The sequence below is a fragment of the Chelonoidis abingdonii genome, chromosome 1, assembly GCF_003597395.2.
Source record: "Chelonoidis abingdonii isolate Lonesome George chromosome 1, CheloAbing_2.0, whole genome shotgun sequence".
Lineage (NCBI taxonomy): Eukaryota > Metazoa > Chordata > Testudines > Testudinidae > Chelonoidis > Chelonoidis abingdonii.
The window spans coordinates 346,062,664-346,206,842 of NC_133769.1; the positions used below are offsets into that span (position 1 = coordinate 346,062,664).

Here is a 144,179-nt window from a genome sequence, read left to right on the forward strand (position 1 = left end):
ATTGTTCATGCTGACTTCAATCTGCAGGTAGATGATGAAATTTCTGAGGCAGTCCGGGATTTGCTGGCCACCATGGTGACCATAGGCCTATCTCTGGTTGTTACTGGCTCAACTGGTAGCTGGTCACACTTTGGATCAGTTTTTTAGAGTGTAATTGGTTTAGGCCAGTGGTTTTCAACCTGCGGTCTGCAGACTATGTCTAAGATTTCCAAAGGGGTCCACACCTCCATTTGAAATTTTTTAAGGGTCCACAAATGAAAAAAGGTTGAAAACCACTGGTTCAGGCAAGTGGACCACTGAAAGGGCTGGTCTACACTACGAGATAAAATCGATTTTAGATACGCAATTTCAGCTACGTGAATAACGTAGCTGAAGTCGAATATCTAAAATCGATTTACTCACCCGTCTTCACCGCACGGGATCGATGTCCGCGGCTCGCCATGTCGATTCCGGAACTCCGCTGGGGTTGGTGGAGTTCCGGAATCGATATAAGCGCGCTCGGGGATCGATATATTGCATCTAGATGAGACGCGATATAGCGATCCCAAGAGCAATCGATTTAACGCGCCGATACGGCGCGTAGTCTAGACGTGGCCAAAGACAGCTAAAACACCAGGCACAGAAGTCTTGTCTGGAGACTGAGTGATTACCTCATAACAAATATTTAAATGCATATGCTGTGCTAAAAGTTCTTCCTCCACTACAGCATCCACAAAATCTCAGATAGCAGCTTTGTGTCATGTGGAGATAGTCTGCTAGATGGGACTGTCGCTACCCGGTACTTGGTTCATGTCTTTCCTAGTGACTTTCCAAGCATGTTGCAAAAGACACTTTTTCGATAGAGTTTCTGAAAAAGGCTGAGAGTGTGCCTCCTAGAAGATGAAGGGGATAGGTGATTGGCTAAGATCCTGTTATACAAGATTTCACTGTTGCTCAGGTTTAATTTAAGTGTATTTATTCTACAACAGGATAAGTGTGACGTTGCACTCTAATATGATTTTATGAAAGTATGTTGATGAGTGTGAATATAATAATAACTAAAATATACTTCATGCAAAAGGTCTCTTGTACGGTATCATTACCAAGCTTATAATCTACTGAGTATGGTCATCCTATTTGTATAATGTATCACTCTTGTATGAAACTAGAAATATGAAATATAACTCTGAGGGCCTATTGTAATTATGCAAAGTGTGGGCCATTAATGGTGTTTGGAATCTTGATGGCTCCCATTAACCAGGACAATTGACTGTAGATGGCTCTGTTTTACTTGTAAGTCTTCCTGTATACGTGTGTGTGTGTGCTGGCAAGTGGGTAATGAAGTCTTACAGTGACATGTGATCATGTCACCTGAACTGGAATCCATTTTAACCTGGTGCTTTCCATTGAAAAGGAGTCGGGGACCCAGAGGGGGACAAAGGATCCCACCTTATGCAAAAGATATATAAGTGGGGTGAAACAGAACAAAGAGGCAGCCATCATGAGAAATCCCTAGCTACCACCTGTGATGGAACAAGAACTGTACAGGGAAGAAGGATTGTGTCTAGACTAGGAAGGTGTTCAGCCTGTGAAGAAACTAATTCAAACATCTCTGAAGGTAAGATTTTATCTGTATTCTGTTTTGTTCCTGTGCTAGGCTTAGACTTGCGTGTTTTATTTTATTTTGCTTGGTAATTCACTTTGTTCTGTCTGTCACTACTTGGAACCACTTAAATCCTACTTTCTGTAGTTAATAAAATCACTTTTTACTTATTAATTAACCCAGCGTATGTATTAATACCTGGGGGGGGCAAACAGCTGTGCATCTCTCTCTATCAGTGTTATAGAGGGCAAACAATTTTTTAAGCTTTATACAGGGTAAAATGGATTTATTTGGGGTTTGGACCCCATTGGGAGCTGGGCATCTGAGTGTTAAAGACAAGAACACTTCTTAAACTGCTTTCAGCTAAGTCTACAGCTTTGGGGCACATGGTTCAGACCCTGGGTCTGTGTTGGAGCATACTGGCGTGTCTACCTCAACAAGACAAGGTGCTGGAGTTCCAAGCTGGCAGGGAAAGCAGGGGCAGTAGTAGTCTTGGCACATTGGTTGGCAGTTCCCAAAGGGACTTCTGTGATCCAACCCATCACAGTAGGAATCTATTATTTTAAATAGAAATAGATAGAATCTTTTACAGATGGCATACACATAACTCAGTATTGCCAACTTGAGATTTTATTGCAAGTTTTGCAATATTTTATGTTTTTGTTAAGGTCCCAGTTCCTGAAGTCATGATTATATGAGACCATCAACTAGCTTTCATCATCTTCCTCTCCCCCCACCCCCGCCCAAAGCACATTTCTAGTCCTCATAGTTACACAAAAAAGCTTTAAAAATATGACCCAAGTACAGCCTAACTGTTCAGAAACCAGAAGGCAAACAAAATTCGATGGAGATTGAGGCCTAGGACTTCCACTAGATTCTCAGACTGACAGACTTACACCCACTTTTTGTGTAATTTACACCTGTGCCTTTATATTATTGGCAAATTGGCCCTCTAAGGGCTGGTCTACACTTAAAAATGCTACAGCAGCATAACATAGGAGCGTCCGTACTGGGTCAGACCAAAGGTCCATCTAACCCAGTATCCCCTCTTCCGACAGTGGCCAATGCCAGGCGCTACAGAGGGAATGAACAGAACAGATAATCATCAAGTGATCTATCCCCTGTTGCCCATTCCCAACAGAGGCTAGGGACACCATCCCTGCCCATCCTGGCTATTAGCCATTGATGGACCTATCCTCCATGAACTTTTCTAGTTCTTTTTTGAACCCTGTTATAGTCTCAGCCTTCACAACGTCCTCTAGCAAGGAGTTCCACGAGTTGACTATGTGTTGTGTAAAGAAATACTTCCTTTTGTTTTAAGCCTGCTTCCTATAAATTTCATTGGGTGACCCCTAGTTCGTGTGTTATGCACTGCTGCAGCATTTCAGTGTAGATTCTCTCCTGGCAGAGTAAGTAGTGTCCATTGGTGTAAGTAATCCACCTCCCCAAGAGGCAATAGGTCTGTTGAAAGAAGACTTAGGTCAGTTTAACTATGCTGCTCAGAGGGGTGAATTTTTACACCCCCAAGTGACTAGTTATGCAGACCTAATTTTCTAGCAAAGGCCAGGCCTATGTTAGACAAGGTGAGTGAGGTAATCTCTTTTTTGGACCAACTTCTGTTGGTGAAAGGGAAGCTTCAAGCTCTTCTCTTCAGAGTGTCACAGCTAAATACAAGGTGGAACAGACTGTTTAGCATAATTAACACATTTCAAGGGACCGATCGAGGTGAAGTGGTCCATTAACACCTCTTCAGTCATGGGTGGGGAGAGCTATACCAGTACAAAACCTGTTTGTGACCTGGCCTGAGTGAGAATTGCACACTGGATCGGACCCAAAGTCCATCTAGTCCAGTATCCTGTCTCCAACAGTGGACAGTGCTGAATTCTTCAGAGAAAGGTATAAGAACCCCACAGTAGGATGTAGGATATTCCGCCCCCCATATCAGATCTCATCTTAGTCTCTAATAGTGACCGATTGGCTTAAATCCTGAAATATAAGTTTTTGTATCAATTTCTGAAACAAGCGATATTTATTTGGCTATACTTGCTCAAGGTCACACAGGGCAGAGCAGGCTAACCTGGGTCTCCAGACTCCCACCCTAAAGCACCGGACCATCCTTCCTCTAATTTAGGTCAAACTCTTCAGAACAGGCCATAGGACTTTACAAACAGAGATTAAGACACAATGTAAATGTACAGTGCTTTACATATGACTTGATGGGCACAGGGAGATTTTATCCAGTGATTCGGGCCCAGTCTGGGACAGATTGCCCATCTCTGGGTTGCAGGGTCACAGGCTTTTTTTTTTTTTTTTTTTTGCATAGGCAGACAATATTTTTATGCCCAGTCATGGCTGGGTGATCAAAACAGCAATTAGGCTGCCTCAGCAGATGTGCCTGCTTCCAGTCATTATCAGTCCCAGAAACACACAAACTATACTCCGTTTTAGAGAAGAAAATATTAGGAAATTAAAGTACAACTCAGACCCTTCAAGTGCTTAATTAACTATTTTAAAATCTGAGTGGGGATGGGCTTCTCTTTTAGCCTTCCTCACTTCTATCAGCCCAAGAGCCTGTGGTGGTTCATTGAGGGTGCTTTTCTGTATGTATATATTTAATCGAAGCAGCACATTGAGACCCCGGACCAGTTAACTGAGAGTGCATGTAATGGGGGGGGCCCTCATCCCGGAAGCACCTCTTGGCAGCCAGTGTAGTGCCACAATTTCATCTCTACCTCAGTTTCCCCAGGGGGCTTTCAATAAGTTCATTGAGATTTATGTATATTGAACAGTGCTTCTTCAGCGATCTAGTCTGTTTAGCCCAAAGGCAAATCAGACAAACAGGCCTCTACCTCAGCATCTCTAGCTGGAGTGGGGTAGGGTCCGAGTTAACCTTAGTCCATCAACTCCTTTTACAGCCAGATCCCTTACAAGTGAAGTCCTCTTTACATGGAACCCTCTTCTGGAGTCAGGGGCTTTTGTCATCACTAGGAGAAGGGTCTCTCTTCTTGGGTCAAGGTCTCCAGAGGACCAACCCTGACAACCCTTCCTCAGAACAACATCAATTTCTCTGATTTGGCCCTCCTGCTGCTACCTGGTGAAATCTTTCCATAAGGACCAGGTTTTGCTGAGATGTGGCATTCATAGCTCTTCCATTCCCGCCTAGGAGCACTCTTCTTCCTTAATTTCCTTTCCTAGGGTGCTCCCTCAACAGATACCCCAAGAAGCCTTCCTCTAGAAACTTCCCTCTCCCTGGGAGCTCTGTTCTTGAGGGAGATCCCACTAGTAATAATTTCATTGCCAGCTCCCCAAAGGTATTTTCCCCAGGTGCTTCTTCCCTGTGCCCTTTCTGGTCTAAGTCCACATAAACTCTGTAACGTAACTAAGTACTTCCTCACTACTTAGGCAATCACTCATCCCCAGATGGATCTGGGCTAGTGCATTCTCTTTAGCAGAGCTTGTGAATGCCTGACCCCCCTCAAGGACCAGCTTTACTGGGACAGAGCCCAGTGAGATCACACAGAGCTTTTCACATAAAACAGAATAAAAGTAATGGTTAGATTTTCCTCTCACTTACTCGGGGAGAATCTGGATTTATTTCCCACATTTGCAAAGCTGCAAATAAAGCAGAATTTGACCCAGTGCCTGTATTATGCCCACTTGCTGTCACAGATGTCATAATGTAAGGGTCTGATTTTCTAAGGACTTGATCCTGCTAACTGCTTTGCTTAACACTGCAAAGTGCTGAGTGTCCCCGGTTTCTACTGGCTTCCTTGACAGTCGAGGACAGTTAGAACCCCATAAAACTGGGCCCAAAGGGAAGTCTGTCCACCTTCTATTTCTTACCATATGCTGCATGAGGACTCTGGGGAATTATCTCCTCTAAATATAGTAGAAGTTCCAGAGCCATTGCTGGTCATCCAAGGTCTGCATGATGTAATCCCACCGCTCTATGCTTGCCTCCAACAGAGGGTGGCCAGGTGCCTGATTTTTGACTGGAAAGTCCGGTTACTGCAGGCAGGGAGGCACTGGGTCATCACCCATGCCAGCCTCTACTCAGCTGGTGTCACCTCCTACCTGCACCAGGTGGCTGCGGCTCCCAGTCCCAGCTCCGTAGGTGAGTCCCTCTTGACCTGGGGGGAGAGGGGTGTGAGAGAGGAAAAGCCGCGAGCAATGGGGGAAGAGGTGTGGCTGGGGCGGTGCCTCAAGGGAAGAGGCAGGGTGGGCAGAGCCTTGAGGGGAAGGGGCAGGGGAGGGTCCAGCACTCTTGCTGGAGTGTCTGATTTTTAAATATTACCAAGTTGACAACCCTAGTCCTACACCATAACTACAGGTCAGCACAGGGGAATTGCACAGCTGGCTCTGCCCTGTCTGCATGATCTCCCCACCAAGATAAGCCACCCCCTTCTTAGGGCAACAAGCCGCTGCTGAAATGCCCTCCATCACATCTCATGCCCTGTCTTATTGGATTTTCTTGAAATGAGTGTTGCATTAATGCCCTTGTAACAATGCGGCCTCTGGCAGGACATAACAGAGTATTAATTCAGAACAAATTGCTTAGAGCAGGGCAGTCACAGCCCAAGACTGGGCGTCCTTTATTAAGGCACCAAACCAGCCAAACAGAGGACTTCGGTTTTACCCCACTGACTAACCAGAAGTCATACAAGCAATTCCCTCAGATACTCCAGTTCCCTTACATCACCACCAATACCACTCCTTATGGGGATGAATGGTTATGAAAACCAATACCCCAGTAAAAGAAAAAAGGGTCTCCCAATCCCAAAGGGCCAAGCCCCCGACCCAGGTCAATACATAAGTCAGATCTTACCCACAAATCACACAGTTGCCAATCCTTTAGAATCTAAAATCTAAAAGTTTATTCATAAAAAAGAAAGAAATATCAACGAGAGTTAAAATTGGTTAAATGGAATCAATTACATACAGTAATGGCAAAGTTCTTGGTTCAGGCTTGTAGCAGTGATGGAATAAACTGCTGGTTCAAATCAAGTCTCTGGAGTACATCCACAGCTTGGTCATTCAGTCCTTTGTTCAGAGCTTCAGTTTGTAGCAAAGTTTCTCCAGAGATAAGAAGCAGGATTGAAGACAAAATGGAGGGGTTTCCAGGGCCTTTTATGTTCTCTGCCAGGTGGAAGGACACCCCTTTGTTCTTACTGAGGAAAATCACAGCAGCAAGGTGGAGTTTGGAATCACAAGGGCAAGTCACATGTCCATGCATGACTCACTTCTTTACAGGTAGAGCAGCCATTGCTCACATGCTACCTTGAATGTTCCCAGGAAGGCTCTTAGATGTGGCTTGGAGTCTTCCAAGGTCCATTGTCAGTTAAGTGTTTCTTGATCGGGCACTTAATCTGAAGAGTCCCTTCTCAATAAGCTGGCTAAATGCTTCACTGATGCTCCTTAGAATCAAACACATTGAGATGCAAGTACATAGCCAATATTCATAACTTCAAATACAAAAATGATACACGTACAGACAACATAATACTAACCAGCAAATTACAACCTTTCGATAGACACCTTACTTGACCTCCTTTGTATAAGATTTGACGCCACTATATGACCTTGGTTGCAACAATCATCTATATAGTCACAGTTCATATTAATGTCACAGCCCTTTTATTGGGAAGAAAAAGCATCCTGAGCTGGAGCCATGCTTTGCTACCAGCTGGAATGGAGGCTACAGAGTTGATTTAGGTTACTGGGTTGGTTGACTAAGAACCCTTCCACACAGGAGTCCAGGAAGGACCAACAAGTTTTATCCACAATACATTGAAAAACAATTCATAGAGTGGCACAGCGTGCTAATATGCTTGGGATATGCTTCCAGAAAACCTAGTGCTTAACCTGGTTTAGTGCAGTGCCAGTGTGGATGCAGCTGCATGGATATGACTTACAATGTCAGTTACAGTAGCTGCTCAGACCTGGATTCCCATACCCAAATACCCAGACATAGGTGAACTCTGGAGTGAAGACACCCTAATTTTTGTTCATGGGGACTGCATGTGCACAAGGAAAGGCAAATATGCCCAGTCTGAAGAAAAGTATTTGTTCTCTGATCACTTCTGGCACATGACAATTTACATATAGGAAAAAGAATATAGCTAAAAATTTCACTGAGTGGACTAAAGGAGGTTATCTTTCTGTCCTAAACTGCAAATCTTGGTGTAGTGCATTGGGAAGTTTACAGTAAAATGAGGTCACATGTAAAAAATAAATTTGCTTTCATTAAGAAGTTTAATCTTTATATTTTAACATTTTATTCAGCTTAGAAGTAGCCTAATGAATTTAATTTTCTGGTTCGCATGCCTAGGAAAGCTGTGTTTGCATTGTAAGAGCTACAGAGGAAGTGTAGAGTTCAGGATTTGAGTAGTATACCTTCAAATAATTTAACCCTTTTGTGGTCCTCCCTGTCTATTTTTCAGAAGCTACCAGAAATCTTGCCAGAGCAGTAGCATATAGATGTAGCTGGGCCCTACATGTTTAGTAAACATGGTTCTTTGGACCCAGCGGTGCTTGTGTTTTCTTCAAAGTATGCATGTTGCAAAAGATACAACTGAAGTGTTTAAATCCTGACTGTTTTCACTGAAACAAAACCACATAATGACAACACTTTACAGTATTGGGTTTTGAAAAGTTCTTACACAAATACCTGATGCAACCTTTAAACAACTACTTCACAGTATCACCAGAATTTCTAGTACAATATCACTAATGTCCATCTCTGGTAGGCAACTGATTTTTCCACTGGCCCCCTCAGGCAGTCACATATGGTAGATCTCACAATATAACCAAAGCAAGAGCATGGAGCCATCATTCATTAAAATCAGTTAAGTCTAATAGTTAGTGGAGGGCACTGGACTGGAATCAGAACACCTTGATTCTTTTCCCAGTTGTGCCACTTGTCAAGAACTCAGCGACTTCTGGGCTAGGTGCGCTGGCAGCTCTGCTGGGCCCAATAAACCCACACTAAGTGACTGCACTCCCTGATTGGTAGGTAGGGCCCTACCAAATTCAGTCCATTTTGGTCAATTTCATAGTTAGAGGGTTTTTAAATTTGTCGATTTCACATTTTCAGATGTTTACCACTGAAATTTCATGGTGTTATAACCATGGGGGTCTCAAACCAAAAAAAGGTCATGAGGACGATCACAGAGTTCTCTCACTTCTGCGTTGTCTTCAGAGCTAATCTCTAAAGGCAGAGCAACTGCAGACCTTCCTGTGGCCAGGGGAGGTGCCCTGAGATAGGTCTGATTCACCCCGGAGAGCAGGCATGCAGGGGAAGTCCTGTCCCTCACCAGTGTGGTGGACTAGCAGCTGGAGCCTGGTGAACAGTAGGAGCCCCCACCTCCTGCCCTTCTCTCCCCCCTTTCAATAGCTAGATTTCACAGGGAAGGTCTGATTTCATGGTCTGCGATGTGTTTTTCACAGCTGTGAATTTGGTAGGGCCCTATTTATTGGACAGAAGAACCAAGAGCTCACCATTTAAGCCCATACCTACAGCCATGCCAGCCCTGCTTCCTCCCTAGCCCTTGCTGCCTCTGCTGCAGCCCTAGACCCTGCCTGCCTCTGAACTCCTGATTCTCACCTTTGGCTTGCCTCTTAGCCATGCCTCCAGTTCTGCCCTCTGGGTCTGCTTTGACCAGTAAGTTGCTTCATCTATACCAGACAGGGAAACACCACTGCACTGCTTTGTGACCTTGGCCAAGTCACTTCACCTTTCTGTATCTATTTCCTCTCCTGCCTTTTGCCTTGTCTCTTTAAGCTGCGGAGATCAGTGGCTGTCTGCAAGGGGGCTGCTGTTTTGGTTGTGTTGGCCAGCTCTTGATAGTCTTATGATTTTGTTGCTTTTCTTAAAAGCTGCACTTCCTGGAATCTTGTGGTTGTAAGAATCTCAACTTTCATTTTAAAATAATAATTTTTAGCCCTCACAGTTGTGGAGAAAACTTGAAAATGTGAGCACAAGAGGCTCAAAAGCCAGACAGCAAGTAAGAGCCCCAATTTTTTTTTTTTTTTTTAAAGAGCAGGCTCATTTCTAAATCCTTAGGGTTGGCAATGCTCAGAAAGAATAAATACAACTGATATACAAATAAATGCCAGGGGACGGTAAGAGTACTCATGTTGCAGAGGCACTAAGAGAGCAAACATCTAATTACCATGTTTTAAGAGCATGGAAATACAGTTAACTTGCCAGGAGTTGCATAATATCACAGCGTATTTTGTTTACAGACACCACTATTTGAAAGTAATATTTTTAGCCCTGTTTATCGCATTGCCCGGGTGCTCTGCAAACCTCAGCTTGCTAAGAAGCCTGAATCAGCACTTACCACCCCCATGTCTATTTGTCTTGATGCAAATGATGTCAAATGTATGGTCATTCTTTTGTACATTTTCAGTGTCTGGAGACATCCTGTCTACGCTGCAAGTGCAAGGGAAGTGGAAAGAGCCCTTACACTCCACAGGAGAGCTCGCTTTGCTAGGAAACAGTGCTATGATTTTGCTCAGACAGATTCATTCTCACCTCTGATTGGTCACTTTCCTTTACCACTGACATCATCTTGTTGCTGGGTGGAAAACTTCTGAAGCACAGCAGTTGATACTGTTTTCAGTGGGTTGGGAAGATGACTTGCTCTATGTTTTCCAGTGAAACCAGATTACTTCACACATACAACTTTTGAAATTTGTTGGCAAATTGTGACTTCTAAAATGTAAATGATTCAAGTGCTGCTTTTAGATTGGTAACTCCCCCTCCACAGAAATAAAATCAAATACATTCAAATGATACCTTTGTAAATCAGCCATTTCTCTTTGAACTCAGATGTTACATAAGGAGCAGCTGTGCTCTAGTGAGCTGAGAAAAGGACTGAGAATCAGGAGACTTGGAATCTGTTGTTGATTCTGCCATTGAATTGCTTTGTGATCTTTGACAAGTCACTTTATGCATAATCTATCCTGTCTGTAAAATGAGAACGATGCATACTAATTATTACTTATATTACAGTAGCAACTGGGGGCCTTCACCTAAATCAGGGTCCCATTGTGGAGGTGTTGTACAAACATAGTACAAAACAGTCTCTGCCCTGAAGAGCTCACAGTCTAAAGACAAAAGGTTCTACAGGTTGGGAACTGAGGATGGAGAGACCAAATGACTTGCCTAAAGCCAGGTGGAAACCTGAGGCAAAGTTAGGAACTGAGCCCAGACTTCCTGAATCTCAGACTAGTGCCATAACTACAAGGCCACCCTGGTAAAACTCCCCCAGGTGCACTATATAGTGCAGGGTAGCCTATTTTTTGTTAAGGTCCAAATTTCTTGGTCAAGGTATAGTCAAGGTCCAGACTCCAGAGAAAACAATGATAAGTAAATAAAGATTTTTGGGGTCCATTCAAAAGCATCTGGTAGTCTGGATTTGGTCTTCAGTCCACCTATTGACTTCCCCTGGTATAATGCTTTTCACTCCTACAAAGATGGAGTATTGTTATATTAGAAATAATTGGCTACATTCAATCTTGGTGTAAGCAGGTGCAACTCCATTCACTTCAAGAGTGTTACACCAACTCATATCAGCAGAATTTGGCCCAATAATTTATGAGTTTGCCTATTTACTTTAGGGTATGCCTTACTAACGGAGGTACAAAGATGCATTTTGTAGTTTCTGCCCACTGATAGCCAAGCGCCTTATTCCTTCCCTTCCCTGCAATTTCTGCCCTGGCATCTTTTCCATGGCATCCTCTTTTTGAAATGACCCCCGGTTCATGGATGCCTGAAGTATCCTGGCTTCTCCAACTAATTAATTGCTCCATTCTGTATTGCTGCCATAACTGCTTATTTTATCTTCTCAGCTTGTGACATTCTCAAAGGCAGTTTCAATATCACTGTTCCTCATTGTCTGTCTTGATGCTTTAATAAAGAAAAAAAAGTCAGAACTATTGCACCAGACTGACCTTCGTGATCATTGGCTCACCTCACTTCAAATAGTTTTTAGAAGGTGGAGTATGGCCTAATACCTGAGGGGCCTTCTTCATATGCCATACGGGACCCAGGTAGCAGAACTAAACTTGTTCTTCATTTTTGCAGTTGTGCTGCAAGTAGTTGCTATAATTTCAATTTGTGTAGTGCATCTTAAAGTTTGCAGAGGCTGCATTTTGTGATCCCATTCAGATGCTGCTTGCTACTGCAGAGCCACCATGCTCTCCATCCATTGGATTCTTTTAATCTAAAATAAAAATGTAATTTAGACTGAGTATATGGCTCTTCTTTGGGTACAGAGAATCATAACATAATATAGGTAGCTGGAAAGGGTTAACACAGTTCATAAGTCATTTGGTGGAGTGTTTGCACAGGGACATATTTGTGCAACTGTGCAGTAGGTGTTATAGTGATGCTGGTTGGGGTATTCCACTTGATTTGTAACCCCTTTGTTTTTCGTTACAAATGTAACTAACTTTAGACAGCAGCTTTTAATAGCTCCTCAATATATTCCTCACATTTGCTGCTGCCTCCATTTGTGTAAAGCAGATTATAGCACCTACTATCATCCCCTTTAAATATAAATATAAGGAGTGAAGTATCATCATTTCATATGAAATGATGATACTTCGCTCCTTATATTTATATTTAAATATAAAGATATATTTAAATATAAAGATGCACAGTTCATCTCTACCATCTTCCTTGTATGTTGTCAAACCAATCTGATACATCTTTGATATTAACAGTTAGTTTTCAGTTATGATGGATATAAGCCAGGACTGAAACCCCAAATCAGTCTACCTCTTATGCTAAGCTTTGGATCCAGATCTGAACTTTGCGGCTCAGTAAAGAGACCAAACTATAGGCAGATAATTCAAGTCCCTTTCAACTTGAGAAACTTCACATTAGAAATTGGCCTGAGCTGTTATGTTCTAGTTACCATAGGAATTTTGCAGCACTTGGACCACACATGCAGCATAAATCAATTTCTAGAAGAGAGGTCCAGAACCTTGGGTAATTGGTTTAAAAAAAAAATCTACATTACTGGATGTTCTTGCTTGCATCTCCTTTTATCACTGTCTTAGATTAGAGATCTGACATTATGTTACCCAACGCAGCATATATTCTTCTGTTCTGACAGCAGTGCAGCTACCATCATCCTTAATCATTCAAAGATGACCTGCAGGGGAACTCTTCTAGCACAAGAAGTGAGATCATTCTCTATTTGTCACACTCCCTCAGACGCTTTTCCTTGCAGAGGAATAAATACTCACTTCTACCAGTCATCTAGGTAGCACTTGCATAGAATATTTAAAACTACTCAAAAAAAAACATGCTGCCAATAACTTTTTATCAATGCTATGGTTGAGAGCAAAATAGCCATGTCTGCTTCATGTTCAATATGAATATCTTGTTTACTTTCGCCATAACTTTTCAGGTCTAGAATGTTGCCCATTAGGTGCCTCAGGGAGTAAGCTGCTCTTTTGTGGCTTATTTTCACACTGTTAACACCTTTCAGCAGACAAGTTCAAAAGCACTTTGCAAAAAAAAGTCTTAATCCTACAGGAGGATAATGGGAGGCAGATAGAGTCTGATTCTCCAGTGCCATGTGCTTTGTGTAATCCTTTACATGCATGCAAAGTGCAAAAAGAGCAAAGAACAAAATGTTACCATTTGTGTGAATGGAGAATTCTGATTTGTTAGTATTTTACACTTTCTTTGCATGGTTTTAATGACTAAACAAGATGCAAGCAGTAGAGAATCAGTCCTCTAGATGTTAAGCAACTTGCACAAGGTCACCCAGGAAGTTTGTGACAGAACCCAGAACTCAGATGTCCCACTCAGTCCCATGCTCTAGGTCTGATCCAGAGCCTACCAGAGGCAATGGAAAGACTAATTGGTGTCAGTGGACTTTGGAAAAAGATTAAATGTTTAGAACGGATGAGTTTAGTTGCTGGCACTATATCCACCAATAATGGATTCCTTGGTAACTGTGTGCCAGCATCCCCTCCAGCAATCCAGGTGTTTAATTTCTGCCTCCATTGTCTTAGTGGGCAAAGCATAAACATGATTGAGAATCAACATTTCTGTTTTTTTCATTAGAAGCCTGTTATTTGATCGAGTCGTTTTCAGTTCAAGTGTATGCTATACCAAATCAGTGAAGTTGTAGTTTCTTCAGACATGTGGCTGGTTCACTTGTGCTCCCTGTAACTCTGAGCATTTAATGTAAGTGATCGTGCTGTAGCAGTGCACATGCAAGCTCAAAACAAATGAAATTAGGTGGCACTTTCACCAGTCATTAGTGAGAATGACAGTTTTCCCTCCCTTCCCTGGGTTTGAAACAGAAGTCGTATACTTATATTTGCAGACATAGCTTGTAAATATAGGGTTTATATCTCAACAAGGTTTGGACTCAATGCCTATGTCCCATTTCTCTGATTAAGTGTATACATGCCATATTTTATCATGAGGGGAAGTCACTGAAGAGGTTAGAAAGATCCTCAGTTTCTAGAAAAAATGCTTTGTCCATTAGCTAACTGAGAAGTGTCACTAGCTCAAAGAAACAAAACCTCCACTGCTCTTACAAAATGATGCCATTGTCCCGTGGCAGATGTAGTGGCCTTCTGTCTCCAGTGTTTTTGGCTAATATATTGCTTGTATGGTATCACAACTGCCTGCTTTTATTTGAAGGGAATAATATCCTACACTGGAGCAATTCAGTTTTCATAAACGGATTAAGAAAAACAAGTTATTTGCCCGACAAGAACATGCACATGAATTGCCTTTGTGTAAACACAGATTACATAGAGCAATGTGACTCCAAGCTTGTTTACCATGAACTCTCCATGAAATTCAACTATATACAGACAGTGAGTTGCAGCACCTTTTAGAAGAAAATAAGTTTAATTTCTCTTATTTCAGCCAGATTTTTTTCTGACAACACATTGAAATAAAAAAAAAGTTAAGCCAAGTGTGAACTATCTAATCTTTCATCAGCACAAGTAATAGTTTTATCTACATTCAGTACTATTTTTTCCTAATTTGCTCAAATTGGTATTTAAATAGAGGGCTAGGTTCTACTCACTGTTTCACACAGCACTTACACCAGTGTTTCCACTGATTAGTGGAGTTACCCTGGATTTAAACTGACAGGACTGAGACCAGAATTCTGGCCCAGTGTTTGTAAAATAAGAATATTGGGAGTGGAATTTTGCCAGGAAAGAATTTGGCCCATTGTGTTTAAGTGATGGAGCCAAATAATACAAAAATGTAAGTTGATCTTTAGTCTGTTTATAAGAAAATCCACTATTTCCAGTGATTCATAAACCACAGTTAAAGAAAGTTAAAGTTCAGGAGTTATTCAGCATGGCTAAAAATGCCATATTATTTCCCCCTGTAGAAGGACATTATACTAGAAACAAGAATAAATAAAATTCTTGAGATATGACCTTACTGTTGAAATACAGTGCTTTTATGTAACATCTCAGTTCATAGCATACTTATGCCAGGGAGCTGGTATGGGTTTAAGACATCCACATTAGTGCCTCTGCTACCCAAAATCCTCACAACTATCAATTCAAATGCTAATGAGTAACAATTTAATTGGGCCCATTTTGGACTTGATTCTTCCTCTAAATTTCAATGAGGCAACTGATAGAACACACAACTTAACAGGACTAAGAGTGGCAGAATCAGACTCCTAGCCAATGCAATACACGAATTGCTTCTAGAACTATCCTGGAACCCACTGCAAAATACCATAGAACAAATTCTCCTTTCAGTTATATCAGTGCAATTCTACTGACTTCTGTCTTGGGTATTTCTGTGGCCCCTATATATTTCTTCACAACACCCCTATGAGCCAGAATTTTAGGGCTGTACCATTACTCCATTTTAAAGATGGGAAACTAAGGCACAAAGAGGCTAAGTGACTTGTCCGAGGTAGGCTGTGGTACAGTAGAAAATTTAACCTAGGTGTCAAGTCCCAGATAACTGGACCATACCATCCTGCCTCTTTATGGAGCTGCTCTGATGGAATTGAGAAGAATTTGTACCCACTGTTCTCTTTGCAGACTGAATTCCTCCTCCTCTCTTGCCTAATGCCTATAGAGTCATATCCCTCAGCAGAGGCAGCACTACTCTATGAAGTGAAATTGTTCAGAGAGCTTTCAGAGGGGATTTGTGAAGATCCTATAGCTAAACGAATACACAAATTAAAAGGAGATGGGATGGGGGGAAATTGATTTTGCTGACGTTAGTTGTGGGAAAGAAAAGTTGCTGCTCCTTTTCTCCTATATAATCGTGCCAATGGCCCTGCCCCAATCTGTATTTTTATGTATCATAAAAGGTACTGGCTGGCTTCACAAAAGAGTGGGGAAAAACAGAAATGTAAGGCTAGTCAGCTAGACACATTCCATTTCTGGTTAGATCAGTCTTTTTTTTCTGCTTTTTGGAATCTGGTTTTTTTTTTTGTGTTTGAGTTTCAGATTTTGGGCCCTCTCACATCCAACAATGTTCCTGGTACCCCAATAGTGTTCAATACAAAGACAAAGGCTCCCTGCAAAGAAGTTCTAGCCCTCAACCCCCAAGGGGGCAGAGGTAGCTCAAGGGTTTGAGCACTGGCCTGCTCAACAGACTTGTAAATTCAATCCTTGAGGGGGCCATTTAGGGAACTGAGACAAGTGCCTGGGGATTGGTCCTGCTTTGAGCAAGGGGTTGGACTAGATGATCTGCTGAGGTGCCTTCCAACCCTGACATTCTAAGCCTCCCTAGCTCTGATACATTTGCATTCACTCCCTTCACTTACTGTCCTTCTCTTGTCTCTTTAAATGGTGGAACCTTTTGAAAATATTGACACTTCTGTCTTTCCATGATATAAAGATCAGTGAAATAATGAAATAGAAACATCTGTAAGCCAAAATACAGGCCAGGGCACAACAGATGCAAACCTTTCTGCATTGCAATTTTTCTTCACTTGAAACAAAGACTAAAACTGCCCCATAATTCAGCATAATCTTCCAGTGTAGTTTTGTTAAAATCTTGGAATAAAATGTCATTCCCTTCAATGGGAACTAGACCTTAATTATGGGCCAAATCCTGAAAGCTGCTGAGTATTCTATTGGTTGTTAAAATAATAGACATCAGAACTTCTACAGTGAACACAACAGGCTTACTGCACTTATCAGATCCAGCCTGAATGTGGTAGTATGCTACAGAATGTGTTTTATCTGCAAGAAGGGAACAGACAGGTTTCCTTTTGTCTGATTAGCTATAGTAATAGAGTAAAATCTTTGTTTTGAAGAAGCTGTTCTGAGTCACTGCATTTACCTACTAGTCACAGCTCCTGAAGAGATGTCTGTTGCAGGTGCCAAACCCAGTCAGACCTGCTGAGTGATCACAGTTGGTAAAGATGGGTGCTGCAGCCCAGTGACCTGTCTGAATAGGAAAACCATGGGACTCTGGGACAGGAGTAGGCAGAAGCCTGAGATCTGAGAAGGTGCACTCTCGGGAAAGGAAGATGCAGCTTACCCCAGCTGTAACCATGACACATGCATTAATTTTGGAATGTTGTTGGTGGGAATCTGTGCTGTATTTGTGCAATCTCCCTCTCCACCCATTGTCTGGATGGTTTTGACTTTTTACATGACCACAAAACGAAATCAAATTGTAGGTTTGCTAATATCCTTACACTGGGCCACATCCTACAATGAGCTGATCACTGTGCACTTCAGTGGCAGTTCAGGGTGGTCAGCACAGAATTCAGCCTTCAGTGTGAATGCTTCTGAGTGCACATGTAGGCTCACAGATACCAGTGAGGAGCTGGGCCTATGCACCTAACTCCCATTGGGAATGCTATGGAGGCAAGAAGTCATTTGTTTACTTTCATTTAGAGTACATGCACCACTGGAGAAAGAGGGGTGCTGGGGCTGTTCAAAATCTTTGTGAATCTGGCATCTTAAAGCCATCTGTGATAAGACATGAGAACCTTCCTAGAAGCTGATGACTACTATTGTATGGCACCTCCCCCTTTCCATCTCCCAACTATTACTTTCATCCTAGTCTTTCAAGATGACACTGGTCCAGTTTCCCTCTGTGTTCTCCTTCAGTAGCTTCTGTTACCCCAGCCCCTGAACATTCTGTCTCCAGCCTTCTTGTAACCCCTTCTTTCAGGACATTGGGCCAAATTTTGCACTCATTCACAGTGCAAATCCAAAGACTCCATAGGAATCAATGCAGTCACTCCATATTTACCCATGTAAACAGAACTTTGGCCCCCCATCTCCAGCCTGAACTGCCACTGTCTCTAACCAGAAGAGAGAGTGGCCTCAGCAGTGATGCAAATACATTACAAATAATTATTTGTCATTCATGTAGGAGTGAGGGGCAGCTACATGCTAACAGTCCTTACCTTTTAGGCCAATATATTGCCCTCTCACATCCCCACTATCACTCCTTAAACATCTTAGGCTAAAACATTTCCAAAGATAACTAGCATGACCCTATTTGCTCTCCAAATGTCCCTATTTGTTGTTTTACAGGGTTGGTTGATATGGTCTTAAAGCTGTAGAGCAAGGTAAATAAGTTAGAATACTTAGCAAGTTATAATGCAAACCACAGAAAACAGAGAGAGGGATAGAGGAAAAATACATTTCATGGCTAGAAAGTGATTTAATGTTTTATAGAATTACACCGTCATGAGAAATTAGAGATGGAAGAGACTTATTAGGTCATCTAATCCATCTCATGGGCCAGTGCATAATTGTTTCCTATTACATTCATACTTTAGTGCCTTATCTAGTCCTGATTTAAATGCCTCAGATAAAGAAGCTTGCACCTTTCCCTGGAGAGACTATTCCACAATCTATTAGCTCTCACTGTCTCATGTAATTATCTCTACCATCAGTTTGTAAATTAGAATATGTATTTATAAAGTCAGAAAGTTTCATTTTCTAATTTAAAACATTATTCAAAGCACAAATATTAACTGCCATCTTTTCTCCCATGATGAATTTAAAATAAAGCAATGCACCAAGAAATGTACAAATCACAAAGGCAGCACTATAGGTCCTTCATCATGTAACAGGAATTTACCTCAGGTACTTCTAGCAGCTAGGTGTGGTAGTGCAGTCCTTTTCTCACCCCAGCACCCTCTGTAGGCCAACCTTCTGTGGCCGTCAGTCCTGGCTCAGGCCCCTTTAAATACAGTTCTTTGGGTTCCCAGTTCAGTCCTGTCCCCCTTACGGATTTTACAGTGCTTTACTTGTAGCCAGTACAGGAAACACATGCACTCACTACTCCAGGTTCCAACCCAGAGACACGAAACAGAGCCAGCAGCTACATACTGCTTAACTTAATCTTTTGTTGCACTTTCCCTAAACCTCTTCCAACCAGTCCCTTTTATCTGAATCCCTGTCTCAGGTTCTTCTCTCTCTATAATCCCCACTAGGTAAATTCAGTCAGCAATAACACCTAACTAATTATCACGCTCCTTTAGCTAGAGAAGAGCACCCTTCCTCACTCCCCTAGTCCTAACCTTCAGCTAAGCTGCTAGTTCCTATCCCTTCTTTTATGGGAACCTGCCGGGGCTTTTCCATGAGGCCTCTCTAGGCAGGCTTGGAGGAGCCAACTTTGCTGGTCCTTTCCTGGTGTGGGGATGTAGTAGGACTGTGAGACCTCCTGCAGGGAGCTGTAAAGGCCAGGTAGACCCTGTCACACAGCACCTATGGTCACAAGGTGCCATGCTGGATTTCTTGGTGTGGTCTGGAGAAACAATGTGTATGTCTCCTCTTAACTATATTTGCTTGCTTTTGCTATCTGTTCCAACTTTAGCCATGTGGGAGGAGGGATAGCTCAGTGGTTTAAGCATTGGCCTGCTAAACACAGGGTTGTGAGTAGAATCCTTGAGGGGGCTACTTATGGATCTGGGGCAAAAATCAGTACTTAGTCTTGCTAGTGAAAGCAGAGGGCTGGACTCAATGACCTTTCAAGGTCCCGTCCAGTTCTAGGAGATTGGTATAATGTAGCATTAATCTCTGATTCATAGTCTTTTGAGGCAAGAAGGGACCATCTAGTCTGACCTCTTATATAACAGGCCATATAATTTCATCCAGTTACTCCTGTAGTGAGCCCAATAATTTATATTTGATGAAAGTGTATCTTCCAGCAAGATATCCAGTCTTGATCTAAAGACTTCAAGAGATGGAGAATCTACCGCTTCTGCTGGTAATTTGTTCTAGTGGTTAATCACTTCCACTGTTAAAATTTTGTGCAAAAATTGTGACCATTGATTATAAAATCTATGTAAACCAGATTACGAGAGACCAAAAATGTAGTCCTTTTATAACTGTTCAATAATCTGTGAAATCAATTTGATGGTCTCATTCCAATTTTTATTTGACAAGTATCTATATCACAAAAACACCACAGTACATATGGTGCTAACTGGCTTCCTTTGTAGGCAGTCTCAGCAGGATGAAGAACTGAAGGAATTTGTAAACTGAACTACACTTTCACCCCTATGTCAGAATTAAAGTTGGGTGAGAAAACGTTTAGCAGAAAGTCAGTTTTTATAAAGGCCCCAATTCTGCAAATGCTTCACTTGAGATCAGTGGAACTGGTCACACACTTAAAATTAAGTACAGGTGCAAGACATGGAAGTCACATGGCTTCAAGCTAAGCACATGCATACATTTTTGCAGGATTGAGGCTACAATGAAAGATATAATCTATTTCACTCCATGGTATTTGGTCAATTATTTCAGTTTTTTTTAAAGTTTTTCTGTTCTTACTTTATAAACCAGTAGCCCCAGTGGTGGTACAGGATGAGAAATCCATTCATGTCCCATCAAGGGCTTTCCTGAGGGGCATCTGCAAAAATTTAACTTTGACCCCTTTTGGGAGGGCACATTCTTTGCCACACCCTCTCCGGCAAGAGCTCGCTTTTCCCTCCCTTCTCCCTCCTCCCCACCGGCTCCAGCAGGAGCTCACCATCCTCTCTGCAGCCGCAGGGCCCAGAGGAGCTTGTTTTCCCTGCCACCTTGGCCCCGAGACTGGAGGAGTTCTGTGCCCCTGACGATTACTGGGAGAGGGACCATGCCCCAGCTTGTCCCCCCTTGTGCATACACCTGCTGATTTCCATTACTGTGACTCATAAAATTGTCAAAGAAAAAGAATATGTAGGAATTTCTGTTTGTGAGCAGAAGCAGTTATCTTTAGAAGAGATACTCAAGAGAACCTCTCATGATTCAGTAGAAAATTTTCATTATAATATAACAATCCATTCACTGTTTGTTGTATCATTTCAGAAATCACTGTGATGCTTCTGCAGTTTTACACAGTTCTACAGCATATGTAATAAGATAGTGTTTTCTGTATTACATAGCCCACAATTGTTTATCTCTGGCATAGGTTTTTGGTTCAAGGTTTGTTTGGTTGGCATTTTTGGCTTTTTGGACTCCGATAAAGATAATTAATCGTAAAATAATACTTCACTATAACATTTTCATTTATGGTTAGATTTTGTGTTAGTGCAAAAAAGAATTCTTCGAGTGATGTGGAAAACCCCAGATATGTTTTTATACATCAATAATTGCATAATAAGCACACATTTAGGCCCTGATTATGCAAATGGATCCATGGAGGCGAACCCATGCACTTGCACTGAATCCCATTGAAGTCAAAAGGGCTCTGACTGGCTGGCAGGGTCTGCCTGTGTGGAAATGGTTACAGGATTGAGGCCTTTTTTACATCAGGTGTGTTTAGCATAAAATATTCTGTGCTTTTTCAGAAGGGTATAAATGTTTAGTCAAATGGTGACTTTTTCAGTATTTTTTAAAGATAGTCAGACCTTGTATTTATTTAATCTGCTCTGGAGACATAAACTGTTTGACAGTGTCCCTTTATGCAAATCAGTTAGCTAAATGTTATGTTGCTTACCTTTGCAAAAGCAAATGATACTATCAAAGATAAAAATATGAAACCAAATTATAACTCTTTTACAGCCAATTTACAATTACTTTAACAAGATAAAATGTTAAAACAATGTACATAACAAAATAGTAAAACCTATCTTAGGGATTTCAGAGGGCTATAATATTAGAGTGCTAGGTTTCTGCCACAGATAGATCAAATGACTTTATAGTATTATTTTTCAGAGTAGAGATCATAGACTATCCTATCATTAATTTCCAGAACTGTATTGGAGCCACTAGGATTACCCACATGTTTAATACATATTCATAAGTGCTTAGAACCTAAAATCTAAAGTTATGATAGCCCATAAATGGGGGAAATTATAGTGACCTGTGGTATAAAAAATGTGCACCACTATTATCAGAAAAAGGGGAGCTACATCCCACCCACCCTGCCCCGTAAATGATATTTGTCTTTGTCCCAATTATAGGCCCTGTCTCTCTGTGCGTTAGCATGGAGGATAGAAAACCTGACTCATCATTTTTTAACAATCCTCCCAACCTGAGGCAACATACATACTCTCCAGACATTCCCAAGTCCCAACTTCCCCTAAAGGAAATGTCTAATCTCACCCTGCCTGGCAGCACAGCAGTCTTGTTTCTACATGTGCAAGCAACTGCCTCAAAGCAGGAATTTTTTCCAGAGAGCAATTTTTTCTCCAGATAAGCAATTTGATCTGTACACCTTTGGGAGGAAGGATGTAATAATGCTGTATCTCTCTCTTAATAAATAATTGATTAATGCCCATTGGGGAGGAAATGGACAATAATCCAAATAAGATGGAGTTGATGCTAATGAACTGGGGAAGAATCTGGTGTTTGTAGCCTCCTCAAAGAAGGGGTTTGTGTCTACTCTACCCAAAAGATTTACAGTGGGGGGTGGGAGGGGAGAGGGCTTTTGTACCCTTGTTTGCTCCTGCAAACCAGGAAATTTGGAGGCCAAAAGCAATTTATCTGGTTGCAGCTATGACCAGACTTCTGGGATTTGAAGCTTGCCATGGTACTTTATGACTTTTTTAAATTCTAGATTGGATTACTGCAATGTGCTCAGAGAGCCACTCTGAAGCTCCAGCCAGGACAGAACTACTATGTGTCTGCTTGGTGGTAGAGCATATCACACTGCTTCTGCTGCACAATTGTGTTTACTTCCTATTAAGTTTGGGGTACAGTTCAAAGTATTGACTCTCATCTGTTGACCTGCACTGTATAAGATTTGGATCGTGGCTATGAGGCACAGCTCCCCTTTCCGTTCCCAATGACAGCAGTTGAGATCAGTTGACCTGCTTGAGTTAAAAGACCCCTGATTGGCGTAAACAGCCCTGCATGACGCTAGGATTGGCTTCCTCCTTGGGTCTGACAGCCTCAGAAGTTGCTAGCTTTTCAGGCATGGTGCAAGGCTCAAATTCCCTCTCCCCCTTTCTGCATGAGGAAATGGTGGTTTGCTATCTGGGGTGTTTATGAGCACTATATTTTTCTTTTTCTTTTTCTCTTGGCCTTTCTTCTCCTCTCTTCTCCCTTTCGCCTCCTCCGTTCAGCTCCCCCTCTCTCCGTTCCTTCTTCCCTCTCTTTCATATTTCAGGCTCTTCCTTGAGTCAGCCACATCCCACCAGCAGCCGGAGTTAAAAGAGGTGTGTGTGACTGACACCTAGTAAGCATGAGCTCCTGTGCCTTATCTGCATATCCTCGACTGTCGCCCTCTATTGGCTGGAAGAAGCCACGCCCTCGTGCTTTGGACCTAGTCCCCAGCCCAAAGACCGCCCGGAGATAGGAGTCTGCCCCGCCCCCTTGAGCTTCGGCCCCGCCCTTTCCCCCGCCCCCGGCTTGAGGCTGCCCGGAGACGGGAGCCGGCGAGCTTTCTGGCAATTGGTCAGCGTCGACCGAGCTTGTCTATTGGTTGCTAGTAGAGAGAATGGGCGAGTCCGGAGCGCGGTGATAGGCGGAGGGCTGAGGGATGTGCGCGGGGGGGAAGGGGCTGCCCGGGAGCGGCGTACGGGGAAGCTGCTGGAGGATGGGGACGGCTGGAGGAGCGGGTCAGTGAGCGGAGCGCAACCAGCCCCGCCAGCTCCTCCGACCCGGGCACACCCGGCCCCCGTCCTATGAGGAGCGGAGCGTCGGGCAGCATGAACCGGGGCAGCGCCGGTTCCATCGGCAGCGCCGCCTCCGCCAGCGAGTACCGGGTCTGCAGCAACTGCCGGAAAGTGCTGAGACAGGTACCCGGGGGGCCGGGGCGCCGCTGGCGGGGACGGCGGTGGAGCCGGGATGCAGACCCGCTGGGAATGCGAGGAGGGCGGGACGTGGTGTGGGGGAGGTCGGGCTGCTGGGGGGGTGCGACCCGGTGGGGTCGGTGCCGGAGCGGGGAGGCTGGGGGCTCGAGGGGGCGGGACCCGAAAAGATGTGGGTGCGAGGCGGGATACTGGGACTCGGGGGTCGCTGGGGGGTGCGAGGGGGACGGCGAGGGAGATGGGACCCGGGCGCGGGGAGCGAAGGCCCTGGCCCCTCAGCGCACGGGAGGCGGAGAGGAGGGTAAGTAGATCTGAGGGGAAAGAGCGAGGTAGCCAGGCACCCTAGGAAGGCGAGGGGGCCCGGGAGGGGCCGGGGGTGGCAGGTGAGTGAGAACGGACCATAGTCCCAGGATGGGAGCGGGATGCCAACCCAGCATGGTAGAGAAGCGGGGATGGACAGATCGTCCTTCCCACCCGACGCTGGCCCTCTGGCGAAGATCCCTCCCTTCTGCTTTCATTGATCTCTGCATCTGCCTCTCCCCTGTGTGAGAGATGTTCCCCGGCCCATTGCTGTCCCTGTTACCCGGTGAACGCACATCTCACATTAGTGAGGTTCTTGGTTTCTCGTGGTTCGCACTCCCCCACCCCTTTTATGCTTTTCTCCTATTAGCGATTCTGCCTGAGAAATAAAATATACGTGGGGATTTGTATTGGGTATGTGTATGTATGTTTTTCAGCAAAAGTGTTTACTGGGATAGATCATCAGAAACACTGGCTCTGGTTTATTCTCATAGAGTGGGGGTTAGAAAGTTTATCTACATATCGCTTAGTAAAAATAAATGTATCACTACAATTTATAAAAAAAAAAAAAAAAAACCACCTTATTTTCAGACTGATTCTCTGAAATGTAAAGCCTTTGAAAAAAAATCAGCTGTTTATTAACAGGTCCCCTGATCAGAATGTCCTTTGCGAATATTCCAATCCTTTACTACCTCCTCTCAACATCTGATTAATTGGGAACATTAGTTAAGGTGCTTTTTGTTTGTTCAGTGCAAATGAATTAAAATTGCTGAGCTGTGCAAATGCATCAGGACTGGAAGACTGAGAAAAATGCAATATTGTTTTTTCTTGTCGAGCTCTCTAAATACATTTTGCACCAGGGTTGTTCTTGTAAATATTAAGAAAGCATGTAAGTCAGTGAGCTCAAATATTTGCACTCTTTGTCCAAAAACTGTTTTTCTTCCTCTGTGGGTCAGGCCAAGTGCCAATCAAAGTTGTTTTTCAAGCCTCTTTTTGCTGCAGTGGGCTGCTGTTTTTTTTTTTGTTTTTTTTTTTGGTAAAGGGGTTGGTTTTTGGAAAAGAGGTGTGTAGAGGGCGGGGGAGAAGCATATTTAAAATGCGTGAGAGAGAGGGGTGTGTCTTAATCATGTTTATAGAATATTTTAAGGGAAAGAAACTCTTTATTAAATGTGTACAATTGATATGTGCAGTTATTTTCCCCATAAACTCTTATATCGTATTACAGCGGATACTTCGTACTCAGCTCATCCTAGTGCAGCTTTTGAGAAATGTAATGGATCAGAGAAGTGCATATCATTGCAGTCTAAATGTTAACTATTTCACTGCAGGGCCAAATTTTAACTTGCTAATTAATTGTTTTGAGGAAAACAAACACTTAAAGAAAAACTTTCGAGAAGTTAAAAGCCTGAAGCTCTCTCTGTGAGACTTGACATGTTTAAAGGATTGGCTTAACAAATTAATCGGTGTCAAATTGGTCTATGTAAAGAGTGGGGAGGAGAACTTGCTTTTTTCTTGTCAGATAAAACACATTTTTTGTTGACTAATAAACTGGTGTTTGGCAGTCCTACTATTTCTAAAATTAAATTGTTCTGAAATTTCTTAAAGCCATAGTCTCAAACTGGTGAGTAGGTCTTTTGTTTTATGCCTTTTAATACTAGCAACTGTGGCTATAATATACTTTCTGCTAGCCTGTAACATGCATTACTTTCCTAGTAATGATTATGAATGATTATTTATTTACCAGCATATCCTCTGATGAAATGTTGCTGTGCAAGTAAATTATGGAGAATAATGGTGGCATTCTTGGGTATCAGGGTGCTGGGCACTGCATAGGAGCCTAGTTGGTTAAGTGGACGTGAGCAGCTCTCTTTGCTGGCCTGCCTTATGAATACCCTGCTGGTGGACTGTGCTACTCTTGCTGTAGGGTTCATAATTCCAGTGGCAGTTATTGAAATTTAAATTAAGAGCAAGTGACTTAAGAGGGATAATTTGTGATTGAATTGGTTGTGACGTTATGGCCTGTGGCCTTCAGGCTAGCCAACAAACATAGGAGTCCAGTGGCACCTTAAAAGGCTAATAGATTTATTTGGGCATAAGCTTTCGTAGATGGGTTTTTTACCCACAAAAGCTTATGCCCAGATAAATCTATTAGTCTTTAAGGTGCCACTGGACTCCTCATTGTTTTTGTGGATACAGACTAAGACGGCTTCTCCTCTGATACTTGATAGCAATATAAAGCTTGTCTCATTTGCACTGTAAGCATTTAATGTTTGGTGTAATAAAGTTAGTGTAAACTTTAACCTTTTGCACTACATTAAGTAATTTACAAATAGAAAATACAGAATTCTTCTCAGCTGGAAATGAAATGCAAACTTTGATCATGGCATTTTAGGATATACATTGAAATCAAGAAGATGATTATTGCTTCACCTTGTCTTATGACAATAATCTTTTAAAGCTAACATGACAATATGTTGGAAAAATAACTGCTCATAAAACTTTATGAATCTGTTCCTACTCTCATCTGTTTGAGTCTGTATTTTAAATTGCTAAAGTATAGTTTTAGCAACAACTGTTGGTGGATGGGGTGATATGGCAGTGAGGGAAAACAAGTCTTTCAGCTTACAATAAAATTCAGAACAGACAAACTGAATTTAAACTCCTTTGGGTGAATTGGAGTATCTTATATTGAAAGATGTAAATGGAGAAAAATTAGATTTAGAGTGCATAGTCTGTTATTTTGGATTAATCAAAGTTATGCCTTTTTTAAAGAGGTTTTCAATCTCTGGAGAAAACGAATGCTTATTTCATTATGGGAGAGCCCATTGTAGAAAGGTTAGCATAAATAAATAAATAAATACAGTCTTGCTATAGGGATCTAGCAAGCTAGTTTTGTTGTTGCAGACTAAAGGTGAGGTAATACATGCCACTTGAGTAGCAGAGGTAGGTGAAATGCTGATATTTGCTTTGTAGAATTTAAGTGGATTTTCAGGAATGTCATCCAGCTAAGTTAAGGAAATGCCACAATAGTACAGCCAGTTGGATTTGACTGCCTTTCAGAGTAGGCTGAACCAGGCTGGGAAGTGGGAAGCACCTGCCAGACCACACACTGCCTTGTTTATTGTCAAGGAATTATACAGTGTGATTTTTCTTTAGGGACCTAATAGTCAAAGTACTAGTTTCGTGAATGGATCTCTTCATTTTACAATATTACGCTTAATTTTTGAAGACTTCAGATGGTCTTGTATACTTCCTATGTGCGCATCACTCTTCCTAGTGGTCATGATGTCTCACTTCTCTGTTTTGAGCTATATCACAGCTCTTCCATTTTATGGTCTCTTAAAATTAGTCACCTGCTGAAATCTCTGATGTGCCTTTTTTTTGTTTTTTAAGGAGCTCTCAGAATGAATTAGCACACCTTGACATGAAAATATGAATAGAGTTGCTAACTCATGATTTTATCACCAAACTTGTGATATTTAGTGTTTGTATTAGAAGCCCAGCCCCCTAAGTCTTTTTAGTATGTGAGAATTTTAGCTTTCATTAAAAAAAAAAAAATTCTAGCACATATGATTGCAAAGAAAAGATTGGAAATTTGAACCCTGAAGGCTCAAAAACTAGAAAGCAAATTTAATAGAATGCCAATTTTTAAGTTCTTTAAAAAATCTCATGATTTTTGAGGGTCTGAGGCATGATGTTTGAACACTTGGAGTTGGCAGTATTTCCACGTGCCATAGTTTCTTATCCTGTGGTATACGCCTGGCTTGCTGGCACAATATTTCTGGTTTTAGGCAAAAATCATTTTATTATATCAAAATTCTTAGTGTTTTTTTTGGAAACATTTACAAAATTGTACACAGCAAGCAGCGACTCCTTTCTTCTAATAACTGAAGTGAAAAGACAAGAATGGTCTTAGATACTTTTCTGACTGCGCGGCTCTGTATCTTTCCATACTACAATCCATTTGGATAATTGTACTCTTTTTCCTTGTTTAATTATTGGCTTTGCTCTGTGGTATCAGAGTGCTATTGTTCTCAGCATGAGATTCTCATATACACCGATATTGAGCATTCCTGTGTTCTTCCACTTATTCCAAAAAAGTGGGGTAAAAACATGGGTGTCAGGTAAACTGGCCGCTGGGGGAGGCTAGCCCCTGGCCCTCATTCTCCCCTTCCTCCCTCCCCACCAGAGCACCCCCACTGTGGCTGCCAGACCCCCAGCCCTGGGCCGCCTGAGTGCCACCAGCCCTAGAGCACTGGGTGGATGGGGCCATGCCGGGCTGTTTGGGGAGACTCAGCCTCCTCCAGCCTATGATATCCATGAGTAAACATATCTTTTTTTGTTAGTTTGTTTTTGTTTTTCTAATCTCAATTGTTGGAAGTTAGAAAATGGAACAATTAAATTTTCATTGGTGGTCTGAGCAGAAAATATCCTCTACTGACGTGTCATAGTCTTGCAATGAAGAGAAGAACATGTTGTCCCCTGGGGCAAAATTCAGCTACAACAGACAATACAGAGGGAGTGAGAGTGCTACTAATGTAAGGAGAGTTTGGCTGCAGTGAGAGTTCAGTGGCTTGGGGGAGGCTAAGTAGTGTAACCTAACTACAAGAAGGGCTAGACAATAAATGTATTGGATTCCTGCACCGTACTCTAAATTTAGGTCAATAACACCCTCTCCCTACAAAAACAAACAAGCTCAAACCAAAAAATAAAAAAAAAACCTGCAAGAGTAAAAATAATGCAGGCAGAAGTCCAGCAGCAAAGTGGGGGTATCCAGTTTATTGTACTGAGTGCAGCATGAACAATGACTTACCTTGCAGGCAGGTATTGTATGTGTGCAGTTGATACAAGCAGCTCATAGCCCTCAGATGCAATATAGGCGCTTGAGGCTAGAGGGGATGAACTGGAGGAGGTAAGAGGGACAAAAAGCTACATTGAGGAGACTTTCAGAGTTTCAGTAGTGTTCCCACTCCAGTCTGACATTTTGTGCTGTTGGGAGAATGAAAGTCTTGGGGATGGAGAACATCAACAGTCCCATAGTTGGGAACCTCCTTCCAGGTGATGTCATGGTATTCTCGCTCTACGGATACCCCTCCTAGGGAGGGAGCCCCAGTTACTACCACGAGCAAGTAACTCAAGGGATTTGATTATTAGCAATATAAATAGTTGGGTTTGTGATGGCCAACGGAGGCACATAGTTAATTCCCTGCTGGACGTGAAGGTTGCAGATCTCATGAGACATCTAGATAGACTTGTATGCAGTGCTGGGGGGGAGCCGGTGGCTATGGTACATGTAGGTACCAATAATACAAGGAAAGGTAGGGGAAAGGACCTGAAGGCCAAATGTAGGCTGCTGGGAAAGAATAGAGAATAAAGTCCAGGACCTCCATGTTAGCAGCCTCTGAAATGCTTCCAGTTCCATGCACAGGGCCAGAAAGACAGGCAGAACTGAAGGGTTTTAATTCACGGATGAGACAGTGGTGTAAAGAAGAGAGTTTTTGGTTTATTAGGAACTGGGGAAGACTTTTGGAAAGGGAGGAGCCTAAACAGGAAGGATGGGCTCCAGCTAAAATCAAAATGGAACTAGACTGCTGGCATGTAAAATTAAAAGGTTAGAGAGAATTTTTTAAACTAAGGGCATGGCGATAGCTGTGAGATGTGGAGGGGCACACAGTTGAGATGGAGACATCCCTTAGGGATGAATTTATTAAAGTGTGTAGGAAAGAAGTTGGCAAAGTACAGATAGGAGCTAGTGAGGAATAGTCAAACATAAGAATCCCATTTAAATCTAACACATGAAGACAAGCAACTGAATATTGACAGGGTATAAAGTTTTCAATTAGCAATAATCGTGCCTCGGATTTCTAATAACTGTAGAAGTCTAAATACTGTGGTAAGATGGGTGAACTAGAGTGCCTGGCATTAAATGAGGATATTAATGTAATAGGCATCACTGAAACTTGGTGGAATGAGAATAATCAATGGGACAGGGTAATGCCAGGGTGCAAGAATGACAGAGTAATTCATGCTGGTGGGGAAGTGGCACTATTTGTGAAAGAGAGAATAGTCAAATAAAGTAAAAATCTTAAATGAATCAAACTATACCATAAAGTCTCTGGGTAGAAATTACATGCTTGAATAATAAGAGTATAACAGTAGAAATATACTGTCACCATCCTGATCAGGTGGTTGGCAGTAACTGTGAAATGCTTAGGGATATTAGAGAGGCTTCAAAAACAGAAAATCAAATAATAATGGAGGATTCCAGCTATCTGCATATTGAGTGGGTATATGTCACCTCAGGAAGGGATGCAGAGATAAAATTTCTAGACACCACAAATAACTCCTACTTGGAGCTGCTAATTCTGGAGCCTACAAGAGGAGAGGCAGTTCTTAACTTAGTCTTAAATGGACCATAGGCTCTGGTCCTAGAGGTGAATATAGCTGAACTGCTTGGTAATAACGACAATAATGTAAATTTTAACATCCTTGTAGATGGCGGAAAATGTCAAAGAAACCCACCTCGGTAGCATTTAACTTCAAAAATGGGAGCTACCCAAAAATGAGGAAGCTAGTTAAACAGAAATTAAAAATAAGTCACAAGGTGAAATACCTGCAAACTTCATGAAGTCTATTTAAAAACACCATGATAGAGGCTCAAATTAAATGTATATCCTAAAAACAGTAAGAGGACCAAAACAATGCGTCATGTCTAAACAGCAGAATAAAAGAGGTGGTTAGAGGCACCTTTAGAATTTGAAATCAAATCCTAGTGAGGGAAATAGAAACAATAGAGCATGAACTCTGGCAAGTCATGTGAAAAGTAAAATAAGCCGAGAGAGTTAGAACTAGCACACAAACTAACAGCAAAAAATGTAAATACATCAGAAACTAGAAGCATGCCTGATGGTCAGTGGGGCCACTGGATGTTTGAGGTGTAAATGATCACTCAAAGAAGGCAAGGCTGTTGCACAGAAGCTAAATGAATTCAGCCTCTGTACCAAATGGCTGAAAGGTATTTACTATAACATCAATTTTAAAAAGGCTTCAGAGATGATCCTGGCAAATATAGGCCAACAAGCCTAATTTCAGTACCAGGCATATTGTCTGAAATTGTAGTAAAGAACAGAATTATAAGACACATAGATGAACATGATGTATTGAAAAAGTCAACATGGCTTTCATAAAGGGAAATCATGCCTCACCAATCTATACTAGAATTCTTTGAGGGTGTCAACAAGCATGTCGATAAGAGTGATCCAGTGGATATAGTGTACTTGGACTTTCAGAAAGCCTTTGAGAGGGTCCCTCACGAAGGCTGTTAAGCAAGGTCAGCAGTCCCAGGAGAAGAGGAAAGGTCCTCTGATGGATCAGTAACTGGTCAGTACCAGGAAAAGATAGAAAACACGGGGTAGGAATAAATGGTAGATTTTCATAATGGAAAGAGGTAAATAATGTCCTCCAAGGATCTGCACTGGGACCTATGCTGTTCAGTGTATTCATAAATGATCTGGAACAATGAGGTGGCAAAATCTGTAGACAGTACAAAATTACTCAAGATAGTTAAGTCCTAAGCCAGTGTTTTTTAAGCTGGGGTCGCCGCTTGTGTAGGGAAAGCCCCTGGTGGGCTGGGCCGGTTTGTTTACCTGCCCCGTCCGTAGGTCCGGCCGATCGTGGCTCCCACTGGCCACGGTTCACTGCTCCAGGCCAGTAGGAGCTGCTGGAAGCGGCGACCAGTATGTCCCTCTGCCCACAGGATACTGAACTAGATGGGTCATTGTTCTGACACAGTGTGGCTGTTCTTATGTTGTCACCAATCTCACTGCCTGAATCATAGGGAAGCAAGAAAATACAGGTGGCCAGGAGGGTTTTTTTTCATAGGCGGCCTCTAGATTGTTCACTGGGCCATATAAACTGTTTCAAGTATTTTGCCTACTGTTTTAACTATTACTCCTGTTAGTAGTAAATGATATGTTCCAGTACTCAACAGATTATTGGTATGTTCTCCTAACTCACCAGACTGAGTTAGGAGACCTGGGTTTTGTTCTCTGCAGTGCTAATTAGTTTTATTATGACGGGGAATTTGAGAGAGAAATTCAGTGATTAGTTTATCTGTAGAACAGAGCTAATGTTTGTTTACTGTGACAATGTGCTTTGAGAGCTGCAAAAGAAAAGTCCCTTGAAAGTTAAGTATTAAGTTTCTCCTTTCCATTTAGGAGAAAGGTCACAAATACTGCTCTTTATTTGGATATTCATTTCCACAGTCTTTGGAAGTTGGAGGAAGAGGGAATTGTCACTGAATTCTCCATTCTACCCTGATCTTGCTCAGTGAGGTGGTTTGGGTTGTGCATTTATTGTCTGTATCATGTCCACTGTGGATAATAGGGCAATTAACAATTGTAACACGCCATAGTTCACTCTCTGGGGCTGAATATCTGGTTTTCTGTGGGTGGGTAAGTCTGTCCTTACTACAGTAGTGCCCATCAGAAAAAGAAGCTCAAATTGTAGGAGGAAGAAAGTTTAGTGCTATGACTTCTTAACCATCACAGTAGGGACCTAAACGGTGATTTTTATTTTATTCTCCTAGTCTGCACCTGTAATCCCATCCGTTCCAAAATCTCTTTATTAGTATTTCCTCTGCAGAGAACCTGTTGGCATGTGCCACCTTAGGTAGAGTTTGCAGAAAAGCTATGCAGATATAACTGCAATATTGTATGGAACTGTGATAAGAACAGGGGCGTTATCCACAAATGGGTTTTTGTTGTTGGATAGTTAACGGTAAACCAATATTTTAAACATGCTAGTGTAAGCAGAGTCAGGATGAGCTGTGCCCTGACATCTGGTGGTGAATTATGGGAAGTGTGGAAAGAATGTCCGGAATGTGAGGTCTCAAATATTTGCATAGGCACGCCCAGCAAGGAGCCTGGGATGGTTATTTGACATTTCTGGGATCCCAATTTCTTCATTGTTAGGGCGGGATAGATAGGTGTTGCCACCTGTGTGTGAATTGGGAACTACGGACTGCTTTGTGACGAGAAGTCTTCAGTATAAATTAATGGCACTTGCTAGCAAGGGCAGGGTTCCAAAACCCAGTGAATTGAGAGAGGTTGGGGACAGGTATTTGTGCTGGTGGTGCAGTTCGCCTTGTGGAGCTAGAAGCACTAGTTCCCCTCCTCTCTCCACTGGTGGATGTCAGAGTTGATTTTTTATTCCCTAAGACTCTAATACAGGTTGCTGAGCTGAACTCACTGGGCTAATGTGCACTAGCATGGGGCTCCCCTACTTGTTGCTGAAATCACAAAGAGCTGAATTACTGAGCTGGGAGCACTGAGTGCTTGTAGCTACTGTGGGGATCCTGAGGCATAGTGGACAGAGCAGCTGGCGGAGTGGAGCGGTTTGTGGAGATGGCTGGAGCGGACCATGGACAACTGGTGGAGCAGAGCGGCTGGGCCAGAAGCGATAGCTGTGGGACGTGTGGAGCAGCCCACAGAGCTGAGCGGAGCGAGCAGTTTGCAGGGACAACTGAGCAGCTCACGAGGCGGCTGGTGGGCAGGCAGTTTGGGTGATGGCGGAGGAGCAGAGTAGAGCGTGGCTGGTAGCGGAGCCAGTTCGTGGAGAAGGGGAAGCAGAACCACCGGAACAGAGGGGTCTTGGCCTGACCGTAGGTGCCCCTTTCACCCAGGCTGGGGGGAGGGACCTCTACAGATAGACTCTTGAATTCTGTGGTGGCATTGACCAGAGACTTTTGGGTTGTTGGACTTTGGAGTGATTGGACTTAAGACCCTAAGGGGAAAAGGACATTGCTAAATGTACTTGGGGGGGTGGTTATGGTTTGTGTTATAACTCTGTTTGTGGTGTTTCTCCAATGGGATGCCGCATTGTTTCCTTCCTTTATTAAAAAGATTTCGCTACGCTCAGACTCCGTGCTTGCGAGAGGGGAAGTATTGCCTCCTAGAGGCGCCCAGGAGGGTGTGGTATGTAATTGTCCCAGGTCACTGGGTGGGGGCTCGAGCCGGTTATGTATGGTGTTATTGAAACGGAACCCCTGGATACTGAACCCGGCCCTTGTTGCTGCCAACTCAGAGGGGCAGAAGGGTTACACTAGAAAAGTAACTGATGTTCGTTCTTAACAAAAATTAGCTTTCCCTATTAAAATTAATCACCAGATAAAGGACTTTTTGGCACTTTAGCCTGGACACTTGCACTAATATTGGTGGTACATAGGATGCCATGTTCAAAAATGATGATTTTAAAGATCCATTTTTAAACTAAATCTATCCAAAGTGGGCATGTGTTTGGTTTGAAGACCATATTCCATATGAATGCAGGATTTTCTTTCCTCCCCACCCCCCCAGTGCTTCAAGATCATTACGTGGGAACTTCTAAATAGACCAGAATAGGGGTTGTGAATTGGCTGGCTTGCTGCTGCACCAAATCTTAAGCAGAGCATTTAACAGAAATTACATAAGAGTGAAACCCATTTCCATTATGGAGCATCCTTCTCTATGTAGATAGCAACCAAAGTTGAGTTATGTCCAAAAATCAATAGTGGAATTCTGGCTGCTTATCGTTCAGCTGCTTGATAGATGGCTAAAGAAAGTTTCATTTGGAAAGTAAACTGTTGTACAAAAGTCACATGCTTGTATCATTACTGACATATCCTCAAGAGATTTGGTAACTGGAGGACTACTTTAATTTAATTTAAAGAAACTGTTCAAGGAATATTTACTTTAAATGTCTGTTTTAACCCACCACTCCACTTAGTTGTTTGAGATAGGCTTCTTAATGAAAATGAAGAGTTGTAAACTTGGGTTAGATCCCACACAGTATTTCACCTCTCCAGGATCATGCTGTCCAAATAGTCAAGGCTTAGTAGCAGCAATTATTGATACTGAGTTGCAATATTTTGATATGCTTAATTGAAATTAATTTAAGTGATACTGTACATAAGTGTTTATTTAGGACTTTGTCCTACCAATCAAGTTTCACTGATCATGACTGGTGCAGACTGAAGTCTTTCTAAGAAGAAAACCTATGCTGAAGGCCTTGTTTACATCAGAAATTTACCCTCGTTCTAGCAGTCAGTGTCAAGACACCAATGTAACTGCCCTGGTGCAGACCCCAAGTGTAGATGAGGAAGCTGTGATCTGTGCAGAAACTCTGCTAGTAGTCTGACTAGCATCAATGGAACTTCTATGCTGATTTTGTCTTGTGAACGAGTGTAGCTGTGTTGGTGACTGGCTATTGGGTTGCTAGATTTGGGCAGATTACCAATGTAGGCAAAGTCTTTAGCCTGTAATGCTGCATAGTTAAGCTACTGCAGAACTATCAGGATAACAGCTTCCTTTATTTTAGCTCAAACTCAGGAGATTTTTATTTATTCACATTTTCTCTAATTCATAGTTTACTGAAATTGGAGGACCCATTTTGGGGAGATTTGTTTGACTGAAACACTCATGTCTCATCTTTATCCCACTGGAAAATGTTACTGGTATCACATGCTTCTTCACTTGATGCACACGCAAAGCAAATAATAAACTTTTGTCTAATAAGAATTTGCCACTTTCTGGCTTGAAAGAGGACTCTGTCTTTAAAATCTTACTTATAAAAATTTTTTTGTCACTTAGTTTATTTTGTGAAATATTCCAGTTCCATAATTGTTTCAGTTCTTCAGATACTTAGTTTCTCAATATATAAAACAGGCCTGTTCTGCATGCAAATTTTGTAGTAGTATAATTCACTTAAGAGTGTAACTTTATTTAAAAAAAAAAAACCTGATAGTTGTACAACCTCTAGTCTGGATGCAATTAGCTTATTCCTGTGTGGGAAGGGGAATAAGCTATACTGGTTTAAATACAATTATACTGGTATAGAAGTATCTACAGTGGGGGGTGGGGGTTGTATCATTTTACCATTGTACCTGTGTAGTTAGTCGTACAACTTTTGCATAAGGACATAAGTTATTGCTGTCTGAACTGTTGGAAGTATAAAATGTAGCTTGTGTGTTTTATTTGCGCTGTACTAACAAACACGCGTTTTCAACATTCCGTGAGATCTGTCTCAAACAAAAGAATTTTTTTAAACAGATCTGGAGAGGTGTAAAGAGCACTGGATCTGAATGCTGTAGTTAAAGAAGACTTTAAACATACCTTCAAAATGAAAAGAGAATAACATTACAAAGTATCCTTAAAGCACAGTCTAAAACAGGGCTTTAGACTTCTTCATAATGTGGACCTCATCCTGAGAGTGCCTTCTGAAACATCTTCCATTTGTACTACTGCTCCTGTTTTTAATCATAATGTCCCTGTGGACTTAGGACCCGCAGGGTCCAGATACTCACGAGAATCACTAAAGAATACAATCTGTGGAACCAACTTATTGTGTACAATATTATTATACTATATGTATTATATAAGGTATCATACAAAAACTGGTGACGCACTGGTCCTAAATAACTGTGTGATGTATGTATGGGTGGCATGTAAAGAGTAATCGAGTGTGCTAGAAATATGCTCCTAAAGTATGTTTTGGAGGTAGACTTAATGAACAAGTTTTCTTACACAAAGGAATGTAGATTTGCCTATCTGAGTCAAGCTTTGTAAGCCATAAAAAAAAAAAAAAAAGCTTTAGGTCAAGACAACTCGTATTTTCTTCCTCAATCATGAACACTAATTTTTTTTGGCTGGTGGACAACTCTATAGATTAAATAATTTTAGAAATTTAAAAACTATAATGTGACTGTGTGTGTGAAAACATTAGGTAGTTGAGTAATCTTCATGTCCACTGCTCCTTAGTGAGCATTAAACTTCAGGGTTTATACTAATTGACTTTTATGGTGTGAAATATAAAGGTGAACCGAGTTCTTTTTAAACATTCTAAGAACGGCACAGTTATATTTAATTTTGATTTGAAGTGCACTAATGAAAATATACATTATGCTTATGAATGTTTAATCTCAATCAATTATGAAAATCCTGAATTTTAAGAAGAATTATAAGTCAGTTCCCTATGGAAATTTTCTGCATCTCAAAAGATAATCTAAAGAGCTATTCTATCCCTCATAAGTTTTAGTCACAAGTCTGGATTTCTCCTGGCCTTTGTACTTAAAGGCAGCATAGGTTTTTTTGTTTTTACCTTTACAAGAATTGTTGCTCTAAACCTATCAGTGGTCCATAGACAAATGGTAACCTGCAGAGCCCTTTGTTAGGGTAAACAGGGAGCCTGAAGGACATAAGACACAGGGCAGGTCTACACTACAAAATTTACAATGGTGCAGCTATGCCGCTATTGCGCTTCTGGTGAAGATGCTCTAAGCCGACAGGAGAGCACACTCTATCAGCTTAACTCCATATCCAGAAGAGGAGGCAGCTATGTTGGAGGAAGCAACTCACCCGCTGACATAGTGCCGTCTACACTGGCACTTAGGTTGGTATAAATACATCTCTCAGGGGTGTGAATTATTGACACCCCTGAGAAACAGTTATATTGAAGTAATTTTTTAGCGTAGACCAGGCCACAGGCTTTCCTGCTAGTTTCCAGCTAAAGCACAGTAAGAGAAGTTAGAAATACATTGAAGTACTTCCCAAATGTTATCTTTCCACATAATCATTTGCTGTAGCAGCCCTAGGACACTCTGTTCAGGGAACCCAAAACCTAAGCTACTGTGTTACCTCTTTGCCTCAGCAAGGGAGAGATTTGCTAGAGTTTAGACTGTATGTCTGGTTCCTGCCACACCAGTCTGTCTGCCTCATCAGCAAACTCCTTGAGACTGTACCAGTCTAAACCTTCCCTTGTCAGTAACACTCAGTGAACCCCAGTTCTAGAGTTGCCCAGAAATGTCTCTGCAGCATTTGTTCCTCTCTCTGGACACTCTCAGAAATTAGGTTCACTACCTCCAAAGAGACAGCACACTCACCAGCCTGTTCGCCCACCGTGGACGCACTATCCTAAACACAGCACAGAGATGGTTTGTAGTAAAACTAAGAATAAGTTTTTTAATAAATAACAGATTTAAGTGACACTAAGCAGAGGTAATAAACAAAAAAAGATAACAACCAAAATAAAATAAAATACACTTCCTAGTGTCTAATACTTAACTTTAGCAAGCTACAATCTGTATCTAAACAGCTTTCTCACATTAAGGCAGCAGCATCTCTAGCTCTTCCGGTAGGAGGATCCAATGGTCACAGAATCAGAGGGTCCTGTCCCCTCTGTCCTTTAAGTGACGATTAACTAGAACGTCTCTTTGTTCCCTTTATACATTTCTCAAAGTCCATTATCTTTGCCTCAAGATCCCGTGGGGGTTCAGACTCCTGTGTCTCTTGCTGTACTCACCAAGCTGTTGCCTCTGCCACTTGACTTGATTGCTTTGTTTTACCTGATATGTAAGTATGCCTTGTCTTGTGTCTGTGCTGTGACTACATTGCAGCCACTTTAACTGAAGATCAACAAATAGAACTGAAAGTCATATGTATCCTCTCTTGTTTGTATGAATTTGGCCATTGGAAATGATTAAATATGAAAGCACCCATACAGAATGCTGAACCAGACCCAATTTAACAGTGTATACTTGTAAATATGTTCAAGATTTCATACTCTTAATATATTCCCTCTTTTACTAATTAATATATTTGAAGAGTTTCTTAACATATGGTTCTAAATCTGTTTTAATATAGTTAATCCTTTTAAATGAAAAAGCTTTTAATAAAATCATTCCCTCAGATTTGTTTGAAATACTTTTCAGTTTGTAAATCCCCTCCTTTGTTGATCAGAGAAATAGTAATTTGCTCTTGAATTTAGAAATTTTATGTAGATCTCTAATGAAACCAGGATCCCACACAGTCAAAATAGTTGGCTCTCATCCAGTTTGAAAGAACACTTGACATGATGCTTTACTACAATACATTCATGTCTTGCAATCAACTGTGCATCAAACATGCAAATACCTGCTAGCTGGCCAGAGTAAAAACCCTGATCTCTGAAAGACAGCGTCTGGATTTTCTTATTCTACTGAACATTTGCTGGACTATTCTGTTACCTAATTTAGAGGCTGAAAACTGGGGCAAACTTATTTTTAATATAAACCAATAGTGTTTAACTCTTAAGTCAAGTTGACTTTCAAATTTACATACACAACAGCTGTGTAAAATTAAACCTGATTGGAAAGATTTGCGTAGGCCACTTTTCTTTATTTGCAGTGTACTCTAACCATGGTTACAGGGCTACTGCACCTCTGTCCCCTTTCTGGTCTCTGAATGTACCACCTCCAGTGTTAGGCCTTGTGCTTGCGTTGGGGGCACCTAAGAGCTAGTCTACATTGCCAACACTTTAATGTGGCTTGTATAGTCAGGGCAGAGTTCTGGGAGAGAGGTCTCCCAGCGCTCTAAAAAAACCACCTCGACGAGAGGCATCACTACCAGTGCTGTGAGCATGGGTCCCAGCACTGGTGCACTGTTTACACTGGCTCTTTACAGCATTGAAACTGCTGCGCTCAGGGGTGTGTGTTTTCACACCCGTGAGCGGGAAAGTTGCAGCACCGTAAATTGCCAGCGTAGACCAGCCGTAAGAGTCATCTTGTCAGAAATCTGTGACTAGAGATGCATAGTGACCAAAAAGGTCTGAAAACCAAGCATTGTTTGTTTAGCAGTATGAACAAAGCTTTTTGGGGGGAGAGGGGAGGAAAGGATTTTAAAACTGTCTACATGTGCGATGAATCCTAAATTTTTTGAGCATCCCCCTTCTTCCCTCCATGCCTCCCTCTCAGTGGGTCCTTGTGTCTGTCTGGTTCTCCAGAACAAATGGCTCTCAGGTGTCCCTTTAAATCCTACCAGAGTGTTTTTTTTATTTTCCTGGTTTTGGAAGATCATTGGTCATTCCAAGTGAGAACCACTTTTGTAGGCTGGATGGAGACAGAGTAAGAATTATCAAAGCTAACAGTTCTGGTATTGTCCCTTAAAGACTCTCAAGTCTCTCAGTTGATGGGTGGCTATCTGGAGCCATCTCTTTGTTTCTGACTGTATTCCAGAGCAACCACCAGTGAGTTAAACCAATATATTGAGAGATTTTCTGGATGACTATAACAGGCCAACACATTGTCAATAAATTATTACAGGATAACCTCCAAATCATCACAGCTTCCAATTCTGGCTGTAGACAAGGTAACTGAGATTTGCTTTTCAGACTTAACTGTGGTTCTAACTTCTACTAGTAACGCTTATCTGCAGTACTGACTACATTCATCAGTGAGGGGAGCCAAGTTATTGAACTTAATTTACTCCCCCATTCTATTTTTTTCCTCCTCAACTCCCTTTCTAGTAGTAGTACAAGGAATAAGACACCTTGTGGTAGCTGGGTATCTGTCCAGCCACCAGTTTTAAGTCAATTTAATGTAGGTTAATCTGCAACCATATGCTTTTTTTTTTTTTTTTATCAATTCTTGTAAGTGATGTGATGTCTGAGTGGAAATGTTATCTCTTTGTGAAAAGAGATGCACTGAAACAGCAAATTGGGTGTACATCTCCTTTAAAATAAGTTAGATTTAAATTAATAATCTCCCACCCCATAATAGCAAAGACTGAATCGGCCAAAACACTTGAAACAAACTAGGTTGTAGACGTATTTGTCTCCAGTTTTATTTTTTCCTCAAAACTTCTTTAACCATGCTGTTTTGACTGCCATTTTGGATTCTTATGTAATTCTACTACTCACTTTATTTTTTGTTAGCAAATGTTGATTACAAACTTGAAAATAAAGTTAACTGGTGGGGGAAGGGCTGAAAAAATTGATGAGATGAGGAGTGACTTGTGTTCGAACTGTTTAAAACTGGTTTTCCATCTTTAACACCTATTTAACTTTAATACCTGATAGGCAATTGGAAGAAATATGCCTTTGTTAAAAATTCAGCACCTTTAATTCTTCAGTCAAAGGCTGAGAGACCTTCAGTCCACATCTGAGGCGTCCAAGGAGTTATCCAGCAAGACTAGGGAAGAGAGCATTTGACATACTTGAACAGTGGGAGAGAATGAGTTAATTTGTATAAAGTACCAACTATACAAGACTAATTTTGAACCAAATCAGGATCACTTCTGTAGCTAGTACAAAAGAAGATAAAAGTACACTGCACATGGAGTAAGATCCAGCCAGTAGGCAATTTAATAAAATATCTGACATGCTTGGAACACCAAGCTTAGTAATTCAGAGATGTTTTCCAAAAGGAGCAGGGTGTTTATAAGCAGAAAGCTGGCTGTGGAAGGTACTCTAAAATTGAACTGGTTTGTATAACATCCCATTTTTAATGACAGAGATTAGAGGTTCCCTTCTTTTCTTGTATTTTGAGGAGTTCATCTTCGTATATTTTTTTAAAGGATTCCTACACAGTCTTATGACAATTATGTTGATTAATTTAAAAAGCTTTCTAAAAGACAGTTAGAAAACACATCAGCTCCTGCCATGTTTTCCTGTCTCCAAATAGAATTCAGCTTTATGCAGCACCCAGCAAATGAAAGATACGTTGAAGCATTTTCCAGTGACAGCCACAAGTTAGATGATGGGAGTTTGTGATTTATAATGTGACAGTATGTATTCACTCAACAGTAGTTTTTACAGAGTTTTAGAACTTTAGAAAACTTTAGAAGATGACTTATTGAGACAGTATGTTGGCCAGGACATACATTATCAGTTTCCTCTATTCAAATAGTGCCATGGTTTCTCAGTCTTCCACCCGAACATCTGTGGAGAAGTAGCAAAAAAAAAAGCATCTCTCAAACATGCTACTCAAACAGCAATTTGAATGGTTTACAGTAGTTGGCTGAACATTGCTTGCACATCTTTACCCAGTGCTAGATGACCAAGCAAACATCAACAAAAAGAACCTCTGGGGGCTTTACGGTAAAACACCAGTACAGTGATCAGATTTTAAAGCAAAATAAAGCAAGAGCAGACAAATTTCTTAAATTTAGTTTTCAATGCTAAGAGATGCTTGATACTTTGAGAACCATGATAGGAAGCAGGAGCCATAACAGTGCTGCGTCTGCACTAGCAAACTTCATAGCTGCAAATATCATAGCTACAATTAACCAATCGCTTCACTGTATGATCTTGGATTATACAATCTCACCTTCCATTCTTTTACAGCTGCCTTTCAATATGCTCATTTTACAAATAGGGGGTCTAACTTCCAGCCCTTTAAACTTAACCCCTTGGCGATCAAGCTATGTTCTTTACTTCTGATCATCAACCAGTAAAACACTTTCTGGGTCAGATTCGGCCCTCTGGGACACCTATGCAACCTTCTCATCTTCAGTGGGTTTCATGGACATAACTGGGACTTGGCAGGAGTGCTGGAACTATGGGTGCTGAGGGTGTGGCAACACCCCTGGCGTCTATCATATACAGGGTTTATATTTTTGTTCAGTGGCTTTTAGCACCCCCACAATAAAAATTGTTCCATCACCACTGGAACTTGGTAAACAATTATAACGATTCAGGAAAAGGACTAGAACCCAGATCCCTTTTCTTGGCTGTTTTGGGCTTTGAGATGCTAACTATAGTAAAACTGTCAGTAAATGAAGGGATAGGACTTTGAATCTTTATAGTGAACAGATCTCTTCAGAAAAATGGCACTTTTCTAACTTTAATCATTTTTCAGATTAGAACTGCAGTTTTGTCATTGAAATGTTACTGCCAAAAAAGTTGAACACACATGAATGTACATAAAAGCAGAAAAACAATCTGGACATAATCATAAATACTTATTTTTTGCTTCTGGAGCAAATAAACTATACCTTACCTGAGCATTGTAGATGTGCATTGAACACAATATCGGACTTACTAAACAACACTCTAAATTATCCCTTTATTATGTGCCTTTGGTTCTGTTTGCTACTTGATGTTGTGAAATTCAGTTACTTCTGCTTTGTTAAAGTACCTTGAAACAAAAGATTAGATGCAAGTAGACACATCAAAAAACCTGAACTTTTTGATTCTGATCCTTCCCACCCTGTCAAATGTCACTTAAGGCATAAACAAGCCTCTGTCATCCTGGTCTGTCCTGGGTCTCGCTTTAGATGTCGTCTATGCTAAATCTGTAAGTTTTTATCCTCTGGTACTGTTCAGAGGGATTCTTTCAGTTGTCCTCCTTTACATGTTCCTCTAGCTGCCAGTGGCAGGTGCTCTGGCTTCATTCTTTAATACATGTCCCAGATATTTCCGTTTTCTTTTCTGGATAATTTTAGAGAGAAAGCAAAGGTGAACTCTGACCAATCCAAGCATGTGTTATATATGTAATAGAATAGCTTCCCAACGCATTTGCTTTTGAAGGTGTTTAGACATCTGTCTGTACCGCCTCTAGACTTTCATATTTTACGTAACTGTGTTCTCCTATCTGTGTGATAGTGTACATGTACATTTCACTGTAGGTGTATGTAGGCACATGAGTCAGAGACTTTTGCCAGCTGTACCAGCAGGTGGCACATGGAAGCATGTCCATCACCTCCCTCTCAGACCCCGTCTACACTGCGCCTTAAATTCGAATTTAACAGCGTTAATTCGAATTAATGGTGCACACTACACCGCCCTGTAATTCGAATTAAAGGGCTATTTAAACCGATTTTAGTACTCCTTCAAAACCACAGGAGTAACCCTAAAATCGATGTTACTAATTTGGAATTAGTGTAGTGTGGACGGAAATCGAAGTTACTGGCCTCCAGGAGATAAAGGGTATTTTATTGTTTTTCTGCCGTAGAGCCCACTTGGATTCTTGACCGACTTTTTTGGGACAGCAGTGTCAAAGAGCTCGATGACACTGTGGCCAGGTTAAACAGGAAACGCGGTGCGCGGGAGTTCTTTAGGAAGAATTTGAGTTTCTTGTGTTCGCCAGCGTGGGACTCAGTGCAAGTTTTCACTAAGCAGCACACAATTGCTAGTCGTCGTGGGTGAACGCTCGTACAGCTCTGCAGCATCATTTAAAAATGCCGTTTCTCTGAGAATAGGAAAAAGGAGCTCAGCGGACCTACGAGAGCTATTTTGCGATTCTTGCTATTGGGTCGTGTGGGATTCATTGTGCTTTACGATGTAACTTCGTGTTATTATTCGTTCCAAACGATCTTAAATGAGGAAAGCATTGAAGAATTTCAGTCTATGATTGAAAAAGGACCAGGAGGGTACCGTTGCAGTGGTGTAGGGATAAAAGTCAAGAACTGACGCATGCGATACTCGAAAACCGAGAGGCAACGGTAAGGTCTGGAGCAGGTCCGAAAACTTGAGGTTCTATGCAGTTCTGCATATGCTGCAATCTCTTTTGGGTGTCTTGGGCAAAGTACCCCATACTGTGGCCGTGGATTCAGGTCAGTGTTGCCATTCCAACCGTGCTCTCCTATCGGAGGATTTCTGAGAGGGGGCAAATGAACGAAGATGGCAGGAGGAAGAGATTGCACGAAGGTAGAACAGTACTCAATTACCACAAAAGACCAGGGCTTTTGAGCCCCTGGCATAACTCCTATGGTCATCCCAGCCAGACCAAGTCCAACTATCCCAGACCAGTGATAAGCCATGGGATAGGGACCTTTTGAATTGTGTTGAATGTGAATGTTTTCTATCATCCTGGTTAACATAAACAAGCGTTTTTTTGAAATTATATTTGGAAGCATGCGTTTGTCATTCCTTTCGTTAGCAGTATCCAGTTACAGGAGTTCGTTACATGTAATTTTCTGGGATGGGTGAAATCCTCGCCAGAAATCTCATGATTTGATATTTGAGGTAATTCAAAAGAGGCTTTCAGTTAGGTTTTCGGGACAAGGCGCTGTCTTATCCCCGGTCCCCCATTGATCAGCAAAAACTTTCCCCCCCTCCAGGCAATAGCATGTATCGTAATTTGGAATCATTGCTTCACAGAGCATTAGGAGGGCTTGTGCTGGCTTCTCTCCGTCTGTTTGTGTGTATAGGCAAGGCGCTTTCCTAAGTAACAGCCACCCGCTGTGAGGGGTGGAAGGGAGATAGCTTTGAGGGAGTGAGGGGGAGGGAGCCCTGGGAGACACAGTATTACATTGCTGTCATGGAAAGCTGAATTATAGATTACAGGACCGGGACCGTCGTTCTGCAGTGTGCTCTTGACCTACAGGACAAGGCTCTCAGTATATTAAATAGATGCCAAAATTCGACCTTGTAGTGAAATCACTGTGCTAATCGTAAGGTGCATCAGTTTTGGTTCACTTGGTTCAATCATTGTTCTGGTAAAATGTATCGGTTTTTAACATACTTTCTTCTGTACTCTTCTTACGCTCCCCAATACAGCTGCGCACGTTCTGTAACTCGCTGCCGCCATCTGGAAAGGCTAGCCAAAAGGCGGAGAGAAGAGAACTCGAGAGTGAAATGTTTTCAGAATCATGGAAGTATAGCACAGTACAGCGACTCATCAATCATGATTGGAAGGAAGTGGTATGCAAAATACAAGAAAGATGCCAGGTGACGGCGAGGCAAGAGAGAGACGCCTCGAGATGAGAGGTAGCGCGAGAGACAGAGGTGGAGGGAAGAGACGCGGACAGGTAGAAGAGAGGCATGGTTATGGGGGCGCAAAATGGAAGACGGCAGGAAGTCAGAGCCTGTAGGCAGGAACGATCTGCAGTTTGGCGTGATGGAACGCTGGAGCTGCTGCTGTGAACACTACTGAGATCCTTAGTGCATAGTGCGACTGGTCAGGAAGGCAGCGGGAGTTAACAGAGTGCAACTGCAGCCCATGTTTAACCAACCCTCAGTCCCCAAGTTTTCATATCTGCCCCTCACACCGACTGTGTAGAATGGGGGGCGATGCTTTCTTCAGACTCAGGAACACTCCACCCCATGGGACTGCCCAACCAAAAGGCTGACATTAAGCTGAAATGTGCCTTCATGGGTCTTTCTTTACCCTTCCGAGTCCTCTCCAAAAAGCTACCCATGTGCAGGGATACCTGATAACTGTGCCTCTTATTAATACTTCTAATCAAGATACATCCAACGGAGGAGGGTGGTTTTTACAGGGAATGATTTTTTAAAAAGGAACTCATGTATTTTAAGCAATAAAAATGACTTTTTATACTTGGAATAAATGAGTTTTCAAAATACTGACTTTTTCCTTCAGTTAGATGTATCAAAGGGGAGGGTTGGGCAGGGTGAGTTGCTTTTAAAGTCTCATGCGCAAGCTTAAAGTTAAGGGAGGGTGGGTTGCTTACAGGAGTCAAGTAGAGGCCGGGATAGGTTTCATCAGGGAAACAAGCACTGCAGTCACACCATACCCTGGGGGCCCGCGCTGAAACTACTTTTCAAGGGTTTCTCCTCTGATGCGCCCGCCTCCTGGTGTGCTCTTCTAATCGCCCTCGGTGTCTGGCTGTCGTAGTAGGCGGCAGGTGATGTTTCCTCAGCCTCCCCCCGCCATACCAAGGTCTCCCTTACTCTCACAAGAGATTGTGGGAGCCACGCAAGGCACAATAGCGAGGGGACATCTTTTGGTAGGTCTGAGCGAGTAGAGTATAATGATCGAAAGCGACCCTTAACGCCCACAATGCACATCTATTAGCCACCTCCTGCCTTGGCTGCAGCCTGTAAGTTGAACAGCTCCTGACCACGTGTCCATGGCTGCCTTTGCTCTGCAGTATGGTCATGAGCCAATGGCTTATCTAAGAGGGTACCTGGGTCTCCCAGGATATACGGACAGGCATCCCAGGCATCGCAACTGTTATTTTCTGGTTGGGAACGTTAATATTCCTTGCTTGCAGCCGTTTAAGGAGAGTCAGTAGTGGTTTTGAAGACGCGATCGTCTGACCTTCTGGCCATCCACGGTGGTATGCTGGTGAAACGTCCCTTGTGATCCACCCAGTGCTTGCAGCACATGGGAAAGTCTCTTGGCGGTTCATCTGGGTGCCCTGGTCTCTGGGGCCCAAGATATGGTATGGGTTCATCTTATGACCCCTCACAGTTGGGACCCATTGAGCAAGCCATCCACTTATGACCTGCACGTTTCCCAGAGTCACAATTTGTAGCGCAGCGTAAATCGGATTGCTTTGTGCTACTTGCATCAGCAGCCCTGCAAGGTAGATTTTCCCACTCCAAAATTGTTCCCGCTGACGCGGTAAGCTGTCTTGAAGTTGCAAGTTCCGAGGGCTATTGCCCACTAGCTTCTGCACTGTGGAGGGCGCTTACATGTTAGTATTTATGGCTTAGGCAAGGGGAAAGCAAGTCACAAGTTCAAAGAAAGTGCTTCTTACGTCAATGCGAAGTTTTGCGCCACTGTCGGAATCGTCCCAACCTGCAAAACTATGCTGGTCCGCCCGTCTGTGCTTTGTTTCCCATGCCCAAAATCGGGTTGCCGTGGAGTAGAAGTGCCCCATACCAGCAGTAAGCTCCAATTTATGTGGGTCCCGTACGTAGGGAGAAATCAGTCTCCATGTTGTCGCGGTCTCATGTATGCGCTCTTCGGTGCGCTGCATAGCTGCGCCAGTCCTCCGCCTGCTCCTATCCACCTGCTCCTCCTGAATTGCAGTTCATCGCTCAGCATAGACAGCATCGGAGTGCGCGTGGTTTACAACTTGCGACGATTCCGCATTATGGTCTCAGCGGTCCATGGTCTCAGCAGGGTTCCATTGCTTGTTGTGCTATAGCTTGCCTCTCTTCACCTAGAAAAAGGCCGCGAAATGGTTGGTCTCTGCTTTCACAAGGAGGGGTGAGGCTGTCACAGCACAACCCGGGACAATGTTTGTTGGTCCAGAGGCTACTGGGTCTCACCAGGAATGGGGACATATGGGATAGGCTGTGACAGCAGCTACCCACGTGCACTGCTCCGAAATCGACGGCGTAGCCGTGGGCCTCCTTTTTCGCCTAAGCGTTGGTGGGCGGTGGTTGCTTGTTGTGTTAATCTCTTCAATTATCAGTCGGTGCTACTCTTCCTTTCTGGCCTCTTTTCTTTTTTGATGAGGGGTGGGGGGTCTAGGTTGGGTCGGGAAGGGTGGGGGGGCATGGACGCACAAAATCGATTTTAGAATCCTAGTGTGGACGCACTAAATCGATTTTATAAAATCAGTTTTATAAAATCGATTTAAAGTAATTCGATTTAATCAGGTAGTGTAGACAAGGCCTCAGTTCCTTGTGTGTGTGATAGGCACAAAAGTTAACTCATTTGTTTGGGCAAGGGATATGTGGAGGATAAATGTCCCATTTGTACCTCTCTTCTGACAAGAATGAGAAAGCAAAGGGACTTAAGGTACATTAATTTAAAAACTCTTTAGAACGTGACCTTGTTCATGAAAGGATGGAGACCTCTTCCATGAGGAATGCCCCTCTGGCTGCTCCAGCCCCAAAACAAACACTGGGGGAGAAGAATGTTCATCTTGCTCTCCAGTTTCCTTTGATGCTGCCTTCATTCTCTGAGATTCTCAGACATAAGTCTCATTTTTTGTCCTCAAAAGGCAGAGCCTCTTAAAAAGTCCTCCAGGGCCAAAATCACAAACACAGACGCTTGCCAGCAGTGACTCTCTATCAGGGCTGTTGAAATTTTAGTTTTTACTTCCTCTGCCACAGAGATCTTCAACCCTGATGCCATTATGTATGCTACCACTGATATTATCGGAAGGATACTTGCCTGTGATATTTATACAGTTGACACAATGGATTTTCTTTTGTCTCACTCTCCTTGACTCGCTTTCTTCATTTGTTGGTACCAGTTACAGCGGCTTCTATCATGTCAGCACTACTTATTTCCATGGCACCATCAGTTCTGCCTGCATTGTTGGTGCTGCCAGCAGTATTGGTGACATTGACTCATCCTTCTGCTGTCCATCTGCCTCAACTGTTTCCACTGGCTCCATGGATACATCTTTGTCATTGGTACCACCTGTGCCCAAGACTTCCACCAACACCTACAGGAACTGCACCTCCATTCTTAGAAGAAAGCTTGTGTGCTATGCCCCACTGTGGACAGTACAGAGACAGGACTACCCATGTTGGCAAGATTAGACCTCTTGAACTCCTCCCAGAGCATCTACCTCTCCGTCAGCCACACGATCCAGGAGAAAGTCAACTTCTCCAGCAACTGTATCTGTTAGAGAAGATCTTCCTGCAGTTTGACAGCATCCTTCAGTTTTGGAACCAATGAAGAAAGAGGCATCTTGGGAAGAACCTACAAATATCTTTTCCCCAGATGGGGTCATGACTCCAGAGTCATATGTCATATCCTTCTGAAGACTTTAAAGTCTTTCAGGGTCTTGTGAAGAGGGTGACCACGTTGCTAGGATTGAAAGCAGAAGGCATGCAGGACAATCCACACACATTTGTGGATATTCTGCAAAGTCCAACTCCAGGAAGCGTTTCCCTTACCATTAATAAGGTCTTTTTTAGACCCTCTGAGACCTTTTAGCCAACCCTGGCCTATCTTCCACATGCTAAACATGTGAAGAGACAGTATCAAGTTACCCCCACAGAAATTTGATTTTTCTCACCCATGGTGTCCCAGACTCTGGTGGTCCCCCAAAGCTCCAATTGGCCACGGTTCCCCATTCCCGGTCAATGGGAGTTGCGGGGGGTGGTGCCTGGAGCAACACACGGAGCCCTCTGCTTCCCCTTCCCCCCCCCCCCCCCCCTTTTGAGGCCCTTGTTTTAGAGGCCTGGAAGGGTGTTTTTTGGCCCACTAAGGTCTAGGGGCACTGGAAATGAGGTTTTGGGGCGCGTTGGGTCTCATAGGGGGGCGCTGTGGAAGTGGGGTTTTGCGGCGCCCACCTTAGGCGGAGGTAGGTGCGTGCCCGCCCGTGAGTGGACACTGAGGCGATGTGGGAGTGCCCCTAGCGATTCTAGGGTGATCGGCTGAAATAGGGTCGGGGTGAGGCCTCTTTGGCCGCGCTCACGTATATTGCTTAGGGGGCCTGGACCGGGTCTTTCGCTGGCCCGTTTGCGTTCAGCGGCCCGTGGATAATTGCCGAGTGTTGTGCGGGCGCCTGAGCGATTGTGGCCACTGGAGAATGGGGTTTGTAGCGAGGACGCCTGGAGGCATAGTTAGGGAGGCCCTCGCGCCACATCGGCGGCTCCTTGGCGCGCCCACCTCCGGGCCAGTGAGATGCGCCGTCTCTTCGAAATGCGGGTCCTCCTTCGCGCCGGCGTGGTGCTAGGCGCGCGTCTCGGGGCGCCCGCCGGGCAAGACGCATGGAGCTCGGGCGGATCCGGTGGGGCTAGACTGGGCCGGTTGTTAGAAGGTCGCCCAGGGCCGGAGAAACCCCCCATTTCAGGCGGCCACTAAACCTGGGCGCCCACCACCGCTTCTCTCTATCCGCGAGGCGCGAGCGCCGTCGTAACCACGGCCTCAGGCCCTAAACCCCGCCTTTCCAGACGGCGCCTCCGCACGCTCGAGAGGGCCCCACGCTCTGCCCTCCGCGCGCGCCCCCCCGCCGGGAAAGGCTTTTCGCCAGCGGAGAGCGCTCGGCAGCCGTCACCGTCGCGGAAATGGGGCGCCACTCAACCCCCCCATTTGCGCAGGGGCGCCCCCTAGACGACTGGCGAGTGGGCGCCTGATCACCGACCATTCTAAGAGGGCCCCCGGTCGCCCCCCGTACATTTCCAGGGCGGGGGCCTCCGAAACCCCAGTTGTGACGCGCAGGCCCGCCGTAACCCCGGCTGGCACCCAAAACCAGCCCTCTCCTCAGGGTGCGCTCGCCTGGGAAGCGTGAGAAGGCGGGCGCACGAAGAAACGGGCCAGATTCAGGGGGCGCACCTCGAACAACTGAGCCCGGCACCCTGCAACATCGCATTTATCCAACTTCGTGTCTCTCCACACCGCCAAATTCGCCGCGGCTCGCCTACAGACGGCTTCTCGATCTCAGGCACGCGCGCGCCCCTAAAACTAGCATGGCGCTCCCCAACGGCGCCTATAGCTTCGGGGGCTCTCCTACCTCGGCAGGGGGCGGAGCGCCTTTCTGAAGGCGCGCTGCCCTTTATCGCTTTAGTGCCCGGCGCTGCTCAAAACCTGCCTCTTCAGAGGGGCCCCTAACTCGGGGCACCGAAGAAGGGGAACGTGCAAGGCCGAGACACAGGCATTATAGGGTTGTCCCTAACCCTCGGAGCGGGGCACGGCGCCGGGCCCCACGACCCCGGATTTCCAGGGCCACTAGGCGCCCAGCCAGCCCTTCGCGCCCCCCACCGCGCAACTTCTCTCACATTCTCTCCCAATGGGTAGCGCGTGGTACATTCGGTTGAAACTGTGACGGAGGGCGGCGAGTCAGGGGCCGCCGCCGCCTTCGTCCCAAACGCAACCGACGCTATAGATGCACAGAGGAGCGGCCCCTAACCTTCAGGGGAACCCAAAACAAGCGACCATGATCGTGTCCGAGGTGAGGCCGAGACGGATGGACAGATTCTGGCCGCCCCAGCCGCGCGCCGCCGAGCAAGAGCGGCGAGATTAACGAGGGCTCCCCATGTTTCAGGGGAAGCCGCGCATCACGCCGGGCGTGCCCACTGACTCGAACCCCCTCTCAGGGCTCCTAAAACTTAGGGCCGCCGATAGCGGTCCGTGTTGGCCCGCTGAAGCCTCGCCGGCGTCTGCGGGTTTCGTTTTGTTTTTTCTTCAAGTGACGCGCCCCCGCGGTATAGCCCTAGTGGATGGTCCTCCGCCGGAAGCACCTCGGCATCGCGCCAAGGGCAGAGATCCTCGCGCCCACGGACTCTCTCCCGTTGCGGGGGACGCTCACGGTGACCTGAGGTAGGGGGGCGCTGGGGAACCATCTTGCAGGGGCCCGCCTAACTAGGGCCCCAAATCCCTTTCGAGGGCCATTACTGTGGCACCGAAACCCCTTTTGATGGGGCCCTCTCCCGGAGGGACATCGCAGAGTACACGCCGCCACAAACCTTCGCAGAGAGAGAGCCCACGCGGAGTTTCCAGGGGGTTCCTAATGAGGACCTCGGAGAGGCGCTCCCGAGTCTGACTCAACCCATTTCCCAGTGCCCCTTGATCTCTCGCGCGCAAACCCGCGTACGATCTCTCGCAGGGAGGCCGGCCTACCTGAGAGATGCGCCCGCCCTCAACACGCCCCATTTCCTGGGAGCTACGCTGAACATACCGGACCCCTAGGCGCTGCACCCACCGTCGGCCCCGGGTGCTGGCTTCTCGCGCGGCCCGGGCTCCACCTAGAGGCCTTTCACCAATCCAGCTGTTAACGAGGCATCGCGGCCGCGCTCATAAGAGTGGTTGCGGTGCAAGCCGCACGGCGCTTCTTCGAGGGGGCGCCCGGCGCCTCCGACCGGAGGCCGGGCGGCCTGCCGACCGCATTGCGAGCACGGGTCCGTCCGCCTGCGCCTCGCGCACTGAATAGCCATTCTAGGGGCCGCCGGTGGCGTTTCCCCCTAACCCACGGCGCAAACCCATTTCCTCAGACGCTCCCTCTCAGGTGTGCCCAACCCATTTCCCGCGCGCAACTCAGGGGTGCCACCCCATTTCCAGTGGCCCCTACTTAGGGACCCAAACCACATTTCCAGGGCCCCTAACTCGCGCGCCAAACCCTCAGTTGCCAGGGGCCACTTACCAGGCCAACTTTCAGAGACCATTCGCTCTCGCGCGGCCCCTCATTTCAGGGGCCTAACCCTAGGGGCTCTCGAAACCCATTTTTTCGAGACCTTAAACTCAGAGGCTCCTCAACCTCCATTTCTCAGCGCCCTCTCGCCCTCTCTCCACAGGCCCTAAGCCGCTCCTCAACACCCATGTCCAGGGCTCCTATCCTAGGAGGTCCCAAAAACCAACATTCTTCAGCGGCTCACTTACGCCATGACTACAACCCATTTCTGGGGCCCTAATTCAGCCGCTCCTCTTCCAGGGCCCTAAATTATGCGGCCAAGCCCATTTTCCAGGTACTCACAGGGGGACCTCTAACTCTCTCGGGCAACTAACCCTAGCCGCGCTCCCTATTTCCCAGGCCCTACCAGGCGCTCACACCCCATTTCAGGGGCCCCTAACTTTCCAGGCGGCCAAAAACCTATTTTAAAGGGCTCTAAACCTAGGGGCCCCATTATCCATTCTCGCGCGCCTCTAACACAGGTCCGTGGACCAGAACCTATACTCTCCAGTGGACCTCACCTCAGGGGCCCCAAATCTCTTCCGCTAGCCCTTAACTCGCGGCGCTTCCAAACCTCCCATACTCGGTGCCCCTAAAACCCCTTCGTGCGCTCTCTCGCGCGCGCCTCTCTCTCCAAGGTCCCCAAACCCCAATTTAATAGAAGAACCCTACTCTCTTCGCTCCCTCGATCCTTTCCGCTCTCTCGGGGGCCTCTCTCGCGGTTCTCAAAACCACCATTTCAGCGGGCCCCTAACACCCCGCGGGCCCCAAAACCCTCTCTCTCGCGCGCGCGCTCACCCCGGGGTCCCAACAACCCCATCAAGGGACCCCTAACCTCGCGGCCCCACCCCCATTTCCAGGTGCCCCTTAATCCGCCGGCCCCTACCCTTTCCATGGGCCCTCTCACCTAGGGCCCCACAAACCATTTCCACGCGCGCCCCTAACCCCAGGGTCCAAAACTTTCAGTGGGCAACCCCAGGGGCCCAACCCTCCTCTCTCACGCGCGCCCAAACTCGCGCGGCCCCAAAACTGGATCTCTCGCGCCGCCCTAACCCCAGGAGAGCCTCGAACTCCCTTTTCCGAGCGCTACCTAGGGGGCCCACAACCCAATTTCAGCGCCTAACCTAGGGGATCCCAACTCTCTCTCCAAGGCTCGCGCTCTAAGGACTCCGCAGTCCGCCGCCCCCCCCGTGAGGGCGTTCGCCAGAGAGCCGCGGGAAAAGCCGTAGAGCCACGCTCCCTACGGATGTGGAGCCAGGGGGCCCCTGATAGCTCTCCACGCGGCGGTGTCCCTAAGACCATTCCCTGTGCCCCACACTCTTCTCGCGCGGCCACACAAACCCCGGATTTGCCCAGAGGGGTCCGTAGGAGTCACCGACATCCCCAGGCAGCTCGGTCCCGCGATGGCTAGCCCAGCTACTCTTTCAGGGGTTTATTCGAGGCTGAAAACCCTTGTTCGCCTCCTCAGAATATCTACCGCGCACCCTATTCCGTGAGGAGCACCCCAACGAAAAAAGCCCACCCGCCGTCATATTCCACGCCGTTGTGCGCAACCGACGCTGACACTCGAGTACGACCTGAGGGTTTGACCGCTTCTCATAACGCTTGCGAAGCCCGCTATTTTCGTGCCAGTGGGGCCGACCCCTTTCCGCGACTTCCATGGACCTCACGGAAGGGGCCCGGGCACCAGGTCAACACCCCGTGCTAGGCAACGGGGCTTGACCTGCTCTCCGATGAGCCCGAAGACTCCTAAGAACTATTATCATGGTGCACTCAGCCGTTCAACCGCTTAGAGGACCTCCCAGAACGCCGCATGTTCCAGGGGTGCCTTTCCTCGTATACTTGGACGGCCGGAAGCGGATACTCTCGAGAGGAGTCAACGAAATTATGGTTGTGCCCCACCCCGCATTTCCCAGGTGCCTCTCCCCGTAGCGCGACCGAGGCGGCCCCACCCCCTCCCCATTGTGCAAGAGGCCCTTACTCCCGGGGGTCGCCAGATTCGCCACCCAGCATTTACAAAGCGGCGGTCCCCCTAGACAGAGCAGTTGGCCGAGAAAATCCCGGGCATCTCGAAGGGCGCTCTGGAACATTGGCGCGCCCATATTTCCTCATTCAGGGGCCCTTTACACTCGCGCACGCTCGAACGACACCGTCATTCTGCCAGGGGCCGGCTAAACCGGCGAGTGCGTGACCCGAACACCCCATTCCAGGGGCGCTAACCAGGGGGCCGCATAAGCCTCCGTTGCAGGGGCCCCTCAAGACCTCCTTACTCGACGCGCCTCCCCCAAACCCATTCCCGGGGCGCGCCTACCACATAGGGCCCCCATACGCGCCCTTAGTGTATCATAGGCTTCTCATAAAGCCGGGGCCCGGCAACCAACTTCCAGGCGGCGCCCTCACACAGGGCACCCCCACACCCGCCAGTCATGTGCAGAGTCTCAAGCGTGGCCGCGCCCGGCTCCCCAGGGCCTCGCTCGGCCAACCCGAGTTCTGGTCTTTAACAGGGCCCCGATCCCATTTCGGTACACTACCCGAGGGCCCAGACTCGCATGTGCCGGGACCTAACGACTCGAGGGGCACGCGAGAGCGACTAGTCTCGCAGCGGCGGCCCTAACGGAAGTCTCTCTGTGGGATATCACTACGCAGAATGCTAATCTCTCGGATTCGCTGCTCGGGTCCACCAGGTTTGCGCAGGTCTGCGCTTAGTGAACATAGGCTCAAGAGTGCTCTCAAGCCCCAGAAACTGTGCACGGAAACTTGCTTGCTAGTACGCACGCCAAACTCCTATGCATTGGCTCTGGATCCTGGTGCTGTATTGACGCGCTGCTCGCTTTGCAGCGAAAATTAGTGGAACCGACGTGACTATTAATTCTAGTTGCACCGATAAAGCTGTTGATGCTTCACTGAAATTTCTGCGTAACTGAGACCCTGTTTGATTATTACTGGTTGAGATGGCCTACATTTGTGGTGAGAGTGGTCTCTGGCTGTAAAAGTGCGCAGTTCATCTTCTATATCCGCGTCCTATGAGTGTGCTCGGAGGGAACTAGGAGTGTGTCTCTGGTGGTAGTGAATTGGCTCACACTCTGGAAGCATTAAGTTAATCCTCGGTGCAGACGCGACTTAGTACGACAGACTCTCAACCTTCCCGTCACGTGAAACAAGAAGCCGGTGTCATTGTGCTGATAATCCCAAACTTAGGCACTACGGAACTCTTCACTTGACAGGAGACTAGGGCCTCCATAGATATGTGTGCGCCGTCATGACAACCTATTGTGCATAGCATCTTTTTGGGAAGGTCTGCCTCAGGTGCTGCAGCGTGTGTGTGTGTCTGATAATGCGCTGACAGAAACAGGGCGTCGAAGTACGCTCGTGAGAACACTCAGCCCTAGTGCTCTGTGAAATAGTACGTCTTGAGCGGAGGCAGTGTGCCTGTGCAGGTGGATCGTGTTCCGGAATCAATCCGACATAAGTTGCGTGATGGCGGAGTGCGCCAGTGGTCGTGCCGTCCTGTGAGCGGACTTATGGGACGTTGGAGAAGGAGTCCGATAGTGGGCTATCCATGAGGCCCTGGAATGGATCTGGCTGTCTTATATGCCCCTGGGGTATAGCTGAGGCACGCCGTGGAGAAACCTGGACGCGTTGTTGGTTCTGGTCTCGTTAGTGGATATTTGCAGTCTGCGCTCATTGAGACTGGCTGTTGGCCTGTCATTGAATCAACCCTTTTTGGCTGGGTTCTTAAGGAGACGCCTCACGTCCTGGGCTGCTGGGTCTAAGGGCCCATTGTGGAATGGGTGGTGCTATTGAGACGCCCCCTGCGTGTTGGGCTTCTCGAGCGCGACCCCGCCTGGGTGGGCTCGCTGTGGACAAGCCCGGCCCGCCCGCGCGCTGAAGTGTATGGGTGTGATATTTGGTCCAACGCAGAGCGTTACCATGGCCCTGGTGAGAAGAAAAGAACTCGCGGGTGAGTGTTTGGGGGTGCCGAAGACAGTGTGAGCTTCTTGCCGTTCATGAAGGTAGTAGTCTGCTCTTCGCAAAGATGGAGGAGGCTCCCCAAAGTCCTCTGGCTTGCTGTTTTGGGTCCCTGGTGTTCGGAGGCAGCCTCGTGCAAATGGGGTTTTGGGCCCAGGGTGTGGGGAGCAGTTCCAGAGCATCGCCCGGGGACTCCGTGACACCTGGCCGCCGAAGGAGAACCGGGTGGACCTGGCCGCCGGAACGGGGAAGGGGGGGGAGGGGGGGGGAAGGAAAAAAAAAAAAAAAAAAAAGGATCGGGACCTCCGGGACCGGGTCCCCGCCGCCAGGCAAGCCGCCCGGGCCCCGCCCTCCTCGGCCCGCGAGTGACTTCTCCGGTCTTCCGGATCGGGCCCGCGGAAAAGCTGTTTTCTTTTTCTTTTTTCTTTTCCCTTCTTGCCCCAAAATCGCCCAGAGAGAGACCATTGCCGTCGGGCAGGCCCGGGAGCCGGCGGGGGGGGGGGGGGGGGGCGGCGTCAAGCGGACGAGGAGCGCGGACCGGGTGCCTACGGCCATACCGGACCGAAAGCCCCCGATCTCCCGTCCGATCTCGGAAGGTAAACCGTCCCGGGCCTGGCTAGTACTTGGATGGGTGACCGCCTGGGAATCCCAGGTGCCGTAGGCAGCTTTTCTCTGCTCCCGGCCAGGCTCCCTCCTTTTCCCCCGAGTCCCCCCCACCCCCAACCCCAGGAGCGGCCCAGGCGAGGCCTGGCCCGCCCCGAGGACGGCGGGTCTGGGGCTCCCCCGGGCGCCCTCCACGAGGAGCCACGGCTCCCAAGCGCTCAGGCGGAGTCCCGGGGTCCCGGGCCGCTCGGCCGGACCCGTCGGGAGCCCCTGAGCCCGGCGCGGCCGCCGGCCGCAGGACCGCCACGAGTCCCCGCAAAGAAGCCAGCCCGGCCAGACGGGCTGGGTGGTGTGGTTCCCCCGCCGCCCCCCCCCCCGCGCGCTCTTGTGGCCGGCCAGCCCTTCAGGCCGTTTCGGACACCCATATTGTATAATTGGGCCATGAGACCGGCATTGTGGGAGTGCTGGGGCCAACTGTCGCCCGGTCCCCGGGCCGGTTAGCTAAAAAAGAGAAAGTGATTATAAGGAGAGAACTACCCTGGAGAAGGCGGGTAAGGATCTCAATTCGGAAGGGCCACTAAGAATGTTGAATGGGGGCTCCTCCCGGAGAGCCTCGGATATGGTGGAGATTTCGGCCGGCCCCTGGGAGGTACGGGCTCACATTGGAGTCGGCCGCCAGGGCTCACGCTTCGGTGCTCGAGTTTGGGGCCGCGCGCGTGGGCCGAGGAGTGATGTCTCTTGTGCAGCACCTCCCCCGCCTGTCGTCGTATTGGCCTCTTTAATACATGGGTGGGGCCCCATAGGGAGGGTGCTCGCGCCCCTGTAAAAAGGGTTTTGGGGTGCCCCTGGGCATGTCGGGGCCCCTGGAGACGGGGGAGGGCTCTTGCTTCTCGTCGCGCTGGTCGCGTGGGGGAATCTTGTGGAGGGCCACTGGGGCTACTGGGCTTGGGGAGGCCCCGAGAGGGTTACCGTGTTGGCCTCAACCGGATTGGCACCTGCGTGTGGGGTGTTTTACTCTCGTGCTGGCCCCGCTAGTGGGGGGTGAGGGGCTCGCGCCTGAGATTATATAGTTTTGTACGGCGGGCCGCCTCGCGGTTGTGGCTTCAGGTGGGGGACGCGCACGCACCGTAAGCGCCTCTCCGCGGTCTCGTAATGATGTCCGGCGCCCGGGAATACCAGGTGTGTTTAGGAAGACTGACACTCGCTGGGGTTTGGGAGTTTCCGTTGGGTTAGGGACCCTGGAAATTTGGATTTTTGGGCCCACCTTGGACGTTTTGAGGTAGAGCCTTCGCGCTACATAGATGTATTTGCGCGCCGTCGGCGAGAGAGAGGGAGGCTTGGCGGTGATGCCCTCGCCTCCTCGCTATGCGCGGTATAATGGAGCCCTGCTGGGTTTCGTGCCGGCGGTCCTGGAAATGGGGTTTTGGGTCAGACCTCCTCTATGGATCCGTGCCCCCTTGAGAGGCGCCCTGCCCTTGCCGGGCTAACGAACTGGGTGTGATAAGCCCGTGTTACCGCGGGCGCTCGCTCCGGGCGTCTGGACTAGGCTCTCCTGAGAGAGCTGGAGCTTCTTTCGCGCCCCTGGGATGCTGCTTGGGTCCCCGGTGGATTAATACTGTGGAATTTTGTGGGGACTCCATGGTATAGTTGGTGCCTCCCTGCCGAGAGACAGCGGTGGGACCGCGCTTCGAGCTCTGTTAAGCCTCCCCGGAACCTTGCGTCCGGCTCGACCTTCTTAAGTCCTCCTCCCGGTTACCTGTCTCCGGCATCGATCTTTTATAAGCCTCCCGGACCTGCTCCGGCTCGACTCTTAAGCCTCCTCCCGGACCTGCTCCGGCTCGACTATTAAGCCCCCCCCCCCCCCCCCCCCGCCGGGGTCCCAGGGATGTGGTGCCATGCCAGCCACTTCTGAGAGCGCCGTGGGGCCTGGGGCATCATGGGGGGGAAATCCCGTGGGCCGGATTCCAAGCCCTGAAGGGTCAGATCCAAAGCCCTGAGGCACACCTGACGCACCCCATGCACACACCTATGCTCATAACATTGCTTGTATTATAGACTTGACAAAGCACTTATCATGAGCAATCTTGCCAAGCTGAGAGATGGATTAGATGATTCCCCCCAGCCCCCTGGTTTTTTGTATCTAACAGGTATACTTCTGTGGCTAGCAATATGTCTGATGGTTCTTTAGCTTTCTTAATTAATATCCATATTTTAAAATGGACTCACTTTATTGTACTGGGACTGCTGTCAGACTTCTGTTCAGATGTTAATTGAGGCTTGTTAATTCACAAATAAAGCGGAATCTGGATTGTATCAAATGTTTGTTCTTCCTATTATCAAGAATTTGCAACATTGACTTGATGGAGTTAAGTCAAATGAATCCAGCTCATTAAGTTCCGGCTTAGATACTGTAGTTCTGAGCACTGTAGAAAGTCAAAAGTTTAATTTAGTTGACCACACTTAAAGTTAAAACAGAATTTGTAGGCAGAACAGGCCATGGCGGTGACGGACCCTTGGGATACAACCTGGAACTGTGGGACTGCTGTACCCCCTTAACTCTCAAGCCTGGGCTGTCTGTCTCTCACAATGCTGTGTTGGTGGCAAGCAGCAAACTCCTTTGGGTGCTGTGCTCACTCAGCCAACAATATGCAGGAAGACACCCAGCTAGAATGCTGTCTAAGATAGTAGCTCTCAACCTTTTCCAGACTATTGTACCCCTTTCAGGAGTCTGATTTTGTCTTATGTACCCTCAAATTTCACCTCACTTAAACTACTTGCTTACAAAATCAGACATAAAAATACACAAGTGTCACAGCACACTATTCCTGAAAAATTGCTGCTTTTCTAACTTTTTACATATAATTATAAAATCAATCAACTGGAATATGAATATTGTACTTACATTTCAGTGTATACTATGTAGAGCAGTATAAACAAGTCAATGTCTATATGAAAGTTTAGTTTGTACTGACTTTGCTAGTACTTTTTATGTAGCATGTTGTAAAAGTGGGCAAATATCTAGATGAGTTGATGTACCCCCTGTAAGATCTCTGCATACACCCAGGGGTATGCAAACCACTGGTTGAGAACCACTACTCTAAGACACTCGTGAACTGTACATAGAGAGACACTGGCAAAACTTCTAACCCTCATGCCCTTCGTCCAAGAAATATACCATTTTACACTGCTCAAGACCTTCTATTAAACAAAGCAAGTCCATTAATTAGTTCACCCCTTGGTCAAAGGATAGTGGACATGCACCAGCCTTTGTAATCTGAGCAGATTCCTCAAGCACTTTAGACAAACTCACTGGTAAGGATAAAGCATTAAAATAAGTTTATTAACTACAGAAAAATTTTAAGCGATTATAAATGTTAGGCAGAGAGGTCAGAGTTGGTGACATAAGAAATAAAATCACATTCTGAACTTTCAGACTAAGCAAGATTTGAATAAAGCCGTTTTGCTCACCCTACTGCTAGAATTGTAAGCAGTTTATAGTTCTTAATACACAGGCTGAATTTTTTGCTCAGCCTGGGACTAGTCTCCCAAGTTCAAAATATTTTCTTCCAAACATTCGTGTTGTCATTAGAGTATGTGAGGGAGGCTCCAGGCTGATGTCAAACACTCCAATTTATACCCACCAAATCGATGAGCATGGAAAGATGGAATCAGAAATCACATGTTCTATGTCCCCAGCTGAGTCACTGGGTTAAGGAATCTCCATTGTCTATGTACTTTGGGAGGGGCCCACTGGGAGAGTAAATTCTCCTTAATGGGCCATCAACACGTGGCCAGTTAGTCCTACTGTAAATCTGTCTTGGGGGTGTTAGTTGCTCCATTGTTGCCAAGAAAAAGCCAGCTATGGATGTCTCCCAGACTCAAAACATATTTCGGTAACGTGCGCGCACAGTAAAACTTCATAACTTCACATACCGTGGTAACACACATCATTCAACAGGATAGCAATGTTCAACAGATCATGACTTCTCAAATGATACCTCACAAGGCATACTTTGTACAAAACTTATCCTAATTCTATCACAGTGGTGAATGTGGGAGTTCCAGGATGCTATTTGAGGTACAGTGTGTCACAATGGCCTCAATTTATGAAATCAAATATTCCATGTAGAAATAGTTGGTGATGGATAAAAGGGATTTTCAGGGGTGGGAAGAGATAAGTATGTTACTACTTGAGGTCTTTAATGTAAAGTACATGTTTTCGTGATACACTCATTTCTTTTTGAACAGTTTTGCTATGGTGGCTTAGGGAAGTCATACAGGAAATACTGTCAAGAAAGAATCTATTTCAAGGCTCTGCAAATGTAGACTCTGGACAACTCTGACCAAGAGCAGCAGCATTAAGTTAGGATGATAACTTATTCCTTATTCCATCATAGCTGAAAGGAGTGTATTTTGGTAGAAGCTACGTACACACGTAAGAGAACCAAGAATAATATAGAAAGTGGAGTCAGTTGAAAATTCTTTACAATTTCTACAGATAATTGCTTTCACAAACCTATTTTTAGCATAATTGCAACATTAATTTCTCTTCTCCTCCCCCCCCCCCCAAAAATGCGCATATAGACAAAAATCTTGTTTAAAGTGGAGACCCAAACCAAGACATTTAGTCACTATTCCATTGATTTTTGTAGATTTTTTTCTTGGGGAGTCAGGGTATCAGACAAAGATCTTGGTCTCTGATCTATATTGAATCCAAGGTTGATGAATAATAAATCATCAGTCATCCATGAATGCACACATGCAGGTGCCTCTTTCTTTGTCATTGAGACCTAGATGATGCTTCTGTGGTATGAATTTCGGCATGGTTGTCTCCCATGGAGTACCCAGTGTAGCATGGACTGAAGAAAGATTATTGAGGAGTGATCGGACATAGATTTTAAGGTCAGAAAGGACCATCATGATCACCTAGTCTGACTTCCTGCACGTTGCAGGCCACAGAACCTCGCTCACCCACTCCTCTAATAGACCCCTAACCTCTGGCTGAGTTACTGAAGACCTCAAATCATGGTTAAAGACTTCAAGTTGCATAGAATTCACCATTTACACTAGTTTAAACCTGCAAGTGACCATGCCCTATGCTGCAGAGGAGGGCAAAAGGGCCAACAAATTTCATTGCCAAAGTGCCTAAAGTTCCATGAGTAAATGATAAAATCTTCAGGGTTACAATATATAAACTAGAGAATCTGGACATTGTTTTCTTTAATAGTCAGCTCTGACCATTCATACTTGATAACTCTGTTCTAATCTCAAATCTAGTAACTGCAAGAAGGACCTTACCAAATTCAGGGTCCATTTTGGTCAATTTCACGGTCATAGGATTTTAAAAATTGTAAATTTCATGATTTCAGCTATTTAAATCTGAAATTTCATGGTGTTGTAATTGTAGGGGTCCTGACCCAAAAAGGAGCTAGGAGGAGAGGAGGTTGCAAGGTTATTGTAGGGAGGGTTGCAGTACTGCTACCCTTACTTCTGTGTTGCTGCTGGTGGCAGTGCTGCCTTCAGAGCTGGGCAGCTGGGGAGTGGCGGCTGCCAGCCAGGAGCCCAGCTCTGAGGTCAGAGCTGCCACCAGAGCAGCACAGAAGTAAAGATGGCATGGTTTGGTATTGCCGCCCTTCTGCGCAGTCAACTGAGGGCTCAGTTCTGCAGGTAAGTGCCACCACACTCCGGCCGCCCAGCTCTGAAGGCAGCAGCAAAGACGTAAGGATGGCGTGGTGTGGTATTACCACCCTTACATCTGCACTACTGCTGGTGGGGTGCTGCTTTCAGAGCTGGCGCCTGGCAAACAAATGCCGTTCTCCAGCCACCCAGCTCTGAAGGCAGCACAGAAGTAAGGATGGCAATACTGCAACCCCGCTAAAGTAGCCTTGCGATCCCCCCTGCAACTCCTTTTTGGGTCAGGCCCCCCAATTTGAGAAATGCTGCTCTCCCCCATGAAATCTGTATAGTATAGGGTAAAAGCACACAAAAGACTAGATTTTATAAGGGTAGACCAGATTTCAGAGTCCATGATGAGTTTTTCATGGCTGTGAATTTGATAGGGCACTAACTATAAGAATTTACTATAGGAATCAGACCGCTTTAAAAAGGTACTCATGCAAAATTGAAAAGTTTGAAAAACATTCTTCTGCATTCAGAAAACATTCTGCTTTACATCATATATGCTAATTTCTTTTTATGTTATTAAAGACACTTTCTGTGAAAATAGGACCTCTTAAAGAGTTTGTGCTTTTGATGTATGTTCTGCACTTTTTACTTTTATGCATGTACTGTCACAATATGTTGCTGTGTGAACTTGTTGCAAATAGATCATAATTTGAGGTGTGCGTGTGTGAAGGGGAATAAAAAGCTCCAGGACTTTAGTTGCTTAAAAATTTAATATAAAAATGTTCTTAATGTTATAGAGAAATACAAAATGATGCACAAGTAGAAAAGTCGTCATAAGCAAACTAGGGAAATGTTGTCTGTATGGAACATTACTATAAATTGGATGCATAATTGGTTGAAAGACTCTATTCAGAGTAGTTATCAGTAGGTTGCTGTCAAACTAGGAGGACATATTTAGTGGGGTCCTGTGAGGGTCTGTCCTGGGTCTGGTACCACAGTCAATGCTGCTTAATAGCACTATGCTGATATTAACTTCTGGTTCAGAACAGTACTTGCCAGGAACCAATGCCATTAACTTTAATATTAAGGGGATTCAGATATTGGCAATGGCATGCTGCTTATGGAACTTGTATTTAAGAAAGTCCCCGGACATCGGGTTACCACCTGGCCAGTATTTTTATGGAGTTGCCAGAAAAATAATCTGCTGGGTTTTTCTACCTGGGTCTAAAGATTTGGATTATTATCGCAATACACTGGGATATCTTATGTTAAGTTTCTGTGTCCAGCTAAAGATGCTGCAGTGTTCTCACTTCGCAGTTTAAGTGATAACAGATCAAAACTGTTGAAAATACAGCTGCTGTCTGCCCACCAGCGTGCAAGCACACTGTGCATGTGTGCGAGAGACAGTTTGAGTCATGCCAAGAGTGAGGAGGCATGTGATGTTATCAATATTATATCTGTGTTATCGCTCTAGATACTGTTAGTGGCTGTTGACAGGGTGGGGGGAGGTGTTTGCAGAGTTACCTTGTGGTGTGGGAGTTGGGCTTGCCTTGTAGGGAGGAGATTGCCAGGGTTTTTTGCATTTCAGAAGTGGTAACACTACCCAGCTACAAGCAGGTTTGTGGGGCTGCAGCCAGGGAATGAAGTGGTGGGATATGTCTTCCATGGCTGAAGCCTCACACACTGGCCTTTTGCTTATTGGCAACTGCCAAATAAGAGAAACTTTTTGTTGACAATGCAGAGGTTGCTAGTAAGTGGACTCTGTTGTATTCAGTATTTTTGTTATTGACTTTAATAATTGAGTGAAGAGTATGTTTATAAAATTTGCAGGTGATGCCACACAGGGAAGAGTTGCAAGCACTTTGTGGGACAGGATTAGAATTTAAAACTGGGGTTCTCAGACTTTTGTACTGGTGACCCCTTTCACACAACAAGCCTCTGAGTGCGGCTCTCCCTTATACACTAAAAACACTTTTTAATATATTTAACACCATTATAAATGCTGGAGGCAAAGCGAGGTTTGGGGTAGAGGGTGACAGCCTACGACCTCCTATGGTAATAACCTTGCCAACCCCTTGAGGGGTCGCAACCCCTAGTTTGAGAACCCCTGATTTAAAATGACCTTAACAAATTGGAGAAATGGTCCAAAATCAACCAGATGAAATTCAGTCAAAACAAGTGCAAAGTACTACACTTAAGAAGGAAAAATCAAATGCACAATTACAAAATGGGGAATAACTGGCTAGGCAGTAATACTGCTAAAAAGGATCTGGAAGTTATCAGTGAATCACAAATTGAATATGAGTTAACTATATGGTGCAGTTGCAAAAAAAAAAAAAAGCTAATATTCTGGGGTGTATTAAAAAGGGTGTCATGTAAGACATGGGAGGTAATTGTCTTGCTCTGCTCAGCACAGGTGAGGCCTCAGCTGGAATAATGTCAAGTTCTAGGCCCCTCACTTTAGGAAAAACATGAACAAATATGGACAAATTACAGAGAGTCCAGAGGGAAGCAACAAAAATTATAAAGGTTTAGAAAACCTGGCCTGTGTGTGTGTGTGTGTGGGGGGGGGGGAACGGGCATAAGTGCCGACTTACCCTCTTTTCCGTGGGTGTTCGACACCTCCCCATCCCACTCCACGCCCTCTGAGGCCCCGCCCCTGCCCTTCCCCACACCCATCCCAACCCCTTTCCCAGAGTCCCTGCCCCCAACTTCATCCCCTCTCTGCCAATATTCTAGCCCCTTCCCCAAATCCCTGCCTCGGTCCTGCCTCTTCCCTGCTTCCTCCCCGAGCATACCACATTTCCACTCCTCCTTCCCCACTCAGAGCTTGCTAACGCTGCCAAACAGCTATTTGACAGTGGCCTGACGGGAAACACTGGGAGGTAGGGAGAGGAGTGGGGACACAGCATGCTCAGGGCGGGAGGTGGCGGTGGGGCAGGCGGAGGAGAGCTTGAGTGCAGAGCACCCACTAATTTTTCCCTGGGGGTGCTCCAGCCCCACGGAATCAACACCTATGTATGGAGTGGAATGGGGGGGACGAATGATGATCAAATATGTTAAGGGCTCTTATAAACAGAACAGTGTTCAATTGTTCTCCATGTCACTGAAGGTAGGACAAGAATTCATTTGTTATCTGTTAAGAAAATCTTTCAGACTGTAGGGGTAGTTCAGCTCTGGAATAGGCTTCCAATGAAGGTTGTGGGATCTCCATCCTTTGGAGGTTTTGAAGAACAGGTTAGACAAACATCTGTCAGGAATAGTCTAGATCAGTAGTACTCAGATTGAAGCTGGGGAGCTGCAAGTGGCTTTTTAATGTCTCATGCTCCGTATGTCTGGGTTTTACCTGGACAGTCTGCTTTTTGGCTTCTGTGTCTGGGTGCCATTTAGGGTTGCTGGGTGCCTGGTTTTCAAGGACTTGGAAACCCTAAATGGCACCAGAACCAAAAGTGCAGTTACCATGGGGCAGAGGAGGCACTGGTCATTAACCCATGCCAGCCCCCATTCAGCTGGGGCTGCCTCCTACCTGCAGGCAGGCTCCTTGAGATGATCTGGCAAACAATGTGGGGGAGGCGGGGAGAGGAGCAAGTGACATTGGCTGGGTACTGGTGAGGGGAGAGGCCTTGGGGAGAAGAGGGGGAAGAGGCAGAGCAGGAGCAGGGCCTGGGGGAGGAGAGGTGGAGAAGGGAACTTGAGAGGTTGGTTACCAGCAATTATATAGAAAGGTGGCAGTCCTACCTGCAGTTCTTTGCAGCACGTTATAGTAAAACACTGTTTTAATTATTAACCAATCAGCATGCTTTAACTATGTTAACCAGTTGTAATTGGTAAAATTAATAATGCTTGATCAGAATAACCAAACGTGTGTGTATATGTATATATTAAAATAATAAATGAAACAATGAATTCACGCTATTGTGGCTCTCTTGGGTAATGTTGATCGCTATTTTAGCTCCTGAACCCCTGAGGCCTGAGTGTCACTGGTATAGATATACTTGGCCCTGCCCCAGTGCAAGGGTCTGGAGTACATGACCTCTCAAGGTCCCTTCCAGCCCTACATTTCTATGAGTCTGCATTTATTAAATTAGGAAACTTCAGAACTTCATAACATTATCTGCCTTTTTTGTTGTAAGCATATTATTTTGGGTACTCTGATGTTTCTGCCTCTTTTTCCATGGCTCCTCTTTTTTTTTTTTCCTCATCTTGATTCATAGTTTCAAGCCAGCTATTAAACTAGGGTTACTTGTAATAAAAATGAAACACTTAGTTGAGAGAGAGAGATTTTTTTATAGCCAAAAGAAGAGTTTCACTGTAAAAGCAGAAGTATCAAACTGTCATGCAAAAGCAAGAAAGGTTTTCCTTCTAATGAACAAGGACTATTTCATTGCTTCAAATAACATAGTAATTACTGACTTTTATAAAAATGTTAAACAGTTTTGGCTCAATAAATTGGATGCTTCCAGAGCTGCTGCCATAGTCTAAAAGTGCTGATCACATCAGAAATTTAATCCACACATGAAGTTATGGTTTGAGTTAGTTGGGTTTTCCGGTTCTGCAGTTAAACGAATAAGTGATCCTTCCACTGTGTTTCCACACCCTCCCCACAAATAGAATACTGTCACATACACCCAAGAAAACCTCCTCCAGATTCAGAATTATGCTCTCAAATCAAGCTTTAATATACTCTTGCACATATTCTGTACATTCAGCTTTTGGGCAATTTTTTTTATTTCCCCATAGATATAGTCTGTTTATTAGTCACAAACTGTTAAATGACTGCTCATATAACTTCTTTCTTTCCTCCTTTAGCATCTTGTTTAAAAACAATCATACTAGCCTCCTTTGGGGCAAAGGTAGGCATGGTTCTGGCCTTTTCATGGGGAGGTAGGAGCATGGATTGTGGGGAAAAAACTGGTAAAACTGAAGGATACTGAATTGCTTTGATTTTAAGACCACTTTGATATCAAGTCTAGTCTATTCTTACTGAAAACCAGGAGATATGATCAAAGTCAGGATAAGTAGGTATTGGTGCTGTCAGGATCCAAGAGCAAAGAATTGGGAAATATTTGGAGTGGTCAACATTTTAAAATGTAGCTACGCCATTCAGGGGTGTGAATTTTTTACCCCAGAGTGTCATAGTTAGGCCAACCTAACCCCTGGCATAGATGTGGCTAGGTCAATGGAAGAATTATTCTGTCAATCTAGCTGCCCCCACTCAGGGAGGAGAATTACCTGCATCAACAGAAAGTCATTCATTAATGTAGGAAGAGCCTATACTTTAGCACTACAGTGGCATGGCTGCAGCTTTGTCGCTGTAGCACTTGTAGTATAGACATAGCCCTAGCATCTGATAGCAAGGATAATAGAAGTGTAGAAGTTAATTCGTACTATTGGGGGTTTTAACTGGGGCCAATAATACTAGCTATTCTATTAGCACTAAAGTATAATTTTTCCCTCCAGAAATGGCAGAGCTGTAGTGTTTGACCTCTTGAGAGTCCAACTGAGTTAAATTTTGAGATACCTTGGCTAGGATAAAGCTTCAGAATGATGCTGTGCCTCCTACCATCCTGTCCCCCTTTACTTTATCAGACAATACAATAGTTGGAAACAGTTGCCATACTTCACTATGTACTGAACACTTGGCATCTGACAGCAGACACCCTCCCTGTTGTAGTTACTAAAAATAAATTTTGAAACTATGTGCCAGACAGTCTTTGGCTCTAGTTTTTGGCAACCCATGGGATGTGACAATATCATGGTGATAGTAACTTTTTTTTTATACCTTCAAATGCTGCAGTGTTGAGTACATTATAAAATAACTTTAACTAGAGCCCTGACTATAAACTATAAGGAAGGTTAAAATGTCAGTGAAGGAAAGGATTGTGTTGATAGGGGACAGTATGAAAAGATCTGCCCATCAAAAGAAAATATGAAATGTATCTAGTCACAAACCTCAAGTAATAAATACTAATTGTAGGTGCATACAGCGAATCTCTCAGACAAGAATTGGAATATGGGAAGCTGTTAAATCTGATGATAGAATACGAGGAGTTTTAACTACCGCATTATGAGCTTGACTGAATTTCATCACTTGAGCAAGGCTTGGAGGAGCATTTTATTGATACCATTCAAGAATTGTTTTTATAGCTGCTTGTCTTACTGCTTAGAAGGGATGTGTTAAAAGGGGCATGGTCAATTTGATATTAAAAACAAAACTTTTTTTCATAAAGCACCTTTTTAAATAATGTGTGCAAAAATTAATGTAAAAATAAGTGCTTTAATACTTCCCTGTTAGTGTTTAAGGGTCTCTTCAGACATCAGAATGTGAAGAGATGTTGACTTGTTCTTAATTGATATCGCTTTTTTTTATGCACCCCGCAAATGGAAGGCAAAAGCTTCATATAACTGGTGATTTGTAAACTTGAAATTCTATTATATTGTCTTAAAGTGCGAAAGGACATCCTAGGAATTAGATGGGTAAGCATTACTTAAGTAGTAGGCAAATTTATGCATCTTAGAAAGAGGAGTATAATTTGATATGGTCAGACCAATGCAACTTTTGAGGGACAGGGAAGGGGGAATTTACTAGGTCACCTGTTTGGTTTTTTTCTTTGAAAAACTTGCTAAAATTTTAGGTAGACACATGTTTATGAATCTTTCATAAAGTTCCTCACAAGCAAAAGTCATAGTGGAAAGCTGCTCCTCAGAGTGGGGACAGATTAATTGTGGGGTGCTTTGTGTGGGGAAGGGGGTCTGTGTTCAGACCAGTGCTATTTTTAATATATCGATGATTCCATTGTGGTTGGTAATGTGTAGGAAGGGCAGAGGAGTTTGTGGTGGAGATGAGTTAGTGGGCCAGATTCTCCCTGCCATTCTAGCCTCTTTACACCAGTTCATGGGGCTACAGAGCTGGAAGATCTGGCCACTAGGGAATACTTTTGACGTTAGGGGGTGATCCTTTGGGCAATATAAAGCTTCAGAATAATGCTGTGCCTCCTGCCACCCCATCCCCCTTTACTTTGTCAGTCTGGTCGATACAATAGTTGGAAAGAGTTGCCATACTTCACTGTCTACTCAACACTTGGCGTCTGACAGCAGACACTCTCCCTGTTGAAGTTCCTAAAAATAAATTTTAAAACTACATGCCGGACAGTCTTTGGATCTAGTTTTGGCAGTGTGCAAGCTAGATTATTTAGCAAGCATGAAGGAACCTCTGATCATGTGGTGTAACCTGCAGAATGAAAATATTTTATACCTTAATGCATAACGATTAAGTGCTCTAACTCTTAAGTACTCTTCCTAAAAAAATCCTGCTAGCGATTACCCTTGTTTTATAGAAGGGAAATAACATAAGTACTTGCTGAAGCCTCCCACAGGTAATGTCAGAACTAGGATTAGAACCCAGGAATTCCTCTTTACCAGTTCAATCTCCTCTTAAGAACTCAATGTAAATGTAGTTTTAAAAGTCATATATTAATGTTACTGATGCAGCAGTTGGTTCCTTAAAATCTTACATCATGGAAGCTGTCCTTTGAGTACAGTCTGTAGCATGAATCCTCCCTCCCTTGTCAAAACAGTGTGGGGAGAGGGATATTAAGTTACACAAGCTCCCCTTTTAAGGCTCCAGAAGCCTCTTGAACATACTCAGAATGCTCACCATTGCATGCCTCTCTGAAGGAGACAGTGCTAATCTTTGACTCCATGGAGCCTGGTTCCCAAGGAGAGATGCAGTAGCAAATATTCATATGGTCCAGTGTGTAATTTGACTTTTATATGCCAAAATTATGTACAGTATCAGATCAGCATATATTGGAAGGCCTTGATCATAGTTTTTCTATAAGCAGCTATGTTTTTCTGAGGATAATAAGCCTAGGAAAAGGAAGCAGTCCTGAGCTATTGATATCTTAATGAACACTAACTTTGAACAAGCTGGGTTTTTGATTGCTGTATCCTTTAATCAAAAGTCCAATGTGTGAAAGGTCTGACAAGATAAATGTCAGCTGTGCCTTACTTCTGTCTCCATGACACCTGTTTTTCTATCCTTCTCACTTTTAATAACTGATAATCAACAACAAGCTGGATGTTTCTGCCTGTGAAGGAAGTGTGTGAATAATGCCTGGTTCATAGGTAAGCTAGGAACCCCAAATGGCTAAGCAACCTAAAGAAACACTTTCAAAAGCCATCTTCCCTGGGGTGGGGGGAGAGATGCAGGTCTCCATATAATGAGACCCTGAGGTGGTTGTGGAGTGGAAAATCCAAATCAGAAAATCATCATCGATTTCTAACTATATGATGACATCTGGTTTTGTTTTTATCCTGCTATGTAGTATGGTGCTTATGTATCCAATTGCCAGTGACTGAACAGTTTTCTATGGTTACTTGTGTTCAGGATGTTAATGACTACCTCAACCACCTTGTTTCTCAAGTATCCTGGGACTGACACAGCTACAATTACACTGCTTACAAAGAACCAAACAGCCTATCTTTCATTTGTTTATATGTCACAATTATTGTTCACTAAAGATTTTGTCTTCATGAAGATGTGCTAGGCTGTAAACTATTTTCTAGGATGCAAAATTTGTGAGATTAAGAATTTTGAAATCTCCGCTACTGATGTATAGTGCATAACTGCCTGAAATTATATTGGGAAGGCTACAAGATCTTTCCATTCATCATAATACTGGTGTAAGAGCAACCTAGTGATATCCTTGGTTTCTAATTAGCGGGATTATTGATGAGCTGGTTAGCAGATAGCTGTCTCTGCTATTAATATCTAGGGAAAATTCTTATGGTCTAAACTTCTGTTATTTCATCAATTTGAGATTGAAATAGAGTTCATTGTTTGTATTTAGAGCTGGTCAGGAACTGGAGTTTTACTTCATGGAAAGTTCTGACACTTCTAAATTTTTTCATTTCCAATTCCAAATTAAATACTGAAATTTCCTGTAAAACAAAAATTCCCAGATTTTGTTTTTGGCCTGGGACCATTAAAATATTTCATTTTGTCTTTGATACTTCTTATGCTAAATGTACACATAATCATTGTATAAATATAAACATATTTAATGTGTAGACATTGAATCAAAACACAGTCAAAACAAAATGGTTTGACTTTTTTCCATAGAAAACTTTTGTCAAAATCAACATATCCCCTCAAGTTTAGATTGAGAAAACTCTACTTTTTTTTAAGACAGAAAACATCTCAGGCTAAAATTATTTGACTAGTTCTCCTTGTAATTTGTCTCCAGATACTTTTGCACAGCCTAATACATATTGCCAGATCCCTGATATTGGCAAACTGAGAATTCAGATTTTTTGTAGCTTCTGCCATGTTATGTGGGAGGAAGACTCCAAAGAAACATAGGAAATACTTAGTTTAACGTGAAGCCATTTTGAGGTCTTACAAACTAGAGTTTTAGTATTTTTATTTCTCAATTTGTCTGTAGTTGAAAATCTTTTGAAGCAGGACGGATATTAGTTAGGTAACTAAGCACTTAATGGCAACTAAAATACAGCTGTTAATCCTATATTGCAAAAGGTTTTTGGAGAGTGGAGAGCTTTTCAGATGTTGTTGTTTTTTTTTTCTATTTGAAACTCATTCTTAATAGAGTTGCTAGCTTCCGTGTAGTTTCTGGGTCCCTTTGCTGGGACTTGGTAACTCACTTTAGCTTGGTAAATTGATCAGCCTGCCAGGATTCTGCTCCAATAGTTTTATTTCTGTAGGGTAAGCTGCTTTCACTAGGTGTGTTTCAATGGAAGATGCAACATTCATGAACACGTTTATATGTACAGTTAATCCAAAGTTTGTTGTAATCCAAGGTTTGTATATACATACGTGTGCTGTGTCTGGAGTCACATGGTTTAGCATTTAGTTTTAATGTACTTTATACAACTTAACCAGTGTGACATGTGGTCACAATTTTTTAAGGGGAGCATGTAGAGCCTGCTATCTGAAAAATGATGGATCTTCAAAGCTAGTTTATAGTAGAGATGCTGCCCTACCTTTCATAGGGTATTACACCAGCCAGTTGGTTCTCAGGAGTGTATTGCAATTTTCGCTTGTCTCTCCAGGGCTCCATAAAAGTATTGACGCTATCCAAGACTCTAAAAACTTACCACTCATCTTGAGAGAGTTCAAATTGGAGTTTTCCTTCTCCTGTCATGGCAAAAGGACCACTGAGGAGCCTGGTTATAAGGCACCAGGTACTCAGCTTTCACATCCTCAGTCCCTGTTTGGAACACCTCTGCCATGAGAGAGCAAGTGTCAGGATTGTGGTTGTCACCTAGGTGGTATTACTCTGACCATTTGGAGCACTTTTTATAGGGACTATGCTCATCCTCTGACCCATGGCAATCCTTTAGGAGGCATTAGCCTACTTGCCAATAGAAGCTTGAATTATCACTAATCCTCTGACCCTGGAGAGCTACCCCATTCCAGTTATCCCTTCTGAAATGAAGATTATCCCAAAATTAGGATTTTAAAATAACTTCAAAACAGAACAAATCAAATACAATTCTAACTGTGGAATTAGTAGTTATTTTAGGAAACATGTTTGTTTTCATTATCAAAAATTTCCATACTTAGAGAACTGAGCACCAAAATACCCTTAAGTTAAATACGTATGAAAATACCATAAAAACAACTTGCATGTGCCCATATCCCATTAAACAAATAAAGTATTTACCCCTTCTGTTTTCCACAGGATTAACAAATTTTGGTTGATAAGTTTACACCCAGTAAATTGCAGTAAACTATCTTCCTGCAACTGGCTTTCACGTGAATAGCTCAGATTATTTCAGAAGGGGTGACAGCATTTCCTCAGCTATTGACACGTCTCTACCAAAGTAATGAACATAACTCCCATGTAATCCCTAAATCATCAAACTCTTGTTTTAACTTTTCCTGAATAATTTGCCCTGACATTATTTCCGATCCTCTGAAAAATCAGTGTAGGTGGGATTTTTTTTTCTTGAAATGTAACAATAATATGAACCTTTATTGTTTTTACTTCCCTATGCTGCAGTCTGTTGCAAAGACTAGTGTTTAAACTAATCTCAAAATGGTGCAATATTCATTTACAAAATTAGTGTATTTCTCAAACACCTCTCTGATGGTATTGTTGAGTGCATCTGAAACTTGATTGTGAGGTGAACAAAATATTTTGAGCGCAAAACTGGTACTGGTGCAGATGGTCAGTTTCTTAAAAGCAACCACTAATAATGGGTAATTGCTGATTTCAAAAGATATGTAATCATGTACCTGTTAGGATAAGAACTAATGCTTTTGGAATGAAAATAGTTGAATGGATATGAGCCATTTGATAAACAATAACATTCAGGGGATGCACAAGTCTTAGGACAAGGTATTTATGCTGCTGTTAGAAAGCGTCTTTTCTCATTTTACTTGAGGTAGAAGGAATAATGCAGATCTGTAGACCAAAGACTGACTGACTGACTTATTTTTCTCCCAGTGTTCAAACTTGGTTGGCATCTAGCAATGAAACTTGTCTACACATTTTGATGTAGAGCATCTGTTTCATTTCAGAACTTCATGGTGGTTTGCAAGGCATACAATAGTTCCTAGTTAAGCAGTCGCATACAAATCTTCATCACCTTGCGTATATGAACTGATTTAACAGGCTAAAACTGTTTTCTCAAAGTTAGTGATTTAGGGGGGCTATTAGTTGACTGTTATTGAACCAATAAATCAAAACTCATTCATGCATATGAAGATTAAGCTGCTAGTGAATTTGTCAATGGGATGTGCTGTTGTAACGTGCATACAGAATCCCAGGCATTTTATTGACACTGATAGTAATAGGAGTGCAGAAAGTTACAGGAGTGGATGATGACCATGTAGTTCATTCATCTCTTACTGTGTTAGCATTTGATTGTACCCATCTTGGACTTGATCCAGCTCCTATTAAAATCAGTGGAAAGACTACCATGTAATTCAGTGGAAGCTGGAGTGGAGGCATAGTTTTTCTAGTACAAGTTCTTAAATCACTCTAGTTGCTGTATGTGTGGGTAGTAGCTTTTTTCCTAAGAATACTTGCCACTTCCAGAGCATTTCTGATTTTCAAAGCCCTTAGCAAACATTATATATTTAAATTCAGTGTTGAGGGAAAAGGAGTTCAGAACAATCTCCCATGTGGAGGCTGCTAGGGGCAGTGTGCTGGGAGAGAAGCTGAACCCTGTTTAGGGGGCGGGGCTTACCTGCTTAGGGGTCCTATAAAAGTAACCAGCCAGCCAGTCAGGCAGCGGCATAGGCAGCTGCAGCGGCACAGCAGCCAGCAAACAGAGCTGTAAACAGGGCAGTTTCAGAGGGAGTTTACAGGGGGAGGTTGTGGGGGAGACTAAGAGACCTAGGCAGAGGAACTGACAGGCTAGTTAAGGGAGTGGGTGGTAGTCTGCCAGTGTTCTGGTGCCTTTTGGGCGTTTGTTTTGTTTTGTGTTTCTTGGACTACCAGGTTTTAGGTGGGAAGGCTATGACTGATACAGAGGCAGCAGTGAAAGACACAATGAGGATGACTGGATGTGGAAGCTACGGCATATACATGATCCTGGAGGGGGGACCTGAAAAGAGTTTTGTCTGCATGAAGTGCCGCCTGATAGTGCTGATGGAAGAAAAGATCCGAGGACTGGAGATGCAGGTGGAAACTCTGGTCGAGTTTAGAAGGGGGTTCGAGCAGATGGTGGAGCAAAGACATGAGGAGGCTGAAGGGATAAGCTCAGACTTGCAGTGGAAGCAGACCAAAGAATTCTGAGGAGACTGCTGGGTGAGGAAAGTGGACGGTGGAAGCATGTGACTAAGAGAAACCAGGCAGAGGAAAAGACGGGCCAGTGAAGGAGAAATAGAGCTCAGGAACAGGTTTGCAGAGTTGGAAAATGAAGAAGGGGCACAGCAGGTGGTCGCTGAAGGAGAGAGGGCAAGGAAAAAGAGAAGAGCTGCTAGTCCTACAGGAAGAGGGGAGAGTCAATGGAGACAACACCAAATATGAGCCCAGGAGGATTGCAAGGCAAGTGAATAGGAATCGAGAGGACTTGCAGCCAGTGGGCAGGGGATAGACCGGAGAATCACACTGTCACCAGGAAAAGGCAGGTCTACGTGATGGGGACTCCTTACTGAGAAGAATAGACAGGCCTGTAACTAGAGCTGATCCAGAGAACAGAAGGGTGTGCTGTCTGCCGGTGCTAAGATATGGGATGTGGACCTGAGGCTGAAAAGGATCCTAACGGGAGCGGGAAAGAATCCATTGATTGTCCTTCATGTGGGAACGAATGATACGGCTAGATTCTCGCTGGAACGTATCAAGGGAGACTATGCCAGACTGGGGAAGACGCTTAAGGAAATCGAGGCTCAGGTGATCTTCAGTGGGATTCTGCCTGGTTCCTAGAGAAGGGCAACAAAGGTGTGACAAGATTATGGCGATCAACAGATGGCTCAGGCAGTGGTGCTATAAGGAGGGCTTTGGGATGTACGGCCACTGGGAAGCATTTATGGACAGAGACTGTTCTCTCGGGATGGACTTCACCTGAGTAAGGAGGGAAATAGACTTCTAGGATGGAGGCTCGCCCAACTGATTAAGAGAGCTTTAAACTAGGAATTTGGGGGAGATGGTTGGGAGATGTCCAGGTATCTCCACGCCGGAATTTAACCTTGAGAGGGAAAAACAAAGTAAGAGGGGATACAGCCGTGGACAGAAGAATTGACATAAGGAGGAAGGGTAGTGTAGATACCAGTCTAACAGGTGATGCTGGTGGTAGAATGTCTGTGCCTAACTGGGTAAAGAATGTCAGTGAAGCCAAACGGCAAAAATTAAGATGTCTGTACACTAATGCGAGGAGCCTAGGTAACAAAATGGAGGAACTAGAGCTACTGGTGCAGGAAGTGAAACCGGATATTATAGGGATAACAGACAGAAACATGGTGGAATAGTAGTCATGACTGGAGTACAGGTATTGAAGGCTATGTGCTGTTTAGGAAAGACAGAAATAAAGGCAAAGGTGGTGGAGTAGCATTGTATATCAATGATGAGGTTAACTGTAAAGAAATAAGAAGTGATGGAATGGATAAGACAGAGTCTGTCTGGGCAAAAATCACACTGGGAAAGAAAGCTACTAGAGCCTCCCCTGAGATAGTGCTTGGGGTGTGCTACAGACCGCCGGGATCTGATTTGGATATGGATAGAGACCTCTTTAATGTTTTTAATGAAGTAAACACTAATGGGAATTGTGTGATCATGGGAGACTTTAACTTCCCAGATATAGACTGGAGGACAAGTGCTAGTAAGAATAATAGGGCTCAGATTTTTCTGGATGTGATAGCTGATGGATTTTTCACCAAGTAGTTGAAGAACCAACAAGAGGGGATGCCATTTTAGATTTGGTTTTGGTGAGTAGTGAGGACCTCATAGAAGAAATGGTTGTAGGGGACAACCTTGGTTCGAGTGATCATGAGCTAATTCAGTTCAAACTAGATGGAAGGATAAACAAAAATAGATCTGGGACTAGGGTTTTTGACTTCAAAAGGGCTAACTTTAAAGAATTAAGGAAATTAGTTAGGGAAGTGGATTGGACTGAAGAACTTGTGGATCTAAAGCGGAGGAGGCCTGGAATTACTTTAAGTCGAAGCTGCAGAAACTATCAGAAGCCTGCATCCCAAGAAAGGGGAAAAAACCATAGGCAGGAGTTGTAGACCAAGCTGGATGAGCAAGCATCTCAGAGAGGTGATTAAGAAAAAGCAGAAAGCCTACAAGGAGTGGAAGATGGGTGGGATTAGCAAGGAAAGCTACCTTAGTGAGGTCAGAACATGTAGGGATAAAGTGAGAAAGGCTAAAAGCCATGTAGAGTTGGACCTTGCAAAGGGAATTAAAACCAATAGTAAAAGGTTCTATAGCCATATAAATAAGAAGAAAACAAAGAAAAGAAGTGGGACCGTAAACACTGAGGATGGAATGGAGGTTAAGGATAACCTAGGCATGGCCCAATATCTAAATAAATACTTTGCCCTCAGTCTTTAATAAGGCTAATGAGGAGCTTAGGGATAATGGAAGGATGACAAATGGGAATGAGGATATGGAGGTAGATATTACCACATCTGAGGTAGAAGCCAAACTTGAACAGCTTAATGGGACAAAATCGGAGGGCCCAGATAATCTTCATCCAAGAATATTAAAGGAACTGGCACATGAAATTGCAAGCCCATTAGCAAGAATTTTTAATGAATCGGTAAACTCAGGGGTTGTACCGTACGACTGGAGAATTGCTAACATAGTTCCTATCTTTAAGAAAGGGAAAAAAAGTGATCCGAGTAACTATAGGCCTGTTAGTTTGACATCTGTAGTATGTAAGGTCTTGGAAAAAATTTTGAAGGAGAAAGTAGTTAAGGACATTGAGGTCAATGGTAATTGGGACAAATTACAACATGGTTTTACAAAAGGTAGATCGTGCCAAACCAACCTGATCTCCTTCTTTGAGAAGGTGACAGATTATTTAGACAAAGGAAATGCAGTAGATCTAATTTACCTCGATTTCAGTAAGGCATTTGACACGGTTCCACATGGGGAATTATTAGTTAAATTGGAAAAGATGGGGATCAATATGAAAATTGAAGGTGGATAAGGAACTGGTTAAAGGGGAGACTACAACGGGTCGTACTGAAGGGTGAACTGTCAGGCTGGAAGGAGGTTACTAGTGGAGTTCCTCAAGGATCAGTTTTGGGACCAATCTTATTTAACCTTTTATTACTGACCTGGCACAAAAGCGGGAATGTGCTAATAAAGTTTGCGGATGACACAAAGCTGGAGGTATTGCTAACACAGAGAAGGACCGGGATATCATACAGGAAGATCTGGATGACCTTGTAAACTGGAGTAATAGTAATAGGATGAAATTTAATAGTGAAAAGTGCAAGGTCATGCATTTAGGGATTAATAATAAGAATTTTAGTTATAAATTGGGGACACACATCAGTTGGAAGCAACAGAGGAGGAGAAGGACCTTGGAGTATTGGTTGATCACAGGATGACTATGAGCCGCCAATGTGATATGGCCGTTAAAAAAGCTAATGCAGTTTTAGGATGCATCAGGCGAGGTATTTCCAGCAAAGATAAGGAGGTGTTAGTACCGTTATATAAGGCACTGGTGAGACCTCATCTGGAATACTGTGTGCAGTTCTGGTCTCCCATGTTTAAGAAGGATGAATTCAAACTGGAACAGGTTCAGAGACGGGCTACTAGGATGATCCGAGGAATGGAAAACCTGGCTTAACTGGTCTTGCTATTCTTGCAGTCGAACAAGACACGACTTTGTCTTTGTCATACGATGACATTATTACTGATTTTGCAGCCAAAAAAGTCAGAAAGATTGCTTTTAATTAAAAACAAATCTTTGTTTCAATACCTCTTCATATAAATTTCCAATAAAATTTTGATAAATTAAAAAAAATATATTATTTGCATCATTCTGTCATATCAGAATTTTTTCTATAGTGCTGCTTCTTTAGTGCTAGTCCATCAGCATTACAGTGTGCTTAATTAAGTTAAACTGGTTTTAATAACATGAATGTGGCAAGTTTTCCAATACTGTAAGCTTATGTTTGTGTTGCTAAGAGCAGATCAGGCACAGGGGCACCAGTTTAATAATCTCGCCTAGGGCACCATAAATCCTAGGGCCGGCCCTGATCTGAGTTACTGCAGAGAATTCTTTCCTGAGTGCTGGCTGGTGAGTCTTGCCCGCATGCTCAGGGTTTAGCTGATCACCATATTTGGGGTTGGGAAGGAATTTTCCTCCGGGGCAGATTGGCAGAGGCCCTGGAGGTTGTTCGCCTTCCTCTGTAGCATGGGTCACTTGCTGGTGGATTCTCTGCAGCTTGAGTTCTTCCAACCACAATTTGAAGACTTCAATAACTCAGTTAGGGGTTTGTTATAGAAGTGGATGGGTAGGATTCTGTGGCCTGCTTTGTGCAGGAGGTCAGACTAGGTGATCATATTGGTCCCTTCAGACCCTAAAGTCTATGAGTCTATGTGCAGCTGTGTCAGTCTTATGTCTAGTATCGTGCAAGAATTTCCATTGAGTTCAGTATATCTCTCTATTCTGGCAGTTTGGTTGCTCTGAAGTATTGTGTCAAAAGTTTGAGCACTATTGCCACATGTTCTTGTATGTAAAGTAGTCAAGTAGAGTTCTGAGTTTGGGTTTTTCTTTTTATTTTAAATGTCCTGTCATTGGCCAAACTTTGTGCAGTCTATTAGCGGGCAATGTAAAGGACTGCTAAATCAATCCAACTGATATGGCATGTTAGCCTCATCTGTTAACGAGTTGTAAAACATGCAGACAGTCTTTTAAAGATAACTAAGTCAAGGCCTTCAGCATCTAATCTTGTAAGATAAAGTAAGTTAATATGTTATCCTTGCTAATTCTAATAAAAACATGTGACGTTCCTTTGCAGGAAAAAAGAATCCGAGTCTCTCAGCCATTAACAAGAGGACCAAGTGCCTTTATACCAGAGAAAGAAGTAAGTTTGCAAACTAAAACTACTCCTGCATAAGTAGTAACTGCATAACAAAAATATTCAGGGCCAGATTCAGGCATTCTACATCGATTGGGCAGCACCTTAGTCCATGGGGAGTCGCACTGAGAGTCCGGTGCAGTTATTTGTGGACTAAAGGACCATTTAGTTTGAGCATCAGAATCTGGCCCTCAGTGAGTAAAAGTCAGTTTGCTTCTTATCTTCAGGTAGCACCCATTGAGTTGTAGACTAACCTCTGTCTTCAGATGCAGACACGCAACACCCATTAAATCTGCAGGACCTGCAAACGCATTGTAAGCTTTTTAGGAGAAGGACTCGTTTTTTATTTATGCAGTGCCTAGCACAGTGGGGCCATGCCTTGCTGTAGTCATTAGGCAGTACTGCAGTATAAATGTTTAGTAATCTGAGCAGGATCTGACTTTCAGTTTTCACAAAAGTGAAAATGTGATTAATTTTGTAGAACACAGCTATGTCCGTAATAAAATGTATAGTTGCAAAGGTGCTGAGTGAGTAATTTAAATGTTTAAGCCTTGATTGCAGATTGCTGCAGTATACATAAAGCTTACTACAGTATCTGTAAAACTTGCATGCATAGTTCTCTGTCTAGGAGTCAAGTCTTTACAGGAAAGCAAACTGGAAGCAAGTCCTGCTTCTTTTTTTCTTAAAAGAGCTAGTAGCTGTTAAAGCCAGGCAAAGGATGTAAAAGTTAAAACAAAATAAAGGAAAGGCAGGGCTGTAGTGTTTCTTGGAATAGCTCTCCAGTCCTAGGCAGAAGGAAAAGAAATTGCAGGATCCCCACCCATTGCTCAGGATGATACAAGTATTGATTATTCACAAAATCCTGTCTGTGGGGATTAGAGAAGAATATTGGAATGAGCCCGGATTGATTTTTATCAGGGAAAGATGTATGTGTATTAACTGTTTTGAGCCTTTTAGAGCCTTTTAAAGGTATTGTGTACATTTTAAATCTATAAACCCTACATCATTTGATGATATGGTTCCTGAGATAATGCTCTTCCTAAGCAATATTGCCACAGTTAAAATCAGCAAAGGCTCTTCAAAAGGGAGAGTGCTTCTGACTTGTGAAGGGTCCTCGGCTCTGGAACTTGCTCCCCATCCTGTAGTCTGCCAGAACTCAGATTTGTTAATTTCTAGGCACACTGCAACATCCGTCTTTTTAGTGGACATTTGGTTTATAGGAGTCTGAGCTGAATGTCCATCAGGTTAGGGTCTTTGGTGGTCCACAGTGGGATATAGTTGGTTAGTTTTGCTGTTGTGGAACAGTCCAATAATCAAATGAACTATACTGCAACTTTAACATTTTGTACTGAATGTTCCCGGTAACGTGAGCCACCTAGGCTTGGGATAGGCAATGGATAATAAATCACAGAATTCTATTCTTTTACTTATTAGTGTAGCCTGCTGGATTAAGTAAGTGGGAATATGCCTTCCATTTTAGGGGTCATTTCTAGTAGCTATGTTTAGGAATCATGTCTAGTAGTGTATGCCAAAATATGAATTTCCAGGGCTATAATATATTAGACCCATGAGCAATAAGGAGGATTATAAAGACTAAATCTCATGAAATCCTGCTCAAATATTTGAATCTCAAAAAACAAAAAAGAAATCTTTAAACATGCACTGGAAATGGAGGGGTAGGGGAAGAAGCAAACAAAGATACAGGTTAAATTGCGGCTTGCACAGAAAAGATTAAGGCAACCAGACTGAGCTACTGCTAGCCAAAGTTGCAAAGGGGAGTGAAAAGGCTTCCACTAATCTCTCATAGGGATCTGAGAAACTGATCTTAAAAGCAAGCCTGTAATGACAACAATGAAGTTTGGACAGCTGGAAAACATGGAAAACGCCATAAATATAGATAAAAAGCAGAAAGTGAATATTTTGAATCTGAATTATCTAGGTTTTAAGAGAATTCTCTGAGCTTACTGTGTCAGTTAAAGTCTGGCATGATGGGAAGGGTCCTGGTAGACCATATAAAAGAAGTTAGGGTATGTCTAAAATGTACAGCGGCACTGGTGTAACTCTTCAGTGTAGACACTACTAACCTCTCCTGTCAGCTAGATAATCCACTTCCCTGAGAGGCAGTAGCTAGGTCAGTGGAAGAATTCTTCTGTTGACCTACCAGTGTCTACACCAGGGTTAGGTCAATATAGCTATGCGGCTATACCATTGTAAATTCCTAGTGTAGAACAGGTCTTAGTCTTCAGAAAGGAGTATAATTCTGCAATTACTACCCCATAAGCTTGGCTTCTATTGCTAAGGAAATAGTGGAACAAATATTCAAACAAATCACTAAACTTCTGGATGAAATTAGAACGATAAATAATAAGCAGTGTTATAAAGACTAAAATTGCTAGGCTGGCTTGACTTTGTTTTTGTGATAGCTATCAATATATTGAATGAATGGATACACTTGATATAATTGTATCAACATGTTTCATTAAATTACATCTCAAAGCTTGAGAAATTAAATAAAACGGACTTTGGTAAGAGCGGTCTGGAATAGATTGAAAACAGAAGGAGTGAAGAAAAAGGTAATGACAAGCATGCATCAGAAGGTGTAAAGGTACTATAAAAATCTGAAAGGACATTTTATTGAATCCACAGATGTTACTAATTTGCAAAGTAGTACAGATAACCTGTTACTTGTTGAACTAGATACAGTCAAAAAATACAAAGTCAGCCTGGAAAATGCAAGTTGATACATCTAGGGGGAAATTACCCCAACCACTTATTGTGGAGATAATCCAGGGAAGCAGTAATGCTCAAACAGAGTGTAGTTCTGTAGCTGACTACACAAGGCACAACAATAAAAGACAAGTCCTCTCTCTCTACAGAAAAATGTAACTGCACCTGAAATCAGTTTTCTGATTGGAGTACTTCCTTACGAGAAAGATGCTGACAAACTGTAGGAAGTGTAGAGAAAACTGGCAAAGATGATCAGAACTGGAGGAAGAAACATACAAGGAAAGATTGAGACCAATATGGATAGTTTTCCTAAGAGACTATTACCTGGGATATACTTCTATAAATAGTTGAAGTGGTGTAATCACCAAGGAGTGAGAGGAATTATTTGAGTGGAGTATAGGGGTATAACTTTATCCTGTTAGTTCTTGTTAAGAACAGATTTAGTCCTGATCCCTGACTTAAAACTTAGGTCAACCTACTAACATTGCTCAGGGGTTTGAAAAATTCACATGCATAATTAAGCTCATTAAGTGTAGACAGCACTGCGTTGACAGAAGCATTCTTCTGCTATCTATCTGCCCATCTGCTTCTGCCCCTTGGAGAGGTGGAATTTCCTACAGCTTTGGAAGAGCTTTTTTTCCATCGCTTCCGGCTAAGAGAGGCGAAAACATTACCTAGTGTCTACCCTACAGCATTGCAGCTCTGCCACTGTAGCATTTCTATGTAGACAGTCTGAAAAGCAACAGAAAGTTTCTAATGGTCAGAACAGCCTCCCAGGAAGAATGGTGGAAGGCCCTGTTGCTTGATACGAAGCACAAAAAAGTGTTGCAGGGAACAGTTCTTCATGGAAAGGTGTTGGGACTAGTTAACTAGATGACTGAAAAGACTCTCTTCCACTTCTGCCTTCTGATTCTACAAGCTAAAACAAGGAAATCTTGAGGGAAAAAGAGAAGGTGCAGTAACTTGCTTATATTGAGATGTGTGTATATTTTATTCCTTAAGAATAAAACTTGATTTGTCAAGAAACATTTTTCTCTTTGCCAGTTCAAGATTCTTGTTTTAGTTTGTGAGATAGTCACGGAATCAAAAATTGAACAACAACTGAGCTATGTTCAACAGTTGCAGGGATTTTATCTTTTAATTCCTAGTAAACCAGTTGGAGTGGAAAAGAAGGTCATGGTATTTGTAATGATAAACTAGCTACCTAATGTTCTGTTATAGGGAGTTAAAGAATAACTCCTGGTATTCTAGTCCCTTTCTTGCAACTTTTTTTTTTCCCACAGATGAACATGTTTAGAATGGTGATTCTTTGGTGATAAAACATTGGCTAATAGCTGCTAATGTTTTTTGTTAAGGCTTGCATTTCAAGAGCTACCATTCTACCACATGATTTCATCTTGTAGCCCAAGGTCAGGGTTGGCTAGAACGGTTAGTAAAGAACGGTTTAAAAAAAGCATTAAATTCCTGTATTTAAATAATGTTGTGAGCTTTTTAAAAAACTTGCATTTGATCTCTTCAATTATAGAGACATAAAATTGGTAAGCGACAGTCAGACCACTTCTCTGGTTTAGTTACATAACCCAGCTTCTCCCCATATTAACTCTGAAGTAACATTTTGGGGCCAAATTCTCAGCTGGTGTGTCAGCATAGATATGTTGACTTCAGTGAAGCTATGTTGACTTTCACCAGCTGAGAATATGACCTTTTAGAAGGATTTGTGGGAACACTGCCCTCCATTTTTATGGAAACATGTCAAAGTAACATATTGAATGTACCACTTCTTTAGATTTCTTAGTCTTTAATTTTGTTAAGCATTTTCCGTATGTATGTATGCACAAACATCCCAAAGTCCACAGAAGTTGGGATTTGCATGCACAATTTAATTATGTAGGTGTCTGGGGTTACTTGAGGTGGGGGGGATGGTCTATCTTAATTTATCTGTTTTAGATTGTCTACTTTGTTCCTAAGGTTATGCAAGCAAGTGGTTTGAATGAACGTACTAACCTTCTTGTGGAAGAATACTCAACATCTGGTCGCCTGGACAACATCACCCAGGTCATGAGTTTACATACTCAGTACTTGGAGTCTTTCCTCCGCAGCCAGTTCTATATGTTGCGCATGGATGGACCCCTTCCTTTGCCTTATAGGCACTACATTGCTATAATGGCTGCTGCCAGACATCAGTGTTCCTACCTAGTAAATATGCATGTCGATGAGTTTCTGAAGACTGGAGGGATTGCAGAATGGTTGAATGGTTTGGAATATATCCCACAAAGACTGAAAAATTTGAATGAAATAAACAAACTGCTTGCACACCAACCCTGGCTGATCACAAAAGAACATATTCAGGTACCTATCRAAATGTATCTAGATTAGCAGTATAATTTTGTTAATGAAAAGTGCTAAATAATATGCAAATATCTACTTAGGCTTTATATTTTTGCTTTATAATTTCATTATTAAATGAGAAATCTACATATTTAATAGAAATTCTGAAGATATTAGAATATTAAATAATTGTATGACTATTCCTATCAGAAAAAATGTTGGTTTCCCCCTCCCCTCCCCTCCCCAAAGATTGGAATTAACATAAATAATTCTAAGTAGAAAATAGGGCAGCATGTGTGCCTTTATTAGGTTGGAGGTGGTTTGGGATGAAAGAAAAATTATTTTTGGAGCCTGGAAGTCAGAGCCATCCCATCCATATACATTCTCATACACTTTCTGTGTTGGTCTCTAGAGCTCATATATTTACTCTCTCTATTTTGTTCTCATTTCAGAAACTTGTCAAGACTGGAGAAAATAATTGGTCTCTTCCTGAATTGGTACATGCTGTGGTCCTATTGGCACACTATCATGCCTTGGCAAGTTTTGTATTTGGTAGTGGCATTAATCCAGAGAGAGATCCAGATACCTCTAATGGGTTCAGACTTATAGCAGTCAACAAATTCTGTGTCTGTGATCTTGCCAACGACAACATCGAAAATGCATCCCTCACAAGTAGCAACTTTGGGGTTAGTGTTGCAAGAGTATTCTTTTGCTTGCTTCTGTTTTGTATTAGGGTTTTTTCCACTCTTTCCTATTTAAGCCTGAATTTTTTGTTTCTTTTGCATATACTGTTGGAATACTAGGGTTCTGGTGGCATATAAGATTTTAGCTCTGACAGTTTGCAATATATCAGATTCAAAATCACACACAATTCTAATTACAAGCTTCAGTTGCAAAGTGATTTTTAATAGCTGATCTTCTGAATTACTGGGTAGATTAAGGCTTCTTTTTCTTAGAAAGCTGGAAGCCCTAACTTTTAAATAGTATAAATCGCTGTTTGAGCTCCGGAGGCTCATGAAATAGAGGGTGCTGCGATCAAAATGGGAAAAATTTCAACATGGTAATCAGAATTGTGATCTATTTAAAGTCAATGATCTGAAAACAGGCTAATATTTGAAATGCATCTGCAGACGAGACCAAATACTTACTTCCAGGATCAATAAACTTTTTTTTTTCAAACAACTTTTTTTTCCTAAACCAACCAGTAGAAAGAATTTTGATTTCTAGTTAATTATATCCTGTAAATCTTGGTGTTTTGTTACAAATCTAATTTTGAAATGCTTTGAAAATTGTACTACAGGTTGATGTGCTAGGCTATTTTGCGGGGTCGGGGGAGCCGTGGTGCATTTTAATTAGTAGTTCTTAAGTTCACTGCTAACAAAATAAAATAACTTTTTTTCACAAGTAAGAGATTGAAAGGACAGAGAATAACAGATTTAGGTTATCTGACTGATAAATGCAGTAGATTGCAACTGGCCTTTTTTGTCTCTACAGGATGTAGTTCTAATATGCAGTCTCTTCCTTGTAATATTTTTGTCTTTATAGGTAAAAGCAACTAGCTTGGATTAATAAAACTTTAGAATAGAATATTGATTTACTCTCCTAGGTTGGGCTCCTATATTCCTGATGTCATAGACAGTGTTAGTAAGATGGTTGTCAGCAGCAGTAGAACCAGAAACGTCAATTTTAGTATTAAAAACTGTCTTCCAGAATACATGTCAATGTTTATTCAGGGATAAGTGAATTTTTCTGAACCTTCAGAATGTTGCAACATGCATTATGGATACAGTTTTTCCTCTTTCAAACAATGTCTGCATTTCTCAATTACCCTCCTGCAATAAAACAGTTTGATAGGCTTGAATAGTGCTCCCAGGTGTCGTCAGTAACTACCAGTGTGTAGCTCTGCTCCTGGTCAATGATAACAGTGGGCTGCATGCGTGTTCCCTCTGTGTGCTGTCCCAGCTGTGCACAGATAGCTGACACAGCAAACCCTGAGAGAACCCCCAAAGACCACAGACTCTAGTAAGGTACGAAGGAACCTGAGCCAGGTTTATTGTCAAACAAAGCACGGTAATAGTTTCCTGTAAACTCTACAGGACATAATACAAATATGTACCCCTGGCAATGGACATAGCTCAGTCAGTGGCGGGACACTCCACTGCCCCCTAGGCTGGACAAAGATGCGCACTCCGGGACCTACTTTTATACAGTTACAGGACAGATTACTCATTCTTTACTGACATGTTGAGGTACACCCCCTTTGCTCATCAGGGTGCTGTCTCCCCTTTGATCATGTTTTTCCAGACAGATCTATCTATCATGCTGTCCTGTTTTTAAGATGTACCGGCCTGTTCCTTGTTATGTCTGTGGAGTGTCCTGATGTCATCTTGGTGCAAGTTCCTCTTCTCACCACTTCTGTGAGTGAGGCCTGCGTCTGGCTCACAGCCCAGCTTTCGCTTAGCAATGCCTGGAAGTACTTTGGTTCAGGCTTCAGGCCTCAGCCTGGGCCTCTGACACAAGAGGTTATGTTTCAGGGCCTCATCTTACTACACCAGGTCCGTCCCTTTTCACTGCCTTTCCTTGTAACTTTTTAGGTATGTCTACACTGCAGTGTAAGCCCAGGCTCAAGCCTAACCCCACCTCTTCATCTACACACATCATGCTAACTCAAGGCTAAGACCTGAGGCTGCCATGAACAAGCCTCAATCACACCGGGACTCAGGGTTTGAGCCCTGTTGCTTTGCAGCCTCACTTAACTCTTGTTCTGGGTATCTGCCAGAAGTATCCCACAATCCCATGGGCTAATTTCCTTAATCCTCTCTCTGCCAACAATCTTTAGTTGACCCAATTGAAAATGGAAGCCACCCTCCCCAGCGTACAGCAGCAGCTCAGTGAGTCGGCATTAACCCTTCCATTGTCTTCTAATCATGGAGCAGCAAACACACAATCAGAGAGTCTTCTATGATTGCAATGGAGGCCCAACAGAACAAGCCTTTTGCCTAGCGTTCAGCAAACCTGGAGGAGACAGAAGCCACACCTGAGCCCGGTAAGTTTGAGTCCCATTTAGAGTTTATTATTACAGTAGTGGGAGGGATTTCTACTGTAAGAACCAATGCAAAAGTTATGAGAAGCTCTGGCTACTAGCATGTATCTGCAAATGGCGAATTATATCCCAGTGCCTTGTCATCCCCCCTCCCTTTCTTCTCTCATCCCCCTCCCCCCGCATATGGAGTTCAAAATGGCAACTGGGAATTGCAAACAATAAAACTCTGCTTTTAAAAGTCTTTTTTTTTTTTTTTTTTTTTAACACAGTTGTTTGCTAGGGTCATTCATGTTTTCCTTTAAGTAATAATGGCTTTACGTTTGTGTGGGGGGTGGGGGAGAGAGAGATTTCAAAATCTAGTCCATGTCAGTTAAAGGTGGTCCAGGCAGTATGTGGGTGACAAAATGATTTCTTCCAGGTATGACTGAGGTATGAATTTTTGTCCAGAAATGTACTGTGGATAGCAAGTAGGAAGGCTGTGGAGTTTTGCATGTGGCATAATAGGCTAAGCCATGTGTATGTAAGCTAATGCAGCATTATGTTAATTTCCTCATGGATTCTGACCCAATCCTGGTTGTGGATGGCTGCAGACTCTTTTCCTGAGATAGGAACTCCACATTGATAGTCACGTGGTAGGGAAAGATGTATTTTCCAGGGTCCCCCAGTAGCTGACTAGTCCATTCCACTCATAGATATGCTGTTCAGTCACTATACGTTTTGAATACTTTTCCTGTATACACTGCAGGTTTCACACCAGCAGCTTGGAATAACATGAGCCTTTGCCAATAGAATACCACAAGAACAGTTATGTCCTCCAAAATGTCAAAGGCATGAAAGAAAGAGAATTTTGTTGCGAGGCCACTTTCTGTCTCTCTCCCTCTCCCCCCGCCCCCTCCATCCCAAGCAGTTATTCAGTTTTCGTAAAAAAATAAAAAGCTTATAATTTTAAACTTACAAAAGTGCAGTGACGGGTAACTGACGTTACCCAGGATATATCCAGAGAGATTTCGTGGACTGAAGCATCCCTTTCACAATATATTTTGGTTCAGTTTTGAAATGTAACATTTTATTGCCTTGAGATTCCATAAGAATCAATTGTGCTCCTCCACTGAGCTATATTTAGACAATAACCCTTTGTTTCTTGTACTGTTTCAGCCCTCTTGACCTCTACTGGCTGTTATATATCCAGAGCTTGACCCCTGCTCCAACATACCTGCACAGACCATTCCAAGCAGAAGCATTTCCATGATGAAATTATGGTTCAGGTTCTTTAGAGGGTAGACAAACAGGTCCAGTACCAACAAAGTGATGTAAGACTGGAGCAACAGCATGCTGAGAGGCAGGAGGAAAGGCTTAGGCTTGCCACACTGCTGGAAGAAAGAGTTTCCGCAAGGAGTTTCAGCAGGCACTTTCGTGTAGTTCATGGAACAAGACCAGCAACTAAGGGAAGAGGCCAGAGCTCAATAGTGAACTGTTGCAGAGCCCATCTCCAGCATGCCTGGAAGAGCATCAGCAGCTGCTGCCTCACACACCCCTGCAATGTACCCTCAGACCAGAAGTAGCTTGGGCAACTCAGTGTTGGGGTGGCCCATACGTTTAAGTTCCCTGAGTGACTGGGCAGGGCAACCAAACCCCACGCAGCCTTCATTCGCGAACCCCTCTCCCGTGGCTACCTTCATCCCTGTTCTCTCAGTGCCAAGTCCATGGAAACAAAAGAAGGAAGGAAAAGGAGAATGTTGGACGAGGGGACATGCAGCAGTAGGGCATTTGTGCCATGTTTCCTGCTCTTATTTTTCTTTGGAAATGTTGTTCTGTTACTTTGTTTTGGGGTGTTCTACTGACGGCTGCCCTGCCTAGCATGGATGACTGTTGTACTGTTTTAACACACTTATAAATAAAGCCTTTAATATCATCAAGAATGTTTACTATCATTGCATCACATGATTCAGTCATGATTTGAGATGATGATAAAGCTAAAAACAGTATCAGAAGCAATTACACATTACTAAGGAAGCACTCTTTCTTGTGCATTAGGTACAGTGATTCACAGTGCAGTACCTTTCTTATATGAGCCTATATTGTGATTCACCACCCCGCACAATTCATTATTATTTCATGTCATTCATAAGTTTAATTGCATGGCAATCAAGCCCAGACCCCTTCCCCCTACAAGCACATTTTTACAGGTACTATTCCCCCTCTTCCACTTGGCCATGCGAGTTCATAATATGGGAGCACAAAGTATCCCTGTCTTCTGTTACCTGAGTGCAGCCAACTCCAGCTGTGGTAGGTGCACTTACCTGCTGAGTGTACTGATTCAGCAACCCATCACTATCATAGGCCCATTAAGGGGGGAATGGCTCACTTCTGGCTTCACAAAGATTGTAAACAGCATAGCAAGCCATAGAAATGCAGACAGCACTGATGACACTGGCATCCAGGCAGGTCTGTAGAGATCTCCAATGGGATTTTAATCTGCCAAAACCAAGTTCTACCCATATTATACAACCATTTTGCCCCTGCTGAGTTTAATTAAACCTCCTTTTGCCAGAGGCTCTGAAATCGGGATGGTTTCATAAACCAAGGCAAAAGGTGTTGGTGTGTTTGGCGGGGGGGAGGGGTGAGATGCTGGGTGCCCCAGAATAACAGTGTGGACAGTAACTGTTTAATGCAATGTCATTTGGGGAATAGTGTGCCATCCTGTCCATGAATGTAGACTCTCAAGCAGCAAAAAACTTTCTTCATTAACTCTTCCAATGCAGCCCCTGATGACATTCATAAATCGGCCTCTGTGGTCTGAGGGCCTGCATAACAGTGGAGTAGTACCCTTTGCAGTGTAGGTGCTCATGTGCTCCTTGAGGAGGGCAAACTATTGGCACGTGAGTCCATCAGTGGCCCCAGCACAGTTAGGAAACATTCTCTCAGAGCCAACAGTTACCTCAGGAATATCTTTAATGCCTGCCACTTTGTGGTAAACCACATGCCCGACTGCCTCAGAAAACCCACAGTTGACTTTCCAACACCAAATTGATTGACAACAAACCTATAGCAGTCTTGGGTAGCCAGCTTCCAGACAGTCATGGCAACCTGCTTCTGGATAGCAAGTGTGGTCTCGTATGTGTCTTTACGCAGGTGACTCACAGCAAGCTGCTCCCAAAGCCCCAAAATGTTGCTTTCTTCATTCAAAACTTCTGGACCCACTGCTTGTCATCCCAGGTCTGCATGAGTATATGATCCCACCGATCTGTTTGTGGGCATGCGCCAGTTTATGTAGGGAGCATCAGTGACTGTGCTGATTGTACTGAGCAGCATCTGCCAGTGTGAGTCTGCCAGGTCTGGATACTTCTCCTCTGCTGCCACCTCCTTGCACCATCATGAAATTTGTCAGGTATTTTTGGTAGATCAGAAAAAGCTGCTAGAATGTCCACCAGTGCCTCAAAGAAGCTCTGTCTCTTTCTTGACACAGGAGTGAAAACACAAGCAAGAAGTTCTTCAGAAGGCACATCCACCATGTTGCTGCTCCTGGTAGCTGGGAGCCCACATGTCAAAATGTCTCCCTGTCAGGCTGTGTTGGCAGGCTGTTCAAGCTTCCTTTAATGTGCAGCGTGGGCAATAAAATTTTCTGACAGTGCGTCATAGTCAAAGGGCTAGAGCAGCCATGTTTTGGGAGGGTGCCAGGGACTCTGGGAGATGGTTGGTTTGATTTGGATCAGTGTCCTGCAGTGTGGACATCAGAACCACACTTTTGAGCCCGGGTTAAAAAAAAGTCTTAACATACAATTAAAATCAGTGTAGATGCTCAAGCCCAGGGTTCTCTAACACGGGTCAGCTGACTCGAGTCCCACTAACCCTGGGCTTACATTGTAGCATAGACAGACCCTTTGTGAAAGACTTTCAAAGATGCGTGTCATATAATGCATTCAAAGTATATGTACTATATGCTGGATTTTCAAGGATGCAGATACCTTTTGAGAATATTAAATTTGAGCTTTTACTTCCAGACAGCTATGGTGCCATTTACTTTCTAATTTTCCAAAATATCTTGTTTTGTTTTGTTTTTTTCCCCCCTCCAGATTGCAGATTCTTTGAGTGAGCTCGAGGCCTTAATGGAAAGAATGAAGAGGCTGCAAGAAGAAAAGGAGGAAGAGGAGGCCTCGCAGGAGGAAATGGCAACTCGCTTTGAAAAGGAAAAGAAAGAGAGTCTTCTAGTAGTTACTGGAGGTACTTAACCTTCTCTGCCTCCCCTTCTTTCTTTGCTCCATTATAACTAGAATTCTCCAGTCCAGTGCAGTTAGTGGACTTTAGCAGTTACTGTAATCTGGATTTTCACAGGTTAGTAAGGCTGGCTCATGTCTGATTCAGATTTCTTGATTCTCAAATATATTAACCTTCATTGTTACTAGAAATTCAGTCTTCTTTTGTCAGTAAGAAACTTGCACACAGCTTGAGGAGAAACTGCTTTTTCATAGTGCTTTGTATCTTTAAATCCCAGTTCATTCCTTAATAGGATTTTTAAATAGCAGACTTCATTTTCAAATAGTGTTTCTGGAAAGTCCCTTGCTAATAGTCTTGAAAAACTGAAATTTTCTGTTCAAGAAATAAGTGTAACACAGACTGTGGCAGTGCAGACTTCCCTACATTACTCCATCATTGAGCTTCAACCGTCTCTTGAAGGGACAATTTCTGGGAGAGGGGGGAAGGGAGATGGATTGAAATTATGTTGTTTTGTTATCCTATAGCCCTTTCCTGTATTGTGATGGAGGTTTGTGTAAAACATTTTTAATTTATTTCTAAATTATCCTTCAAAATTCAGAGTTGGAGTCTGCCTTGCTATGTTTCTCTTTTAAACGCCTGAGAATAATAGTTTCATCCATTGACAAGGTATAACTGAAGTCTGTTTAACATTACTCCTGCGGGAATTCTGCGCCTAAAAATTCTGCACCAAAAAATAAATTCTGCACACAATATTTTAAAATTCTGCATATTTTATTTGTCAAAATAACACAATATAATCACATCAGTTTCAATTATTTTTGTAATTTATTTCAAAATACCTGTCAGCAAGTATGTCTATAACAATACAGACAACAAAAAAATTCAGGAAATTTTTTTTGACAAATAGATTCCTTACTAGGCATACAGAACTCTAAGTAATAATACAGAACTCTAAGTAATAATTCATTTAAACTAGAGAACAGAACCATATTTCCTGGACCCCTCAGAAGCAGTGCAGAGACTTGGGAGTCAGAGGTAACGGAGGACCAGAAGGAGAGGGAAGTAATTTCTGGGAATGAGCCTGGGTATGAACTTGAAGGGTTGTTGTGTATGGGTGGGGAAAAAATATGGAACAGGTGTTTTGTTTTGGGGAGGGGGGAAGGGGGGTAGGGAAGGACTGTTCGGCAGTGTCCCCATGCAGACCCTGGCTGACCCCTAGCCTCTCCCATTCAGTCGGGCATATCTGCCTCTGTGCCCCCATGTCTCCTTGCACCCCTTGTCCACGTGTCCCTCCACCCCCATTCAGACACCCCTTCCCCATATATCTGTGCACCCCCTGTGTGCCCATGTGTCTCTGTGCCTCCACTCAGCCATCTCCCTTCCCACTGTAGCCCTGTACCTCTCCTGTTCTTCCCATGTGGCCCTGCACCTCCCTCCCCACTGTGGCACTGCTCCTCCATTCCCATTCAGCCCCTCCCCAGTCTGTCCTCCCCCACTAGCCCTTATGAGCCCCTATCTGTGACCCCCACCCCAGCAGCCCCACGCTGTATGTCTCCCCATGTCTCCTGACCTATTTGAGAATGATCTCCAGCTGAGGTTCAAGAGACAGAATGTCTGTGGGTAGGAACCTCCAGCTGTTCCTTTGCCAACATGTACATTTCTTGCTCACACCCTTTTTTCCTGCCAGAGAATGGCTGCTTTAACCAGGTGGTAGTTCATTTGATTTTGTTGACACCTGACAGAGGCATCAGTTTGCCTTTGTTTCTAAGGAACTGGTTTGTGCCTGCTTTTCTAAACTTAGAACATGCCTCAGTTATGTCATACAGTAGAATTTTGTAACTTTATTACAATGTTTCCATATATTTTACTAGGGCAATAATGATCAGCAAATTATGAATTTTCAAATGATACCTCACAAAGCATACTTTGCACAAAATTTATCATAGTCTTGTAAAAGGGGTGAACATAATGGCACAGACTGTCACAATGTGGTACGGTAGATGCTCGCAATAACACCCTTCACACTTACAAACCTTGGGCTAACACGAACCTGGTCTCTGGATCCCTCCTCCAGCCTCAGAGCCAGAGGAGCTCTCTGCCCTTCACCGCAGCCCCAGCAGGTCTCTTTCACTATAACAAACCGCTGGCTATAACAAACAAATGGCTTGGATCCCTAGGGGTTCATTATGGCAAGGATGTACTGTATTAGTATTTCTTTGGAACTGTAGTAAGAGAAGATGGCTAGAAATGCTATGCTTCTTAGCTTCCCACCCCTCCCCCAAAAAAGGTAAGTTATTTCATAGGTACTGATCTCTGAGACTCCCAGTTTTCCCAAAACACTCTAATGCTAGAGTTTAAGTCTTAGAGCTGCAGGAGCAGCAAATAGGAAAATACAAACTGTAAACCAATGAGAATTAAATCTAACTTGAAATAATCTTCAGGGGTGATTACCTAGGGCAGGTGCCATGCAAGTTTCTTCCCACACAGTTATGTCTTGATTGGTTAATGAGCCAGAGAGAAGATAAAGCATCCCTGTGATTCTTAGATTAACTGATTTTTTTTTTTAAGTGTGAACAGTGGACATCTGGCAATTTTTCTGTCAGTGCATGTGGAAGTAAGCCAAGATTTAATATCAGGGTCAAATGCAGTCAGCTATGCGGTAATCAACTCTGTAAAGATAGTTACACAATCAAGCCACCTGTTTGTTCGGAGGAGATAAATTGATTGCTGCTAGAGAACCTGTCCTCATTTAGTAACACATTGTTGGAGCTCTTTAGAGATGCATAGTTACTGTAACTCTTGGCAAAAGCTCAACCTGAAGCTTGATGAACTGTAGAGTTCACTGCTTTCATATTGTTTTGAATTGGTATCTACAGGCCAAATCTTGTATCATTTAGTTCTTCTTCAAATGATGGTCCCTATATGTATTCCAAACACGGGTGTGCATGTGCGCCATGTGCTGGAGCTGGAAAGTGTGGCAGCAATGTCCATTGGCCCTGACGTGCAATTGTGCATAGCCTCGTGGTGCAGGAAAAATTATGAGAGGCTGTGCAGGATGATACCCCCTCAGTTCCCTCTTACTGCTGCATGCTCAGAATTGGAATCCTTGTTCCTCTGTTCATAGCTTGCCTGCGAGAACACTTGTCCATGTACATATTTAGTGTTTCTTTTTTCTTTACTATATTTAGTTAGCGTTTTAGTTAATTGATCCTCACCCTTCATTTAGTCTATATGAATGCTTACCACAGCTCATAAGTGTTTTGTTATATGGCATTTGCTCTCTTAACACTTTGCTAGTTTGTATATAGTAAGAAAAACATGAACTATGGTTGTGTGTTGTAACTTAAGGTTTTTTGTTATAAACAATACTGTAAAAGACATACCACTTCTTTCAGTCTTATACAGCCTGCTATAATCTCAAATTCAGTAGAGCCAAAACTGAACTGAACTTTTCTCCCGAGCCCTATGCTATCTCCATTCACCGTTAATTGAGTCACATCTTAATTCTTCCTAACACTCTAGGCAGCATTAGGGTCATCTTTGATATCTACCCCCTCAACCAAGCTATGACTAAGTCCTAACCTTTTTTTCTTCGTCTCCAAAATTGAACTTTTCCTTCCTATTCTAACAAGTAAATTACTGATCCACTCCCAGGTCATCTCAGACCTTCACTATTGCAATCTTCCCCTTCTCTGGATTTCTTGTTACTAACCTCACTCCCTCATCCTACCCTGCAGTCTGTTTAAAAACATCTTGCCCATTGGTTCAATGAAGGGTTTTAGAAAATCTCTGAAAAAAGAAGTGTAAAAATAAATTTTAAATATTTACTTGCAAAATTAAGAATAAAAAATTAAAACTCTGGTCTAAAGTAAATCAAGCAAACTACTATGAATTAGACCTTGACAAATGTACACAAGCAATATCATAAACTGAATGGAAATTGATTGAAATTCTCCCAAAGCTCTTCCTGCACCAACATCTTATCCTCTTCTTTGTACACAGAATTAGTTGCAAACTTTAAATAATGTGTTCAGCACGCTTTGTAGTCTTTGAGGGAGAGGATCAGAAGGCTACAACAGCCTCCATACTTATCTGTCTTAAACACAGCATTTTGCTGTCCTTCTCAGCATTTGATGATGAAATGGTTTCCACGTCGGATGTCTCCCGCTATATCGAAGATCCTGGTTTTGGGTACAAAGACTTTGCCAGGCGGGGAGAAGAGCATCTGCCAACATTCCGAGCTCAGGTACTTAAATGCACTTATTTTTTAAAATAAATTAACCCCAGCATTTTAAGGGCATGTCTGCATGAACACAGCTGTGGAGAAAGCTGAGGCACAAATTGATAGCACACCAGCATGCCTTGCACTAACTGCCTGTGTGGACTGTGCTGCTGCATGCTAAAAGTTTCCTAATGCCCTTTGATGTACTGTAGATTTATGCCCTAGTTTGCTGTGCAGCATGTGTTCATGCAAACATGCCCTAAGTCCTTCTTTACTGGAAAAATAAGATGTCGTAGCAGCAGGACATCCTTATTAAATGTCCACGTCCAAGGATCAAAAGCTGGTCTACAGTGAAAAGTTAGATCACCACTGCTAAATCCCTCGGGGGTGTGGAACAGCCACACCACTGAAACACACAATTAAGCCAACCTAACCCCTGGTGTAGACAGTGCTAGATCAATGGAAGAATTATTTCAACCTAGCTACCACCTCATGGGGGTGGATTACCTATGCAATGAGAGAACGCATCCAGTCACTGTAGTGTGTGTTTCTACTGAAGTGCGGTGCTACAGCTGTGCCACTGTCATGTTTTAAGAGTAGACATAGTCCTTATGGTATATTTTCATATTTGTAGCATTTTGTTCAGTCAGCTGTTAAATATCTCAAATGAAGAGGCTTCCATTATTTCATTTGACTAGTCCACCCTCTATTAATTATCAGAGGGGTAGCCATGTTAGTCTGGATCTGTAAAAGCAGCAAAGAGTCCCGTGGCACGTCTGTTAGTCTATAAGGTTCCACAGGACTCTTTGCTCCTCTATTAATTGTAAACCTCAGGCCAGGGGGTACTAGGTCTTCTGTTGTGTTATCTGTTACATACACTTGTTCTGCTATCTTTTTGTTATGTCCATGCAGTGCCTTGTACTATGGGGTCCTAATCCATAACTAGGATTCCTATGCACTATGGCAATACAAATTAAAAAAAATAGGGACAGCTCTAGGTGTTTAGAACAGATCATTAACTAATGTCAGTTTGATCTTCTGAGAATCTAATATTAATAAACTGCAAGTTACGGGAAAATCTTGAAACATGTCAGAGCACTTGTAGACAAACCAAAATAGGTGCAAAAAAATTCCTTGGTAAAGCAAAGGAGTCATAATTCCTATCAGCAGACATACTTAAGGCTAGTCTACACTTGAAAGTTAATTAGGATTAAAGTAGGGTGTAAATTTAAAGCACAGTAACTATTCCTGAATAACAATGTGTTGACAAGTCCTTAGATTTACAACAGTCTGTGCTGATCAGGATGAATTCATGCTGCAATTTTTCATGTAAAGTAAATCATGTTTTGGGAGGTGACGCAAACACCACCTTAGCTGTGTATTGTGAACAAGGATAAGGCAGTTTGTGTCTGAGATCAAAGATACTGCTGACTTCTTTATGAACTTTAGAAGGCTCCCTAGAGAGAAGGCTGACAATTGATGTTGACTTGAGACAATATTAGGCGTGTACAGCACTGCTTCAGAAGCGCTTTATGGAAGGTTGCACTGAAACTGAAATGTTTCTTCCTACAGGCAAGGATTTTACATTACTGACTTCCAACTTCAAAAGTTTCACTTTCTCCAAAATAGCCAACTTGTTTAATTGTTCAATAGCTGAATGATGGTAGAATGTGAGACCTTTTTATCCAAATCAGATTTTCTATTGTAACATTTGCATTACAGAAGCATCCAGAGGCCCCAGTGGTGGAGCAAGGCCTCGTTGTGCTAGGCACTTCATGAAATGTAGGATAAGATAATACCTGCCCCCAAAGAGTTTGTTTGAAGTAATATCCTGTGAAAGTGTTGCTGCTCAGGCACAGCTGGCAGCATTTTTCAAACTGCTAACTCTTTTCCTTAGTCATTGCTACAAGAGTGAAGTCATATTTCTAAGGAACAACACATCCCCATGCTTCTGCTCTGGCTCCTAGCTTTCCAAAGCAGCAGTCTCTGAATAATATCTCTGTGAATATTTTCCAGTCTGAACCAAATCTGCAGGACCTAAGGACTAAAGTAGAACTGACCAGGGAAAACTTACTGATTAAAATCCTCCTTTGGTGTGTGCGTGCAGAGGAATTAATACATTAATAAAGCAGAAAGAAAGACAAAACAGAGAACAAGATTTTTAACTGGGGGAGACACCAGAGGGAGGATCAGGTGGGGAAGGCACTATTTGCATATTTATGCATCGCTGGTGTATTTCTTTGTGCTCTTACAGGACTATACCTGGGAAAATCATGGCTTCTCCCTTGTGAACAGGCTTTATTCTGATATTGGGCATCTCCTGGATGAGAAGTTTCGGATGGTCTACAATCTCACATACAACACTATGGCTACACACGAAGATGTTGACACAACCATGTTGAGAAGAGCTTTATTTAACTATGTTCACTGTATGTTTGGAATCAGGTATGTAACAAATTGATCTCTCTAAATGTATTTGGAAGCATGTAAGCAAAATATATTTACTTTGGGGCAGGAACACATTAGGTTTTGATCACACTAAAGCAGTGTTTTAAAATTGGTGTCTGTGGCTTTTAAATTTTTCTGCAGTGAAATTGGTACAAATACTGGTGGTAGTATAATCTCTTAATTTTAAAAAAATTAGTTGGTATTACAGAATCAGATTAGGATTGATATTTTTACAGAAATCTGTCTTCTCTGAACTCATGGACAACTTTGTCAGTTCAGAAAAAAGGAAATACCATACTATTTAAAAGGCTCTTAGGAACTAACTTTTGTTGTTCTTTAAGTAGTGTCCTTATGGGTTCTCCATGTCAGGAGGTGCAGACACACATTTGCTGTTGATCAGTGATTTGTCAGCAGTGTCTGTGGGTCCATGCCTGCACCCTAGATAATTTCATGCTCTGGTATGGGGGTGTATATATAGGTAGGAGGCAGAATCACTGCCACTCCAGTTCCTTCTCAACCACCAATGGCTTGAGGTGGAACATCGTTGTCTGTTTGCTAGCTGTGTAGCTTGCACCTCTCTCACACAATTCTTTCTTTTCTCAGTATATTCTTTCTTTTTGTTTTTAGCACTGTTTGTACTTTTTTTGTGGGGGAAGGATTGTAACCCCTTTCTCTTATTTTACCTCCCCCACCATCTTATGCTGATGATTTCAAGGCCATTCAGGACCTTTCTGTGGCAGGAACCCTGCAAATTCCATTATAGGAGACACAAGAATACCAACATTTCCTGTTGGACATTCTTCATACATCTGCTGGCAAAATCACCTTGCCCATCAATGATGGTCTGCTGACCTCTGTGGGAAACTCCAGTTGCTATACCAACTATGTGTAAATGAGCTGACAGAAAATATTGCCTCCCAGCCAAAGGCTCAGAATATTTTTATTCCCTCGCATCCTGAACCCAACTCCCTGGTTCATAGAGGCAGTTGTTGAACAGAACAGATAACATTGGTTCCGCTAAATACCATCCAACAAAGAGCTCAGAAGACTGGACCTTCTGGGATGCAAGAGCTACTCTGCTTCACTGCAGTTCAGAGTAGCTAATTACCAAGCCCTGATAACTTGCAATAGTTTGTAAAATTGCATTTTGCTTTCATCTTCTATTGAACTCCTGCCACATGATCACAGGGAACAATTTCAGGCCCTCATAACAGAAGGCCAGACAATCAGCAAGGCATCTTTCCAAGCCTGACTCAATGCCACTGATATAGCTGCAACATTCCATGGCTACAAAAGTAGCCATGCACCAAGTTTCTTGGCTGTAATCCTCTGGTCTGCCTCAGCAGGTAGAGAAATCAGTTGAAGATCTTGTTTTGAAAGACCTAAGATGTTTAGTGAAGCCATGGATGGGTCTCTTTGTTCTCTTAAAGACTCTTGGGTGACACTATGATCGCTGGGCATCTATATGCTCGTGGCAAAGAGAAAGTACAGTAAATTGCAGATGGCTCGACAGTCTTACCCAGAATGGCCAAGCCTCCAAGAAAGAAGCCAGGATAACAAAGAAAAAGGGCTGTCCTTACAATAGACTTCCAGTCAGCAACATCCATGAATCTTCTGATATGGAATACCCATAGGGACACTACTTGAAACAGGAGAAGTTACTGGAGCCTAACTGGAGTTCTTCAAGATGTTTCCCTGTGGGTGTTATACGTCCCATCCTTTTCCCCTCTGCCTCAAAGTCTTTCACTGGACTTCCACGGTTGAGAAGGAACTGGCCTGGCGGTGGGTCTGCTGTCCCCTCCCCATATTCCCTCATACCAGAGCATGAGGGTGTCTGGGTGCAGGCATGGACTCGCGGACATCGCTTGCAAAATCTCATATCAAAAGTGCATAGGCATGCACGTGTCTTGTTGACATGGCGCACCCACAGGGTAACACATCTCTAACCACTCCACTTACTATACAAGATAAGTAACCACTCCTTCTAATATTTTAAGTTCATAAATACATGTTTCAGAATTTAAAAAGCCATGTGGGTCCAGAAAAAATATTCAGTCTGACTTATTTTGCTTAGGTATGATGATTATGATTATGGAGAAGTTAATCAGTTACTTGAACGCAGCCTGAAGGTGTACATTAAGACAGTGACCTGCTACCCAGAGAGAACTACCAAGCGCATGTACGATAGTTACTGGCGTCAGTTCAAGCACTCAGAGAAGGTAAGTGTTTCATAGCTAAACATTACACAAGAGGCCCTGTGCTCTGTAAACAATGCAAATAGTAAGGTGGCCTGCAAAAGGGTGTGCATGTGTGTATACTAGAGTCAACCATTTTAACAATAAAGAGAGAGCTTAAAAAATTAACTTAAATTACTGTACAGCATAGCCATGCAAGTTAGTTCAATGAATGTTAAATTTCACTGTTGAAAAACATTTTCTTAATGAGCACACTATGGACAATCTCTAGTGACTCCTACATGAAGCTAGATCCATAGATCTATATATAGAAAAATGGGCAGATTTGGAAATGGTGAAGTTGGTGAACTGTTCCAATACTTCTTGATTCTTATAGAGAACATAAATTAACTTGTACCTACGCTGCTTTTCATTGGTAAAATACATTGGTTTTATATATCGTGCGTGTGTGTGTGTGTGTGTGTGTGTGTGTACATACACACTATTTTAAAGTTTACTACCAAGCATTGATACTTGTATGCCTTTTTAGTATGAGCGGCATACAAATTATGCTCTATATTATGCAAAATATCTTATTGGGCCTGTGGCCATGTGACTTGTGCACACTACAATAAACAGGAATGACATAAAAATTGCACTCCTGAGATGACCCACAATACTGCCCATTATTTGACCTTTCTCTATTCTATACAATTTTCTCTAAACTACTACTATAGATGCCTCCAATCATGATGATTAGATCTTCAACACAAGCTTGCTTTCTTAAAAACCTGTAATAGATAAGTTAGGATAAAGCTATTGTTGATCTTTCTTTTATTTATAACTGTTATGGTCTCATCATATCACCAGCTAAGCTGGAACAGACCTGGTCAATACTTGGGTGGGATACATAAAAGGGATACAGACTAGAAGTTGCAGAGAATGGTGTGGGGGATTCAGTAGATGGTATTCTTCACTCTTAAATTGATATCTGAGCCAGTGCCCCAGCATTGTACCTGGAAACATTGTGCTGCTAGAAGTTCCTGAGACAGTTGTGTGGTAAGACCAGATGCTATGGCAACAGGCAGCGATATGTTCATTTCTGTTCCTTGTTGTTAAGTAAATGTCATTCTGAAACCAGCCTCAGTCTTCAGTGGAATAATTTGCTATACCTGAGGTTGCATTTATTTGACAGTTGACTTCATATAGTACATATGGAGTGTGGCAAGTGGATTGACTATATAACACTGATAACAGAAATCTAGTCCTCGGAGTATAATGCTTATAGTCGGGGTGAAAGGAAAGTCTTCCATTATGATTTCCATTACAGTACAGCATTGTTTTGTTGTGACTTCTGTTAAAGCAGATGGAACACTGCTTAAAGCAGTAAATAAGGCTTGTTACCTGAGAGTCCAGAATGTCAGATAAAATTGGCATGTTAAATAGCCATCTGGAGAAGACATGGCAACACTTCAGTCTAGTACGTGGCACTGGAATGTACAGAGACGTGATGCAGTTATTTTCATTTGGCACAAAAATCTAAATCTGTGCCAATTGGGTGATTAAACTCTTCTGCCTGTTGATATGTAATGGTGAACTAAGTGACTAATTTTTTTTTAATTTTAAATAGGTCCACGTAAATCTACTTTTAATGGAAGCCCGTATGCAAGCAGAACTTCTATATGCCCTTCGTGCCATAACTCGTCACTTGACCTGAAGTATCAATTCGGAGGGAGCGAAGGAAGTTCAATTGATATGTAAAGGCCTTTTTTAAATAGATACACACCAGAAGCTGTATGTGATGTAGCATCAAGATACTCAGTTCTCTAGTGTCAAAGTTTAGCCGTGTTTTTGGCGGCTGTAATGTGCAATGACGTGTTTTATTTTCTTGATGCTTAACATTACTAATGATAGCAAAAATAACACTGAGGAGCACTACTTTTTCTGGTTGGATTTCAGGATACTTGTCAAAATCCTAAAACTAGTTTTGTTATACTCAGCTCTAGCGCTTCGTTCTGAAACACAGGAAAAAAGTGTTTGTCTTTTCAAGCAATCATTTTTCAGATTAGTGGAATTCAGCAAAGGTTTTTTGGATGTTCTAAGAGATCTTAATACAATGTCCTAATGCTAGTAGAGAGAAGCATGTGATGTATTAAGCTGAACTGGCTACTGGATTCTTTATCTCCTGGAGACTACTTGTCAGGCACTGTTTTACTACAGCAATTGAAGGTGATGTGAAATATAATGCCAACATTGTCCACGTTTTAATGTGACATTAACCATGATAAATTCTACAGCATGCTACTGAAATGCAAAATTCAGTTATTTTCTTCCTTTCCTCTTTCCAAAAGAAGTTTCACAATTATCCATTTCAGTTGTACATATTATGGTTCAATCATGGATAATCTTGTTTTACTGACAGTCACTCTCAAATCTTCTTTACAGCATACATGCTCATCGTAGTGTTGCTTGCAAGTTCACCTAGTTGGTACCTGTAAATGTAATACAGAGACTCACCCAAAAAAATTTTTTTTGCACTCTCCTTTCTCCAGTGCATTTTTTAATTAAGTAAAGCAAAGGAAGGCTATCATACCTGTTCTTTTCCTAGTAGTTTATACACATTTATTTCCTAGAATTTTTTCATTCATAGTGTCTGAACACTTTAATATTGAAAGCTAAAATTGTGTTTCTATGCATTAATGTGTGTGAACAAAAGAAAAGTGCAATATCTACAAAGAAAGCAAGCTTTTCCCTATTATGTCATTACTGAAGTGCCCTTTTTATACAACCATAAAGAAATTTTAAAACAATTTCTTTATTGTCCAAGGCTTAGCATTTTTGTTTTAGCTTGTATGGCTTGAGCAATCTGATATTTAAGTGCCAAAGCAGTCACAAAATAAAATGGACTTGGACAACTGGTAATATTGGGGAAGGGAAGAATTAAGCTGCCAAAAAGTCACACTTTTTTGGATTATTTTGTATTGCTTGATTAGATTGATTTTAAGAGCACAACATTTCAGTGTTTATAGCTTTACTTTGGATTGTGTTAATGAACCAGTGAAGTGCCTAAATTGATGCTTAAACTTTCCCCGTAGGACACAGCTGTCACTGCTAAAAAAAATCTTTTGTTTTTACTGTAAGAAGGGTGACTTTTTATTTTGCTTTTACATGTATTAGAAACTAACCAGTTAGGGTTTTTTTAAAGTTCCTCTGAATTGTAATAGATGTAAAAAAGCGTTTCCATTGAAGACTGCAGAATAGCTTTCTTTTAACATAGTCGTCATATTTTTACATCTTTCATTGAGGGAAAACAAACAAACATGGACCAGTATGCTACTACAGTTAGTTTTTGTCCTCCTTCCTTCTCTTAATAACTTGCTGTGACACGACATGTTGGGAGTTTTTGCTTTAACTTTCTGTTCCAGATTGGAAAACTAAATGATTGTACATTTTAAATACACTTTTTCTGCACTTTTGGACAGCAGTCTATTTGCATAAAAAGCCTTGTGAGAAAGAAATTACTAATTTTTTTAAGACAAGATAAGAAACTATCTATCAAACTGTGCATCAGAATCTCAAACATTGCATAAATAAGATTTATTAATCTTGTATAGCCAACTACAAAGATTATTAAGACCGAGTGGTGAGAGGTTGGTATGCATAACCTTAGATTTGACTTTAACTTGTTATAATCTTTTTCAACTGAACTATAGTGGCTGCACCTAGTGAGTTTATGCTTGTAACAATTATATCTGGTAAGGATGTTCTTCAGTTAGTAACTTTTGCCTTTAAGTGATGGGAACTGTACAGTGAAATTCCTTTGATATGAGAAGCCAGGTATTTCTCAAGAACAGTTAAGTTCTGAAAGGAAGGTAAGACTACTTTTAGGTAACTATCATAACCACTTAATTCCTCTTCAGAAATATAAGGATTTTAATGTAGCTTGAGTGTTAGTTGTGGAAACTTTAGTGCCTTTATTTTAATCTTTCGCTACAGAATTTACTTTTCCAGCTCAATTGCCTTCTCAGCAAAGTATGTGATTAGATTTTAAAACATAAACTGTAAATGAATTGATGTCTTCATAGTGAATCAGTTTAAAAAAGCAACTACAACAAAACTTGATTTCAGAAGGTGCCATATTTAATCTAATATGGCCTGTGTGGCATTTCATGTTGGGAAATGTCATTTGACAACCAGTTTGCTGTAACTTTTCTATATAAAATGCAAACTTAAGTTACAATGCTGTTTTTCCACTTTTTCAGAGTATTGAATTTACTGTATAATCATTTATAGCCTAGATTTTATACTCAAAATGTGATATTTTTAAAATATAGATGTTTGTTCAGGACAGGTGTTAAAAGTATACAATTATACCGTATATTTTACCTACACCTTAGGCTCACTTTGTGCCAAACTTAAATGTGCAACTGTTTAAAAAAAAAAATGCACGTGTGAATGTGAATCCTCAAACTTCATTGCTTGTTAACTTCCTTTGTCAGAAATGTACCTTAATAATCCATGGGAGTACATGCACAGATACTGACTTTTTGCTTTCCCTTGCTGGGGTTTATATTTACCAGCATTAACATTTAGTCGTCAAAATCCCAATCTTCACCAAGGTAAAAAGACAAATGCATCACCTCCAATCTGCTGAAGAGAAGACCGGAGCTATTGGCTCACTAGGGTAATGACTTACCAGATACTGTAGGAAATGCTATAAATAGGGAATCACTTTTTTTCTGCGATTGGAGTGCTTATTAACCTTAAGAGCATTTTAAAAATAGTTGTATTCTGGTCAGGTGCAGAACAATACTCTCCGAAACTTTGTCTATAATGAAAGTAAGTGGGGAGAAGTACAAGTTAGAAGAGCCATTTGCATTAGCTCAGTATTCTGTGGAATATAAAACTGGCAATTGAACATCATGAGATGGTAGTCATATAATAGCTTAAATTGTATTTTACTTAGTTTAAAATGAATTCTGGTAACAGCAGGTGATTCAAACTGTAGTTGAGTCTCATGAGAACTAATTTTTGAAATGCTTCTGTAGTTCACTTATCCATCAGAATCCATGGTGCTGCAGTTCTAGTGCATAAGATGCCTCCATGAATATTGCCGTGATTTATGCAGAATTGGGCCAGAGTTTTTTTTCCCCCATCAGCTTTTAAAAAAAAAAACAACAAAAATAAGCTAATTTGTTGAATGTTTTAGCAAGAGGGAACTACAAAATCATCTACAAATCTAAAAATACATAAATTTAAGGCATATTAGAACAAATCAGAAAAACGAGGTTTTTTAATAATAAAGCTTAAATTGAAAGGGACAAAGGGCCAGATTTTTAAAGATGTTTAGGCACTTAAACATGCAGATTAGGTGCCTACTAGGATTTCCAAAATGCCTCCCCATTACGTTCAATGGATATTAGGTACCTAGGCACTTTTGAAAATCCTGGTAGGCGCCTATCTCCATCTCTGAACCAGCTTTTTGAAGGTGTTCAGTTGCCAAAAGTTAGTAGGATGGAAATCAGTTTCCCTGGATGTTAAAGTAATAGTGTGATTTGCATTGGCTTATTGACATGGATAGTTTTATTAACATTTTCAAAGGATGTTAATTTGTAGGCTGCTAGATTTTGTAGAGTAAAATCTTGACATCCTTTCTCTTGCATATGCATTTGTTCACCATAAGTACATGAATCTAACAGATGTGCTCAGACTGACCAGTTTAGAGTCTTGTCTTCTAGGAGGTAAATTCTGCAGCCTCTACTTGAACCAAGCACCCGTTGGATTCAGTGGGCATACAGCCTGTGTCAGGTCTTCATAGCCATAGGGCTTGATCCAAAACCCGTTGACTTTGTGTTGACTTCAGTGGGCTTTAGAGCAGGCCCACAGCGCATAAATAAGAGGGTAACGGATTAACCATCAGTATATGAAACTTACCCCTGGCTGATCTAGACAGGTGCTCTGCTTGTGGCACACAAATGCTGCCAACCACAAGACCAGGCCAAAAGTATCAAATTTTTCAGAATCAGCTTTTAAATTAGAGGGAAAGGCCCCATCCTAAGTGGTGCAGCCACTTGTTTCTTCACTTCTGGAAGATTTTATATCAAGAAAGCTTTCCCAAGTGAAAGAGTTTGGCAAGCTGTACACATCACAAAATCACACACCCCTTAGGCATGGGAGACATGTAGCACAAGAATAGCAGAGGTGTCCCAGATTAGGACTGATGCATTGACAGAGCAGTGGGCGGATGCTTGAATAGTATCTGCATACTCTATGCTATTTTAACCTTTACAACAGCTATACTTGGCCATGCAGTCGGTCCCCACAGGCACCCCATTCCCATCTCCTGTCCAGCTGAATAATCCTCCTGCTCTTCACCAAGGGCTCTGAGCCCCTCTTTTCAATGGCTAAACCTGCCTACAAAAAGGTCTCTCTCCTACCAAATGTTGAGATGAGTTCCCAGTTCTGATCTCCAGCCTGTCAAAGCCTAAAAGTTCAGTATTAAGTACCTGTTTTAAATAGTGAAATCACACTAACTGTCCAGGAGGGAGAGTAGCGTAACAGAGCTTTATTTCGAAGGGTCACATTTTGCCATCCTTATGATATGAAGCAACTGTACCCCTCGTGGAGGGGTGCTACTCACTATGGGCAATTGGGATCAGATTCTGGCTCTGATTACAATAAAAACACCTGAAGAAGAACTCTGCAAGCTTGAAAGCTTGTCTCTTTCACCAACAGAAGTTGGCCCAATAAAAGATATTACCTCACGCACCTTCTGTCTACAATAAAAGAAGTCCACTAGTACTTACACTTGACCCACTCATGAAGGCTCTTCTCAGGCAAAACTGCCCTTGACTTTGGGAGTTTTGCCCATGTAAGGGCTTTAAAACTAGACCACTCCGTTCTCTTACAAATACTTTTATACAACTGAGTAAGAGACTAAAATGAATTTCAACAGGGAATCACTTGAGACTATGTGAAAACCCCTTAAAAATGGGGTAGATTTCATAATGGCCTTTAGAACAAATCTTTTTTTTACTTCTTGTGGGACAACTCCTAAGCATAAATACATCTGCTTATGATTACTTGAGAAAGCAAAGGTTTTTTACCCCATTTAAGGGGGCCTGGTTCTGCTTTAATTGAAATCAGTGGGAAGTTTTGCTCCTTATTCTGATATCATTATAATGTCCTTATGGTACTGATGAATATACAAAATAATGGGCTTAACCATGCAAATACTGTTACCTGAGTCAATTTACTTGTATGAATAAAGTTACTCACATGCTTAAGCATCGGCTGGTTAACAGGAAGGAAGTAATAAAATTAGGAGGGGAATCAGTGTTTTTCTTTCCTAAAATAAAATATCATTAAATGGATAAAAATACACAGATTGTACTTCTGTATGCAGGGGAAATGTTGGCAACACTTTATTTTTCCCCCAAGATCACCAATGAGATTTCTTTACAAAAGATAGGGCTTTGAGTTGCTTGGTTGCAATGGAGTAACTGTGGTATCTTGCCCATTTTATCATTCTGCAGTAAAAAGGAGTAGAGGGAGCCAGCCTTTAATTTTTGAAAGCACAAACAAACTGCTGTTTGAATCTTCATTTCTGGCAGTTGTTATAAACTTCAAGACAAAGTTTTAAGAATTAATCGAGCATCAGAGACCTGTCCAGCTTTAAAGATGTAGATAAAATGGCACCAAATTCATCCAAACTAACTATCATCTACACTTTGCCACATCCAGATTTACGTTGTGCCTCTTCATGCTTAATTCATTGTCACCATGATTCAAACAGTGCCCCGCACCAATACACATGATAAATGGAAAGGTATTGTGTGATTACAGGGAACAATATACTAATGCTGACAGGACAGGTACAGCCACTCAACAAACCTCCAAAAGTAGGATAAATGTTGAGATCTTGTAAACTTGGGCTCCAGTCTTGAGACTCTGAGAAAATACACACAGCCACAAAATACTTTCTTGATTATGACAGAACTGGATATAAACTGTAGCTTACAAGATAGGATTTTAACTTGAAATCTGTACCCCAGTTTTTGCTGGACAGCCACATCGTGAATGTATATGCTATATCTTTGTATCTGAAACACAATTCAAAAATCACACTGCCCGCTACTTTTTTGGTTTTGTTCAACATTGTATTCACCGTATTTTAAGTTGAGCAGTATATGTAGCATGCTGTGAACATGTTTGATCTTTATAGTTATTCTTTAATTCAACAGTATTAACACCTTTTCTTCTTTGTGTTCTTTGGTACTTTTTATCCAATGTAATCAGAAGCTGTGATATGCCTTTGCGGGCCTGTGCTTTATTACTGTAACATTTCTATTTTTGTGAAGCACATGACTGTGGGCTAATGTGAGGCAGGCAGTGTGATCATACAGGACTGCCACTTATCAGTCTCTTGTATTATGTAAGGTTTTAAGTAGAATAAGCTTTTAACAGTTAATTGATGCAGTTTAGGATTCACACAAGTTACAATGTTCAGTATGTGAGAGTCTTTGTATTTATAGGTTTTAATTTGTAAACTAGCAAATTTGATAAACATAGCCACTTTAAACTGCTCTTGTGAAACAGACCCTGCTGTAGATAAAATATCGCTGTAAATGTGGGTAGTAGAGGAGTGAACTAATGGCAATGTCATGAGGACTCTCTATAGATTGTGGATGGGTCAAAGTTTCTTTCTATGAATGAAAGTTCAGGCAGAGACTGCTATCCATTTGGTCATAAATCTTTCCAGTTACAATGAAGAGCTGTGGTTTATAGCACATTGTTACCCAGCCATATCAGTGAAAATACTATTCATAAAGGTGAAATTTGTCCCTATGCAGAAGATCGATGGAAGCATCATTTATTAGGGCTGTCAGCGACTTAAAAAAAATGAATCGCAATTTATCACATAATGAAAAAAATTAATCGTGCTGTTAATAATAGAATACCTTTAAATATTTTTGGATGTTTTCAAATATTGATTTCAGTTACAACACAGAATACAAACTGTACTTTAGATTTTTTTATTACAAATATTTGCACAGTAAAAAAACAAGATAGTATTTTTCAATTCCCCCATTACAAGTACTGTAGAGCAATCTCTATATCATGAAAGTTGAACTTACAAATATAGAATTATGCCCAAAAAACTGTTACATTGCTTTCAGAAATAAACTTTAGAGCCTACAAGTCCACTCAGTTCTGCTTCATGTTCAGCCAATTGCTCAGACAAACAAGTTTGTTAGCATTATCTCCTGCAAATGTAAACAAACTTGTTTGTCTGAGCAATTGGTTGAACATGAAGTAGGACTGAGTGGACTTGTAGGCTCTAAAGTTTTACATTTATTTTATTTTTGAATGCAGGTTTTTGTGCATAATTCTACATTTGTAAGTTCAGCTTTCGTGATAGAGATTGCACTACAGTACTTGTAATAGGGGAATTGAAAAATATTTCTGAGTTTTTACAGTGCAAATATTTGTAATAAATATAAAGTGAGCACTGTATACTTTGTATTCTGTGTTGTAATTGAAGTCAAAATATTAATAAATTTCAATTGAGATTCTATTGTTAACTGCAATTAATCACGATTAATTTTGAGTTAATAACATAAGTTAACAGTGATTAATCGACAGCCTTCTCATTTATATGTTCCACATGTAACACATGCACCTCCTGGGTGTGGTGTTCTATCCCATCTAGCAGCACCAAGACCACTTAGCTAAGGCTGTAGAGCAGATTCATTAATCTCTGAGTCATATGGGTTTTAATTCATGCAGTAAAGGCTCTTGCATTTAACTCCAGAGGTCCCAGGTTCAATCCCACCTGCCGACCAGAGTCTGTCGGTGTTACACACACAACCACTCAAAATAGGGTTATGGGGGGATTTAAGTGTTGCCTAGACCTTGTGCTGACCTGCAAGTCAAGATTATCTTCTATAGTTAGTCTATTGAGATTTCCTTTTTATGTTTTATTAAACTGAAAATAGTAATGTTACTTTTAATTTGGTGTGCAAGAAGCCCTGCTCAGCGGGAGAAAATAATGTTCCTTTCCAGTTGACATTAGGTCTCCAAAGGTTGTTATGGGTCTAACTTAATTGGACTAGATTGTGACTTAATCTGCCTGGAGTAAGGTGCAATAAGTAGTTGTGCTGCCCAGGACGGTGATTGTGAGTTGGAGAGAAACAAATCCCCTTCCTGGGGCCTCATACTCCAGGGAGGAAGTAAACTGTGCAGGTTTATACTTTATGCCACCTACTCTTCTCAGTGTACCAGTGCAGCTAGACAGGCAAGCTGAAGGGATGGAGTCAAGGACCCAGCTCTGCCCATCCATCTGTAGGGTATGAGGGAAACAGCAGTCCTGCAGGGCCTTCTTGCTGTCCTGTGCTGCAACTTATACTATGGGTAGCCAGCAGGCTATGGCTACACTTCAAACTTCAAAGCGGTGCCGCGGCAGCGCTTTAAAGTATGAGTGTGGTTGCAGTGCCAGTGCTGGGAGAGAGCTCTCACAGCGCTGCACATACTCCACATCCTCTACGGGTGTAGCTTGCAGCGCTGGGAGCCGCACTCCCAGCGCTGTGGTACTGATTACACTGAGGCTTTACAGCGCTGTATCTTGCAGCGCTCAGGGGGGTGTTTTTTTCAAATCCCGGAGCGCGAAAGTTGCAGCGCTGTAAAGCGCCCAGTGTAGGCATGGCCTAAGTGTGCATCTTACCAGGGCAGCGGGATGGTAACACCAAGCTGGGCCTCAGTTTGATCCTGAATGCTCATGCACTTGTGCAGATGGCATGCCTATTAGATGAGTGAGTACTTAGGAGTTCATTGCAGGATTCAACAAGAGCTTTTAGCAAACTTTTTCCTTCTGTGTTGCTGATTTTGAATAAACTGACCTAGCTGGATTTTTTTTTTTTTCTTTAGCTTTTAGTTATCTGACTTGAATTCATCTGAATAGATGCAGAAGGGACTTTTTAGTGAATTAAGAGACAAAACACCTTTTTAAATAAAGGAATCATGTGTGTTAACGTGTTAACAGCAATTCATAAATCTGCACTTTTTATGAGGTTTTTTGAAAATTCTATTTATAGGTACGGAACAATGGGGTTTGTTAAACTATTGCATTTATACTTGCTGAAATTTCTTTCATTGTTATCAGTAGGAATTTTATTGGTTCAATAAAACTGGCAAAACTGTACTGTGCTCTGTTCTGTCTTTTATTTAATGTCTGTTGGGAAAACACTTTGTTGCATAGGTATGTTTCTGCCTGCCTTCAAAAATCTGCCTTCTGAAAGGCTGTATCAGTTGTGTAGGTTTTCTTCTGCTGCCGTGCTGTTGGCATGGTTTATCACATTGATATGTGCACTAGTCCTTTGAACATAGGTCATAGAAAATATGTGGTCATTCCTTAAGTCACTATCATTAAATACTCATAATGAAAGCACCATGATTGCCACTTCTGAGATGGCTGTCGCAGTTCAGAGCAACCGCACCTGTATTCCGCTCCAACCCAGCAAAGGCCCACTCTAGGCATCCCACTCCCCCACCATTGCATCTCTTGGATGGAGAGGTGCGTGGGTCCCTTCTGACCAGGATATTTCCAGGCTGCACAGTCCCCTGCCTATACTGGGAACTCTCTAGGAAAAGACAGGCTGCCTAAGCAGGCTGCTTTTGCATTCTCTTCAGATAGTACACAGTGGAATTGCCACAGGTATAACTTACACTCAGCTCTTTCTAAGCAAACACATTTTATTCTTAAGGTAAAAGCATTAGAGAAAACAGACGAAAAACAATCAAAGAGCATACACGCATGCTATCGAGCTTACTAGAGGAGGGGCTCACAAAGGGATTACAAATTTGTCTAATCACTTCCTGCTGTTCTTAATTCCTGGAGGGCTGGGTCCCCGTCCCCCATGGAATTACATAAATCTCTGGCCCACAAGGATAGATACACAATTCATTTAGTACCAAAGATACTCCACTTAATTCAATAAGGTTTGCAGGAAATTGCCATAATTGTCACAATGGCATTATCGTGTTCATGCCTGGTAAGCTATATAGACTTTATTTTAAAGGAATATAGTGGTTCCTAATTAAAAAAGGTTGCCTGTCTGTGTTGCTGTTAACAAGCAGCCTAGTATTCTTACATTCTGCATCAAAGATTCAAAGGTGCAAACAGTTAAAGATCAATGACTGTACAAAAGTAATGCTCTCTGAAGCAGGATTCCCCATCCCTAAGGATTAGGTTCCATAATTGCACTAATTGTTTGATTAAAAGCTGAAGTGTTACAGGCCCCTTAGCAAAAATTTCCCCAGCTCAAATTCTGACAAATGACTTGGGTCAACAGTCTTCCACCATGAGAGAGATTGATTTGATTTTTTTTCAGTTGGCCTGCAGTCACCTCTCTGTGTGATTTAGCCTCTCTCAATCTATTGGCACCATGTTAATTCTGATGATGATCATGCTTAGCTAGTGAGCACACACCCCTGCAGCAGAATTCAGTGGAACTTTGTCTAGAGCTCAATTCTGCTACCCTTACACTGACCAGTTTATGTGCTGCTGCTATCAGTGGGCCTGACTGTAAGGGACTACTCCCTGTGAGGAAGGGTGACAGATTAACCCTTTAAAAGGACCTATTCCACCCTACTTTGGGGCCTGATGCAATGCTACTTGATGGCTGAGATTTAGATTGGGCCCTCAAGCAGCATGGAGGCATTACTTGTGCAGGGATGCCAACACTGCTGTCCTGCCCCATCTCCTACAGGCAGTCATGCTCCTCCTTATTCTATCGGGTGCTTGTGTCATAGTATACTTTCCTCAATCTGAACCTTAGAGTCCAAAAATGAGGTACTAGCATGAAGTCCTCTAAGCTTAATTACCAGCTTAGATCTGATACGCTGCCACCAATCAGGATTCTGAGTACCTGATAAACTCTGGTCTCCCCAAAACCTTCCCTGGGGACCCCCAATGATTCCAGACCCCCTGGATCTTAATACAAGGAAAGTAAACTCTTTCCCTCACCAGTGCCTCTCCTAAGCTTTCCCTCCATGGGTTACCTAGAAGATCACTGGGATTAACATCCTTGAATCTTAAAACAGAGGTTTCCACCTCACCAGAGCAATACAGATTCAAGTCCGTGAATCTAACAAAGGGATTCCCTTTCCTCCTCCCTCTTTCTCTCTCCCCACCATTCCCTGGTAAGTACAGACTCAATTCCCTTGAGCCTCAACTGGGGAAAAAATCAACAGATCTTAAAAGCAAACTTTTACTTTTTTTTTCTTTTTTATCTCTGTAATCTAGATGGTAAATATTACAGGTCTTTCAGCTTATAGACAATGGAGAAAGCCTTCTCCAACGAATACAATTTAAAATACTTTCAGCCAAATACACATTAAAACTCTACCAGCCAGATACACAGTTGCAATACAAAACAATCAAAAGACTATAAACGCCTTTCTACTCAATACTCACTATTCTGAATATTAAAGACTGTAGCAGGGAGATTGGCAAGAAACCTGGTTGCACGTCTAGTCGCTTCCAGGACTCAGAGAGAACAAAGCAAACCCGAAAAACCACAAACAAAGGCTTCCCTCCACCGAGATTTGAAAGTATCTTGTTTCCTGATTGGTCTCTTGGTCAGGTGTTGCAGGTCACTGTTTGTTATCCTTTACAGGTGAAAGATATTAACCCTTAGCTATCTGTTTATGACAGCTTGTTGCATAATGGGCCACAATGAACCAGCATTATTAATTATCGTACTAGTAACTTCAAGGAGAAGAGCAGATATTACACTACAGTGGACATTGAAATGTTACCCACGCACCTGGGTGTGTTGTTCTGTCCCATCTAGAGAGCGGGAGAGAGATTAATGAGTTTGCTCTACTGCCTTAGCTAACAGCCAGCTGACAGCCTGGGTCTGTTGGCATTACAAGTGGGGGCTCATCTGGGATTTCAACTGGGAAGTCTCTGAAGCTCAGGACATGCTTTCTCAGCTAGGGGAAGTCTGTAACCCACACACCTCCTGGGTGTAGAGTTCTGTCCCCTCTAGTGGCACAGAGAGGGTGCGGGGAGGGATGTTTAAGGGATGGTCACTTGGCAATGGAGAAGCAATGCTTCTGGGATACAATCTTTGGCCCTGGTTGGGCCCCAGGTAAGTTTCACAGTCCATTTCCCTTCCACCCCCTTCCTGATAAAGCGATTGGGGGGTTACAAATACATTTACACTGAGCCATGTTAAAATTCAGAATGTTTGCTTGGGCTTATCTTACCAAGTGGTCTAGCTGACAGTATCAATGATCTGCCCTCTTCATCATTTACCGCACCCTCAACTTTTGTCATCTGCAAACTTCGTCAGGGATGTCATGTTTTCTTTCAGGTCATTGATAAAAATTTAAATAGCATCAGGCCAAGAACCAGTCCCTCCAGGATTCCACCCACTCTGATGGTTCACCATTTACAATTACATTTTAAGACCTATCAGCCAGTTTAAATCCATTTAAATCCATTTAATGTGTAGTTCTAGTTTTGTAATAAAAATTTCATGCAGTATCAAGTCAAGCACCTTAAAGATGTCTAAGTATATTGTATGAACACTACTTTTATCAACCAGTAACTGTAACTTCATCAAAAACAAATCCTGATAGACTAACTTGAAATTATTTTCCATAAATCGGTGTTGATTGATATTAATTATATAACCCTTTAATCCTTTATTAATCAGTAAAGTATCAGTCACTCCATTATCTTGCTCAAAATCATGTCACACAGTCTTCCAGTCTTCTTGAACTTCTCCAGTGTTCCAAGACTTATTGAAAATCAACAAGAATGGTCAAGTGAGCTCCTCGGCCAGCTCTTTTAAAACTCATAGAATCAAGTTATCTGGATCTGCTGATTTAAAAAGGTCTAATTTACTAACTGCTGTCTAACATCCTCCTGAGATACTAGTGGAATGGAAAGTGTGTTATATGTGCCTACATCATCACATTCTTTTCCTCAAATACAAAACAAATATTTTTTGAGGAATGTATGAGGACATTGAGTACTACTGGAAATCTATTGAAATCTGGGTTCAAATCTACTGTGACAAATTAATTTCTCTGGTTAAATGATGAATCAGACTCATTACTATGCTTGCAAATACACATACTGGCTCTGCAGCTAGAGCCATACAAATTATTGACTATGCAGATGACTCAGTCTCCATAACAATGTGAAATATAGTGCCCATCACCATAATATTAAAATGCTTAGAACATTTTACTGATTTCAGCACAAATATTACATCTCCAAATTTCATCCTACAAGTGCTGTTATTTGCCTGTCTCAGTCTTCTGTTCAAAAAATTTGTCATCCAAGTGGGGAACAAACTCAATACCATGTGACTTAAGTGACCAATCACATGCCCAAATAGCTTGCAATAGGCTACAGAATGTTTGAGATGGATCAAGAACTGGAGGACTGAGTTTCCCACACATATCAGCAATGAAAATTTTGATCTACTTCTTAGGTTGCCAGCATCACCAACCACCTCACAAATTCCAGTATCTTTCAGCATGGTTTGTAGACCTTGGCCATCTTCTCCTGTGTTCGTACAGTGCCTAGCACAGAGGAGGACTGACCCATGACTGGGACTGCTAGCTGTTATGGTAATATAAACATTAAATGGGGCACTGGTGCACAATATTGAGGTGCCTTAGCTAAATTATTTAGTGCCTGCCTGTTGTCTGATTACTGATGGTGGTGCTAGTCCCTCATGTTTGTAGGCACCAAATTCAAAGATGGGAAAACAAAAATCTGCTTTACATCGAGCATTGAATTTAAATTTACATAAACCTAACATTCAGAGTGAGAGTGTTTCCCCTTACCTACGTACCACTGTGCCAAATTTGCAGGGGTCTGGAGGCCATTATTGTATCACATTTGGTACAACTATTGAGAAACAGATGAAGGGAATAGCTGTAGCCCTTGAGTTTCTTTAGCAGAGGAACTAGTTTTCTCCCTAGTTTGTCATTTTTCAGAGTTTCATTATCTTAACAAAACAGCGACATTTTACTTAATGCTCTTTCACCATGTGGAGATTTGTTTTAGAATTCGCAGCCAGATGGGTTTCAAAGCAGGTCTAATGTGGTGTTTAAATGTCAGTAGAAAGTTCCTGGCAATGAACGTGCTGGCTCCATACTGGCTGTATCCCTTGGACAAAAACCTCAAAGGGTTGGGCCACCAGACATCCTGGAAGGTGAAAGGTCCATATATCGTCATCTAGTCAGGAGAGGGCACTCTGTGATTCTGAACAATCAGGAAAAGGAAATGCCGACTTGTCAGTGCTGAGCTGAAGAGCTAGAAATGTCAGGCAGAACCCTGGTCTGAGCTGCCTATGTTGTGCCTTCCAAAAGTCTGAGGTCCAGTTTGCATAAAATCTTAATGCTAATTTGCATACATGTGCAAAGCTCACAGCCTGCCTAAGAACAGCGGTTTTTATTTTCATGTCTTCAAGGGTATATGGCAGCCAACCCCCATGCAGAGCAGGGCTGTGGGTGTTGGATTACACCTATCCCCTTTCACAGCTGCTAGCATCGTGCTTTGTGCAGCATGAGGCTTCACAGGCTCTAGCTCTGGGTGGATCCCCATTACCTGGATTGCTGGAGTAGGGTGGCCAGAAATTAAAGGCACAATTGCTTTAAATTATAACCCAACAAGCCAGCAGTTCCTACCCTAGCCTCTAGGGACAGTTCAGTTGGATGATATAAAAGTAAAAGTCTCTATGTAACCTGTTCATGCTGTCTTTCTGCCTGTTGGCTGGTGTTCTGTAGCTCTCTGCTGCAAGCGACTACTGGCCTCTGCTGGTGAATCTCTTCCCAGCTCTCAGAGTGCAAGTGCCAGCTCCCATGTTGCTTGTTCCCCAGCCTTCCCTCCCAGCTGCTCCTGCCCTCATGCAGCCTCTGGCTCCTTTCTGAGCCACCTCCTCTCTGACCTCAGACTATTACTTCCCCTTCTGTAAAGGAGGGACTATGGAACCTTCTTCTGGGTTACACAGCGATGAGCCAGTAGGTGCACTCAGTATTCACCTCCCTGGGCATTTTGAGGAGCTGCTTCCCCTGGGCAGGGCCAGGCTGGGCCACTCTCTTCCTCAAGTTTCCCACCTCTGTCCCCCTAAATTCCCCCATATTTGTCTCTCCCCTTGTTTATCTCTTTCTCTGACCTTGAGGCCTCATTTCTACATCTCCTCATGACAGCCTTCTCCTCCTCCAGTAGCTCTCGGTCCCCTCTGGGCCTCTCACCCCTTCAGGGACAGCTTACAGGTCTCCGACTATCCTTTCCTAGCTTTCTTCCTCCTCCCTGGGACCCACCTCCGGCTCACTGGCCCTCCTCCAGGTTTCTGCCTCCTTCTTAAAACCCAACCAGGCCCCAGTCTAGCTCACCACTCATCTTGTTGCTGGCACCTCCAGGCTTGGCGTAGTTTGACTTCTGTATGTGGGAGGACAGCTCCAGTCAGGCCAATGGGGCTGGACATGGTGGGGAGAGAGCAAATTCCACAGCTGCCTGAGGCTTGCCATTTGGGAGCAGGGGGGAGGGAGGCAATACCATCCCCATCTACTCCCCCCAAATTACATCCCGGGAGAGGTAGAATGGTCTAGTGCTAGCTTGGAACTTGGGAGATCTGAGTTTGGTTCCCTGCTCTCCACAAACTTTCTTTTGCCTTGTACAAGTCCCACAGGCCAGGTTTTTTAAAGGTATTTAGGTGCCTAGTAGTATTTTCAAAGCACCTAGTTGCCTAGCTCCCCCTGATTTCAACTAGCTCTGCTAGTAATAAGAGAGGAGACCAAGCAACTTATTTTCATTCATCTCAGTGGCTTTGAAGCCAGATTTCCAAGGACCTCCCTGACTATAATTTCAATAGGAGCTAGGCATTTCTGAAAATCCTATGATGGATCTGCTAAACCAGGGACTACAACTCCCATCAGCCTCCTCCCCAGTGCCCTTGGTTTTCCCCTGACCAGATAAGGGGAAGGGTCCAAAGCAGGAAGTGGGTGGGCTCTTTTGGGAAGCAGCAGCTGCTTGGCTAGCCAGGAGCTGCAGATAATCTGGATGCAGCAGAGAAGAACCCCCAGGAACTGTATACTGAGCCAGGTGTCTGTGATTACCAGATAGTATAACTGGGTGGTGGGTTGCCAACCCTCCAGGACTGTCCTGGAGCCTTCAAGAATTAAAGATTGTCATATGATGAAACCTCCATGCATATGTCCCACCAAAACTGGCAACCATTCTGGGTGGGATTTATTGAGCAGCAACTGCTGCTTGGCAGGGAGCCAGTGCAGAGGGGCCCAAGTGAGATGCTGAGTCTGGCCTGGAAAACAAAAATTTCCTGTTTGCTTGAGTAGAGACTGGACTGGAGACGGCACCACAGGGTGACAGAGGCCTACAGAGCCCTGACTCTCGACTGGACAGCCCCCTACGAGGGGATAGGGCTGACCTAGGAGGGAAGGCCTTAAAAGACAGAGGCTAAGTGACCAAGGGGAGCTAGTGAACAGGGGGTTGCAAACAGGAGTTTGAGAGGGAGTTTGAGGGAGAGAGATGTAATATAATTGCTATGGTTAGGAAGCACCTCATTGCCAGTGCCAAAGCTGCTCCTGGCTTCTCCACCTGCACCTGTATCCAGACAGACAACCTAACCCTGGGTGCCTCTACCAAGATCCTGGTATGGACTTGCAGAGACAGTGGCCTGCAATTCCCACTCTCAGAAAGCCAGGCTGGGGGGACCATCCAGTGCGAAAGGTGCCTGCTGGTGCAATCTCTCAGGAAGCAGGTGGGAGAGCTACAGGATGAGATGGCTAGGCTGATGAGCATCCATGCCCATGAGGAATTCCTCGAATGTATTCACATGGAAACGTCCAAGGCTGAGGAAGCTATCCAACTACAAAGGACTGTTGTCACACCACCAGGGGAGGAGGATACAGCTCTGTCACAGGGAGGACACTGGCTGCTGGTTACTTCTGGCAGCAGGCAGTGTTCTACCCCTATTCCAGCCCACCCTTCATGGTGATGGAAAACCGTTATGTTGCCCTGGCAACAAGCAATGAGGAATCACCCACAAAGGTGGAGAAGGAGAAGTTATGTACCCCCAAGGCTGGGAGGATTGCAGCCACCTCTCCCAGGAGGAAATGTAGTGTAGTAGTGGTTGGTGACTCTCTTCTGAGGGGGACAGAGGCACCCATCTGTCACTCTGACATGGCATTCTGGGAGCTATACTGCCTGCCAGGGGCCTGTATCTGAGACGTTACAGAGGGATTGGCAAGGATCATTTGGCCCTCTGACTATTTATTACCCCATGCTACTCATCCATGTGGGCACTAATGATACTGCAAGGTATGACCCTCAGCAGATCAGAAGTGACTATAGGGCTCTGGGAGTAAGGATGAAGGAGTTTGGAGCACACATGGTGTTCTCTATAATCCTTCTAGTCAAGGGTAGGGGCCCAGGCAGAGACAGATGCATCCTGGAGATGAATGCCTGGCTGTGAGGATCATGTTGCCAGGAGATCTTCTGCTTCCTTGACCACAGAATGCTGTTCCAGGAAGAAGGACTGCTAAGCAGCGGTGGGGTCCACCTATCGAGGAAGGGGAAGAGCATATTAGGATACAGACTGGCTAACCTAGTGAGAAGGGCTTTAAACTAGGTTTGAGGAGGGTAGGTGACCAAAGCCCATTAGTAAATCAAAACCATGGGGACCTGGGAGAAGAGTCAGAATTTGGGGGGAGCATGGGCTGTGATAGCAGGGAAAAGAGAGAGACAAGATAGAATGGAGTTGGGGGGGAGGAAAATCAAATCAGTATCTTAGATATCTGTATACTAATGTGAGAAGTATGGGAAACAAGCAGGAAGAACTCGAAATGCTAGTAAATAAACTCAGTTATGATATAGATGACATCACAGAGACTTGGTGGGATAATACGCATGACTGGAACATTGGTATAGAAGTGTACAGCTTGCTGAGGATAGACAGGCAGGGGAAAAAAGGAGAAGGTGTTGCCTTATATATTAAAAATGTATACATTTGGACTGAGGTTGAGATGGAAGTAGGAGACAAACTTGTTAAAAGTCTCTGGGTAAGGAGAAAAGAGGTGAAAAACAAAGGTGATATCATGGTAGAGGTCTATTATAAACCATTTAACCAGGAAGAAGAGGTGAATGAGGCTTTTTTTAACACAGCAGGGCACAGATTATCCAACAAGTTATTGGAATGTATTGGAGACAATATTTTATTTCAGAAGGTGAAGAAAGCTACTAGGGGACAGGCTGTTTTGACAAATAGGGAGGAACTGGTTGAGAATTTGAATGTGGAAGGCAGCTTGGGTGAAAGTGATCACAATTCTAAGGAATGGTAGGAGGAAGAACAGCAAAATGAAGACAATGGATTTCAAAGAGGCAGACTTTAGCAAACTAAGGGAGCTGGTAGGTAAGATCCCATGGAAAGCAAGTCTAACGGGAAAAGCAATTGAAGACATTTGGCAGTTTTTTCAAAGAGCAGAAGTGAAAGTAAGCCGTACAAGCCAGTACGGCGTGCTGGACTGCACCGGCTTTCGCTGCGGGGATTTAAAGGGCTCTGGCCTCCCCACCACAGCTGGCAGCCCAGAACCCTTTAAACCCCCCACCCACGGCTCCAGTGGCTGGGCTGGGCCTGGATTTAAAGGTCTCTGGGCTGCCACGGCTGCTATCAGCCCAGAGCCCTTTAAACCCCCTGCCCACGGCTCTGGCAGCTGAGCTGGGGCTGGATTTAAAGGGTTCTGGGCTGCCACGGCGGCAGTCAGCCTGGAGCCCTTTATACCACCTGCCTGCGGCTCTGGTGGCCGGATGGGGGATGGATTTAAAGGGCTCTGGGCTGCTGTGGCGGCGGTCAGCCCAGAGCCCTTTAAACCCCCCATCTGTGGCTGAGATTTAAAGGGCTCAGAGCTCCCCGCCACTGCGGGCAGCCCAGAGCCCTTTGAATCCCGGCCGCGGCTCCGGTGGCCAGGCTGGGGCCAGGATTTAAAGGGCTTGGAGCTCCCCTCAGCGGCAGGAGCTCTTGGCCCTTTAAATACCTGTCCCAGCCCCGCAAAGCTCAGGGTTCCCTGCGGCAGCCAGAGCCCTGGGCCCTTTAATTTGCCACTGAGCTCTGGGGTCCTCCCAGCTACCTCTGCAGCTGGGAGGCCCTGGTTGATTTAAAGGCCCTGAGTCTCCCAGCCACAGCTGGTACCCCAGGACCTTTAAATCTTGAGAGGCCATGCCCCTTCTGGATGAGGCCACACCCCCCTCAGGACTCCGGCAGTACCGGTAAGTCCTGTAAATTACTTTCACTCCTGCCTGTCCACGAGAAATATCAGGCATGGGGCTTTACCAAACTTGGCAATTGTGGAGTGGTGTGAATGTGGAGTGCGTGCATGGTACTTCAGGATCACTGTGTGTGTATACATACTATAACCTAACCCTCAAGTCTGGACACTTCCCTGTGATACGGTTATATAAAATGAGAGATGCCTTCAGCCCAATAATTATAACCAAATAACCCAAATATGTAGGGACAAAATTAGAAAGGCCAAAGCACAAAATGAGGATTAAATTAGTTAGAGACTAGTTTGGATGGACCTTCAGTCTGACCCAGTGGCTGTTCTTCTGAGAACATGAAGGGTAACAAGAAAACATCCTGTAAATACATTAGAAGTAAGAGGAAGGACGCAAGGACAGCGTAGGGCCTGTTATTCAATGAGGGAGGAAAAACAATAACAGAAATGTGGAAATGGCAGAGGTGCTTAATGACTTCATTTTCAGTTTTCACCAAGAAGGGTGGTGTGAATGAACAGTCTAACATAGTGAATGCCAGTTGAAAATGAGGTAAGATCAGAGGCTAAAATAGGGAAAGAACACCATTAAAAATTACTTAGACAAGTTAGATGTTTTCAAGACACCAGGGCCTGATGAAATGCATCCTAGAATACTCAAGGAGGGGGCTGAGGAGATATCCGTGCCATTAGCGATTATCTTTAAAAAGTCTGGAAAATGGAGAGATTCCAGAAGACTGGAAAAGGGCAAATATTAATGCCAATCTATAAAAAGAGGAATAAGGACAACCTCAGGGGAATTACAGACAGGTCATCATCTTAACTTCTGCACCTGGAAAGATAATGGAGCAAATAATTAAGCAATCAAGTTTGCAAACATATAAGAAGATAAAAGGTGATAAATAATAGTCACGCATGCGGATTTTGTGAAGAAAAATGGTGTCAAACCAACTTGGTAGCTTTCTTTGACAGTGGTAACAAACCTTTGTGCATAGGGGACAAGTGGTAGAGGTTGATATATCTTGACTTCAGTAAGGCTTTTGATACTGTCTCATATGGACCTTCTCATAAACAAGACTAGGGAAATACCTTTTAGTAGCATCCATCTACGTGTAAGTGCATAACTGGTTGGAAAACCATTCCAGAGAGTAGTTATCAGTGGTTCCAGTCATGCTGGAAGGGCATAATGAGTGGGGTCCCTGAAAGGATCATTCTGGGTCTGGTTCTGTTCAACATGCCTTCATCAATGATTTAGATAATGGCATAGAAAGTACACTTATAAAACTTTGCGGAAAATAGCAAGCTGGGAGGGTTGCCAGTGCCTTGGAGGATAGGATTAAAATTCAAATGATCTGGACAAACTGGAGAGAATGGTCTGAAGTAAAATAGGATGAAATTTAATAAGGACAAGTGCAAAGTACTCCACTTAGGAAGGAACAATCAGTTGCACACGTACAAAATGGGAAATGACTGCCTAGGAAGGAGTACTGGCAGAAAGGGATCTGGGAGTCAACCACAAGTTAAATATGAGTCATTAGTGTAACACTGTTGCAAAAAAACGTGAAACATCATTCTGGGATTATTAGCAGGAGTTGTTGTAACAAGACACGGAGAAGTAATTCTTCCACTCTACTCTGCGCTGATTAGGCCTCAACTAGAGTATTAAGTATCAAGAGGGGTAGCCGTGTTAGTCTGGATCTGTAAAAGCAGCAGAGAACCCCTGTGGCAGCCTTATAGACTAAACAGACGTTTTGGTAGCGTGAGCTTTCGTGGGTGAATACCCACTTCGTCAGACGTATCACACCACGAAAGCTCACGCTCCAAAACGTCTGTTAGTCTATATAGGTGCAACTAGAGTATTGTGTCCACTTCTGGGTGCCACATTTCAGGAAATATGTGGACAAATTGGAGAAAGTCCAGGGAAGAACAACAGAAATGATTAAAGGTCTAGAAAACATGACCTCTGAGAGAAGATTGAAAAAAATTGGGTTTGTTTAGTCTGAAGAAGAGAAGACTGAGAGGGGACATGATAACAGTTTTCAAGTACATAAAAGATTGTTAAAAGGAGGAGGGAGAAAATTGTTCTTCTTAACCTCTGAGGCTAGGACAAGAAGCAATGGGCTTAAATTGCAGCAAACAAGTGTGATGGGTTCCCCCTGGGGTGCCACCTGAAACTGGGATACCACTGAACCCACCTGAGTCACCAGCCTGGGCTCCCTTTACACTGTATTGCTGTGATAGGCCCTCAAGCCCCCACCAGCACACATACAGGTAGGGACACACCCAGCTTCAGCTACACATGGATGCTGAGATCAGCTGTGCGGGAGAAGGCTCAGCTAAGACACCTGACATTTCCTAAGGCACACACACCCCTCTGAAGTGTAAACCTCAAATTATACTGTCCTGCGCTGCACAGGGAACTATACAGCGTAAGCACATGAAATTCACCCCCTCCCTCAATGTGGAGAGAGAGAGATGCAACAGCTCCGAGAGGGACTGAAGGACCTGTCGCCGAATTGCTGCCGAAGACCCGGATGTGCCGCCCCCTTCAAAGGACCGCCCCAAGCATCAGCTTGCTGCACTGGTGCCTGGAGCTGGTCCTGGTGGGAACCCTTTGTCTCCAACTTTAGTTCCCACACTTTTCAGTGGAAAACCACTGGTATTCTATGTATACCAGTATACACGTATAACACTGGAGTCCAGTACCAGGTTACTTAGTCACATACTTGTATAGAGCCACAGCAGCCATGAGTCAGAGGCTGTTTGTAGCATCCTCAGGAAGGCTCCTGGTGGGAGATAAGCATCTTCTAAGACCTTTTGTTCTCCCTAATGGCCCTTCCTAGCCAGCCATTTAGACTGAGTGCATTCTGCCTAGAGGGCATTCCCCAGATGGAAACATATTTATAATACAGATATATAGTCAATATTCCTAACTTCAGATACAAAAATGATACATGCATACAAACAGGATAATCATATTCAATAAATCATAACCTTTTCAACAATATCTTGCATGGTCTATCTTGCATAAAGTACATCATGGTTATCCTGTAATCATATCACAATAATATCTCTATGAGGAATATGGGACGTAGTGTCACAGGGAGATTTAGGTTGGACATTAGGAAAAACTTCCTAACTGTCAGGGTGGTTAAGCACTGGAATAAATTGCCTAGGGAGGTTGTGGAATCTCCATCATTGGAGGTTTTTAAGAGCAGGTTGGACAAACACCTGTCAGGGATGGTCTCAATAATACTTAGTCCTGCCTTGCATGCAGGGGACTGGAATAAATGACTATCGAGGTTCTGTCCAGTCCTACGATTCTGTGATTGATTCTATGCTGAACTGTAACTGTTTAAGCCTCTATACCCAAGGTATTTGCAACCTGTCCCTTCCCTGCCAGCCCTAGTAAAATGCCCTTTCACTTAGCCATTAGTCTGAGTGTTTATTGGGACCCTCCAGGGCTCGCATCTACAAGGCCTAGCTACTAAAGCGCCTATGCTAGTTTGCTTGCCTCTGAGTCACAGTACACTTGGCACCCTAGGGGTTTGGTGTAATCCAGCACCGAGCAGCCCCAATAATTACAATCCCACTAGGTGCCCAGCTGCACCTTTAGATGCCTAAATACTTTTAAAAATCTGGCATTCAGTCCCTCCTGCCTCAGTTCCCCATCTGTAAAATGGGAATAATAGCACTGCCCTGCCTCACAGAGGTGATGTGCAGGTAAATACATTAAAGAGTGTGAGGTGCTCCGATACTAATGTAATGGGGTCCTGAATGAGGCAGAAATTATGGTATGTGATCAGGTAACTAAAGACTGTATCATAATGCATACCCACAACGGGGGGAAAATTAAGGTGATAGAGGCTGCCTAGTTGTTGGCATTTCTTGGCTTGAGCTTTACTCTTCTCAGGCTTAACATTTGTTTTTTGGCATTGCTTCAATTCTACATCTCTCTGTATCACACAGTATCTTACACACACATTTCTGCTTTTTTCACTGCAAACAGCATCTACTCTGACTCAGGACAGCAGCCTAACGTTCAACCTCTATCAGTTGGGGATAGACATTTACAGTATGAGGTGGAGCGGAATGACAACTGTGTCAAAAACACCACTGTGGCAAAGCAGCTCTGCGTTATTCCTTGACGCTGAAGGTTCATGCCAGGTTCACGCTTCGCTCCCTGCTGCTCCGGGGGGTTGTTTGAAATTACTTATAGTATAGTGGGGCCTGCAGGTTGCAGTGAGGGATCAGAGGCCCATGGAGCTATGTGCTGTACAAAAGGTCCTGAAATGTGAATGTAAAATGGAATCATGAATGGTCATGTGCAGGTGAAGGAATTGATAGGAACTTTCCACTCTGTGAGGAAATGAATACTGAAAGGGGTGAGTTGGAAAGGTGATAAACTTTCATCCTTCTGGGCATAAGAAAGCCTCTAATACACGGGATTGGACAAAAACCTCCTCCGCATAATTTATATCAGGCTATCTATTTTAGGGTTTTGTACTAAGACTCATTGCTACAGTGTCTGGGGCCTTCCATGTAAAATTTATAGCAGTAGCAAAGTGTCCAGTGGACTTCAGGGCATGTGTGGTTCTTCTCCCTTTTCAGGGTGACATGTAGGAAGATAATTGTCCACTTCTGGATTTTTTGCACCTTTCTCTGAAGCATCTGGTACTGGCCACTGTCAGAGCCAGTGGAGTAGGCTGGACAGCCCACGGGGCTGATCTGGTACAGTGGGTTCCTATGTTCTCTGATCATTCATGTCTTTGGCTGAATCTGTGTATTCATGTGTCCAGTATTCAGCCAAGAGCAGATTACACCATAAAACACTAATATCTTGGCATGGTAATGTACACACTGGAAATGGGGCCAGGCTTCAGGGTCATCTTACCCTCCCCCACAATTTGTGAGTATTTGGATAGCGAGGTCCAAATTCGTTCACAGAGCGAGTCCTAGTCATAAACCTTGCATCTAGAATCAGGGCAGGACATTCTGCATGTCGTCTCCTCCTTTCTCCTGTTTCCTTTCTTCTGGGCGTTGTAGGAAAGCCATATGAAGGAAGCTGGGCTCAATGTTTGGCTTTTGAGAATGCTGAGATCTGTGGCCATTCCAGCTGCCTTCACAAGTCAGGTCCTTTGTCTTGGGCTAGCTGCTGGGGGAGAACTGAGTCCAGTGTCTCCTTGCATGCTTGTTTGCATTTATTTTAGATTGCCTGGACCCTGGCCATACTGGCTGCTGTGACTGTGCTAGCGACAAGATCTGGCTTGGAAAATGACCTTCCGTACAGTTCTGTGAGACGCGCGCTTGACAGCTATTTCATTGCACAGCTGTAGTTAAGGCGGTTCTGCTCTGGGGTGGCCCCAGAAATTCTTCACACAGAATGCACAGCTGAACCACCCTCACTTAGCTTAGCAGGGCGGCTCCAAGACACTCTTTTCTCTTACATTAGGCAGAACGCCCTTGTGTCCACCCCACCCCCACCCCTGGGCTCCCTGTTGCCCTTCTCCCAGTTGCAGGCCCTCACCCCAGCTTCCCATCCTTGTAGCAAGTGTTGGGGCTGTTGCTGAGTTAGTCCTGCAGGCAGGGCAGAGCAGAGGGGGCTGCTGGAAGTGGTGCAAGGCAGGGCACACCCCAGGGGAATCTCTGGTTCAGGAGGCCGCCCTATGATAGCGGGGAGAAGTAGCAGTGCTATACGTCCCACTGCCCACTCAGGTTTGGCCTTGCAGCCTCTCCATCCTGATGGGGCATGGGCGGGCTGCAGGATCACAAGTGACGGAGTGGCGTTGCGATATAGTGAACGGGGGTTGCAGTGCCAGATGGGTTTGGCCCCTCCTCTTCCCAATGGCAGTGGCCCATGGAGCCAAACCTGAGTGTTGCTGTGAACCCCATGCACCAGGATGCAGTGTCTCTCACTAATTTTGGCCATGCTGCCCCAACCCATCATCACAGAGAGGACATTGGACCAAAATTGAGTGGGCAGTGGACCAGCCAGCGCTGCTCCCCCGCACTGCTGCTACTGGGCCAGCTCCTGCAGCGGTACCTGAACCAGACCAGCTGGAGCTCAGGTTAAGCAACTGCTTAGGTTGTCCCTGCCTTTATCCAACCCTGCCAATGGCACATAACATACGTATAGCTGCAGGTGCCACTGGTTCTCTTCCTACTGCCGAGAGGAAGTTAAGCAGCAAGCATCTCCCTCTGCCACTGCTTTATTTTTCAATAATATTTCATCTTTCTCATGCAACTGAAGCAGCTGACTAGCTTGTCTCTGCTGCCACCTAGCAGCATTACAGAGCGAATGGTCTCTCTTTAAAACAAAGTATATTAAAAGGCCCTGTACCTTCAGCAAAATTAGAGCAGTGCTTGAAGCAGGCCTTTGGCAAGCAGTGAGAGAAGAGTTGCTGCTGGGTTAATGGAAGACTGCCAGATCTGTTAGTTTCCTTTTACAGTGAACAGATGTACCCAAGGAATTCGGCGTATGCATTGCTGCTCCTTAACCCAGCGTCATGCCACAGATAGCGATAGCTGGCATGACTCTTAAGGAGACCTTTGTCAGGACCTTCGTCCACAGGACAAAACACTGACAATTGTTCTGCACTGAATGATCGTCTTTCAATTACCGTAATGTATGTGTACCACTGCCCTCTGCTGGGTAGAATCAGAGTTGTTCTGCCATGTTATAAATTGTACCAGGCTAAAAGAGGTTCTCCTTTAGCTTAAGTGCAAAGGTCTCTGATTTTCAAGCAAGAGGTTCTGAAGTCCCACAGTTTTCATGAAGTTTAGAGTGACCATTGTAGGCAGTAGAGAATGAACACTGAAGTCCTAGATGTGCATAGATTTCTTAATGTTCCCCCCTCCCTAACTGATTGTTCCTACTGTGGTGAAATTAAGTAAAAAAAACTTGAGTATGAGTCAACAAAAGGGTTAACCAGCTCTCAGAAGTTGTCAGGTAAGTGCCCTGCCCTCAGAATGTGTCCAGCCAATGAATTTGCTCTGATGCTAGAAGTGTTGCATGAGGTAATTCTTCCACTCTGCTCCGCATGAATAAGGCCTCGACTGGAGTATTGTGTCTAGTTCCTGGCACCGCATTTCAGGACAGATGTGGACAAGTTGGAGAAAATCCAGAGAAGAGCAACAAAAATGATTAAAGGTCTGGAAAACATGACCTATGAGGGGAGATTGAAAAAAGTGAGTTTGTTTAATCTGGAGAAGAGAAGACGGGTGGGAGGAGGGACCATGATAATAGGACAGCCGGTGCTTGCATTTAGGTGGCTTAGGCAATCGCCTAGGGCGCCAGCATTATTAGGGGTTGGAATTTACCCGGAGGGGGCGGCAGGCGGCTCCGGTGGAGCTGCCGCAGTGGTGCCTGTGGAGGGTCCGCTGGTCCATAGCTCCGGTGGAGCTCCCGCAGTCCTGCCTGTGGACGGTCGGCTGCTCAAGCGGCTGCGGTGGACCTCCTGCAGGCACAACTGTGGCAGCTCCACCGGAGCCACGGGAGCAGCCGACCGTCCGCAGGCAGGACTGCGGAGCTGGGGGACCAGCATGTGGGGCGGCCTCCCCAGTTACGAATTCCACAAACTGGTTTTAGAGAAAACAAAAGGAAGTTTAATAACTACAAAAGAACAGATTTTAAGTGATTATAAGGGTTAGCAAACAGATCAAAGCAGATTGCCCAACAAAGAAAAACACAATATAAGCTTAAGATACTACAGAAGTTGGTTACAAATGGTATTTTCTCACCCTAAATGTTGTTTTAGGCAAATTACTCTTGCTTAAAACTCCAGGTTTTTCTTTCACAGGCCAGACACCTTTTCCAGCCTGGACTCAGACCTTCTCCCCAACTTTGTCTTTGTTTCTTAGATGTTCACAGCACTCATCCTGTGCGGGGATTCAGTGAAGAACAAACACTGATTATGTCTCTCCCCTGCCTTAAATAGGTTTTACATATGAAAGGAATCCTTTGTTTTCCACTGTGGTTCCCCTCCCCCACCAGTGGAAAAATACTGGTATTCTATCATGGAGTCCAGTACCAGATTACTTAATCACATGACCACAGTGTCAAACAGCCATGAGTCAGAGGTTGGTGACCACAGTGTCAAACAGCCATGACTCAGAGGTTGGTTGTAGCATCCCAGGAAAGCTGCTCAGGAGGGTGGGGGATTAGCATCTTCAAAGACCTATTGTTCTCCCTAATGGTCCATTGACTGGTCCCCCACTAGCCAGGCAGACTTGATTGCATTCTGTCTGGTGGGCATTCCCCAGGTGCAAACACTTTTTCAGTACAGATGTACAGTCAATATTCCTAACTTTAGATACAAAAAAGAAACATTCATACAAATAGGATAATCATATTCAGCAAAGCATAACCTTTCCAATGATACCTCACATGCCCTATCTTGCACAAAACATATCATAGTTATTCTATGATCATATTATAACAATATTTCTATGAAGAATATGGGGTTCAGTATCACAGTAGGAACATAGTCACATTAGATCAGACCAACGATCCATATATTCTCCTGTCTCTGACACCTGTCAGGACTAACTGTTTCAGAGGACAATGCAAAAAACCTTGCAGAAAGACCAACCTACCAACAGGGAACATTTCTTTCTAGTGCCCAGTAGGTAGTGCTTGGTTTATGCCCTGGACTTTACAGATTTATGCCCCTTCTAAATCTCTAGGGACCTGGTTCTCATTTGCACTATGCCCTTGCGTATTGAATTGTTACTCTTATAATTCTGGATGGTCTTGCCAGCTAGGTAAATGCCCGATCCTTTTTTGAATCCTAGAAACGCTGAAGGCCTAGAGGAAGATGCAAATCTGCCTGCTTTAAGGTGAGTCCTTCAGGTAAGTTAATTTCAGGCCGACCTAACCTTGATAGTATTCTTCTAAAACAAAAAAAAAGTCACATACAGAATCCATTTCAAAGCTGTAGCATGCTATCGTGGCAACCCAACTCTGCACTGAGCTGGCCGAGGATGACCTCTGAAAATAAACAGCCAGAACAGACATAGCAACAGTACATAGGCTAGCTGAACATTTGTCTAGGAGATAATGGATACTGTTTAATATGAATTGTCTCTATATCTGGATTAGTGCTGTAATCATTGTGTAAATCAAAGGATTATGGTCCTGTCAGATGTCTGCTCTTGTTTATACACCCATTCAAATACAAGACTGAGTGACCTCAAAATGTGTGTCATCCCCTCGCCACTATTAGTTTTTCATTGTAGAGAAAGAATGGAATGTGTTGATTGCTCACTGAGTGAAGGATCTGAATTTAGAAGGTTCCCAAGCAAAGATGACCTGTGCCTGCTGACAGTGGGGTGGGGGGAAGCCAGCTTCAGCAGAGTTACTGAGCATGCTCAATAGAATAATAGGACTGGAAGGAACCTCGAGAGGTCATCTATTCCAGTTCCCTGCACTCACAGCAGGACTAAGTATTATATAGACCAACATTTCTCAAACTGGGGTCCATGGACCCCACTCCCTTCCTCAACTTCCCCCCCAGCACCTCCTGCTTGCTGGGGAACAGCTGATACCTGGCATGCAGGAGACGCTGGGAGGGAGGGGAAGTAGCGGGGACAGGGTACACTCGGGGGAGGGGTCAGAAAGAGGCAGAGAGGAGAAGGGGCAGAAAGAGGTTGGGTGGGGGAGGAGCCTGGGGGAAAGGGGTGGAGGAGGGGGCAGGGCCTGTGGCTAAGAGGGGGCCTTGGGGGCCCACAGAAAAAAATCAAAATGGGAGTCCTTGGGTTCCTAAAGTTTGAGAGCCACTGATCTAAACTATCTAGTACAGGGGTCTCAAACTCAATTTATCTTGGGGCCAATGCCAGTCCTCAAATCCTCCCAGTAGGCCAACAATGTCACTCATGCAGCTCAGAATCTGCGCCCCAAAACTCCGTCCCCCCACCTGACTAAGGCCCTGGGAGGGAGTTTGGGTGGGGGAGAGGTTCTGGGGTGCAGGCTCTGGGATGGAGTTTTGGTGCGGGGTGCAGGCTCTGGGCTGGGGCAGGGGATGGGGGTACGAGAGGAGGGGGTGGGGTTGAAGGATCTAGGAGAGAGTTTGGGGGCGGGACAGAGTGTGTGGAAGAGAGGGTGGGGAGGGGGTGCTGATGGGTATGTGGGGAGGGGGTGGGGGTGCAAGCTCTGGGAGAGGGTCGGGGTGCAGTGCTTACCTGAGGCTCCAAGGTGGGGTGGGCAGGGGGGCCTCCATGCGCTGCTTCCCCCAGGCACCACCCCCGCAGCTTCCCATTGGCTGCAGGGGCACTCAGAGTGGGGGCAGCGGGCGGACGCACAGCCCGTCCTGCCCTGGGGCTGCAGGGAGGGGCCAGCAGACGTGTGGAGCGAGCGCGCAGGAAGCCACTCAGCTCTGCTGCACTGCCAGTGCTGGGCGGGGCCCTGGGCCATTTTAAATCACCTGGGGGATGCGGGGGTGTGGCGGGGGGGGGGAGTGCCCAGGGGCGGCAGGCAGGGCCAAGGGAGATACACAGCCCCAAAATTGCTGGAGTCCGCGGTCCGCATTGGTGAGGTTCTTAGGTCGCAGATGGCCCACAGGCCTGGACTTTGAGACCTCTGTTCTAGATAGATACAATGTTCCGAGCTTCTGTGTCCACCACCTGCCTGAAGTTATCTTTTCCAGTCCTTTTGTCCATCTCTGTTGAGTTAACTCTCTGAGCTGTCCCTCATTTCTCCATCAGGCAACAGAGGAGCCAAGTAGGAGGAGAAATTAAAGCCTGCTGATAGGTGAGTAGATTAGAAGCTGCTGCGTGGTTTCACCCATGCTGATCCAGCCAGTGAAACTGAGTGGAGACACCTCTGACTCTGTCTGATATGGCTGGCGATCACTCTTGTCTTTGCTGCTGTCCTCAGTTGAAATGGATCACCCTCTTACTGCCTCCCATTCTAATCTTTCAAGACTGGAAGGTGGGAGTGGGTCCAGGATATCTAGTGGAGGAACAAAGAAATAGAGGAGGAGGAAGAGGGTTGGAAGGCAAAAAAAAACATTCAGGCGGCATTTTCATGCAGCATAAAGACAGGCTTAGCAGCAGCTATGTGATCACTGTACTGCAGAATTAATCACATTGTACATGGGCCAAATCCTGTGGCTCTCACTGAAGTCAAGGGGAGCTGTACCATAGATGTCAATGGGGGTAGGATTTGGGCCCTAGCTATTCCTGGAACTGCTCTCCAGCTCTCTTTGGCTGCTGGACAGTAGATCTCTAGAGCATTAGCAGCTGATAAGAAACTGGTAACATTCTGCTTGCTTCATACTGCTGGAATGTGGGGGCCTAAGTTGGCTCTGTAGTGTGGGAAAACCTGGAGCTTGTGTGAGTTCACTGAAGAGCATGCATAGTTCCTTATTGTTTGGAAGAGAAGGAGCCATTTTAGCTAGGTACTGTATGGAGCTCTAGTTCTATGCACACTGCCTTTGAAACCATGCAGAAAGATTGGTGGTCCCTGGGAGCACAAATGGTGCAGAGCATGACATGCTGGTAGCAACACTTAGATCCTAGCTAGACTAGTGCTAACACTGTTTCTGGAGACAAATATTTCTAGTATACAGGCACCCCATGAAGCATGAGATATGATTGCCCCAATTTTGGCATTTAGTAAGGACTGCTTGGTGTCTAAACCATAGGACTGAGAGTGAGACGATCTGAGCTCTATTTCCACCTCTTCCTCATATTTCCCATGTGAGCTTGGGAAAATCACTTACTGGATGACATTAAGATGGCTGAGACTTTTAATGCCTATTTCATTTCAGTCCTCACTGAAAAGATTAATGGTGGTCAAATACTCAACACAATTAATATTATTAACAACAAGGGGAAAGTAACGCAAACCAAAATGAGGAAGAAAAGTTTAAAGAACATTTAGATAAATTGGGTGTATTCAAATCAGCAGGGTCTGATGAAATTCATCCTGTGGTACTTAAAGAACTAGCTGAAGTAATCTCGAAAGCAATTATCTTTGAGAACTTGTGGAGGACAGGTGAGGTCCCAGAGGACTGGAGAAGGGCAAATATAGTACCTATCTTTAAAAAGGGGAACAAAATGGACCTGAGAAATTATAGACCAGTCAGCCTAACTTTGACACCTAAAGAGAGATTGGAACAAATTATGAAATCAATTTGTAAGAATTTAGATGATGGTATGGTTATAAGGAATAGCCAGTATGGGTTTGTCAAGAAAAAATCATGCCAAACCAGCCTAATTTGCTTCTTTGACAAGGTTACTGGTCTAGTGGATGGGGGGAAGCAGTAGATATGATATATCTTAATTTTAGTAAGGCTTTTGACACAGATCCACTTGACATTCTCATAAGCAAACTAGGGAAATGTGGTCTAGATGAAATTACTACAAGGTGGGTGCACAACTGGTTGAAAGAGTAGTTATCAATGGTTCATTGTTAAACTGGGAGAATGTATCTAATGGAGTCCTGCAGGAGTCAGTCCTGGGCCCAATACTATTTAATATTTTCATTATTGACTTGGATAATGGAGTGGAGAGTATGCTTATAAAATTTGCCGATGACACCAAGCTGGGAGGGGTTGTGAGCACTTTGGAGGACAGGAGTAGAATTCCAAATGACCTTGACAAATTGGAGAATTGGTCTGAAATCAACAAGATGAAATTAATTAAGACAAGTGCAAAGTACTTCACTTAAGAAAAATCAAATAGACAATTACAAAATGAGGAATAACTGGTTAGGTGGTAGTACTTCAGGGGGGTTACACGGATCACAAACTGAATAGGTGTAAACAGTGTGATGTAGTTGTGAAAAAAAGGCAATATTCTGGGGTGTATGAACAGGAGTGGTATATGTAAAACACAGGAAATAATTGTTCCACTCTACTTGGTGCTAGTGAGGACTCAGCTGGAGTACTGTATCCACTTCTGAGTGTCACACTTTCAGAAATATGTGAATAAACTGGAGATAGTCCAGAGGAAAGCAACAAAAAAGATAAAAGGTTTAGAAAACCAAACCTGTGAGAAAAGGTTAAAAAAAACTGGGCATGAGAAAAGAAGACTGAGGGGGGACTTGATAAGTCTTCAGATATATTAAAGGAAGTTGTAAAGAGGACTGTGATCCATAGTTCTCCATGGCCACTGAAGGTATGATAAGAAGTAATGGGCTTAATCTCCAACAAGGGACATTTAGGTTAGCTATTAGGAAAAACTATCCAACTGTGAATGTAATTCAGCTCTGGAATGAGCTTCCAAGGGAGGTTGTAGAATGCCCATCATTGGAGGTTTTTAAGAACAGGTTGGACAAACACCTGCCAGGGATGATCTAGGTTTACCTGGTCCTGCCTCAGTGTAGAGGGCAGGACTTGAGGACTTCTTGAGGACCCTTCCAGCCCTATATTTCAATGATTCTCTATGCCTCAGTTTAGTAGGGTTAGAAGACATGAACTCTGAGGAAAGAATTGGGCATGCTTACTTGAGAGAGGAGAAGACAGAAAGGGGACATAACTGTTCAAATATGTTAAAGGTTATTATAAAGAGGTTGATGATCAATTGCTCACAACGTCCAGTAAGGATAGGACAAGAAATTATAAATTATTGGCTTTATCTGCAGCATGGGAAATTGAGGTTAGATATTAGGAGAAGCCTGATGACTATTAGAATAGATAAGTACTAGAACAGGTTACCTAGGAAAATTGTGGAATTCCCATCCTTTGAAGTTTTTAAAAACAAGTTAGACAAACACCTACCAGGGATGATCTAGATGTACTTGGTCGGGGCGGCTCCAGGCCCCAGCACGCCAAGCGCGTGCTTGGGGCGGCAAGCCGCGAGGGCTACTCTGCCAGTGCCGCGAGGGCAGCAGGCAGGCTACCCACAGCAGCTTGCCTGCGGAGGGTCCGCTCGTCCTGTGGCTTCGGAGGACCTCCCGCAGGCACACCTGCGGGAGGTCCGCTGAAGCCGCGGGACAAGCGAACTCTCCACAAGCAAGCCACCGATGCCTGCCGTGCTTGGGGCAGCAAAATGCCTAGAGCCGCCCCTGTAGCTGGTCCTTCCTCAGCACAGGGGGATGAATTAGATGACTTCTTGAGGTTTCTTCCATCCCTACATTTCTATGATTCTGTAATAATACCCTCTGCCACACAGGAGGATATATTCATTAATATTGGTAAATACAGTTAGATCCTTGGTATTAAAATGCAAGATGATGTTATAACAACAAATGAGGTAGGTTATAAAATTAACCAGCCCTTTTTAATGCTGTGGTCTTTTCTTTAGCTTTTGATATCCTACAGCTGCATATAAAAAAGAGAAGTTTCAGAGTAAGTCACTGTATTTGGATCAGATTATATTGCAAAAAAAGGTCCTATTCCACCTTGAAAGAGGAAAAAAACCCAAGAACCAAATATTAGTCTCCATGTTCTTTTTTTATTTGGCCTTTCATGAGGCTTTTTTCTGTTCTATGTGTTTGTGAATGTGAGTCTGGAATTACTGCCAGCATTCTTCCCTCCGGGCCAACGCCTACACCTGAGTCAGCAGCTTGCGTTAGTCTGCAAGTACTATGGGAAATGTTCATAAAATGCTTCCCACCTCAGAGGAGAAAACAACCCATTGTAATCGCAAAGTTATGCCAACGCATAATTGCAACTGCAAAGTTACAGCTCTAGGGGCACGGAATGCAGGTCAGACCTACCGAAGGGGGACAGTACCCTAGAAAAGTTTTGGGGCAGTTCAATAATCTGAAATATTTTGAGTCAGGTCAAATCAACCTGAAATGAAATAATTTATTTCAATTTGCATGAGAGAAAAATCAATTTTTTTTAACAAAATCAACATTTTCCCAGTTAAGTAGAGACGGCACTTTCAATCAGCAAGTCATTTTGATGGAATATTGCCAAGCAGCGTTAATTACAATACCCAAAACACACCTTTCCCAATCCCAGCAGAGTTCCCGAAACTATAATCTCCCTGGAAGGCTCAGACTGTACTGGAAAATCAATTCCAATGCACTTTACTTGGGCCCAGCTCCTCCGAGCTATTTAGGTGCCTAACTTCCATTGATATCCATGGAAGCCAGCCAGATGCCTAAATATGTTTAAGGACCTGGCCTTAGCACTCAGTGAGACTAGAGGTGGGCACATACTGCAAAATTCAGATCTCCTCAGTGTTTGGAGTGATTGGATCTGAGGGTTTGGTTCAGCTAGTTATAGAAATAGAAGCCAGGTACAAAATTCAGATTCCCAAATACACTTTCCCTCCCCAAAGTTTTGGAGTGTTGGATTTGAGGGGTTGGTTTCCTGCATTATGGAGGTGATTGACCAACTGAATTAAGATCCTGATCAGAATTCCAAGTCTCTTCTCAGCACTGAGCTTTGGAGGTGTTCAGGTCAATCTCAGTATAAGACCTGTTTTGTTTTTAACTCATTCCCGCTGTTACTAAAATAGACACCTGCACCACTACCCTTCCTGCCCTCTCCCAATCCACTTCTGGAGATGCTGATGAGAAGAGACCATTAATATCTCACTGATGCCCTGCCACAGTTTACCAGCAGATTTACTTCCTCTCCTACAAATAACGAGAAACTATGGCACCGTCTGTCAAATTCAAGGTGGGGCAGATAGCCCTGCACTATGCATGGAGCATAGCTGGAGAGTAGAACATCATTAGGCATATTTGTTATATAAGAAATGTTTCATTGATGTTATTTAATGTCATTTTTTCTTTGAAGTGAAGGCCATTACATAGCAATAATGCATGGCGAGGCAACTAGTTATACCAGAGACCCACACGCTTCTGATGCCTTGGGAGGGAAGAGTGCCCTTAGCCACATGAGAAGTGTGGGGGCGGGGGTTGTCTATCAGTGTGTAAAATGGTTGTAATGAAACCAAACCAGTTCGCTCAAAATATGGGCCAGGCTCTCTAAGGTTTATGCACACTTTGAGCAAGCCTGAGCTGGTTCATCGTTAGGGAGCACTTGGTGGTTTCGGCATAAGACCAAAGTCAGCTCTATCTGCCAAGATGGATTCCTTCAAAGCAAAATTCTGGAGGCAAAAGTCCCTGTGAATCAAACCTATTGATTGGCAATCTATATAACATGTGGCACCAGGTGGAAGCAAGAGCTTTCCAAGAGGTGTAGGGAAAGACAGTGTAGTTTGTATAAAATCTATGGTGATTCCCCTGAAAACTCTTGCTGGAGAGGGGAAGGCCTCCAGGGCCCACTGGTGGGAATAAGTTTCAGAAGAAAACCTGAGCAACATAAACTAAGTGTACTCTGATATAGTGATGTTTTCTGAGTCTATACACAGCCTGAAGCAGTAGCTCTGTGACCTGCTCCATTCATCTCCATGGCTTGATAACTCTGAAACCAAAAGGTGACCACTGAAATGTCAGTATTGGTAACTATTTCACTACAGATCATTTTATCAGGAATATCCAGCTCATGTGTTCATTCCACTAGCTGCATCTACTCTTTGCTAGGCACCACACATCCCATTTGCCCGCTGTGACACTGATAGACTAGTGGGTCAGAGCCATAGATTAATTCACTGCTGTGCTAAATAGCATTGTCTTCACTTGTCTGTAATCTGTTGACTGCTATCACATTGCATTATGTATATCCCTGTAATTAGATAACCTTAGATTAAAGTGTGTGCTACTGTTAAAATGAGAAGAGGTTTGACATGTAAACTTCATGAAAACTAATGAAAGACTGTTGTTTGCTGGTACATTACATTTATTCCTCAAAGAAACCTTGTGAAGTGTTAGTGGAGGACTTAATGGCTGTAACCAGAAATGCTAACTTCAAAGCAAGGGCCATTGTGTTCAGCAATGGAAATTCACAGATTCAACCTGCATTTCCTATGCATCAAAACCCATGTGGGTGAAGACACTGTTCAGTTTGGTTTCTGGAGAAGCTATCAAATGGATTTAAAGGAATGATCCTGTATCTCTGGATGGTTTGGATGCCAACAGGGTGGAAATACTGAGTGAGTGGACAGAGATCCCTAGAGTTATTCTCGGTGCCCTAACAGATTTTTGGAACTGGCAGATTACTACATCTCAGCTATCGTTTTGGATTTACAAACTTTGACTCACCTGTTCATTATTTTATCTGCTTTAACCTCTCGATAATTCTCATTTCTTTTTCTTAGCTAATCTTCAGTTTGTTTACTAGAGAATTAGCTACTAGCATTGCTTTTGGTGTAAGATCCAGAGTACCAGTTGACCTAGGGGTAAGTGACTGACCCTTTGGGGTTGGGAGTAACCTGAAGAGGTGTGTGATTTTTGCTTTATGTGACCATTATCACTAAGTCCATTTTGTCGGGTGGCAAGATAGGCTTGACCGACCAATGGGACTGCTTGTAACTCCATGGTCAGACTAATATAGTGATCCAAGAGTTCACATTTGTTACTAGCTTGGTGAAATCTTTTTATAGAGCATACCACAAGTTTGACGTCTGCCCTGTTTTCTGACAGTCTGACCTGAGATTGACACTCAGTTGTTAGCCATTCCAGACTGTGTGACACCCCCCTTGCCGTATGCCAAAACTTTCAGTTTTTGCCTTTGACACCACCTATGATGCAGTTACGTGCAGTCAATCTCAAACCCCTTGGCAAATAGGAAAATGAAAATGTGGGGACCACATAACATCTGTAGAATTGACTATCAAAGTAAATAACACTGAGGCCACTGATGGTTCTTCTATCATTTCCATATTTAATTAGTTTAAACACGTACATGTATTAATTAGAAGGAAGCTACTGCAGAATCCAGGAACCTTGCTGAAGAATTTAGAGCCAGCTTACCATGCTGTATAGAGGCCCTTGACTGCAGTATTAGCACAAATGTGGAAACTCCATAGATCTGTCTGCTTAGAGATATTTGCTTAGCTGAAAATGACTGTTTCATTGAAATGAATGACAGATGGTATCCAGTGCTGGATAAAACCAAGACTATGCAGCTACAATATATCCTGTCATGTTGAACATACAGTACCAGTAACTGACATACCAGGCATACTACAGACACACCTTGGATGTTGTGCTGTCTGCTAACACTTTCTGGCCAAACTAGTTACACTTGTATTTATTTTTCAGTAAGTGATTTTTTTTTTTGGCTAGGCCCAGGTGATAACTTGTGAATAAAGCTAGCCTGAATCTGAGCAGCTGGTCCTCCTCAGAGGGCTTAGGTAATAGTTTGTAGCCTCATGGAGAGGTGTTTATATGTAAAAGGGGCTCTGTTAGGGGTAGCTTCAAGAGAGGTGTGACCTGGGGAGCTGAACACAGGACTGAGGGTTCATGGGGTCCAAAACAGACTCTGCTACTGACTGCCTCTGTGATTTAGGGCAGATGAATCATCTCTATGGGCCAAATTCAAAGGGAATGTAAATGTATCTGACAGTGGTTAAAGCTGGTCCCCCCTTACAGAAGCCCGGGATGAACAAGCAGCTTCACTGCCCAGGCTGGCATAAGAGGGTATAATTCACCTTCCCTGGCACCAGAGCAAGTGAATCTGGGCCAATATTCATATCCCCCCGGAAGACATAAACCAGCACGTAAACACTGATGATTCATTCTTTTCTAGAGCTTTGTCCAGTCTTGATGTAGGGCTGACAAACCAGCACCTTGCACAGGCACTAAAACTAAAAAGAACTGGATACTTTTATGGACCTGTAATGGGGCACACTCAACCCGCACTGGATGGGGAAGGGTTAACTCCTCATTGTGGGCTGAAGAAATCACGCCCCCACTTCCCTACTGGGCATGCTCCAAATGCAGTACTAGTATAAAAGGGAACAGCCTAGCTCAGTCTGGGCTGACCACTGAGGAGGAAGGCCACACCTTGCAGGATGCAGCCCAGGAGCAGTGGGAACTCCTGACTGTGGAAGCCAGAGGTGCCGAGACTCAGTCAGACACCCAGATACCTGTGGATGCCCAAGAGGGATCAGAGTCACTGGGAACCACACGCACTGAGAAGCCTGGAGACCACAACAACACTTCGACTACTGCTTCAAGAGACCTTGTTAGTTAGGAACTAGCTATAGTCCTGAAGGAAGTCGGCATGTTTCGGCTGGAGTTTCACTGACTCAGTGGTGGAAAACCTCACCACTGTTAGGGCCCTGGGCCAGGACCCAGTAGAGCAAGGTGGGTCCAGGTCCCCCATCTCTGGTCACCACCTACCCATTGGCTCTGGCCACGAGGCACATTGGTTCTGGCTGCTAGGCCTTACTGCCTTGCAGATAAGGGCAACCCCATTGGCTCTGGTCACTAGGTCACTGAAAGGCAGAGCTGTCCTATTGACTCTGGGCATAGGCCATTCAGCCTTAAGATGGGGCATCTGTATTGACCCTTGCCATTAGGTCTGCTAGCCCGGAGGACAAGAACAGCCAAATTGGCTTTGTCTACTAGGCCATACCCTCCCAGTGGTAAATTATATTGACTCTAGCCATTATACCTCACCATCCTGAGGTAGAGGGCAGCTTAGAGCAAGGGGTGCACTCACCCTGCACTGGACTGGGTTCTGCCACCCCATCACAAGGCCATTAACTCCATCCAGATCAGGCACAATGGCACAGGTGGCAGGTAAGTGCCCAGCTGTCATGGAAGTGTGGTTGTTGGGTGCCCAACTGTCATTTGTGCCTGGGAAAAATCTCCCTCCCATCTCATGCTGTGGAATGCTCTCAGATCTCACGAGCTAAGCAAGGTGGGTCAGGGTTTGGATAGCGTACTTTCCAAGAAAACATCAGTGCCACAGGAAGTGGAACAGACGCTGCAGGAAGCAGCACTCTTCCTTCTGTGTCAGAACTGGAGTCAGTGCCCCCGCATGTTTTTTTTTCTTTAGTTGAGACACAAAACTAAAGTCCTGATCTCCATGGTCACTAAAGATAATATGGTTTGTTTGTTTGGTTTGGTTTGGTTGGTAGAATGGAGGTACTAACTACATTGTTCTGGCCACTATCCAACTTAGGTATTTGGCTCCTGCCTCCCTACATTCTCCATTGCAGTTTCAGCTGTTTACTGTATTTTTCATCCTGTCCTAAATTACTGTGCAATGTTACAATGCTAAAAAAATAGTTGCCATGATTCACCCCAGAGATAGCTGCATCTCATGATGAATAAAAGGATCTCTCTCTCTCGATCTCCCTCTCTAGATAATATATGGGGAAAGGGGAGCACATATACATCTATATAATCTTCATCCTTCACCTATTTCACAAGTGTGTGGCAAGTCTTAATTAAATTAACTAAACAGTATAAAGTGCTTTGAGATTTTTCAGATGAAAGGTGCTACAGAAGCACAAAATATTGTTAATAATACCACCAGATCCTGAGTAGTGCAGCAACAAATTGGAACAACAACACTGTTCTTTCCCCCAGTTAGGTATGGCCCTTTGAGTTTTCTCAGCAGTCTTAATAGTAACAATTCCCAGCAATGTAATATGAAGTCTTTCTTTTTTCAAAGTCACTTTAATTTTGTTAATACCACATAGCTCCAAGGATGAGGTCAAGCTCCCACACCATGAGTCATGCCCAGATAAGGCTAATCTCAAACGACAGCTAGTTCACAGCTGTGCATAGCTGTTCTGCAATATGTGTTCTGTGTTTTAGGCAGTTTCTCTATAGACTGCTTGGACATGTAGAGTAGTAAAAAATGACCAATGGGATTTGGGACCAATATTGTGCATGTTGGATTGACAACATTAGAGTCCTCTGTTTCTCCAGAGATCAGGTGCAGCATGGGGAGTAAAGTGTAAGCTTCCCCATATGACTCGACCCATATTCCTGTACCCTGACCTGGAGTGATCACCTCTAGGAATGACAGGTGGCATTGATCTCCAAGTCCGTTCACTCCATGGTCTCTCTGCTGCTAAGATATGTTGGGCTGTTTGCTGGGAACTGGTCTGGGACACATACATTTGTTCCACACAGATCCCAAAGCCAGGGTAATAACTTTTAGTCACGGTTAAGCTGGGCTGGATTTGAACCAGCCGGAGTTTCTTTATTCCACTGCTAGAATCTGAGCCATCCACTCCCCCCAAATTCAGCCTGTCATTAAATAGAAGTGGTGGGAATGCTGGCACATATTGTAATAAAGTTTTCTCAAACGCAGAACTGCTCCCAAGTAGCATGTAACAGAGCAGCCTGATTCCCCCAGCAGACACTTCGCATAGAGTTATGCCCACCAATGTAAAAGCATAGATGAGCTACATGAAAATACAGCTGAATAGTCATGCATAAAAAATGCACAGTGCAGGGCGTGATGGAACCATGAGGAGGGTCAGTGCGTGTCTCTTCTACAACTTCTTACCGTATTTGTGTGGTTGCACACTGAATCAACAGCTGATGCAGTCAGCAAGGATCACTGTCAAGGGACAAAGCTTATAGAGTAACAAGAAACCAAAACTCCTTCCCCTGATT

The 144,179-nt window shown here is 43.6% G+C and overlaps 2 protein-coding genes, 1 long non-coding RNA gene and 1 other non-coding gene across 6 annotated transcripts in view; 2 read left to right on the forward strand and 2 right to left on the reverse strand.

Annotated features, from left to right (window-relative positions):
• Positions 1 to 6,432: 6,432 nt before the first annotated feature.
• On the reverse strand, positions 6,433 to 10,088 carry LOC142046124 (uncharacterized). 2 transcript variants are annotated; one of them, XR_012655058.1, is made up of 2 exons: positions 9,925 to 10,088; positions 6,433 to 6,993 (listed from the first exon to the last, which is right to left on the reverse strand). It is a non-coding gene; the product is annotated as an uncharacterized LOC142046124 (long non-coding RNA). The 2 variants fall into 2 exon arrangements; XR_012655057.1 differs by having other exon boundaries at positions 6,433 to 6,996.
• A 13,401-nt stretch (positions 10,089 to 23,489) lies between these two features.
• Positions 23,490 to 112,676, forward strand: SESN3 (sestrin 3). 2 transcript variants are annotated; one of them, XM_075061729.1, is made up of 9 exons: positions 23,490 to 23,748; positions 80,260 to 80,325; positions 85,015 to 85,395; positions 85,827 to 86,060; positions 92,491 to 92,638; positions 96,760 to 96,878; positions 99,109 to 99,299; positions 101,377 to 101,521; positions 103,107 to 112,676. In XM_075061729.1, exons 1-9 carry the CDS (start codon positions 23,635 to 23,637, stop codon positions 103,191 to 103,193), a joined length of 1,485 nt encoding a protein of 494 aa, XP_074917830.1. In that variant the 5' UTR covers positions 23,490 to 23,634; the 3' UTR covers positions 103,194 to 112,676. The 2 variants fall into 2 exon arrangements, with proteins under 2 accessions (XP_074917830.1, XP_074917829.1); XM_075061728.1 differs by having other exon boundaries at positions 23,493 to 23,748; positions 84,994 to 85,395.
• Positions 57,126 to 57,246, forward strand: LOC116814898 (5S ribosomal RNA). The gene has a single exon (XR_004371364.1). It is a non-coding gene; the product is annotated as a 5S ribosomal RNA (ribosomal RNA).
• Positions 112,677 to 140,452: 27,776 nt separating the features above from the next.
• Positions 140,453 to 144,179, reverse strand: part of ENDOD1 (endonuclease domain containing 1) — a 17,960-nt gene continuing 14,233 nt past the window's right edge. The window contains exon 3 of the transcript XR_012655056.1: positions 140,453 to 144,179. This exon is cut by the window's right edge and continues 463 nt beyond it. The gene's annotated coding sequence lies outside the window, so the exon portion shown is untranslated.

Excerpts from the sequence above, each read along its gene's own strand:
- SESN3 (XM_075061728.1), top strand. The coding sequence starts at position 23,635 with ATGAGGAGCGGAGCGTCGGGCAGCATGAACCGGGGCAGCGCCGGTTCC. Across the intron at positions 23,749-80,259 it reads GCCGGAAAGTGCTGAGACAG|GAAAAAAGAATCCGAGTCTC; the intron begins GTACCCGGGGGG and ends GTTCCTTTGCAG. Across the intron at positions 86,061-92,490 it reads TCACAAGTAGCAACTTTGGG|ATTGCAGATTCTTTGAGTGA; the intron begins GTTAGTGTTGCA and ends TCCCCCCTCCAG.